This window comes from Dipodomys spectabilis, unplaced genomic scaffold, assembly GCF_019054845.1.
Source record: "Dipodomys spectabilis isolate Male_0828 unplaced genomic scaffold, ASM1905484v1 ptg000023l, whole genome shotgun sequence".
In the NCBI taxonomy this organism is placed as follows: domain Eukaryota; kingdom Metazoa; phylum Chordata; class Mammalia; order Rodentia; family Heteromyidae; genus Dipodomys; species Dipodomys spectabilis.
The window spans coordinates 4,752,128-4,875,254 of NW_024870700.1; the positions used below are offsets into that span (position 1 = coordinate 4,752,128).

The window sequence follows — 123,127 nt, forward strand, 5'->3', positions numbered from 1 at the left end:
GGCCATGGAAGTCTGGTTTAGAGAGCCAAACAGAAAATAACCAGTCTATCACACCTCACTATCCTGAATACTCTAAAATAAAGTGATACCCTTTCAACTTTACTATACAGAACATAGGATTGGGGGTAATAATTATCTTAAGATAGAGCAAATAGTCCCCAAAACACTATCCTACACACAGAAAAATACTCTTAGCCTTCAATAGTGGCATCTGCCATGGGTTGTTAAAGGCCAATCTGCCAGAACAGGCAGATTAGGACCTCATTAGGACCTCAGAGTACAACCCATTGTGAGGAAATATGGGTCAGGTTTCTCAAGTTCTAGAATTCCCAGAGGCTCTGATTCAACATTGGGAGCTTCTGCTCAGTTTCTTCCCAGCTCTTGGGAGCTCCATACTAGAGATCCTTCTTTTCCTAAATCCAGATGAACAAGTTAATCTTATTAATAAGTCTTTATCTGCTTGGATCTGCCAGAGGTGAGTCTTTTTTCTAGACATCTAGACTCTTGGATAGCAAAGAGGGCCTTCTTTAAGGTGTTTCTGCACTTACGGGAGAAAAGACTAGTCTCCAAACCAGGATCAAGAATAACCAAACAGAGACACAAGAATAACCTCAAGAATAACCACAAGAATAACCTCAAGAATAACCTCAGAGGGCTGGGAAGGTGGCTCAGTGGTAGAGCGCTTGCCTTGCATGCCTGAGGCCCTGGGTTCGATTCCTCAGCACCACATAAGAAAAAAGAAAAAAGCCGAAAGTGGTGCTGTGGCTCAAGTGGTAGAGCGCCAGCCTTGAGCTGAAGAGCTGAGAGACAGCGCCTAGGCCCAGCGTTCAGGCCCCATGACCCGACCCAAAAAAAAAAAAAGAATAACCTCAGAGACACAAACAGCACCTGTTTTCTCTCACATGCAGAAGCTAGATCTAAAATATAACTGAACATGATAAATTATGCAGGACTTTAGGCATTCACACATGATATCAAAGGAGGATATTCTTAAGAAAGGAACACAAAGGCACAATGCCTATGTGCATCTGATCATATGAAATATATACTATTTGTTCAAATTAACTCCAGGAAATGGAAACAAGGTTTTTTTTCTTCATTGCTGTTTTTGTTTTCTTTTTGTCTTGTTTGGTTATCTGTCTATGAGGGGGTAAGGTGGGGCACAGAAGTAGAGGGATAAAGAGTGAACAAATGCAGCAGTGGTACTCACTAGACACTGTTGAAAACCAACTATACAATTTGTGAATGGGAACGGAAGGGAAAAACTGGGAGAGAATAGAGGAAGGGGTGCTATTGTCCAAAAAGAAATGCACACCCTACCTGATTTCTGTAACTATAATCCCCCTGTAAACCACTTTTATAATAATAAATTAAAAAATAACTAAACGACCAATTTGGAGAGCTCCTGAATAAGTTGGTTTTCCCAAGTTATGGCTTGGCAGTCAGAGGGACTTAGGGCCTGGCACATTCTTTCTGATTTCAACCACTTAATATTTGAATATGATGTTCTGTAAGGTAGGAGGACAGGACTATGGGTATAGTGCTAGTGCAGTAGTTTGTCTTCACAAACTGAGTAAAAGGGATCTTTGGGTAGTTAACATGACAAGAAAAGAAACAGATGCATGATGTGCCTAGAAATTCATCTCAGAACACAGTACAGTTATGGTGCAGAGACCTGGTAAACCTGTCCTTTATGGCATTCTTCCAATTTTCGGTATGTTCCCTTTTGGGGCTCCCTATTCATGGAAAACTGTTCCCTCTGGCCTCCTACAAGAAAAGAGAGAAGCCATGAGCTCTGGCCTATTGGCGAAATGACAAATGTTCTCAGCAGTGTTGGCTTTCAGTGGTTTTGCTTTTGTTAAATTTTCAAGTTGTGGCCATGGAAACACAGATACACAGACATTAGATGGTAGAATGTGTCAGTCGTGTAGTGAAGTAATAGACTGTAAACTCCAAAAATGGCTAAGAATTAGCATGCTTTTGTTCAAACCTCTTTTTTGTATCAGAAACATTTCATTTAAAAATTCTGTTAACAACTGAAGCCAGATATTTATATAACAGACTTCCTAAAGTTTTATCAGATCTTACCATTGTTTTATCTCAATATATTCTAACCCTAGTTTTGTAGATTGTTGTAAGTAATTATCTCTTGCAGGATTCTTAGAGCTAATTTATCTTTGTGTGTATGTACTAGTCCTGGAACTTGAACTCAGGGCCTAGGCACTATCCCTAATCTGCTTTTGCTCAAGGCTAGAACTCTACCACTTGAGCTCCAGCTCCATTTTTGGCTTTTTAGTAGTGTAGTGGAGATAAGAGTCTTAGACTTTCCTGCAGGGGCTGGCATCAAACTATGATCCTCAGATATCAGCTTCCCAAGTAGCTAGGATTACATTTGTGAGTCACTGGCACCTGACTAAAGTATCTGTTTTTTTTGTTTGTTTGTTTTTTGGGGAGTCCGGTCGAGGGCCTGAACTCTGGGCCTGGGTGCTGTCTCTCAGCTCTTCAGCTCAAGGCTAGTGCTCTACCACTTGAGCCACAGTGCCACTTCCGGCTTTTTTTTTCTGTTTATATGGTGCTGAGGAATTGAACCCAGGGTCTCATGCATGCAAGGCAAGCGCTCTACCACTGAGCTGCCTTCCCAGCCCCCTAAAGTATCTTTTATGACTACACATCAGCCTAAAGATCCCGCAGTGTCTTGCAATTTGGGGCTAGGTTTAACAACTCATTGGTTTTTGTATACTGCCCTCCTCTAGGCTGCTCAGTCTAATAATCAAGTGGTATATTTGGTGCTCCTTTTCAACTAAAATAAAAGCCATACATAAAAGAATATCTGATAGTCATTAATGAGATGGATTAAAGGGAGAATACTGGCCAGAGAAGAATGATCATCTAAGGATTGTGTAATTTCTACCATAAGACAGACAGCAAAGAAATGAAAAATTGAGTACCTAGGCCATGGCAAGGGACCTCACAATTTATCTTACTGAAAACCTAATAACTCTATGAAGTGTTGCATAAATAGTCTGTCACAAGAAACCTCAATGCAGAGATACATAACAGGAATTTTTGTTTTATTTAGTTTTTTAGACCAGAAACTCAAAGCCTGGGTGCTAGCCTTGAGTTCTCACTGCCCCCACACCCTCCCTTCCCCCAAAGCTAGTGCTCCACAGCACGTGCGCCAGCCACAGCTCCACTCCCAGCTTTTGTGGTGCTTAACTGGAGTCTCTCAAACTTTGCTGCCCAGGCTGGCTTTAAATCACAATCCTCAGATGTCAGCTTCCGGAGTTGCTAGGATTACATGTGAGCCACCAGCACCCAGCTGACATGATAGGAATTTTTTAACCTGATAACTTATAGAAACTCTGCTGAGTCCCCAAGCCACGTGGATTAGAGTGTAAAAAAGAACATGACTTTACCAAATAAAAGTGACTTCATCCCTTGTAACTTTTTTTTTTCGTCGTGGGCCTTGAACTCTGGGCCTGGGCGCTGTCCCTCAGCTCTTCAGCTCAAGGCTAGCGCTCTACCACTTTCGCTACAGCGCCACTTCCCGTTTTCTGGAGGTTTATTGGAGATAAGAGTTTCATGGACTCGGGCTGGGAAGGTGGCTCAGTGGTAGAGCACTTGTCTTGCATGCTTGAGGCCCTGGGTTCCATTCCTCAGCACCACATAAGCAAAAAGAAAAAAGCCAGAAGTGGCTCAAGTGGTAGAGTGCTAGTCTTGAGCTTAAGAGCTGAGGGACAGTGCCCAGGCCCAGAGTTCAGGCCCACGACCGGACCCAAAAAGAAATAAAGTTTCACGGACTTTCCTGCCAGGGCTGGCTTTGAACCTCGATCCTCAGATCTCAGCCTCCGGAGTAGCTAGGATTACAGGCGTGAGCCACCGGCGCCTGGCTCCTTATAACTTTTATAGGCTCCTTTAGTATGAAGATTAATATAGCCCTCCGATTGTTCATTCTTTTGTGTAAGGCCTTGAGTTATACACACACACACACACACACACACACACAGAGCCACCTTCAGTTTAGCTGAGATTACTCAGCTATTATAAATATTCCTTTCTCTGTACTACAATTCCTTGTCTTTCACTCATACTGGAACTGGAGAAAGGTTGGTGGCAGATTTGTGATAGCATAAGTGAGGGTCCTCTATTCCTGATGCTGCCTTTAACAGGGCGATACATTTCCCTCAGGTGCTTTTGGTGCACAGGTGAGTGAATCTGCTTGTGAAGTTCTTTTTTGTTTTTTGCCAGTTGTGGGGCTGAACTCAGGGCCTAAGTGCTGTCCCTCAGCTCTTCAGCTCAAGGCTAGCGCTCTACCACTTAAGCCACAGCACCACTTCCGGCTTTTTTCTGCTTATGTGGTGCTGAGGAATCAAACCCAGGGCCTCATGCATGCAAGGGCAGTACTCTACCACTGAGCCACCTTCCCAGCCCCCTTGTGCAGTTCTTAATCTCCCATTTTTCACATCTTTCCTGATCTCTTGGAATAGTTAGCTGACTTCACCCAGCATTTGTGCTATTTTTCAAATGACTGCTCTTGACCCCCAAGAAACCCAGGAGTCCCCATTTAACTCACTTCAGGTGAGAGAATAGGGTGAAAGTAGTCTTCACCTCATTCTTTCTGACCTTCACAATCTCTTTTCTTCATCCCAGAAGCATCAGGCAAGCCTGATGAGTCTCTTGGCTCTATGGCTCACCAAGCTTCAATTCAGCAACTGTCAGGTGAGTACTTCTCACTTGGAAACCCTTCACACATTGATGCTTTATATGAGACTTCAGGCAAGAATGCTTTGAGTGAGCATGGCTCCACTGAGCATGCTACAATCGAGCATGGTTCAACTGAGCATGCTACAATGGAGCACAGTTCAACCGAGCACGCTACAATGGAACACGCATTTACTGAGCGTGCTTCAAGTGAGCACTTTTCAAGTGAACACAATTCAGGTGAACAGTCTTCAGGTGATAAGTCTGCAAGTGACCAGTCTTCGGGTGACCAGTCTTCAGGTGAACACACTTCAGTTGACCAATCTTCAAGTGACCAATCTTCGGGTGAACATTCTTCAGAACAATCTCCAGGTGAACAATCTTCAGTTGAACAGCTTGCAGGAGAAAAGGGTATGGGTGAACAGTCTTCAGGTGAACAGTCTTCGAGTGAACAGTCTTTGAATGACAAGATTTCGACTGAACAGCTTTTGAGTGAACAGCCTTCAAGTACTCCACTTGCAAGCACTTCAGTGGGTAGGTACTAGTCATTGAGGTACCATTGACTTCATGGGGGAAGTGGGAGACACATCAGGAAAATCTTAATTCTAGAAAAGAATTTAATTTTACAAAGAATCATTAAGGCGTCACAAATAACTTTCACAAAGACCCTCCAGATTTCTTCACAATAATACCAAGAGGCTTGGTCATGTTTTATGGGGCCCTAAAGACTACATAATTTAAAGGCACTCTTTTAAGTAACACGAATATAGAATGCCAGTAGCTCTTTCCAATTCCACTCTCCATAAGAAATTATGGATATAAATGCCTACAGCTTCCCTAGAAGTAGTGGGTTAATAGAAGTTCTAATTCTGGAGACAAAAATAAGGCATGCAAAGTATGCAGACTTTTTTTGCCTGCTATATCCAAAGTTCCCAGGATTATTGTGATTCTGTGACTTTTCCTTAAAAGGGGCTGACCAAGGGAGGAAAATAAAACCCGAAGTTTGATGTCACAACCTATTATCAGATGTAAATATTTCCTATTTCACTATTATGCTAAATGTTCAAATGTGAGAGGGAAGTGAGGCAAAAGTGGAAAACCTTGGTTTCAAATGCGGTCTGTCTAAAGCATGTACTCTTTTTGTCACTACCACCCACCACTACTCTTAAGTTTCTTGATAAGGGATTAGCACTATAGATAGTAAAACAGCAATATGATGAATGCCATCAGTGACATTCAATAAGGTCAAGTTGAAAACAGAAAATAATTCAACATGTAAGTGTTCAAACATAGCTTACTTATCAGTCAGATTTGACATCAAGTGTTTTTTGCCTGGTGGGTATGTGAGAATACGACAGGAAATAGGAAAGGGAAGCCATTTTAGATCACTTTGCTTCTATGGAATAAGATATGGCAGAAGGACATCTATAAAAGTATAGGAAGCCAGCTGGGAAGGTGGCTCATGGTAGAGTGCTTGCCTCACATACATGAGGCCCTGGGTTCAATTCCTCAGCACCACCTAAACAGAAAAAGCCAGAAGTGGCACTGTGGCTCAAGTGGTAGAGCACTGCACTTGACTTGAGCTAAAGAGCTGAGGGACAGCACCCAGGCCCAGAGTCCAAGCCCCATGACCCACCCCCCCCCAAAAAAAATTCTAGGAAGCCAATAGAAACAAGAACTGGAATAAAAGTCAGTATTAGATAAATTTGGCATTCATTAGCAGTGAAGTCATAAAGTGTAGAAGTATTCTCTGACAGACAGAGGGCCTTGGGGTATCTACCCCAACAAGAACTAAGAAATGTATTGTATACTAACTACTTATTAAACATCACCCCTCCCCAGGGGTGTCCATATGGAATCTCATCAGGGTTCTCTTGACATTTCAGGCTCAGCATTAAATTGCCACACATGTGCATATATGAACGATCAAGGAAAATGTCTTCGTGGAGAGGGAGTCTGTACCACTCAGAATTCCCAGCAGTGCATGTTAAAGAAGATCTATGAAGGTATATAAAAACTTCCTGGGGAAATCTTTGCCATAGAACATATCAAACTAAGTACTAATAAGCAGCTTGGAGATTCAGAACCTCATTCTTTCAAAGATTATGAATTCCAGCCAGGCACCAATAGCTCAAGCCTGTAATCTTAGCTACTCAAGAGGCTAAGATCTAAGGACCACATTTCAAAACCAGTCTGGGCAGGAAAGTCTGTGAGACTCTTATCTCCAGTTAACCACCAAACAGAGCCAGCACTGGAGCTGTGGGATCAAGTGGCAGAGTGCTAGCCTTGAGCAAAAAAGTTCAGGAACAGTGCCCAGGCCCTGAGTTCAAGCCCCAGGACTGGCATACATACACCACACACACACACACACACACACACACACACACACACCAGGACTGGCATGCATACACACCACACACACACACACACCAGGACTGGCATGCATACACACCACACACACACACACACACACACACACACACACACACACACACACACACACACACACACACACACACACACACACACACACACACACACACACACACACACACACTACAATCCCAGGTCCTGATGGAGAGGTAGAGGGCATTCCCAGTAGGCCTTTAGATTTCTAAAAAGAAGGCAAGGAAGCTAGTTGTCTCTTCCTATTAAAGAAACATGTAAGCTGGGTGCCAGTGGTTCATGCCTGTAATGTCAGGCTGAGATCTGAGGATCAAGGTTTGAAGCTAGCCCAGGCAAGGAAGTTTGTGCTGTGGCTCAAGTGGTAGGATACAAACCTTGAGCAAAACAGCTAAGAGACAGTACCCAGGCACAGAGTTCAAGCCCCAATACCAACACACACACACACATACAACCAACAACAAAAATAACTGAAACACTTGAGTTTCCCCTTAATTTACTGAGATACTGACTATAAACTCAGAACTACATCATTGGATTCATGACTATGTTTCTGGAAGCTAAAATTGTCTAGCATATGATAAGTATTTAGGAAAGACTGAATAAACTAATAAAGTTTTCTACAGATGTAGAGTTACAGGTTTCCAGACCTAAGCATATTATCAATCTACCTTTATACACACTCAAAATATAGGATCTTAGTTAATTCCGCCTCATGAACTATACTTCCTTATTCTAGTTTGTCTGGTCACTTACTAGAAATGTCATTTCTCCCACATTTCCACAGGTATGCAGGCAGAATAAATATGACATATAACATGAGCCTTACAGAAAGATGAATCAAATACTACAGACTGTCTATAAATAGGTTATAGTCTAATATAAGAAAGAAGTATTGCCAGGAGCTGGTGGCTCATGCCTATAATCCTCGCAACTCATGAGGCTGAGATCTGAGTATCGTGGTTCAAAGTGAGCCAGAACAGGAAAGTTCACAAGACTCTTATCTCCAATTAAGCACCAAAAAGCCAGATGTGAATATGTGGCTCAGTGTTAGTGTACTAGCCTTAAGTGGAAAAAGCTCAGGGACAGGGCCCAGGCCTCCAGAGTTCAAGCCCCAAGACTGGTACCAAACCAAACCAAACCAAAGTATAACAAAGAAGAGAGATGGTGTTATAAGAAAGGCACAAGCTAGGTGGTAGTAACTCATGTTTCTTTAATAGGAGGAGATGGTCTGTCTCCTTTTTTTTTTTCCGTGGTCCTGGGGGTTGAACTCTGGGCCTGGGCACCACTGACCCTGAGCTTTTGCTCAAGGTAAGCACTCTATCACTTGAGCCACAGTGTCACTTCCAGCTTTTTCTGAGTAGCTTATTGGAGATAAGAGTCTCACGGAGTTTCCTGCCTGGGCTTGGCTTCGATCTGTGATCCTCAGATCTCAGCCTTCTGAGTAGCTAGGATTACAGGCATAAGCCAGCACCAGGCTTGCGTCCTTTTTCAAGTCTTGGGAGGGGAGAGATGAAAGGAAAAAGAGGAGAAAAGATAGGTCAAAGGAAAAAATTAGAGGTACAAGGAAGTCTGAGGAGATTCAGAAAAGCATTCAGAAACGTCTTTGGAATGACTCACACCTGTAATACTAGCTACTCAGGAGGCTGAGATGTGGAGGATCAAGGCTTAAAGGCAGCCTTGGGGGGAAAAAAGTACATGAGATTCTATTTCCAATTAACCATCACAATGCCAGGCTAAGACATGGCTCAAGACATGACAGAATGCCATGATGAGCACGAAAGCCCAAAAGAGCCTGAGTTGAAGCATCAGTAACTACAAAAAAAAAAAAAAAAAAAAAAAGGAAAGAGAGAAAGAGAAAGAAAGGAAGAAAGGAAGGAAGAAAGAAAGAAAGGAAAGAGAAAAAAAGAGAAAGACAGGATGGGAGGGAGGGATGAAGGAAGGGAAGAAGGGAGGAAGGGAGGAAGAGAGGAAGGCAGGCAGGTAGGCAGGAAAGACAAAAAAAGGAAAAAGAAAAATCTTTGGAGGAACATATAATATGTAGGCCAGTAGTTCTTAGTCTTGGCTGCATATTAGAAAAATCAGCTGAGCAATCTCTTAAAAAAAAAATCTTACTGCTCAGGCTACCACAGTTAGATCAGAATATCTGGAGTGGATTCCCCAAGGCATCAATACAGAACCAGGATTGCACAGAACTACTGATTTAGTCATATAGCAATGGCTGACAAAGGAATATACCAGACAGGGAATTATGGAAGCAAAAGTCAGAGAAAATAGTATATAAATAGCAGAAGAAACAGCAAAAAGCCTTTGGGGATGACAGGGGGGGAAATAGAGAATATAAATTTGGAAAGGTTGGTTGGCTGAAGCTAGGTCATACAAGATCTTCAAGGTTACTTTAAAGAGTTTAAATTTAGGAATTGTAAGGGGCTGACCTGATAAGGTTAATACTTAAAATAGTTCTCCTTTATTTAATCTACTCCTGTTTAACAGGTACTGAGATACATTTTACATTTTCTCATTCAGTCCTCAGAAAGGAAGAATTTTTTTCCTGTTGACAGAAAGGGAACAGAAAGAAAAACAACATAGTGTGCTCTCTCTCTCTCCCTTTCTCTCCCTCTTCCTCTCTGCTCTGTTATTTATACTTTCCAATGTCTAGCATACTTCCCTACAAACAGTAATGGCACCTTAATCTTTTGATGAATGTTAACAGTGACAGAAACAGCATACATTGCAAAAGTAGAATTGGTAGAGCTTCACAACCAGTTGGATGGACAAGGCAAGGGGGGAGTCAGAAAAAATAAGATTTGAGAGAAAGTGGTCTATCTATATAAGGGAACTGTCAGAAGACAAGCTCTGGGAAGGATGGTACAGTTACATTTGTGGCAAAGAAAACTCTAGTTGTCTTTACCATATCTGCATAGAAACGACAATCAATTAATTGGAAATGTGGGAATTTGACTTGGGAGAATAGAGACAATTGGATTCAGAGAAACAGACAGAGAATAGTGGGGAAGACCTAGTCAGAAGAAAATGTAAATAAAATAAAAAGAGTAAAGTAAATAAAAAGGGTATAGTCAACAACATTGTCTGCATGAAGGAAAGTCAAAGATTTGTCCTGAGACAAGTCTGCAGAATGTGATGAGTAGAGCTCAGAAGTGCCCTTTGAGAGGGAAGTTTCAGCACAGTAGAATCATGGTTCAGAGTGTCCAGGGCCAAAATATGAATAGGAAGGAAAGAATGGTGGTATGACAGCAACATAATCAAAAGAAAATAGGTTTTGAGGGGGAGAAAGACCATTTTTGTAAACCCAAATTGAAGATAAATGAGAGAAGTGGGCAAGAGAGGAGGGAAAGCTCCTGGAGAGGGCAGACAGTATAGAAAAGGGCAGACGGAGTAGAAAAGATAAAGACATGGAAGTCAGCCCTACCTGCCTGGGCATGCCGTGGACCAAGGATAATGGTTAAAGTTGGAGGAGGAAGCTTTCTGCTAACTCCAGGTCTGTCTCTGCTCCTTTCAGCTGGAAAACTCCAATTCATGGTTCAGGGGTGTGAGAACATGTGCCCATCTATGAACCTCTTTTCCCATGGAACAAGGATGCAAATTATATGCTGTCGGAACCAACCTTTCTGCAACAAGACCTAGAAGCCTGTGTCCTGCTTCTTGCTCTGACTCAGGCAGCAAAAAGCCTCCATCACCGTATATAGTTCAATTTACATTCAGCTTCTAGAACTAACCACATCTGCCTCTGCCTGAGCATTAGACAGGATGCTCAAACATCTTCCCTCTTCTATTAGCCATTCTCTGCCCCTGCCCTTCCCTTCCCTAACTCTCCCTTTCCTTCCCTTCCACCTTCCTCTCTTCTCACCTTTCTCTTCTCCCTCCTCTCTCTCCTCAAAGAATTTTTCAATAAATTCCTCATGGTTAAAGAACACAAGCTCCAGACAAACTTCTTTTCCCATCAGTCCAACTGCAATCAGCCCTATGTTTCCTTCTACCACCACTTCAGTAAATATTTTCTATAACCATTCCATGATCATGAAAATGAAGGGTCTCCCAAGGCAGACATAACAAGGAATGCAAAGTAGGTACGGATCTTTCCTGGTGTCAATCTTATGCTGCAGTATACTGCACTCAACACTTACTGAGCATTCTGCCTCCAATAGTCCACTATGATGATGACTCCTTTTTATTTGCTGTATAAATATGTGCAAATATGCATTACTGAACCTAATAGGGAAAGTAGAATACTAAATACTCTTTTGCCTCAAGGTATCTTTACATACATAGTAACATTTAATACTATAGAAAAGAGACCAAAAAGGTAGAAAGGAAAACAAGGATGCTTAATTTAATAAGTATATATAAGTATAATATATGAGTATATAATAAGGATATGTGACCTATAGACGTTTTATTTTTTCATATCCCATGTTATTAACTGATCAACCTAATAAAGCTACTGAAAGCCTGGCCTGGGTTCTGAAACCAAACATGCATGGCCTCCGTCTTTTCACTCTGAATATTAGCCAAGTTTGTTTGCGGGGATGGGGGGGGAGGGGAGGAGGTATTAGAATTTGAACTTAGGGCCTCATGCTTGCTAAGTGCTTTCTACCAGTTGAGCCACTCTACCAGTCCCAGAATACTATTTTCAAGACCAAAATCAATCCTCTTCTCCTATGAGAGCTCATCTCCTCTCAGACATTACTTCCACATACTTCAGGTTTAAGTCACACATCAACTGGTGGTCTTAATGTATTTTGCAACACAATTTTATTTTTTGTTGGTCATGGATCTTGAACTCTGAGCCTGGACGCTGTCCCTCAGCTCTTCAGCTCAAGGCTAATGCTCTACTGCTTGAGCCACCGCCACTTCCAGTTTTCTAGTGGTTCTACTGGAGATAAGAGTCTCACGGACTTTCCTGCCCGGGCTGGCTTTGAACCACAACCCTCAGATCTCAGCCTCCTGAGTAACTAGGATTACAGGTGTGAACCACCGGTGCCCAGCAAGAGTGCTTTCTTAACAGTTAGCACAAGGACCCAATTCAAACCTAAGTACAAAAGTCCAGGACCAGACAGATTCCCTGACTTCTATGGGATCTTTAAAGAAATACAAACACTAATGTTCCTCAAGCTACTTCATGAAATCGAAAAGGAATGGCTACAACAAAACTCATTCTATGGGAGAGAGTTCTCAAGATGGCGACGGGGCAGTAGGGAAACGCCACAGCTCTCTCCAACCAAAAAGAGAGTTCGAGTTCCAACCTTTAATCTCCCCAAGAGACCGACAACAACAAAAAGACGAACACTCAGAGAAAAACCAGAGGTGGAAAATAACAAAAAAAGAAAGAGAGGAAAAGAAGAATTTCAGAACAGAGAAGAGCGAAGACCCCTCCCCCAACCTTTACTGGCCGCGCGGCAGTGCGCCAAGCCGCCGGCCAGCCGGCCCGGCGGGGGCTGCCGGGGCCACAGAGACACAGGGGGCTGCTTGCAGATCACCAGGTACCGGATTGCAGAACAGCGGATCGCCAGGAACAGAGAAACCTACCAGCCGGGAGTCTCCAGGAGGATCCCACCCCACCCATCACTCTCCACCGGAGCGGAGAGGCTCCATCCCGCCAAAGCCGCCCGGCACCAGCAGCGCCACAAAGGGACCTGTCGCGATCGCAACGACCCGGCGGGGGGCCGCCCAACCCAGCCCGCAACCACCCCAACTGAACTCGGACTGCAACAACAACTGACGACCTACAGGGTGAGTACCCATCAGGGGACAGGGAATCCATCAAGGGAGACCAGAGCTGGAGGGAATCCCCAGACCCTGACCTAGACTCCCTACCCCAACACCCGGACCACAGGACCCACTAAAACTGGGAACTGTTCGAGAGCCCCACCAGCCGGTGGAGCACACTCTGCTGGCCAGGCCAGAGCAAGAGCGCCCCGGGAAGGGAGCTTAAATGCTCAAGCCAGGAACAGTGCCCCTGGGTCAAGACTACCAACAGTAGAAGAAATTTGAACTGTGTCCTCCAGGCTGCATAACCAAGGTGGTATACACATTAGCACAGGCCTAACGAGCGCGCTCCAGGCTGGGGCCGGAACCAGGCCAGGGGACCGGCGCCTGAACAAAGCAAAAAGGGTCAGAAGTGGGGCTGTGGCTCAAATGGTAGGGTGCCAGCCCTGAGCTGAAGAGCTGAGGGACAGCACCCAAACCCAGAGTTCAAGCCCACAACCAGCCCAAAACAAACAAAAACACATCAGGAGCCCATAGCAGACTCCAGTATTTGGGAGAGTGCATCCAGAGCATCTGATCTTCCCAAGAGCACCCGCAGGAGCAAACACAAGCAGTCTAGGCTGCTCAACCCTTCCAAAGGCGGGAATTGCTACAGCAGAGAGCTGAGAATCCTAAGTGAATAGCAGCTGGAAATAGGCTCCCAACAGAATCCAGATCAGACACAGACTCTCTCTACCAATAGAGAATCAGCAACCAAGCAAAGACAGACACACCAAAACAAGATTGAAGAGCAGTCTCCTGAACCCCCATGCGAAAATCACAGAGAAAAATCACAAGGTTTACCACTACCCAGGACAGCAAGCTCACCTCAAAAGCCAGCAGCCACGCAGGGGAGAGCCCCAGTGGGAGCAAAGCAGGAATGGAAGACAAAAACTACATCCAAGGGTTGCTGGAGGCAATGACTCAAGAAATAAAGCGAGAAATGGATCAGAAATTGAAAGAGCACAAGGATGAACTATCAAAAGATATACAGGATATCAAACAAAAATTGGATGCAAAAATAGAAGCTGCACAAACCTCAGTAAGAAGTGAGATAAACGCCAAATTAGAGGTAATGCATACTGATATCACCTCATTGAGAGGTGAGATCAGTACTCTGAGAACCAACATTGAATCCATAAAGGGATCCATTTCCATCATGCAAACCACAATAGAAGCCACGGTCAACAGAGTGAATGAAATGGAAGGTAGAGTGTCAGATACAGAAGACAGAATACACCAACTGGACCAAAAAGTGACAGATATGGAAAAATCACTCAAATTAAACCAAAGGGAAATTCAAGAGCAAGCAGATAATGCTAAAAAATTTAACCTTCGCATAATCGGAGTGGACGAAGGTGAGGAATTCCAGAGCAAGGGAATGCAACACCTATTTAACAAGATAGTCAATGAAAATTTTCCCCACCTCAAAAACGACCATCTTAACTACATCACAAAAGCTTATCGAACACCCAACAAGCAAGATCCCAGGAGAAACACTTCTAGGCACATAATAGTAACAATGATGGATCTGAATAATAAGGAAACAATCCTGCATGCAGCAAAAATGAAGAAGGAGCTATACTACAACGGGAAAAAAATTAGAATCACTGCAGATCTCTCCACACAAACAATGAATGCAAGAAAAGCCTGGGAAAGCACCATACGAGCCCTGAGAGCCAATAACTGCCAACCCAGACTGATATACCCGGCAAAGCTAGCATTCACATTCGATGGAGAACTGAAAACTTTTAATAGCAAAGAAAAACTAAATGAATACATAAACATTAAGCCAGCATTACAAAGAATTCTAAGAGGGGGGACACAACCTGAAGAAAGCAACCAGGAACTGGGACCTGCCCCAAACAGGCATTACTCAAAGTCTAACTGAGCAAGCACAGGAGGAAAGGAAAGAAGAAAAACTTAGGAAAACGGAATGGCAGGGACAACAATGCATCTCTCTATACTTTCTCTTAATATAAATGGGCTGAATTCGCCAATTAAAAGAAAACGAACTGAGGACTGGATCAGAAAACAAGACCCATCCATCTGTTGCCTTCAGGAGACCCACCTCTCAGCCAAACATACAAACAAACTCAGAGTGAAGGGGTGGAAAAGGATCTACCAATCAAATTCCCCCAATAAGAAAGCAGGTGTAGCTATCCTGATATCTGACAAAATAAACTTTTCATTAAAATCAGTACAGAAAGACAAGGACGGACATTACATATTAATAAAGGGAACAATCCAAGAGGAGGATATAACCATCATCAACTTATATGCCCCAAATATCGGTGCACCCAGATATGTTAAACAAATGCTCTCAAACTTACAGAATAAAATAGATCCCAATACGATAATACTAGGAGACTTTAACACGCCACTCTCACCAAAGGACAGGTCTACCAACCAGAGGATTGGCAAAGAAGCTACCGAATTAAGTGAGGCCATACTTCAAGCGGAATTAACTGACATCTACCGAGTATTTCACCCTAAAACAACACAGTACACATTCTTCTCAGCAGCTCATGGAACTTTCTCCAAAATAGACCATATCATAGTTCATTCAAGGAACTTAAGCAAATACAAAGGGATCGACATAATCCCCTGTATCCTATCTGACCACAGTGGAATCAAGCTAGCTCTCAATAACAAAGCATACCGCAGAAATTTCTCTAATACATGGAAATTGAACAGCACACTCCTTAACAAGGCCTGGGTAACAGAAGAGATCAGAGAAGAAATAAAGCAGTTCCTAGAACTCAATGAAAATGAAAACACCTCACAAAGAAACTTGTGGGACACAGCAAAAGCAGTCCTGAGGGGCAAATTTATTGCCCTCAGTGCCCACATCAAGAGAATGGAGACAGACCAAGTAAATAATCTCATGTTGCAACTAAAACAGCTAGAAAAACAAGAAAAAATGGGACCTAAAGCTACTAGACGAAGCCAGATAACCAAATTGAGAGCAGAGATTAACCAATTAGAAAATCAGAAAACCATAACCAAAATAAACCAAACAAAAAGCTGGTTCTTTGAAAAAATAAACAAAATTGATGGCCCGTTGGCAAGATTAATTAAAAAAAGAAGAGAGGAAACCCATATTAATAGGATTAGGGATGCCACGGGAAACATCACAACACGTACCCAAGATATCCAAACAATTCTAACAGACTACTTTCAAAAGCTATACTCTCTAAAGGAAGAAAATCTGGCGGAAATGGATGCATTTTTAGAGAAATACAAGTTACCCAAACTGAGCAAAGAAGAAGTTAACCAATTAAATAAGCCAATATCCTATAATGAGATACAGGAAGCTATCAAAAGTCTTCCAACAAAAAAAAGCCCAGGACCAGATGGATTCACAGCAGAATTCTATAAGACCTTTAAAGAAGAACTAATACCCATACTCCTCAAGCTCTTCAGAGAAACAGAGAAGGAGGGAGCTATCCCAAACTCATTCTACGAAGCCAATATCACACTCATCCCCAAACCAGGCAAAGACCCAACCAAAAAGGAGAATTACAGGCCAATCTCCTTGATGAACACAGATGCAAAGATCCTTAACAAGATTCTAGCTAACAGAATCCAGAAACACATAAAAAAAATAATACACTATGATCAGGTAGGCTTCATCCCAGAGACACAGGGATGGTTTAACATACGTAAGTCAATAAATGTAATCCAGCATATCAACAGAGCCAAGGTCAAGAATCACATGATTATCGCCACAGATGCAGAAAAGGCCTTTGATAAAATTCAACATTCATTCATGCTAAAAGCTCTGGAGAAAATAGGAATAGAAGGAACATTTCTAAAAACAATAAAAGCCATTTATGACAGACCAATAGCCAATATTATACTTAATGGGGAAAAGCTACAACCAATCCTCCTAAAAACAGGAACAAGGCAAGGATGTCCACTGTCTCCACTCCTCTTCAACATAGTCCTAGAACCCTTAGCCAGGGCAATAAGGCAAGAAAAAGACATTAAAGGGATCCGCATAGGGAAAGAAGAAGTGAAACTATCCCTTTTTGCAGACGACATGATACTATACCTCCACGATCCCAAAAACTCCATCCCCAAACTTTTAGAAATCATAAGTCACTTCGGCAAAATAGCAGGATACAAAATAAACCCACAAAAATCAGTTGCCTTCCTATACACTGATAACGCACAGGAAGAGAGGGAAATAAAGGGAGCAACCCCATTCACAATAACCTCCCAAAAAATAAAATATTTAGGAATTAACCTAACCAAAGATGTAAAAGAACTATTTAATGAGAACTATAAAAAGTTAAAGAAAGAAATTGCAGAAGACACTAGGAAATGGAAAGACCTCCCATGCTCCTGGATAGGCCGACTTAATATAGTAAAGATGGTGATACTTCCAAAATTAATATACAAATTCAATGCAATTCCTATTAAAATCCCAATGACGTACATCACTGAAATACAGAAAACAGTCCAAAAATTTATATGGAACAACAAAAGACCTAGAATAGCCAAAACAATTCTAGGGGATAAAGACAATATGGGAGGGCTATCCATGCCGAACTTCAAACTCTACTACAGAGCTATAATCACAAAGACAGCATGGTACTGGCACAAAAACAGACCCGAAGACCAATGGAACAGAATAGAAGATCCAGATATAAATCCACAGGCCTACAGCCAGCTGATATTCGACAAAGGAGCCAAAGACATACAATGGAAGAAACACAGCCTCTTCAACCGCTGGTGCTGGGAAAACTGGGCAGCCACATGCAGAAAACTAAAAGTGGACCCCAGCCTATCACCATGCACCAACATCAACTCAAAATGGATTAAAGACCTTAACATTAAACCTGAATCTCTGAAACTACTGCAGGACAGAGTAGGAGAGACACTTGAACTAATAGGCACAGGAAGGAACTTCCTGAACAGAGTCCCAGGGTCACAACAAGTTGGAGAGAGACTCGACAAATGGGACTACCTTAAAATAAAAAGCTTCTGCACAGCTAAATCTATCGCAACTAAGCTAGAAAGACAACCAACTAATTGGGAAAAAATATTTACCAGCAATATATCAGACAAGGGGTTAACATCCTGTATATACAGGGAACTCAAGAAACTAATCCCTCCCAAACCTAACAAACCAATTACTAAATGGGCAAGGGAACTAAAGAGGGACTTCTCAAATGAAGAAATAAAAATGGCAAAGAAACACATGAGGAAATGTTCATCATCCCTGGTGGTGAAGGAAATGCAAATAAAGACAACCCTGAGATACCACCTTACCCCAGTCAGAATGTCCCACATCCACAAATCAGCCAACGACAAATGCTGGAGGGGATGTGGAGAAAGAGGAACCCTATTACACTGCTGGTGGGAATGTACACTTATACAACCACTTTGGAAAGCAGTCTGGAGGGTCCTTAGAAAGCTAAAGATTGACCTCCCTTACGACCCAGTCATACCACTTCTAGGCATCTACCCTGAACAACAGGAACCAATATACAAGGACACGTGCACCTCCATGTTTATTGCAGCACTGTTCGCAATAGCTAGGATATGGAAACAACCTAGGTGCCCCACCACAGATGAATGGATCCAAAAATTGTGGTATCTATACACAATGGAATATTATGCAGCCATTAGAAATGACAAAATAATGGCATTTGCAGGGAAATGGATGGAGCTAGAAGGAATCATGTTGAGCGAGGTAAGCCAAGAACGAAGAGACAAACGGTACATGGTCTCCCTCATAAGTGGATGCTAAATCCAAAAGGTTAGTGATACGACAAAACTAACAGGACTTAAGAAACAAAGAACTCCCGCTCATCTGGTTGAACCACTACTAAATATCCTCATGCTGCTGATCACAAATATGGTATATAACATGTGAACACTGTTATATATTACAGACTGTGGTAGACAATTTGCTCCAGGGAAGTTAGAATGAACTTGTGACTTTGAAATTATGTAATCATTTAATCACAATCAAAAAAAAAAAAAAAAAAAAAAAAGAACCTTGGGGAAGGGAGGGAGGGAGGGGATGGTAGGGGGAAAACAATGGAGGGGGTAACAATGTTCAAGAGGAAGTGTACTCATAACCTCACTCATGTAACTGTGACCCTCTGTATAGTAGCTTTACAATAAAAAAAAAAAAAAAAAAAAAAACTCATTCTATGAAGTAAGGTACCCTGATACCGAAACCAGATTAAGGACAGAATGAAAAAATTATAGACTAATTTCCCTGATGAACACATAATTCTCAATAAAATATTTTTAAACTAGCCAGGCACCAGTGGCTCATACCTGTAATCCTAGTTTCCCAGAAGGCTGAGATCTGAGAATCGAGGTTCAAAGCCAGATGGGCAGGAAAGTCCATGATACTTTTATATCCAATAAAAACTATTCTGTGACTCAGTGGTAGAGTGCTAGCCTTGAGCACAAAGAGGCTCAGGGACAATGCCCAGGCCCTGAGTTCAAGCTCCAGGACTAAATAAATAAATACTTACAAAATGCTGGGTGCAGGTGGCTCATGCCTGTAATCCTAGTTACCCAGAAGGCTAAGATCTGAGGATCAAGGTTCAGAGCCAGCTCAGACAGGAAAGCCTGCAAGACACTTAATCTCCAGGTAATCCCCCAAAAGAGCCAGAAGTGAAGCTGTGGCTAAACAAATAGAGCACTAGCCTTGAGCAAAAAAGCTCAGGAACAGTGTTTAGGCCCTAGTTCAAGTTCCAGAACTGGTAACAACAACAACAAAACACAGAAAACAAAATCAAAACAAACAAAAAGAAAACCCCTCAAAACTGAATTCAAGAATGTATTTAAAACAGCATAACCATGATCAAGTTGGTTTCAATCCAGAGAAGAATAGTTCAACATACACAAACCAATTAAAAGAATAATCTCAATAGATCCAAAAAAAGCCTTTGATGAAATTCAACAACTTTTCATTTGATAAAAGTCTTGATAAACTAGGAATAGAGGAAAACTACCTCAGCTTAGTACAAGGGTTTGTATGACATCATCCTAAATGAGGAAAAACAAGCCATTTCAACAAAAACTGAAGCCATTTCAACAAAAAGTTTTCACTTTACTCACTCTTACTCAGTATAGTTAGAATTCTTAGCCAAATCAAGAATTCAAGAGAAATAAAGGAGATATAAATATAAAGGAAGAAGTCAAATTATCAGCATTTGCAGATGATAAAATCCTAAAGGTCCATGAACACTATACCAGAAAACTCAAGTTTGATAAACACTTTTGACAAAGTAGAGGATACAAAATCTACACCTTAAAACCAATAGTTTTTCTATATACTAACAATGAACAGGCTGAGAATAAAATTAGGAAAATTATTCACAATAGTCCAAATGAAAAATACCTAGGAATAATCCTAAGGATATCGAAGACCTCAAACTATAAAACATTGAAGAAAAAAATTAAAGAGGACTCCTTCCATTTCATAGATCATTAGATTTATTTATTTTGTGCCAGTTCTGGGGCTTGAACTCAGGGTCTGGGCTGTCGAAGCTAGTACTATACCACTTGAGCCATAGCTCCACTTTTGGCTTTTTTGGTAGTTAGGTGGAGATAAGAAACTTTCTTGCATGGGCTGGCTTTGAACTGTGATTCTCAGATCTCAGCTTCCTGAATAGCTAGGATTACAGGGGTGAGACACTGGTGGATCATTAGAATTAATACAGTGAAAATGAATATATTATCAAAAGCAATCTACAAAATGCAATCCTATAAAAATCCCAATGTCTTTCTTCACAGAAATACAAAACTCAATCTTAAAATCCACTTAGAAGCATGAAAGACCTTGACAATGTATGTAATGGAACAGAATTCAAACTCCAGAAATAAGCACAAAGAGCTAGAGACATCTGAGTTTTTATAAAGGCATCAAAAGCCAATTTGCAGAGAAGATAGTCTCTTTTCAGCAAATGGTGTTTAAAATAGTAACCATTGGTAGCTCATGCCTGTAATCCTAGCTACTCAGGAGGCTGAGATCTGAGGATCATGGCTCAAAGCCAGCCCAGGCAGGAACATCCATGAGACTCTTATCTCCAATTAACCACCAGAAAACCAAAAGTAGTGCTATGGCTCAAGTGGTAGAGCAATTGCCTTGAGCTGAAGAGCTCAGGGACAGCACCCAGGCCCAGAGTTCAAGCCCTATGACTAACAAAAAACAAGTAACCAACTGGATACCCACATGTTGAAGACTAAAGCTAGGCTGGGATGTAACTCAGTGGCAAAGCACTTGCCTAGCAAGTGCAACATCCTGGGTTCAATCCCCAGGACCAAAAAAGAAAAGACAAAAAAAAGTTAAAAGTCAATACAAAATGGATCAAGATGTTAATGTTAAATGGAAACAAGAAGTTAAAAAAAATATCTTGGGTCTGGGAAGGTGGCTCAGTGGTAGAGCACTTGCCTTGCATGCATGAGGCCCTGGGTTCGATTCCTCAGCACCACATAAGCAAAAAAGAAAAAAAGCTGGAAGTGGCGCTGTGGCTCAAGTGGTAGAGCGCTAGCCTTGAGCTGAAGAGCTGAGGGACAGCGCCCAGGCCCAGAGTTCAGGCCCCACGACCAGACCCCCCCAAAAAAAAAAAATCTTGTTAGGCCAGAAAATTTAAAACTACTAGAATAAGTCATGGGGTAAGGCTTTTCTGAATAGAATCCCTCTTGCTCAAATAATAACTAGATTTTAAAAGTGAGATCACATCAAATTAAATAGCTTCTGTATAGCAAAGGAAACAATAAGCAGAATCAAAAGAGCATCTACACAAAGATAACCTTTGCCAGTATACAAAACTCCAGGGCTAGAGTGTGGCTCAAGTATAGACTGCCTGTCTGTTAAGGGCAAGGCTCTGATTTTAAACCCCAAGTGCAATTATTGAAATTCTCCCCCCTCTTTTTTCTTTCTTCTCTCAAGACAATTTCAACTGCTCTATTTTCTTACATACATACACATACACACACACACACACACACGTGTGTGTGTGTGTGTGTGTGTGTATATATGGTACTTCAACTATAAAGGGTCTCCTTCACCCTCCCCATTTGCTCTCCTCATTCCCACTAGTACAAAAGGGTTTCACTGTAAATATACATACTTCATTCACTTTCCCTCTTCCTCCCCCACTTCATCCCCACAACAGTCCCTGTAATACAATTATGTTCTTTGTGTATGTGTGGATGTTTGCATGTGTGCATGCTTATCTTTTTAGATACAGATTCTGCATGAGAGAAAATTTACCAACCATTATCCCTCTGACCCTGGTTTACTTCCCTTTCATTATGATCTCATATATATATATTTATTTACTTTCTATGGCTAAATAATATTCTATTGTATCACATTTAAAAAAAAACTTGGTCACTCATAGTTCAGGCACTGTCCCTTGAACTCTTTTGCTCAAGACTAGCACTCTACCACTTTTGAGATACAGTGCCACTTTCAGTTTTCTGGTGGTTAATTGGAAATAATAGTCTCATGGACTTTCCTGCCTGGGCTGGCATTGAATTGTGATCCTCAAATCTCAGCCTCTTGAGTACTTAGGATTAGAGGTGTGAGCCACCAGTGTCTGGCTAACTAGCATTTGTTGTTGATGGTGCTCCTGGGAGTGTGTGCGTTGCAGTACTGAGGTTTGAACTCAGGGACCTTGTTTGATAGGTAGGCACTCCCACCACTTGAGTCATAATGCATTGATGCTATTTTGACTCAAATGAGATTAAACCAATGCTTTATTTGCATTTTCTTTATTTGCAGGAATGCCACGCATTTCTTCATGTATTTTTTAGCTATTTGTATTTCTCCTTTCAAGAATTGTCTGTTCAGTTCATTTGTCCATCTATTCAGTTTTTGATTCTACAACAGTTTCACTTTTTCAGCTCCACATACATTCTGGTGATTAAATCACTCATTGTGAATGTTACTTTTGCTTTTCAGAAGCTTTTTAGTTTGAAGCCATCCCATTTGTCAATTCTTCCTCTTCCCATTTGTCAATTCTTCCTCTTATTTGTTGGCTTGTTGGAAATGATTGCCTATGTCTGTGCATTACTTTTTGCTGTAGTTTTGTAGTTTCAAAGTTTCAGGTCTTACATAAAGATCCCTGGATCCACTTTGATATTGGTACAGAGCAAGAGGCAGGGATCTAATAGCAGATTCCTGTATGTACACAGATATCCAGTTTTCCCAGCATCATTAGTTAAAAAGGAGCCTTTTCTCTAATATATGTACTTGGCCCTTGTAGAAAGCTACATGGTTTATTTCTGGATCCTTATTTTTTATTCTACTAGTCTATGTGTCTGTTTTTATGCTGTTTTTGCTGCAACAGCTCTATAGTATAGATTTTTTAAAATTGTTCTCTAAAGGTGACGTTAAAAGGGTTACAGTTATATAAGTCAATAATGAGTACATTTCATTTGGATGTCACCCCTTCCCTTGCTCTCCTATAGTATAGTTTTAAGTCAGGTATTATGATACTTCTAGTGGTGTGTGTGTGTGTTGGGCGCACGCACGCGCGCGTGTGTGTTGGACCTAGGGCTTGAACTAAGGGCATGTGTGTGTGTGTGTGTGTGTGTGTGTTGGACCTAGGGCTTGAACTAAGGGCATGTGTGTGTGTGTGTGTGTTGGACCTAGGGCTTGAACTCAAGGCATGTGTGTGTGTGTGTGTGTGTGTGTGTGTTGGACCTAGGGCTTGAACTAAGGGCATGTGTGTGTGTGTGTTGGACCTAGGGCTTGAACTCAGGGCTTGGGCCTTGTCCTGAGCTTCTTTGTTCAGGGGTGGCACTATCACTTGAGCCACGGCTTTACTGTTGGCCCAGTTAGCTTCAAACTATGATCCTCAGATCTCAGTCTCCTAAGTAGCTAGGATTACAGGTGTGAGCCATCAGAGACCTGCAGTGTTGCTTTTTTTCAGGATCACTTTGGTCATTTAAGGTTTTTTGTGTTTTCTGTATGAACTTTCAGATTTGATTTTTCCTACCTCTGTCAAGAATGTCATTGGAATTTTTCTGGGAATTGCACTAATTATATAGATTGCTTTTGGTCATACATTTTTACAATGTCAAATCTGCTGATCCATAAACATGAGAGGTCTTTCAATTTTTTCTGGTGTCTTCTTTGATTTCTTCAGATTTAAAGGTTTCATTGTAGAGATCTACTACTTCTTTAGTGAAACATTCCTAGGTACTTAACTTTAATTTTTTTGAGACTATTGTGAATGGAATTATTTTCCTCATTCCTTTTCCAACCAGGTCATTGTTGATATAAAGTGAAACTACTGATTTTGTGTGCTTATTTTTTTTTTATCCTCCTACTTTAATGATGTTTATGACTGCTAAGAGTTTTTTAATGGAGTTTTTAGTCTTTTGGGCATAAGATCATATCACCTGTAACTTCTTTGACTCCTTTCCCTATTTGAATCCCTTTTTATTTTTTCCCTTTTCTCATTGCTCTGGCTACAAATTATAGTACTACATTGAGCAGGAGTAAGGAGAGTGAACACCTTTGTCCCATTCCTGACTTTAAAGAAAATAGTTTTAGTTTTTACTCATTTACTATGATATTGGCCACACAGCCATTAGTATGTTGAGGTACATCCCTCTCTGTTCCTAGTTTCTTCAGAGCTTTTTTTTTTTTTTTTGCCAGTTTGGGGGCTGAACTCTGGGCCTGGGCACTGTCCCCTCAGCTCTTCAGCTCAAGGCTAGTGCCCTACCACTTGAGTCACAGCACCACTTCTGGCTTTTTTCTGAGGAATCGAACCCAGGGCCTCATGCATGCAAGGCAAGCACTCTACCACTGAGCCAACTTCCCAGCCCCTCTTCAGAGCTTTTATCATGAAAGAATGTTGTATAGAAGCATAAAAATGAGCCAGGCACTGGTGGCTCACGCCTGTAATCCTAGCTACTCAGGAGGCTGAGATCTGAGGATCGCCGTTCAAAGCCAGCCCGGGCAGGAGAGACCGTGAGACTCCTATCTCCAATAAACCACCAAAAAACCGGAAGTGGCGCTGTAGCTCAAGTGGTAGAGCGCTTGCCTTGAGCTGAAGAGCTGAGGGACAGCGCCCAGGCCCAGAGTTCAAGCCCCACGACAGACAAAAAAAAAAAAGAAGTATAAAAATGAAATCCCCATGCACAACTAATATATGCTAATAAGAAAGCAAAAAATGACCTTCAAAAACTAAACACCAAGAAATAATTTGATAACTGGGCAAACAAAAGTTTTCAAAAGTACAAATGGCTAATTAAATGCATGAAAAATGTTTGTTCAATACCTTAACCATAAAGGAAATCAAAATCAAAACAACCCTGAGATTCAATCTCACCCCAGTCAAAATGGCCTTCTCAAGAAAACAGTAAGTGCGGCAAGGATGTGAAGAACAGGTACCTTCATACATGGTTGATGGGAATGTAAATCACTATAGTCACTATGGAAATCAGTGTGGGATTTCCTTAAAAAACTAAAGATAGAACTACTGTTCAATCCTGTTATACCACTCTAAAAGCATTTTCAGAAGCAACTGCCAGTGTTTACATAACTGTCAGAGCTGGTCTGGCCAAATCTGAAAACTGGTTTTCCCCCACCATTCTAATAGAAATTCCAGCTGCTGATTTATTTTCTATCCATTTATTCCCTTCCTCACGTATAATGGTACATTTCTCATCTAATATTTAATTATATTCATTCACTTTTTGAATATTTTGCACATATATGCTCCAGGTGCTGTTTTACACATGGGATATACAAAAGTGAACATTGAAGTTTAAGCTTACATTTTGGTTGGGGAAGCAGGCTATAAACAGGTCATTTCAGATAGTGACTAGTTCTGTGAAGAAAAGAGAAGAGAATAATATGATATGGGCTAGGTGTGATAGAAACATTTGAGCTGAGATTTGAATAGTCAGTCATGTAATCTACTGGAAGGGGTTCCAGGTATAGGGAGCTTAAGTAAGCCTCAAGGCTCTGAGAGGGAATGTGCCTTGGTATATTCAATGCACAAAAAGAAAGCAACTGTCTGGAGTGCTGTAAGTAGAGGCCAGGGAGTGAACCATGAAGAGCTAGGTAGGTCAAAGTAGAGTTTATGGTCCAGTTTTAATGTAAGAGAGGGTCACAGTACAATTTATATTTAAAAAGTAATGATTTAGGGCAATATGCAAAGATTGAGGGGAAAAGGGCTAGGCAATGAACAAATCTAGGGCTGAAAGTGCTTGAACTAGAATGGCAGCAGTAGAAATAAAAATGAACCCAACCTACACACTTATTTAAGGTAGATGAGATCAGTCCAAGAGTAATTTGTTAAACAGATATTCATTTTGTGTGCCATAATTTATAGAAACTATTCTAGGCACTAGACATAGAGACCTGATTAGACAGGATCCATGACCTCAAGGAGCTTACATACTACATACTCAAATAAGGAAACAAATATTTAATAAACAAAAATATCCCACATCATGGCTAGGGATATGCCTCAGAGGTAAAGTGCTTTCCCAGCATGTGTGAGAGGCCTTAGGTTTGATCTCTAGCACTGAAGGAAATAATAATAAAGTATTATGCTCTATACTATACTATACTACACTAAAAAGTAAAGAGAATGACAGAGGGAGACTATTTTAAGTAAGTTTGAGAAAGACTTTGCAGAGTAAATGGCATTTAAGTAGAGCCCCAAAATAAAACATGAATATTTGGGACTAAAGTACTACATGTAAAGTACTACATGTAAAAGGAGCAATAAGTGAGAAGATCCTGAGGAGGGAATGTGCTAGTTGAGAATAGGAATATTAACAAAGCTAGGGCAGAATGAATAAGGAGTAGCAGATGAAGCCATTCCTGTGGCCAGAGGACATTCACATAAACTTGTGTAGTTGAGACAGAATTCTGAACTTTTAAGTGTGATGAAATCATTAAGAATTGGAAATAGGGGCAAGGAAATGGAATTCACACTTTAGAGAGATCATTCTAGAAGCAAATTGCTGAAGGAACAAGAAATATAAAAAGAGATGTCTGCTTCAAACCTGAGTGGATTAGGATATACAGCTGCTGAACTGAACAATACTTGTTGAACTAAATGTAGAATATGCGGGAGGAAAGTATCAAGGATTATTGCTTAGAGTCTTGGGAAGCTGAAAATATAACTTATTAAGTTGGAAGAAACTGGGAAAGGAATGGGTTTGAAGGGCAAGAACTGAAAGCTGTTTTAGTCCAGGAGATGTCTTTTAAGATACCCAAGTGGAAATAAACATCAAGTGGCTGGAGCTAAAAGAGCTTAGGGGAAAAGACTTAGATAACTTTAGTTTCGACAGGTTGATAGTGGTTGCCACAAAATTCTCCACAATTTTCCTCCCAGCTTAGGAATGTATTAGTTCAATTACTGGTAACCCTCTAAATAAACTGAAAATATATGCAGAAGTCATATTATTCTTCTGTGTAAATTATAGTAACACAATGTGCCAGTATAAACTACAGAACAAACTCTAATCATAAATGTGTTTTACTTCAGACTAAAATACCTGATTAAATTAATAATTTATCTAGAAATAGAAGTAGATGCAAAATTCAATATGAATTTGGGGGCTGGGAAGGTGGCTCAGTGGTAGAACGCTTGCCTTGCATGCATGAGGCCTTGGGTTCGATTCCTCAGCACCACATAAGCAAAAAGAAAAAAGCCGGAAGTGGTGTTGTGGCTCAAGTGGTAGAGTGCTAGCCTTGAGCTGAAGAGCTGAGGGACAGTGCCCAGGCCTGAACTCTGAACCATGACCGGACCCCCCCCACCAAAAAAATTCAATATGAATTTGTTAGAAAAAGTTTTTAGTAAGTCTAATGAGGAATCAAAATTATTCCTATGATAGCTTTCTTTTTTTAATTTTTATTTATTTATTTTCCTATGATAGCTTTCTTACTCCCTACTTCTCTTTCATTCCATAATTCCTAGACGTTTGGTCACCAATAAGATCACAGAGTTAGATATTCATTTTCAAAATAGAATTTATTTCTGTAGTAAAGAATTAAAATATGGCTGTGAAAGTAAGAAATAATATAGAAAAATATTTAAGATGTACAACAGTAATTTTTAGAGTCAATTAAGCCCTAGAATGTATGCTCAACTTTTTGAAAGATCAACCAGTATCTTATATTTGACTAACGAAAAAGAAAAAATACCTACTTAAAGTTTTAATCATTCTAACAGTTTTATATTACTGGTCAAACCCTTTTGAAAATGTACAGGGCTTGCTTCAGCAGCACATTTACTAAAATTGAAAATATAGTACAAAGTTTGGGGATACATTCTTTTAAGCTTGCCTTACTTCACAAATTGGCAAGTCCATTGTCCAAAAGTCACAGGGATAAGTCTTTGACAAATTTTCCTTATAATTAAGCCAGTATGGAGAAAATAGGTGCTTTTTGGATGAAAAAAACTATAAAAATGGGATATTATGTTGTCACAAAAGCTGGTCAACTCAAGTAGGTATCTGATGATAGATACTTGAGTTTCAACCAGATGGGTTTCAAATTCAGACACTGCACACATCTGAAGAAATACCTAATGAATTTGATCCATTATTATAAATATTATGGATATTTATATGTAAAATGTACAAATAATTGAGTTTTGGACAGAGGAGAAGAAAACTCTTCAGGAACTACTGTCTGCAGTTTGCATAATGGAATGATCTTCTCTAGGAAGAATAATGTCAACAAAGCAGCACTATATTCACCAGGAATCCCACAGCAAATGGATCATGTGACAGGAAGCCAAACCTTCTGGCTGCTCACAACATCACTCAACTTCCCTTTTATCTTCAGGAAGTGTCTCTTGAACTCCAATCCATCACCCTATATTAGGAATAATATATTAAAACAGGTGTCAAAAAACAAGTTGTGCCACAAGGTTCATTTTTTCTTTACTAGTAAGCAGAAACAAAGATCCCAGATATGTCCAGCTGTAATACCCTTGTGGTCCTCTTTTTTTCTTTATTCTTTTGGTGTGACTGGCATTCATTCAGGCCTTGTATTGGCTAGGCAGGCACTCTACCACTTAAGCCATACTTCAGTACCTTTTTTTCTTTTGGCCAGTCTTGGGGCTTGAACTCAGGCCTAGGTGCTATCCTGAGCTTCTTTTATTTAAAGGTAGTACTCTACCACTTGAGCTACAGTGCCACTTACAGTTTTTTCTGAGTAATTTATTGGAGATAAGAATCTCATAAAGTTTCCTGCCTAGACTAGTTTTGAATCCCAATCCTCAGATCTCAGCCCCGAGTAGCTAGGATTATAGGTGTGAGACATCGGCAACCAGCTAATACGTTTTTTGAAACAGTCTTCTATGCAATTCATGCTGGCCTCAAACCTGAAATCTTGTTGTTTTGATCTCACAAATGCTAGGATTACAGGTTTGGGCCACCAGATTCATGACTATTACAAAGATCAGATATTCCGATAAAGGAAATGGCTACATAATTTTGGCAAGTCTTTGAGTTCAAATTCTACAAACACTAAAACAAAAAAACCAATCTGACCTGACTCTGTTCTCACCACTCTATAAATTCAGAGCAGAAAAAAAAAGACATCCTACTTCAAGGGTTAATATCTCTGGGCCTAAATCATTGTTTGCTATAATCAAAAAAGGAACTACAAAACTACATTCAAGTCTTGCCACACTACCATGGCAACAAAGCCAAGATTCAGTTATGAGAAGAATTTTATTATAGTAGTATCCTTCATAATTTAATTCCATACCAGCATCTACAAAACAATACTGTTAATAAATATTCAATCCAAAAACAATGTAACTAGCCCTTCAACCTTCTTTAGAGCCACATATACAAAACATTATTTAGTCTTAAATATCAAGAATTTTAAAACGAAAAATAACCAGAAATGTGAAGAAAAATCTATGAGAATATTAACTATAAACTAAAGCTTCAATAAATTATAATGTACAAACAGCTTATGAATCTTAATTTTTATTTAAAAGACATACATTTATATGAACCAAGAAAATAAGCAAAATGTCTGAAAATATTAAAGGTGGCAGGCACAGTGGTTTACAACTATAATTCAAGCTACTTGGAAGATGAAGATTGAGAGGATCATGGTTTCAGGCCAGCCTAGACAGAAAATCAGCAAGACCCATACCTACACAGAAAAGCTGGTGTAATGGTACATGCCTGTCATCTCAGCTGCACAGAAGCAGGAGGCTAAGTAAAAAGATCTTGATTCATGGGTTGTGAATGAGGCTTAGTGGTAGAGTGCTTGCCTAGCATGCATGAAGTCCAGGGTTTGATTCCTCAGTACCACATAAACAGAAAAAACCAGAAGTGCGCTGTGGCTCAAGTGGTAGAGTGCTAGCCTTGAGCTAAAGAAGCCCAGGAACAGGGCCCAGAGCCTGAGTTCAAGCCCCAGGAACACCAAAAAAAAAAAAAAAAAAAGATCCTGATCCAAGGCTAGCCCAGGCAAAAAGCCCCAAGCAAACAAACAAACAAATCTATGAAATCCTACTAGAAAAATAACTAAATCATAAGGGGCTTGGGCCTCAAGCACTGGTTCATGTATGAGACCCTGAGTTTAAGCCTCCCTACTGGACAGTAAGAAATTAGCAATGGCCAATAATGAAGCAAAACAACAACACACTGTAACAAAATTACAGCCTTTGCACTTTGGGGCCACAACTAAGTTTTACTTGAATATAAAAGTATTATAACGGAGCTGGGGAGGTGGCTCAGTGGTAGAGCGCTTGCCTTGTATGCTTGAGGCCCTGGGTCTATTCCTCAGCAACATATAAGCACAAAAAAAAAAAAGCCGGAAGAGGTGCTGTGGCTCAAGTGGTAGAGTGCTAGCTTTGAACTTTGAGCTGAGGGATAGCACCTAGGCCCAGAGTTCAGGCCCCACAACTGGACAAAAAAAGAAAGGAAAAAAAGAAAATGGAAGCTACAAAAGTATTGTAACATTGAAACAATCAACCTGAGAATCAAATCAGCACCAAGTGAGTAGTAGATAAGTACTATATAACAGAAATCTATGCATAAGATTTTTATGCTGGAGAAAGGATGACTCGCATCTCGGGTGGGATGGAATGAGGCAGTAAGAGTTCATCATGCCACTCAAAACCATAATCAACTAAAAACTAATCAGCTGTTTCTTTCTGGAACCTTAATATTCTTGAACTATAGATGTCCTTAAGTAATTGAAACTATATGAAGTTAAAGTGCAGATGGATAGCTCTATACAAAATATACTACCATTTTAAAAATTTAGTTGGAAGCATAGCTCAAGCACTAAAGCATCTGCTAAGCCAGTGTGAAGCCCTGAGATCAAATCACAATACTGCCAATTTAAAAAAGAGAAATATATAGAAATATTTCTGTAAAAAAGAATATTAAAATAATACCTTAGAAAGCCGGAAGTCAACCAATATCTTCTCATCCATTTCTACCAAATTTATTTTGAAAATCAGTTTATTGTTTCTTCTATCAGTTGTTGATACAGTAACCTATGGCAATAAAAATAAGGTCAAGCTACATTTGTGAGCAAAGTAATATTCTAAATAAAATCTGTATCTCAGGTTAATACTTCATAACAAATTTTATAGAATACTTCAATAAGTTTTATATAATGTAGGCTGAAAATCTCATCCAATGTGTATATCTAACCCAAATTAATCTGTAAGAATATGAATTCTGTGGAAGAGAACCAATGAGATGCAGGATGATAAAGGTATGGTAATAATAAAGGGGTGTCTCTGATCAGGAAGCACTAGACAATTAGACCAACATGTTAAATTGAAATCAAGGATAAACGCCATTCACATGGCATAAAGTCCATGAGATGCTCATCTCCAGTTAACCATATAAAAGCAGTAAATAGAGCTGTTGCGCAAGTGGGTGAATGTTATCCTTGATCAAGCACCAAAACTCAATGAAGCACTTAGGCTCTGAATTCAAATCCCATGACTGACCAAAAATAAAAGAAATCTTTGTTTTTTTGTTTTTTTTTTTGGTCCGTTGTGGGGCCTGAACTCTGGGCCTGAGCACTGTCCCTCAGCTCTTCAGCTCAAGGTTAGTGCCCTACCACTTGAACCACAGCGCCACTTCCGGCAAAAATAAAAGAAATCTTATTTACTGAAAGATCATGGATTGCATGTGGTTATCAGGCTGCTTTAGTTTCCTTTAGTACATAATAATCCCCAGTATTTGTCTTTCATGACATCAACATTTTTAAAAGCTAAAGACAGATTAGGATGTCAATGTATGTAACTATATTATAATAATAGAAACAATAAAATTTAGTAGGTAGGATCAGGAGAGATGAACCCCAGTACTGGTAAACAACAGCAAATAACAAACTGCAGCCAGTTTTTGAAGAAATGTTATTAAAATAAAGAACATCTTATTTAGCTGGGTACCAGTGGCTTATGCCAGGAATTCTAGCTACTCAGAAGCTGAGATCTGAGGATCATATTTCAAAAAAAGTCAAGGGAGCAAAGTCTTTGAGACGCTTATCTACAATTAACTACCCAAAAGCCAGAAGTAGAGCTGCGGTTTAAGTGTAGAGGGCCAGCCTTAAGCAAAAAGCTAAGGAACTGTTATCAGACCCTGAGTTCAAGTCCAAGTACCAGCACAAAAGACAAAAAAAAAAAATAATAATTCCTTATTCATTGCTAGTTTTTATTCAAATATTTAATTATCTTCATAATAACATAATTTTCTTCATAAAGACACAGTGATCCCTCCCCCACAGCATAACCCCTGCTCTCACTGTATTTGATATTGGTATAATTTGTGGAGGGGAGGGGCAAAAACAAATCGTTTAAATAGGGATAGAGGTGGAGCCATTGCAACAATGAGATGTACAAGTCGTTATGTCGAAAAACGAACTTTACAACTTTGGCAGGGGGTGGTGCATACTGAGAGATGGGAAGGGATGGGAAGGGGAAACAAAGGAGGAAAATATACTCACTACCTTGCCCGTGTAATTGTAACCCCTCTGTACGGTATTTTCACAATTAAAAAAAAAAAAAGGACAGTGAAAAATCAGTGAAACATACCTGGTTCATACAACTCTTCTTCCAATGATAGCCCAACTTCTCACAAGTCTCTTTCAGGCACTGGTAAGATTTATCTGCATCCAATTTGGTAAAGAATCTTGTCATTCTTTTCACCAAGCGCTGCCAGGGATTCTAAAGTCAAATAAGAAAGCTAAATGAATCCATTGTGACTAAAAATAGTCATATCGTAACTATTTACTCTGGAATTTCTTTGTTGTGACTTAGGATTATATTTCATGAAGGTTTCTTCTTCTTTCTTCCTTATTCAAAAAACAAAAATGTATAAATTATAATATTAATGCTATATACCAGGTTCCCACATAAAGATTAAAAAAAGAAAAAGACTTGAGATAATAAAAATCAACAGCAACCACTATTAATTTGGAAACTTAAGTTCTGTTACCTGTGAGGATCCTGGGGTACCAAGTAATTGACTATTCAGAAGCATATGATCAGGACATGCAGGCTGAGAGAAACTGATCCCTTGTACCAATTTATCGATGTATGAGGGACTGGAATCCCATAGGGACAGACCTGTCCGTGGCTCTGGCTGGGAACTAGAATACTTCACATTTTCTTCACTGAAACATTAAGATAAGGCAAAAAGGGTTTTTAAGCATTTCTTTTTTACGTTTTTAGCATAATTTTTAAAAGGTATCTTTAAGTAGTTGTACACATCTTGATCAATGTCACCCCTTCCATTGATCTCTCCAAACTTTACCAATCCCACCCATCCCCTCAAGTTACCTGACTGCCTTATCACCCTATGTACACCGAATAAAACCAAGCTTTATTATTTTTTCAACTATTCATTTATTTTGTTTTTTGAGGCAAGGCCTTGAGGTCACAATTCCCTCCCCTTGGGCTCCTAAATGGCTGGGACTAGAGACATACACTACTTCACAGAGTTGAAAATATACCATTAAGTAAAGCTGATCAGACCTTTCTTATATCACATAATCAATCTCAATGATAAAATTATGGTCATTATTAAGAAAAACATATACTATATTAGCATTTACTAGGGAATATTACATTCAATAACTACTTCAATTTTATCACTCTTACCTAGAAGCATTGTTTACTGGAGAGAAGTCCAAATTAGAGTGAATGTGCTTAGAAAATCCACTAGGGGACTCTGGCACACCACCTGAAGTGACTCGGGGTCTCTTTGCCCCTGAAAAATAAAACAAATATAAACTTTTTTATGCAGATATGTTTTGACTAACCCTACTGGCAACTTGAATTCATAAAACCACAACTAACTCTAAGTATTAAACATACAGTAGTTATGTAAGACAAAGACAGGCTCTTTGTACATAATTTTACAAGAAATGTAGTCAAATAATAAATTAAGATTTGTCGATTATAACTTCCCAAACTTCATAAATTGTGACTTGTATGGTCCAAATGTAGGGTTATAATGCTAAAGCCACATTTATTTATTATTTATTGCCAGTCCTGGGGCTTGAACTCAGAGCCTGGGCACTGTCCCTGAGCCTCTCTGTGTGTACAAGGCTAACGCTCTTCCACTTGAGCCACAGCTCCACTTCTGGCTTTGTGTGTGTATATATATGTGTGTGCATGCATGTGTTTACGTATTAATTAGAGATAAAGAGTGTCATAGACTTTCCTGCACAAACTGCACAATCTCAGCCTCCTGAGTAGCTAGGATTATAGGCATGAGCTACCAGTGCCTGGCAAGGCAACAATTTTAATGCCTCTTTTATAGTTAGCACATGATGTTCTATAAAGACAAAGATCTAGCTAAATAATCAGAACTTTTTTTTTTTTACTGTCAGTACTTCCCTCATCTGAGTTTGTGGATACTTCCTATTTCACTGAGGAACAGAAGCAAGCTGAATAGAATTTTGCAAGTTCCTACCATCATCTCTACCCACAGAGACCCTATTGTGTGCCCTATTACTATAGATAAATTGTTCTACAGATAAATCAACTCTTGCTACTGTCTAGCATTTCGTCTCTTTCTCTGGCTTCATTAGTTTTTCTTTTTCTACTAAAAAATTCTCAAAAGTAATAGGGAAAGACAATATAAATACTAGCAGCATTAAAGGCCCATTTGAGATTAGATTCTGAATTAAAATGATCATTGTTGAATATATATTTCTCCAACATCAACAGGTATGAGGATAGAGTAGATAAAAAATTTGGCTTGAAGCCAGGTGCTGGTGGCTCATACTTGTAATCCTAGCTACTCAGGAGGCTGAGATCTGAGGATTGTGGTTTGAAGCCAACCCACACAGGAAAGTCTATGAGATTGTTATCTCCAATAAACTACTCAGAGAAGCCAGAAGTGGTGCTGTAGAGAAGTAGCCTTAAGCAAAATGAAGCTCAAGGACAGAGCTGAGGCCCTGAGTTCAAGCCCCAGGACTAGCTCCCCCCCCCCCCCCAAAAATGGGTTGAGTTTAATGTACAAAAAACAAGGACAAGCGGGGCGCTGGTGGCTCACACCAGCTACTCAGGAGGCTGAGATCTAAGGATCACGGTTCAAAGCCAGCCCGAGCAGCAAAGTCTGTGAAACTCTGATCTCCAACAAACCACCAGAAAACTGGAAGTATCGCTGTGGCTCAAGTGGTAGAGCCCTAGCCTTGAGCTGAAGAGCTGAGGGACAGAGCCCAGGCCCAGAGTTTAAGCCCCACGACCAACAACAACAACAAAAAAAGGAAAAGTAGAAAATGAGGAATGTACCAGGTGCTGGTGGCTCACACCTATAATTCTAGCTAGTCAGAAGGCTGAGATATGAGGATCAGGTTCAAAAGCAGCCCAGGCAGGACAGCCCATGAGACTGTTATCTCCAATTAACCACCAAAAAGCTAGAAATTAAGTTGTAGTTCAAGTGGGAGTGCTAGCCTTGAGCACAAAAGCTCGGGAACAGTGCCTAGACCTTGAGTTCATGGGTCAAGCTCAGGACTGGCACAAAAAAGGAAAAAAAAAAAAAAGAGGAATGCAAAGAAGTCATTCACAATGACTGATCTTTGAATTTTAGATAGGTAAAGATGGAACTAATGGATGTAGGGGCGAATAAAAAAGTGAAAAGATAGTATAATGTATTCTACATCCACATATAATCAAGGATTATTAGAGGAAGGAAGCCAGAAATAAATATACTGGTATCACAGCAGGATATCTGAAGATAAGAGTATCAAAGGAGAGAAGTCAAGAAATTATGAATTCAGGATATAGAAAGGATCATCGAAATGAATATTCACAAATTGTTAAGAGCCATAACAAAGCTGGGCATGGTGGTTCATGTCTACAATCCTAGCACTCCACTTGAGAGTGAGGCAGGAAGATAACAAATTTGAGGTCAGCCTGGTCTACATAAAAAAATAAAAAGTAAAAGACAAAATTACAAGTCAACTTGGAAAGAATGATCCCTTTAATACCCTAACTCATTCAGAAGGTGATTATAGTAAGAGGAGAATAATGAATGATAGTCTGATAAGATGAGGTTTTAAATGGAAAAGGGAAGAACATAAGAAGACTGAATAAAGTAACAAAGAAGATATCTGCTGCTCCAGCTCCAAACCCGAGGACAAGGTGTGGGAAAGAAAACATGCACTGGTTAGAGAAGCAGTATCCTCAGGGGTGAGCTGGCCTTCAATGAGAACAAAAAGATAAAAATTCCTTATTGTCTCTAAATTCCCATTCTCCCATTTCCTCTTATTCACAGTGCTCACATCTCCCATACACTTCAATGTGCTCCAGAATGTACTACTTTCACTGAAACTGTTCTTGTTAAGATCATGAATAAATCACCAATGGAATCCAATGGAAAATTTAGGATTCATATTATGAATTTACTTAACAGTCCCTGCCAATGTTATCTATTTCCTTCCCTTAGCCTCTGTTACAATATTCTCAAGATGTTCTTTCCCCCACTTTTAAAACCCACTGAAAATCCCTTGGTTTAAATTTCCCAAAGTGATGCCTCAAGTCTACTAAGTCCTACCTCTTTAAACACACACACACACACACACACACACACACACACACACACACACACACACACACACACACACACACACACACACACACACACACACACACACACACACACACACACACACACACACACACACACACACACAGTTCTAATGAGCAATTTTTACATAGGTTCTCAAATTTAATATGTCTAAAAACAAATTAAATTTCTCCCTAAATCTATTTTTCCTCCTAGTTATCAGAAACAAAGTGTACAAGACCTCAGTACTCCTAGCAATTCAAGTTCTTAAACAGCTCTGGAATAATCCACCTTTTCTCCAATGCCAGTACTAATCACCCACTATGAGCTCCTATCTTCTCACATCTAAGCCACTACTGTAAAAGCCTGTATCACTCAGCCTTTTCCTATTCATTAAAAGACAAAAAACATTTCCAGAATTGTTTTCTAGCTTCTTAGTAAGTTCAAAGCCAGCCTAGCTAGACTCATCTCTAATTAACCTGCAAAAATCCAAAAGTGCCTTGAAAAAGCCTAACAATAATGTAGGCCCTGAGTTTACACATACTGACATACAAAAATACTATTAATGATGATGAGGATGAAGAAAGACTAGTAGCCAAAAGATTTTTTTTTTTGGTTGGTTATGAGCCTTGAACTCAAGGCCTAGACACTATCCCTGAGCTCTTTTGCTCAAGGCCAAGTACTCTACCACTTTGAGCCACAGCACCACTTCCAGTTTTCTGGTAGTCAATTGGAGATGAGTCTCATGGGCTTTTCTAGCCTGGGCTGGCTTTGAACTGTGATCCTGAGTTATCAGCCTCCTGAGTACTAGGATTATAGGTGTGAGCCACTAGTACTTAGCTCCCACAAAAGATCTTTTGAAACTAAATATATGTCCTTGTCATTTTCTTTTTTTTTTTTTTTTTTTTTTACTGGTCGTGGGGCCTGAACTCTGGGTCTGGGCGCTGTTCCTCAGCTCTTCAACTCAAGGCGAATGCTCTACCACTCCAGCCACAGTGCCACTTCCAGCTTTTTCTGCTTATGTGGTGCTGAGGAATCAAACCCAGGGCCTCATGCAAGGCAAACACTCTACCAGAGCCACCTTCCTAGCCCTTGTCATTTTCTTAATCTTCAAATCTCAAATTTCCTATCATTTTCTCAGGAAGGAAAGTCTTTTTCCCCTAAGACTTGGCCACAATTAGCTTTAGTATCCCAACTTTCTCATTTGTAGTTATTAATAAAATTACTCTTTATATTTGTTTTCTCTTCCAGAAATTATATTTCCCATGAAGATGAAGATGACTGTTATCATAGCTAGAGAAAATGCTTTTGTTTTTAAGAAAATTACCTTTCTTGAGTGACTTATTGTACCATCTATCTTTTTTGATGTCCTGGATGGTAATTCTTGCTGTTGGATTCTCCACTAGGATTTTATGAAGTAGAGCTGAGAATGAAACATAGGAAACGTTTACAAAAGAGTGAGCTAATTAGAAAAGTCTATGGCTTACAGTAAGGAATGCATTCTTTTTTGTGTGTATTGGTTGTGGGACTTGAATCAAGGATAGTAGTGCTCTACCACCTTGAGCCACATCACCAGTTCTGATTTTCTGGTAGTTAATTGGAAGTAAGAGTCTCACAGACTTTCCTGCCTGGGCTGGCTTTGAACTGTGATCCTCAGATCTCAGCCTCCTGAGTAGCTAGGATTATAGACATGAGCCACCAGCACTCAGCTGGAATACATTCTTTTTGGGCCTAAGTCTGCATATGATTTCTGGAGAAGGGAAAGAATAAAGTTGCCATATTGTTGTTTTAATTTCACACAGTTGTTCATTGCTGCTGTCTATACTTACAATAAAAAATTAATATAATCTGGGCATGCTGGCCTATACCTTTAATCTCAGTATTTAGGAAGCAAAAGCAGAAAGGTCAATTTGAGGCCAGCTTGTATTATTTAGCAAGTTCAATGACTTTCTGGTAAGACTTTGTCTCAAAAATAAAATAAATTTTAAAAATTCATACTTTTCCCAATACTAAAATTATCTAATATGCCAAAAAATTTCAATTTAAAAATGAAGCCATAAAAATACTACATCAAGCTGGGAAGGTGGCTCAGTGGTAGAGTGCTTGCCTTGCATGCATGAGGTCCTGGGTTCGATTCCTCAGCACCACATAAACAGAAAAAGCTGGAAGTGGAGTTTAGGCCCCACAACCAAAAAAAAAAAAAAAATACTACATCAAAACATAGGAAAACATTTTTATGTATAATATTAGAAGGAGAAAACAAGAATGTAGTCAGAAACCAAAAATGACAAGATTATTAATTTGAGAAATACAGTACTTCTTCAATAACAAAATTAACAAAAATGAAGATAAATTATACATTTTGGAAAATACTTTGTAACAAATGTAGAGGTCAAAGGATACAAGCCCTCAAAGGAAAAACATAAATCCCCTTGCTGAAATTAAGAAAAAACTAGCCAAAAAAAAGGGGGGGCGGGGGCTGGGAAAGTCGCTCAGTGGTAGAGCACTTGCCTTGCATGCTGGAGGCCCTGGGTTCGATTCCTCAGCACCACATAAGCAAAAAGAAAAAAGCCGGAAGTGGCACTGTGGCTCAAGTGGTAGAGCGCTAGCCTTGAGCTGAAGAGCTGAGGGACAGTGCCCAGGCCCAGAGTTCAGGCCCCACGACCAGACCCAAAAAAGAAAAATAAAGGGGGGAGGGGTTATGCAACTTCATTCGTATTAAAAAATAGCACCATAGTAAAAACTTTTTTTTTAATGTAAACTGACAGACTCATGACATTTTTAGAACATAATTTAGTAAGGTAAACCATACTACTTTAAAAAACTACATATACCTTTTTTTTTTTGGGTCCGGTCATGGGCCTGAACTCTTGGCCTGGGCGCTGTCCCTCAGGTCTTCAGCTCAAGGCTAGCACTCTACCACTTGAGCCATAACACCACTTCCGGCTTTTTTTTTCTGGTTATGTGGTGCTAAGGAATCGAACTCAGGGCCTCATGCATGCAAGGCAAGCGCTCTACCACTGAGCCACCTTCCCAGCCCCTACATATACCTTTTATCCTACAGTTTTGCTTCTGATTCAGATTCAGATTAATGGATGCCTATCAAGTCTCTTTTCTAAATGAAAATTTGGGGGCAAAAAATCTAAATCTTCAACAGAATGATCTGGAAAAATAAGGCATATATACATGGCAGAATGATGCCTTTAAAAACAATGGATACCGGGCTGGGAAGGTGGCTCAGTGGTAGAGCGCTTGCCTTGCATGCTCGAGGCCCTGGGTTCGATTCCTCAGCACCACATAAGCAAAAAGAAAAAAGCCGGAAGTGGCGCTGTGGCTCAAGTGGTAGAGTGCTAGCCTTGAGCTGAAGAGCTGAGGGACAGCACCCAGGCCCAGAGTTCAGGCCCCACGACCGGACCCAAAAAAAAACAATGGATACCTATAATTAAAGACATAGGAAAATGGTCAGAGAGCATTAAAATAAAAAATATTATAAAATACATGCAGTAAGATTAAATTTTTTCTAAAACACATGTACTTACAAATAACACATACTTAACATACATGTTATATGTACTTACAACAAAGTACAGAAAAACATATCAGAATATTCTTTAAAAAACTATTGTTTCTGAGTGCTGGAATTATGGGGGTTTTCTTTCTTAATTTTTATTTACATTTTCTAAAAAGTATCAAAGGTTATTTTTCTAACTATCTAAAAGTTAAATCAGAAAAGGAATGTAAGGAAAAAAATTCAAATAGCACAAGGCTTCATTATCCAGGACATCAATACTTTCAATAAAGATAACCCAGTTACCCAGAGGAGCAGAATCGATTTTTTTCCAAGGGTTGAGGTATGTTTTTTTTTCTTTCCAATCAGAATATTCCTGACAACTGTCACTGGGCTGGTCCCATGGCAATTCTAAAAATGAAAAACAGTTCTCTGAGTGTTTTTATAAGTATATATACAGTATAGAGATCACGGAAAAATAATCATACAAATCCATAAAATGTTGCCTCTACTATAATTCAGTATAGTTTTCCAACTAAGAAACTATTTCACAGAGCCTTGGTGGCGCTCCAAAGATAGATGATTCATTCCTTGCTCTAAAAATGGAGCCCTGGGGAGTAGTAAATAGTAAGCTCAGTGGCAGAGTGTTTGCCTAGCATGTGTAAGACCTTAGGTTTGGTCTCCAGAGGGCTTTGAGGAGGATGTTATCTTAAGAGAGATAGCCACTGTAATTTTTACCTCATAACTATATCTCATTTAAAAACCACTAGGAGGGGAAAATAAAGGTGACTGATAGAGGTATAATGTATGGGAATACCATAATGAAACCTTCTGTACAGCTAATGTATGCTAATTTGTTTTTTGGTTTTTTTTTGTTTGTTTGTTTTTTGCCAGTCCTAGAGCTTGAACTCAGGTCCTAGGCACTGTCTTTGAGCCTCTCTTGCACAAGGCTAGTGCTCTACCACTTGAGCCACAGCGCCACTTCCAGCTTTTTCTGATTATGTGGTACTGAGGAATTGAACCCAGGGCTTCATGCATGCTAGTCAAGTACTCTACCACTAAGCCACATTCCCAGCCCATGTATGCTAATTTGTAAATATCTCAATTAAATACAAAAAACCCTTGCAGGTTATACTCTCCCTACCCTCCTAAACTTCCTATGTTAAAATTTTAACCCACAATAGGATATGTGGAGGTGGTATCTCTGGAGGTGATTAGGTCCAAGACAGTGGGAGTCTTCATAGACAGGATCTGTGCTCTTAAGAAAAAACACTAGAGAGCTTCCTTCTACTCACTTTGCTCTATGTCATGTGAGGACCCAGTAAGATGGCCTTCTGCAGCCAGGAAGAAAAATGTTACTAGAACATGACCATGTTTTCACTTTCATCCCAGATTCCAGCCTCCAGAATTGTAAGAGATAAATAAATCTCTATTACTTATAAACCACTCAGTCCTTGATATCTTATTATAGCAGCCCAAGGTGATTAAGACACTACTCAAATACTATTACATAAATATGGATTTATTTTGGTAGAGTAAGTCTAACTTTCAGAAGTTTAGCATAACTAAATAGCGCTTACCTCCAGCCAACATTGCAGTAAGTACTATTCCACAGGACCAAATATCAACTGGTTCTGCATGAAATTCTTTTCTCTTCAGAAGTTCTGGAGCAACATAAGGTAAAGTACCACACATCTTCGTCAACAAACGCTCACGATTATTATGCCGAAATACTGTGGCCAAGCCAAAGTCAGAGATTTTAAGGTTATCTAAACAAAAACAAAACAAAAAGAGGCTATAGTACTGGGTAAAAAAGAGATTTACAAATATGTACTTACAAGGTTGTTTTTATTGGAAATATTAATGGTGACACTTGAGGTTTGAAGAACTTCTCTATCTGAAAATGACCAAAATTAATAAAGAGAATAGTCAAGTGCTGGTGGCTCACGCTTATAATCCTAGCTACTCAGGAAGTTGAAATCTGAGGACTGTGATTCAAAACCAACTAGGGTAAAAAAAAATAGACTCTTATCTCCAATTAACCAGCAAAAAAAAAACAGAAGTAGAGGTGGTAGCAAAAAAGCCAAAAGTGACCTTGAGTTCAAGACCTAGCAGTGGCAAAAAAAAAAATGAAAATAAGAAAACAACTTGTTAGATTTGACCCTTCCTTAGTCACCTAAATTCTTTCATTCAATAGATATTGCTGCTTTGTGTGTCTATATAGAAATGTAGCAATGACAAAGTGCTAAAACTTACCCCTTTCGTCCAAGAGGAGATTTTCTGGCTTAATATCTCTATGAGTTATTCCAATACCGTGCAGATAAACCTAAGGAAAAAGTAGAGAGACATACTAGAAATGGGCAACTTGCTTTATTCATACTAACTTTAAGGAAAAGAGGTAACTGTACCTACCACCCCTGCCATGAGTTGATGGAAGAATCTCTGAGCATCTTGTTCAGGCATGCCTATGTCTGGCTCTACAGGAATTTTGAAAGTTAGCTTACTGGAAAAATATAATCAATCATAGCTTCTTAATTTATATCTAGACATTTATGATTGTACTTTTGCAACAGGTTATAGTAAAAAAAAAAAAAAAAAAAGTAACTCATATTTTCCTAAACTAACACCATGGGAAAATTCTTTTTTTTTTTTTGCTAGTCATGGGGCCTGAACTCTGGGCCTGGGCACTGTCCCTCAGCTCTTCAGCTCAAGGCTAGCACTCTACCACTGGAGCCACAGTGCCACTTCCAGCTTTTTCTGCTTATGTGGTGTTGAGGAATCGAACCGAGGGCCTCATGCATGCAAGGCAAGCACTCTACCACTGAGCCACCTTCCCAGCCTGGGAAAATTCTTAATAACAAACTACCACCCAAATCAAGAATATTAAGGCATATCTTATAGAGCTCCTATTTTACTCTTAAGACAATGTTGGTCTACTTAGTAAATATTCTCCCTTAAGTTGTTCAAACACTATGCTACTATGTCTCTCAATCTTGAAATATAATTGCCAATGTGGTCTCAATCTTGAAATATAATTGGCAATGTGGAAGTCTAGGACAATCTAAGCCAATTTCACTACTTAGCAGAACGACACTTCATTTCAAGAGAAAGCCATGAATGCCTGTGAAGTCCCTTTAAGAAAATCTTATTAAAAAATGTTCTGTCAGTTATTGCTCTTTTTTTTTGTGCTGGTCCTGGAACTTGAACTCAGGGTCTGGGATTCTGTCTCTGAGCCTTTTTTTTTTTAAATTCAAGACTAGTACTCTACCACTTAAACCACAGCTCTACTTCTACTTTCCTAGCTTCAAACTGCTATCTTCAGATCTTGCCTCTTGAGTAGCTAAGCATTGACTAGTGCCTGGCTTGTCAGTTACTTTTTAATCTCAAATGATCCCATTTACTCGCAACTATCTCCTAAAATTGACATTCGATTCTAATAGTAACGAATCCTTAATAAAAACATATTTAAATACTTAATTTATTTTTTTTAAATACTTAAAGCTAGGCATGGTGATACTCATTTGCTCAGTGATAATCCAGCAATCAGGTGGTATGGCTAATGAAATGTGAGTCTGAGTTCAGCCTAAGCTACACAGTGAAGCTATGTCTTAAAATAGTAATTTCTGGACTGGAATCATGGCTCAAGTGTTAGACTGTTGGTCATCAAGCACAAGGATCTAAGTTCAAACACTAGTACTATAATAATAAAAATATTATTACACAATAATTATCATTGCTATTATACAATATTATGTTTAAATCCACAGAATATTTTATGTACTTTTCAATGTTGTTTAATCAATCCTTTAAATCTTCAGAGAACATTTAAATAGTATAACAAAGTGTTCTTAAAGTAATCCTAGAAAATTATCAATTATTTTTCTTAAACAAAGGGAAATATAAAAACATGCTATTATTTTTAATCTGTAAATATATACAATGTCCTGAAACTAGAAAGTTTAAAAAGAGAAATATCGCTCAGGAAAATGATGTTTTAATACATCACCATAAAACTAGTTATCATTCTTAAATTGTAATCTGGAACAAGACCATTTAAGTTACAAATAACTTGAGAAAAGTTTTCTTTAAATGACTATTTTCTTTCAGACCAGTGCAAGTTGCAAAAGCAAAAAAAAAAAAAAAAATGACAATTTACTTCAATTTTACTGTTATCTAAGTAATTCTAAACTGACCATCTAGTTACCTAAGATTAAAAATACAAATTCAGAAACTTTGGTTTATAGAAAATTTACTGGAGTAAATATTTCAATATTTTATATCTTATTTAAATTTCAAATTTTTTCCATACCTATTCTATCAAAAAGTTCTCCTCCACTACAGTACTCCAAAAATAGATATTGGATATTGCCTTCTCTCCTGTGACCATAGAATTTTACAACATTCTCATGGTTTAACATTTTATTAATGCAGATCTCTTTCTTAATATTTTCTGGACAGTCTATGGCTCGCTTCATGTCTACAATCTTCACTGCAACTGCTTCTTCAGTTATTCTATTCACAGCAAGCTGAACTCTACAAAAAGAAAAGGAAGAGTTATAACATTCCAACATGTGAATTCTACTTCCTTTAACACTTCAAATGATTAATGATGCATGCCTATAATCCCAGCTTCAAAAGATTAATGGGTTTCCCTATAATCTCCAGCACTCAGAAGCAAGATGATCTGAGCCAGAGCCAGTGAACTACAAAGTGATAAGCTAGCAAAAAAGAAAAAAAAAAGGTGAACAAAAAAACTTTAAAAGACTAACTGTGGCATCCCAAACTATTTTATCCCAAACTATTACTTTCTCCACCAAGAAGAAACCATTTATCATGTTCTAACAGATACTATTCCTTTCTCAATTGTTAAATAGTATACTTAAAACTCTTAAAAAAGACATTATCCTGTACACTCAAGACATTAACCTCTGATAAAAGACATTACACAGGTATGTATACACATTACTTACATATATATGTGTTCTACTGATATAACAGCATCACCTTAATATTTACTAATTTCATGCTACAGATATGTAATTGCTCAGGCATAAGGTATTATTTTTCATATATGAGGAAATAGAAGCACACAGTAATATTAGAAACCTTGCCGAGGATTACAAAACAGGAGCCAGTAAGGAAAAAACAAGGCAGGTCTTCCCCAGAGTCGGTTCATTTGTTCATTTAGCCACCACACTTAAACTCCAAAACAATGTGGTTAGTTACAAAAACCATAGCTTCAACAAATCTTAGGCTGTTTTGCTGTTTTTGTTTTTTTAAACAAAGATTAAGAAAACAAACACAAGAGTGGAGGAGGGGTAAAAGAGAGAAAAAAGTGTGGATCCTTAAGGAAAGCTTATGTAACTTCACACACTAATGTTTCCAAGTGCAAATATCTCAATATACAATTACAAAACAATAAATACATACTCGGACCGCAGGCTCGAAAATCAAGCATGAAGGCACGATAAAATCAGGATTCAAACTTACTCTCCATAGGCACCTTCTCCCAGGGTTTGCACCAAGTCCCAGTCTTCCACAAAGGGCACTGCCATGACTCCGCCAATCAGCCCGGCTGTAAAAGGCAGCAACCCAGAAAAGGGGAAGGAGTCTAAGTCCCGATCACCACCCTACTCTAGACATCCACACAGGATTCCCCACAGCTGCCCTAGGGCTCCACGCACATCTCCAACACATTCTATGCAACTGTAAGCCTAAATTTAGGCATTTCTGCCGTCAAACCCTCAATCCCCATTCTCCCCACACAGCTGAACTCCGCTTTCCCAAGGGCCCAAGGGAAAAAGTAAAGTTTTGCCCAGGCGCAGGGAGGGGCGAATCTGGCCTAAGGGCAGGAATTCGAACGAACAAGGCCAGGGCGGCCCCTCCTACCACCAGCTCGGGTCTCATTCTCACCGCCAGCTCACCAGTGCCAGGGCCCTGAGGAAACCGGGGCGGGGCCAACTGCCCCGAGAATCACAAGAAAAGGCCAGGGCCCAGAAACTCGACGCCCAGCGCTCGGAGGCCAGCCCGGGAGTCTGCGGTCCCCCGGTGCAAGGGGGACCCTCCCTACGGTCACACCCATCCCTCTCCGAAACTGCCCTCCTCCGCTGCATCCGCCCGTCCCCTTCCGCCATCGCGATAACACTCTCAGTCGGCCCTTCCTCGCGAGTCTAGACCTTTAACTAGCTCTTTCGGGCACTTGGGAACCACAACGGCCGCCCATCCTTACCAGACTTGTCCTGGGCCCGCAACCACGCAGATCCAAACGCAGCGTTTTTTCCCGCCAAGACTCGCTTGCGTCACGCTGTCGCAAACGCGCGCACTCTTGCCGTAAAGCAGGACGGCAAGGCCGACCGCGCCGACCGGGTTCCTCCGCCGGCGGAGAAGCTGACTGCAGTTGGAGAGCTGCCGCCCGTACGGGACCCCAGGATGAAAAGGCAGTCGGAAGGTGCCGATCCAAGGCGGCGCCGAAGCCTCCATCCCCCTCCATCCGAGCCCGCGCGCACCGTGGGCCGCGGATGGACCGCTGGCTGCCCGGGACCCCGGCAACGCGGCCCGCCGGTGACCCGAGCACCGGGCCCGGCCGCCGGCAGCACTGACCAGGGTCTGAGCGCCCCAAGCCCCAGAGCCCGTAGCCAGCAGCAGCCGTTGGGATACTCTGGCATGACCAGCCGCACGAGTCCGGGAGGTGGTGGCTGGGTAATTAACTTTGCCTTGTCTGTGCAGACTCCCAAAACTAATTTTTTTGCGGGAAGACCATTACCTAGCTTAGCTCTACTAGCCTTCTCGTTCTGATTTCTTAAAGTGTAAGAAAAAGGCAAGTTCTTTCCTCAGCACCACATAAGCAAAAAGAAAAAAGCCGGAAGTGGTGCCGTGGCTCAAGTGGTAGAGCGCTAGCCTTGAGCTGAAGAGCAGAGGGACGGTGCCCAGGCCCAGAGTTCAGGCCCCATGACCGGACCCAAAAGAAAAGAAAAAGGCAAGTCCGTGTGTAGTACAGCACTTCTGCACAGCCTGAGCCATTTAACTAGATAGACCCTGTATCTATACTGATGAGAAAGCAATTTATGATGCAAATTTTAAACTAACCAAATTAAAGGTAAATGCAAAAGACCTGACCACCACTAATAATGTGGGGAAACTGACATAGGTGTTCCCCAACAGCTAACAGACTTGAGAATTCAAAGCATAGGTAGGATCATTCCCAATAAATTCTCCCATCCTCAAAACTCAATATAACTAGCTACTGTGATGTTAGTAATAAACTAAAGTATGTAACATGCACAAACACATGTCTTAAAAGAAGAAATCTGGGTACAAAAACCAAGACTGAAACTGCTTATGTATGAAGTTTCAAACTATGATATCAATTTAGGATTTGTGTAATAAAACAAGATTTTCTAAATAATTCCTTCTGTTATTTTCTACTTTACTGAGTGCTGGAAAAAAAAATATGAAGAGGACTTGCACAGTTCCTAGAGTCTTGTGTTCCCTTCTGACACTTTTTGTGCCAGTCCTGGGGCTTTAATTTAGGGCCTTGGCATTGTCCCTAAGCTTTTTTGCTGAAGGTAAGTGCCTTACCTCTTGAGCCACAGCTCCAACTTCTGGCTTTTTTGCTGCTTAAATGGAGGCAAGAATCTATGGACTTTCCTGCCAGATGGCTTTAAACTGCAATCCTCAGATCTCTGCCTCCTGAGTAGCTAGGAATATAGGCTAGCTTTTCTAAACAGTAAAAGGTCAGTTTTTAAAAGACAACTTCCAAGAATAAAGTATGGGGAAAATTTTGCAAAGTGTAAAGTGTTTAGATGAAAACTGCCAGAAATGTTAAGAAGATGAAACCCAAAACAATGGGAAATCAGAAAATCAACTTAATTACATCAACAGACTGAAACTGAATTGGTGATACCAGACAACTCTGAATAGGATGTTAAGGGGCAAAAAGAGAGAGGTTAAAAGACCATAAAGCAAGTACCAGTGGGAGCACTGTTGGCTCATACCTGTAATTCTACTTAGGAGGCTGAAATCAAGATTCAAAGCTAGCCCAGACAGGTATCACTGAGACTTTTATCTCCAATTAACCACCAAAACCATGAAGTGGAGCTGTGGCTCAAGTGGTAGAATGCTAGCCTTGAACAAAAAAGCTAGCAAATAGTGCCCAGGACCTGAGGTGAAATGCCAGTACTGGTGTACACACAAAAAAGTTAATACCATAGTGAAACCCAATGGTGCAATCAACACACATATTCTAAAAAAAAAGTAAAAATATGGAATATTGGGCACAAGAGGACAGCAACAATTAGTATAAATGTGGATGCACATGGCCTATGTAGTTAAGCTGGCATGTGTGAAAAACTGAAAATATCTTAAAAGGGGAGAGAGGAATGGGAAAGAGGTAAATTTACTAGGTAGGATACATTGTTTACACTTATGAAAGTATCACAGAGGCTGGGAATGTGGCTTAGTGGTGGAGTGCCTTCCTTGCATGCATGAAGCCATGTTGGTTCCCTCAGTATCACATGAACAGAAAAAGCCACAAGTGGCACTGTGGCTCAAGTGATAAGTGCTAGCCTTGAGCAAAAAGCTCAGGGACAGTGCCCAGGCCCTGAGTTCAAGCTCCAGAACTGGCACCAAAAAAAAAAAAAAAATTATCACAATAAACCCTCCTAAAAATTAATTTAGGGGGCTGGGAAGGTGGCTCAGCAGTAGAGCACTTGCCTTGCATGCATGAGGCCCTGGGTTCGATTCCTCAGCACCACATAAGCAAAAAGAAAAAATCTGGAAGTGGCGCTGTGGCTCAAGTGGTAGAGCACTAGCCTTGAGCTGAAGAGCTGAGGGACAGTGCCCAGGCCCAGAGTTCAGGCCCCATGACAGGACCCAAAAAAAAAAAAAGAAATTAATTTAGGGCTGAGAATGTGGCTTGGTGGTAGTGTGCTTGCCTAGCATGCATGAAGCCCTGAGTTCGATTCCTCAGTACTACATATACAGGAAATGCCAGAAGTAGTGCTGTGGATCAAGGGTAGAGCGCTAGCCTTGAGCAAAAAGAAGCTCAGACAATGCTCAGGCCCTGAGTTCAAGCCCCAAAACTGGGGGGGAGGGGAAGGATAAGAATAACTTTAAAAAAAAAAAGTAAATATAGTCAAGAACTGCTCCTTCCCAAAACTGGTATCAGATCTGAGAAAGTGAGTGAGTGTGTGTGTGTGTATGTGTGTGTGTGTGTATGTGTGTGTGTGTGTCTGTACTGGAGAAAACAGGCAGTCAAAAGCTTGGATACCTGATGTCAAAGAGGAATTACGTTTAAGTATAAGCACTGAAGGTTGAGCCTATAAGCCTTTCCCTACTCACGGAAGGTAAAAGCCTTGCTTCTATCTGTTAACAGGATATGTAAGTCCTGAGAGGATCTTACCTATGTGTGAGAGAAAAACTTAAAAGATACCAATACCAATGACTTTATAATAGTCCACCAGATTACAGTAGTCTGAAAGGCCAACAAGCCTCTGCTTCATAGCCCCCTTATCCTCCCACTCTAAAAAGTGAGCATCCAAACATTTAAGAAATTGGAAAGATGCCAAAACAAAGCCATATTCAAATGAACAAATAAAAACTTCTTGGACATTAAAAACAGGAGCAGGGGAAAAAAAAAGACTAACCTATCTTAAATAGATTAGAAAATTGGGCTGGAGTATAGCTCAAGTGGTAGAGCACATACCTAGCAAGCAGAAGGTCCTGAGTTCAAACCCCAGTACCAGCAAGCAAAAGAAATCACCCAGAAGGAAAAATTTGGAAAAAAGAGGAGTAAATATGAGGGGCTGGAACAGTGGTACAATAGTAATTGCCTAGCTTGCATGAAGCTCTGGATTCAATTCCTCAGTACCACGTAAACAGAAAAAGCCAGAAGTGGCCCTGTGGCTCAAGCAGTAGGGTGCTAGCCTTGAGCAAAAGAAGCTCAAGCCCCATGACTGACAAAAAAAAAAAAAGACAAAACTTGGCCTGGGATGTAGCTTAGTAGTGGCAAAGCACTTGCCTAGCAAGTACAATGTTCTGGGCTCCATACTCAGTACCAAAAACAACAACCAAAAGCACAAAAAGAAGTTCAGGGACAGTGCCCAAGCTCTGAGTTCAAGCCCCAGGATTGGCCAAAAAAAAAAAAAAGAGCAAACATGAGAATATTAGGAATACTGATCCAGGAAATCCAACATCCAAACAACTGTACCTATCAGAAAGATAAGAGACAGTTGGAAGGGGAAGTGATCCACATAAAATCCAAGGCTATTTGTTCCTAACTGAAGAATTTGACTTTGCACACATAAAAGTCCAAAGTACTGGGCTGGGAAGGTGGCTCAGTGGTAGAGTGCTTGCCTTGCATGCATGAGGCCCTGGGTTCGATTCCTCAGCACCACATAAGCAAAAAGAAAAAAGCCAGAAGTGGCGCTGTGGCTCAAGTGGTAGAGCGCTAGCCTTGAGCTGAAGAGCTGAGGGATAGTGCCCAGTCCCAGAGTTCAGGCCCCACGACTGGACCCAAAAAAAAAAAAAAAAAGTCCAAAGTACTAGCACAACAAAAGACACATACTCAAAAAGGGACATTGGGGAAATTTCAAAACATTATATAGAGAGGTCTGGGGGAGGGAACAGACAAGTAATAACCAGAACTACATTCCTTAATATTTGGAAGTTGGAAAATACAATGATTCAGTGCACTCACAATCCTAAGGAAAAACAATCTGGAATCCAAGTACACTTATCAATTAAGTGTGTCAAGATAAAAATACACACAAATTTACCTCCCAAACATACTCGCCAGAAGGTACTTAGAGGTGACAAAACAAAATGTCAAAGAATGAACACATACATAATTAAAAGGATACAACTCAGAAAACTTGGAAAGCAAATCAACTAAAACCAGAACACTCCAAAACAGAAAGCATCTAATTTGTCTTGTCTGAACGTAGAAAGAGAAGGTTGGCACAAATAAAGGAGACTTGAGAGCCAAATTAGTGATACATATACAACAACAACAACAAAAATAGAATGATGTTTTAAAGTTATGCATTAGTGCCGGGCAGTGGTAGCTCACACTAGCTAGGAGGCTGAGATCTGAGGATCGTGGTTTAAAGCTAGTCTGGGCAGGAAAGCCCATGAGACTCATCTCCAATTAACCCACCAGAAAACCACAAGTGGTGCTGTGGCTCAAGTGGTAGAGCACTAGCCTTGAGCTGAAGAGCTCAGGGACAGCTCCCAGGTCCAGAGTGCAAGCCCCACGACAGACAAAAAAAAGAAGAGTTATGCATTAAAATAATAGTATTTAATAACACACCTTGGTTGAGAATAGCTAGACGGTAATTGGTAATTACAGAATTTAACTAGGATCAGAACCATAATAAAAGACAGTAAAAATATGTGTCCATAAATGAAAAACAATGGTGAAAATGTACTAAAACCCTGTTTCCACACAAAAGATCAACAATGATGCCTAACACTGAAACACCAAAACATAGTAAAGTCAAGTTATTTTAATGATATGGAGGGAATATGAGAAGCAGCAGAGTTGAAAGTTATTATATATCTGGGATGTGAAGAAAGGAAAACTGTATTGTTGCTGTTTAGAATTGTTTTTATATTAAATGTACTATAACAGTGAAAACTTTTTTAAAGATAGCTTCATGTAGAACTAGAAAGTAACAAATTCCTAAGAGAATTATATAGCAAATAGTAATCTCATTGATACTACAGAGGAAGCTTATTAATAATCTCTAGTGTTAACTGCATTGATAAATCTCAGAATAACCTTTCACTAGGGAATAATTCTGTATATAAATCAAATAAGGTATTTACATAGAGGAAATCAAATCTATTAAATCTAAATGTCAACTACAATTGAAGTACACCTCACATAAATCGGCTTGAAAGGGAAAACCCTTAGATATACCAAGTATGCCCAAATATATCCATTATGAATACCATTTTGACTTATCCAAAAGCCATACAATTCCTCCCTGCTTTCTTAGGTTGGTTTAACTAGACAAGTACCGTATATTTTTTAAGACTTAAGGTTTATATACACCAGTGGTTTCTCATCATGTTGGCAGTGCTCTCAAGGTGACTGTTTATGTCAGTGCTTCTAACACTTACCTTCTTCTAATTTGCTTATTTGGCAAGGCCTTCGAAACCAGGCAATCAAACTAGAAGAGGAAATTTAAAAACAACAGGGAGCCTGAGACTAAGAAAAAAGAAGCTCCCATTGAATAACCAGTTTTTGAGCAGTCTAAAGCCAATAAGCAAAGAGCCAGCTATTTACTGAGAGTATTGAAAGCTAAATTTCAAACTAGTGTAATTATATTTAAGCTAAGTCAGCAACATCTGCTGACCATCAAGCTCTATGTACAATGCTGGAGGAGTTACTTCCTCCCAACTGATAATGTCACTGTTTGAGTCTTTAACATTGCTAGTTTAGTCACACTTGATTTATTCCTCCTCTTAAAAACTCACCCTTATTAGTTCCAAAGAAATCTGGTGAGATCAGGTCTGGCTAGCTATCTTCTGTCCTATAAAGTGAAAGAGCCACTAAGGAACAAGAGACACTGAGAAGAAAAACATTAATAGTAAGGAAACTAACCTGCCCCAAAATAGCACTCCTCTGGTCCCACAAACATTTATTCATCATTCAATAAAAATTTATTAAGCACCCACTATGTGCAAGCATTGTGCTGGGTGCTACAATACAGAAAGTATGACAAAGTTGTTTATATTGGTAGAGTCAGAGCTAGTCCTTGATAGTTTTCCTGATGTGAGAAAGAATGCCCCTACTTGGCTCATGTAAGGAGCTGAAGGCATTGAGAAGGTATGCTGCGTGTCCTTCTATTAGCCCAGCACAAACGTTTCCCTTCCTCAAATCAGCCATACGTCAAAACAAATAAGGCACATTTAAAAAAAAAATTCCCCCCTTTAATTGACCAAAGTAAAGCCATGACATTTCATTTGGTAACTTGCTCAGAATTATAAAAATCATTCCATTTGGCCCAGCCCATACTGTCCAGGGCAAAACTTCCAGATAATTCTAATATCATTCGGCTCTGTTCTTATAAACTGCATATAAAAAATCTTCAGTGTCCTAAATATGACGTGCTCATTACGAAGCATATCAGAACTGCATGTGACATTTATGTCCTTGACAAGCCTCGGTTATCCAGGTCCTTTACCTGCAACATAAAAATGTCAGTTTAATATTACAATCAGTTCCATTCATCTAGTGAGGGGCATCTGGGTTGGTTCCATATCTTAGCTATGGTAAATAATGCGGTGATAAATGTAGTTGTGCTGGTAGCTTTAGTATGGCCTTGTTTGTGGTGATTTGGGTAAATGCCCAAAAGTGGGATTGCTAAGACATAGGAGAGCTCTATGTGGAGTCTTTTGAGGAATCTCCAAACTGCTTTCCAGAGTGGTTGAACAAGTTTACACTCCTACCAACAGTGTAGTAGTGTCCTTTTAGCCATATCCCCTCTAGCATCTGTTGTTATTAGATTTCTTGATTATAGATATTCTAACCAGGGTGAGGTGGAATCTCAATGTTGTTTTGATTTACATTTCTTTTATGGCCAGAGATGTTGAATATTTCTTCATGTGTCTTTTGGCCATTCTTATTTCTTCTTCAGAGAAGTCTCTCTACTACATGATTTTTTTTTTCTTTTGTGTTTTTTCCCTCTATAGTTTATCCCCAGTAGTCACTGACTGTATTAAATTTTGGTACCCTGTGTATTGTATATATTGTTTATCTGAACTAGGGAAGGGAAGGGAAACAAAATGGTGAGACAAAGGACAAAGTGGGAACCTATGCAACAGCGACACTCAGAAGGTAATATGTTGGAAATGATCTGTACAACTTGGGGGTGGGGAATTGGGAGGGAGGTAAAGAGGGAGAAAAATGAGGGAGGGGGTAACAAGTTAAGACAAGAAATCTAAACAGGGCTGGGAAGATGGCTCAGCGGTAAAGTGCTTGCCTCACATGCATGAGACCCTGGGTTCAATTCCTCAGCACCACATAAACAGAAAAGATCAGAAGTGGCACTGTGGCTCAAGTGGTAGTGTTCTACCCTTGAACTGAAAAGCTCAGGGACAATGCCCAGTCCCAGAGTTCAAGCCCTATAACTGACGAAAAAGAAAAAAGAAATGTAAGCAGCACTACCTTACTTATGTAACTGTAACCCCTCTTTGTATCAACTTGACAATGAAATTAAAATAAAAATTTATAACCAGACCAACTTTGAAGAACTGTTCTACCACAATGGGTTCACCTAGATTACGAGGCATTAGATTAGGTTCTGTTGTCTGGCTTGGTATTGTGAACAAATGAGCATGAATCAGAGACTAGCCACTCTTGTTACCCTTTTGGAATGAGTATCTCAGTGAGGAACAGTGAAAATAATCTTTCACTTGAATCAAGAGTTCTCAAGCCAGGCGCTGGTGGCTCATGCCTGTAATCCTAGCTACTCAGGAGGCTGAGATATGAGTAACGTGGTTCAAAGTCAGCCCTCGCAGGAAAGTCGGTGAGACTCTGATCTCCAATTAACCACCAGAAAACTGGAAGTGGAACTATGGCTCAAGTGGTAGAGTGCTTGCCTTGAGCTGAAGAGCTCAGGGACAGTGAACAGGCCCAGAGTTCAAGCCCACAACCAACAAAAAAAAAATGCTCAACCTTTTGTTTTTGAGATAGTCTCGCTGTGTAGCCTAGAACATGAAGTCCTCCTGCCTTAGTTGTGCACTACCATATCTATCTTCTCTTATATAATCCATTCCTATGTTATAAGTACTTCAGTAGGAAAGAAGAATGTAGTTCAGAAAAAACAAACTTTCTCTTCCCCCTAAAGCCTGATAATCACTACATACTGAAGCCCCAACTACAAAAGGATTACTGAAATAACTGCCAAAATGACAACCAACTATCTCCTTAAGACCATATAAAGTAGAGAAGTAAAATTTAAAAAGTGAGTTGCAAGCTACTTTTCAGACACAAATGTCATCAAAAATGCCCCTATTTGAAAAAACACGTGGCCTGTTTCGTTAAGTATTGGAACTGATGGATATGCAACCATGTGAATTGCTTTGTGAGACATGTAACATTTACTTACCTTATATATCCTCACCAGCCAATGTTCTGTGGTATATGCTTCTTCCAGGACATCAAGCTCAAAATCTTTATTCCCAATCTCAGCATTTCGAACACGATCAAAGCCTGGCGGACGCTCTAAAGAGAAAAAAAGAAAAAAGAACACTTTCCACAATGCTGATTTCCTAAAGGGACAGTAAAACAATGCAGTATACTGTCTACTGTTTGGATTATTATCTAGCATATAGTTTGATCAGAGTCTTACAAAAACAAGGGCTTCAGGTAGTAAGAACAAGTGTTACCCTAACTGAAGTTCTGTCCAAAATAATGCTTGGCAGAGTCCATGGAGCGTATCTCTTCTAAGAGATAAAACTGACAAGCCTCTAAGACTGTCATTCACAGGCCTCTGTAACACACTAGAAACCCTTCCATGGATCAGAGAAGAACTAATCAGAGAAAAAGCCAAAGTCCTGCATCTACTTCAGAAACCACGAAAGTGAAAGCCAGAGTGAAGATTTAACCTGATAAATCCCTTTCAATGTATTCATTTGAAGAAAGGAAGTCCTTTACCTCACTGTCTCTTTACTCCTTGCCTCACTACAACCTGTGATACTGAGACACAAAATAAAATAGTATTTTAAAGCACAGACCTGGAGCCAGACTGCCTGAGTTTGAATCCTGGCTCTACCACTGGTCATGTAAATGCTGGCCAGTTCAACACCCACTGATAACTCAATTCCTTCATATAAAAATAATAAGATACATTAATTCTAACTTATGAGTTGCTCTAAGTTAAATGAGTTAATAGAAGTAAAGCAGTTAAAGCAGTGCCTGGAAAACAGTGTTATTTGTCACAGTTGTTACTATGTTGTAAAAATTATAAAACACTCACTGGCTTCTGTGTAGACCTGACCAAAGCGGTAGTAACACATCTTATACATGAGGCAGTTGAGCAATACTGGAGACCCCTCTCGGTCCACACGGAATTCTCCAGTTGGAGTATAATAGTCATTCTCTTTGATATGTTTGCCTGTATCTGTGCTCCCTCCAATCCGGACCATCCAAAGAAACTTGTTGATATCTAGAGGAAAAAAGAAGAGACTGATGTATCAGAAAGGTTAATGGAGCTAAATTTCCCATATTTTTTCTAATTGGGAATGATACTACTTAATTGTATTAAAGGGAAAACAGTCTGAAGATCTTTCCTCAAAAAAAACTATTCTTAGGAATTACCAGACTCCTAGGTGGGTATGATGGGTATGCTTATAAAGTACTTCCAACTAAGCTGGGCGCTGGTGGCTCACGCCTGTAATCCTAGCTACTCAGGAGGCTAAGATCTGAGGATCACGGTTCAAAGCCAGCCCGGGCAGGAAAGACTGTGAGACTCCTATCTCCAATAAATCACCAGAAAACTGGAAGTGGCGCTGTAGCTCAAGTGGTAGAGTGCTCACCTTGAGCTGAAGAGCTGAAGGACAGTGCCCAGGCCCAGAGTTCAAGCCCCACGACCGACAAAAAAAAAGTATTTCCAACTACTCAGTAGGCAAAGCAGGAGGGTTGCAAGTTTGAGACTAGCCCAAAGGTAGTAGTGACATACAATTTTGAAAACACTATCTACATTTAACTAAAAGTTATAAATTACACTCATTAGGTGATAGAGGAAAAGGTAGAAATAACAAGCAAAACTCTTTATTTACCTAAGAAGTAGGTAAGCGTACATCTAAAATTGATGACCACTAAATAGCAAAATATACCAATCATTTTAAAATATGAGGGGTAGGAGCTGGGAAGGTGGCTCAGTGGTAGAGTGCCTGCCTTGCATGCCTGAGGCCCTGGGTTCGATTCCTCAGCACCACATAAGCAAAAAAGAAAAACATCCAGAAGTGGCGCTGTGACTCAAGTGGTAGAGCTAGCCTTGGGCTGAAGAGCTGAGGGACAGCACCCAGGCCTTGAGTTCAGGCCCCACGACCGGACCCAAAAAAAAAAAAATGAGGGGTAGTGGTACTGCTTAGAAGTAAAGCACTTGGAGACCCTTATGTCAAAGCCAGTACTACCAAAATAGAACCTAAGTATTAGAACCTAAACTGAAGGAATACTGCTAGAGTTTACTATAAACTGTAAAGGTACTTTACAGTTAGGAGAAGGAGATTACCATTTTTTACTATAAACCTTCAGAACTGTTGAACTTTTAAAAATATAAATAAGTATTGCTTTAATTTTGTACAAGCTATTTTTAAAGCAGTGAAATTCTATTTGGATGTCTTTTCTAAAATTACCTTTTTGCCAGTAATCACAGAGAACATGGTACCATATGCCTCTTTATACACTCAGTTGCCCTGTCACATCCAAGGAGGATTGGTTCCAAGACCCCCCTAGAGATACCAAAATCTACAGGTGCTCAAGTCCTTTTAAATAAAATGGAGCTATATTTGGATATAACATAATTTACATCTTTCTATATATTTTAAAACATCTTTAGATTACATATAATACAAGGTAAGTGCTATGGAAATAGTTTTTATAATGTATTACTTAGGTTATAATGACAAAAAAAAGTACATGTTTAATAGAAACAACTTTTTCCACAATATTTTCAATCCACAGTTGGTTGAATCCATAGATGCAAACTCATGGACAGAGAGAGAACTGTATGTATGTATGTACACATATGTATATACTACATACATTAACATGGCAGATTATATGGCCAGAATCCACTAAACACTGTTAATTCTTTTTTTGTCGGTCATGGGGCTTGAACTTTGGGCCTGAAAGCTGTCCCTCAGCTCTTCAGCTCAAGGTTAGTGCTTTGCCACTTGAGCCACAGAGCCACTTCTTGTTTACCGGTGTTTAATTGGAGATAACAGTCTCCTAAACTTTCCTGCCCAGGCTGGCTTTGAACCACGATCCTAAGATCTCAGCCTCCTGAGTAGCTAGAATTACAGGCGTGAGACACCAGCTGTTAATTCTTTAAACGCGTAATTCTTAAATTCACTTTTATAAGCCTACTCTACTACTTGTAGAACTACTACATTAGTAAGACAATCATTTATGTCAACCTATGTGAAAATTATTTACATTGTTTTCCTATTTAATGCAAAAAGAATCAATATATGAAAACCATACTTAGGAGCTTCCAAATAATAATAATAAATCTTGATAAGATTAAAGAAAAAAAAACAGAAAACTCATTTAGTTTGCTCACAATCTATGCACCCTAAAGCTAGAAATAAAACTAAATATATTACCATCAGAGGAATATCCAGTAAGACCTCCAAAAATGACTAGCACATAGCTGACATCAAGTTCCCTCATGATCTCGTAGGCTTTTTCTTCTGTGGATGCCATTGCCTAGAAAAATAAATAGACATTTCTCAAAGCACAATCTCAAATCCTATGTCCTCTCACGGAGGAGTATTTCCACTAGACTTTACATTATCAAATACTCTTAAGAATCCCTCCACCTTACCTGCCCTACTCGAGAAATATGGGTATTATTCCATGTATTATTGTCCACTAAAATTGTCCGATTTGCCATAGCTGTAATCTGGTAGCCATAATCCCACCATGACATGACTTTTGCATCCTGAAATAAAAATGAAAAAATGAACAACACTCTTCTAACTGCACCTAAAACTAACTGCAAGAGAAGTGGATGGGAATCTTTGATATCATAGGAAGTAAGGCCCAGATAATCAATTTATTCACAAAGTTAGAAAGTTATTCATACCTTACAAGCAAATAATTTCTTTTTAAAGTGGAGGAGCTAAATTTGATATTTTTGGACTTAGATCAGAACCAATTTTATCTGTATCTTCTTTTTCAATTTTCAAGTAGTTGTACAAGGGGTTTTAATTCAACATGTCAGTTTCTGAATAAAGAAAAAAACTGACAGCTAATCCACCATATAGATAGAAAATTGCAGCACAATTCATACACTTTATATACATAAGTATAATAAAGTGAAAACTGTGTAGACTATATATTTTATTAAATAATCTTTAACAAAAATCTTTGTCATGAAAATGGAAGAGGAAAAAAAATTCACAAATATGATGGACAACTATTAAGATATTCTAAGTTTGGGGCTAACCATAGTTCAGTTGTAGAGCACCTGCCTAGTAAGTGCAGTCTTGGGTTCAGTCCCTGCACTACAAAATTTAAAGGATTCTTACTTCTGATGTTAAACAAATCTGACTCCAAAATACTATTCTCAATACGTACTGTAAGGAATCACTTCAGAGCTTCAAAGAGAACAACATTAAGGAACTAGAGTGTGGCTCAAAAAAACAGAGCACCAGCCAGTGGTAAGCAAAAAGCTGAGCAAGAGCCTCTAATTTCAAAGTAAATAAATAAAACAAACTACAATATTAAAATAATGAAATATCTCTATGTAACTAAAAGCTTATTATAGAGCAAAACAAAACAAGTAGTCATCACACCTAGCAAGCACAAGACCTGGAGTTCAAACTCTAGTATCACCAAAAAAAAAAAAGTAATCATTAGGTAATAAATTAATGACTGCAAGCAACACTCTATGGCAGATAATCAAAACTATCTGACACAATTTGAGCTTGCTATAGTGAGAAAGTCTAACCTATTCCAGTGTTCTCTCCTCCATGAGACAAGCCATTATATAAACTTAAAACAATACAAAAAGAAAAAAATAATAAACTAATGAAAATATTTATGTATGTTCCCTTCTATTTTCTAATTTTCCTCTAAAAATATGTACTATTTATTATTTATTCTTTTTTTTTTTTTTTTTTTTTGGGTCCGGTCATGGGGCCTGAACTCTGGGCCTGGGCGCTGTCCCTCAGCTCTTCAGCTCAAGACTAGCACTCTACCACTTGAGCCACAGCGCCACTTCCGGCTTTTTTCTTTTTGCTTATGTGGTGCTGAGGAATCGAACCCAGGGCCTCAGGCATGCAAGGCAAGCGCTCTACCACTGAGCCATCTTCCCAGCCCCCTCATTTTATTGTTTTTGCCAGTCCTGGGGCTTGACCTCAGGGCCTGAGCTTACTGTCCCTGAGCTTATTTTGCTCAAAGCTACACTCTACCACTTGAGCAACAGCGCCATTTCTGGCCTTTATTGTTTATGTGGTACTGAGGAATATAACCCAGGGCTTCATGCATGCTAGACTAGCACTCTACCACTAAATCATATTCCCAGCCTATATACTATTTATTTGTAACTTTTTCTTCTTTTTTTTTTTGAGGGGGGGGCCGGTCATGGGGCCTGAATTGTGGGCCTGGGCGCTGTCCCTCAGCTCTTCAGCTCAAGGCTAGCATTCTACCACTTGAGCCACAGTGCCACTTCCGGCTTTTTTCTTTTTGCTTATGTGGTGCTGAGTAATCGAACCCAGGGCCTCAGGCATGCAAGGCAAGCGCTCTACCACTGAGCCACCTTCCCAGCCCAACTTTTTCTTCTTTTATAACTGAGATGGTTTCAGATGAAAACGATCATTACCAATGCAAATGTCTAAATACTTACTTCAGTAAGAATTGCTATTGAAGAAATCTCAAAATTGAAAGCTGGTTCTTTAAAGCTTATTCAAAACTAAGTGCCTAAAAACCAACTTCTCAGACTAAAGGTGCAGGTAGAATAGTAGTGTCTGCCTAGTGAATATTAAGGCACTGAGTTCAAAATCATAGTAACAAATTACATACACACACAGTACCACCAAATAATAAGAAAATAAAATTTCAATTTTCTTACCCATCTGAAAAACTACATGATTCACTAGCATATCAAATGCCTCTCCTTTCACTCCTACCCACAAACCCTCTACTCCCAAATTTCACCTCTGGAGTATTGTGACGAAGCCAGTAATACGCTTCTCGGAAGTCATCAAAAATGATCCTACTGCCATCCCCACCACGGGCAGACAGTACAATGGAGGGAGAAGAGTAGGCCTCACTGGTCACCCAGGTTGAATGGAAAGTGTAGGTGATGAGAAAGAAAGCCATGACCAGTATCATCCCACTTGCCACCTAAAAAAGGAAGAATTGTGCAGTAAACTACACTAAATTTATACAACATAGAAGAGTCGATAACACAAATTGAATGAAACACAGTCAGCCAGAGACTATATCAGTTAACACCAATAACCACCTATGACAGTGCTCTATTTTACAACTCCCACACTAAACATATATGCACACATGCTCACACATTCACACAGTTTCCAAAGCTTGTTAAGTGTTGCATAGTTCTCACTTCATTCTTAATGGGGTAAGTAGAATCCTGTTGCTTCTTGCTCTTCTTGTCTGGGCGACTTATGTCCAGATTCTTCATATATGTGGAAAGTACCTGGGAGACTCCAATGCCAGAAAGAATGCACATAACAGGTGCCAACACTAGCATTAAACGCACCTAAAAGAGACAATAATCATGATCACTGTTCGACAAATTACATATTTATCAATGGACTATGATGTCAAGTTAGTGTTTCAAATGTGATTTGTCTATGATGGTAGAAAATATTTAGTAAGGCTATAACAGCATATATCTCTTAAAGTCTGTTGTGATCTACATGTATACTTATGTACATGTGTCCAGAATAATGATACAAAGTATTATTTCTTGGCCATGTGTGGTGGCACATGCCTGTAATCTTAGCACATGGGAGGCTGAAGCAGAAAGATGGGAAAACTGAGCTAAATATATTTATATAGAGAGGCTGCCCTGGGGTATACAGTGATACTGTCTCAAAATAAAGTTTATTAATATATGTATATACATGTATGTGCACATGTACATATATATCATGTTTATATTTGTGGGAAGGAGTAATTGCTAGTAAGATAAAAAATTTTCATATGTAGTCCAAGCTAACCTTAAACTGGAGATCTCCTTACGTCTACCACCAAAGTGCTGGGATTATGGATTACAGGAGTATTCTAACCTACCTGACTATAATGTATTTCTTTTCTTTTGTTGGTCATGGAGCCTAAACTCTGGGCCTGGGTGCTGTCCCTTAGCAATTCATCTCAAGGCTAGCACTCTACCACTTTGAGCCACAGCTTTTTCTGCTGATGTAGTACTGAAGAAGCAAACCCAGGGCCTCATACATGCAAGGCAAGCATTCTACCACTGAGCCACCTTCCCAGTCCTATTTCTATGTGGCTTAGAATCAAAATAATATGAGAAAGACTATCTTGCTGCATTATATAAAGTCCCTCCTCGCTTAACAATCTAGCAATCTACTCCTAGGCCTTCAACAAAAATATTAAAAATCACCTCTTCCTCTGGGAGTACTGGCAAGAACTAGAAGTTGAACTCAAGAACCTAGTGCTTGCTAGGCAGGAAGTCATGTCACTGAAGCATGCCTTCAACCCCTTTTTTCTTAGGTTGACTTTAAGGTACCAGTGGCTCACACCTATAATCCTAGTTGCTCACAAGGCTGAGATTTTTTTTTTTTTTTTTTGGGGGGTCCAGTCGTGGGGCCTGAACTCTGGGCCTGAGCGCTGTCCCTCAGCTCTTCAGCTCAAGGCTAGCTAGCACTCTACCACTTGAGCCACAGCGCCACTTCCGGCTTTTTTCTTTTTGCTTATGTGGTGCTGAGGAATCGAATCCAGGGCCTCAGGCATGCAAGGCACGCACTCTACCACTGAGCCAACTTCCCAGCCCCAAGGCTGAGATTTTAAAATCACAGTACAAAGCCAGTTGGAAAAGACAAAATCGAGAGCCTCTTAGCTCCAATTAACCAACAAAAAGCCAGAGGCTGAGGCATAGCTCAAGTGATAAGAACACTAGCCATCATCAAAAATATCAAAAGCATAAGCCCTGACTTCAAGCCCCAGTATCAACACAGAAAACAGCAGCAAGCAGCTTTACAAATCTTAAGTACTCATGGGGAAATACCTATATAATCATCCTTCTGGGCAGAAACAAATAAAAAAGCACCTCAGAGTAAGGGGTGGAAAGTTTTGCTAGGTCTGAGAACATTCCTCACCATTACAGCTGAAAAGTACATGCTGGTCACACCGTACATGATGATAAAAATCCGGGCATCAGACAAGTTGCTAAAGCAGTAATAGAGGCCAACTACAAAAGAGGAAAGGAGAAGTAAGCAGCAAAGCCCAGTAGACCCTTGTAACCTCAAAGGAGCCTCTTCTTTGTATGACTGGATGACTTCACATATTTAACTCAACAATTCCACATCAGGAAATTTATCCTAAAACAACAATCAAAGCAATGTGCAAAAATGCTTACTGCAGTGTTCTTTATACTAATAAAAAAAAATAGAACCAACCTAAATGTCCAGCAAAGGAGCTCATTAATTGTAACATGTTTTCAATTTAATGTATTAACTAAAATACTGCTGCATGAGGTTACAAACTACTTGCATTCTTTATACATGTCTACAGCAAAGAAAGACTGACTAATCTATCTTAAATATTTCTATAAAATATTAAATAACAGATTTTTCTTTTCTTTTTTTTTGGTTGGTCATGGGCCTGGGTGCTGTCCCTCAGTTCTTCAGCTCAAGGCTAGCGCTCTACCACTTGAGCCATAGCGCCACTTCTGGTTTTCTGGTGGTTTACTGGAGATCAGAGTCTCACAGACTCTCCTGCCCAGGCTGGCTTTGAACTGTGATCCTCAGATCTCAGCCCCTTACGTAGCTAGTATTACAAGTGTGAGCCATGGACACCCAGCTTGTTCTCTCTTTTTTTTTTTTTAACAGTGCTGAGGAATGAACTCAGCCATAAGGCATGCTAGTCCAGCACTCTTACCATCAAGCTACAATCCCAGCCCTACTAAAATTCTTTTTTTTTTTTTTTGGTCAGTCCTGGGGCTTGAACTCAGGGCCTGGGCGCTGTCCCTGAGGTTCTTTTGCTCAAGACTAGCATCTTACCACTTGAGCCACAGTGCCACTTCCAACTTTTTCTCAGTATGAGTAATTTTTTTCTGTGGTACTAAGGAATCAAACTCAGGGCTTCATGTATGCTACGTGAGCATTCCACCACTAAGCCACATCATCCACTTACTTGTTTTACATGATTCAGGCATATACTTTTTTCCCCTGTGTGTAAAGAATTGTAATAAGGGGTTCGGAATGTGGCTTAGAGGTAGAGTGCCTGCCTAGCATGCATGAAGTCCTGGGTTCAATTCCTCAGTACCACATAAACAGAAAAAGCCAGAAGTAGTATTGTGGCTCAAGTGGTAGAGCAGTAGCCTTGAGCAAAACAAGCTCAGGGACAGTGCCCAGGCTCTGAGTTCACACCGCACGACTGAGGGGGAAAAGAAAGTTAACAACGGCTAAAGATAGGTGGTGAAAATTTCTGTACCTTTTATCTTTTTCATTTTACTGAGCTTTTGTTATTTTCATAATATGCATATTACTTTCACAATAAAAATAAATCTACAGCGGGGCACCGGTGGCTCATGCCTGTACTCAAGAGGCTGAGATCTGAGGATCACAGTTCAAGCTAGCCAAGGCAGGAAAGTCCATGAGACTCTCATCTCCAATAAACCAGTCAGAAAATCAGAAGTGGCACTGTCGTGGCACTCAAGTGGTAGAGTGCTAGCCTTGAGCTGAAGAGTGAGGAACAGCACTCAAAATCCAAAACAAAATAATAAAATAAATCTACAAGTTATAAAAGAAAAATGTCGCTTACACTGGTAAATTCTAGGGTATTAACTAGACTAACCAGAAGACAATAAAGAAGCTTCACTCTTAGCATGCCATTATGAAACTTCAATACTGCCTAAAGAAGAAATAAGGCAAAGGAGGGGAGTACAGCACAAGTACTTTAAAAAACAAAAAAAACTGGAATTAAAGGGCTAGAAATGTGGCTTAGTGGTAGAATGTTTGCCTAGCATGCATGAAGCCCTAGGTTCTATTCCTCAGTACCACATACACAGAAAAAGCTGAAAGTGGCATTGTGGTTCAAGTGGTCAAGTGCCAGCTTTGAGCAAAAAGAAGCTCAGGGACAGTGCCCAGGCCCAAAGAGTTCTAGCCCCAGGATTGGGGGGGAAAAAATCTAATTAAAACTTACATTAAGGGGCTGGGAAGGTGGCTCAGTGGCAGAGTGCTTGCCTTGCACGCATAAGGGCCTGGGTTCGAGTCCTTAGCACCGCATAAGCAGAAAAAGCCCGAAGTGGCACTCTGGCTCAAGTGGTAGAGTGTTAGCCTTGAACTAAAGAGCTGAGGGACAGCACCCAGACCCAGAGTTCAGGCCCCATGACCAACAAAATAAATAAATAAATAAAAATAAATTTTAAAAACTTACATTTTAACTTATAAACATAAGAGAAAATTGAAGTACTAAGATTGCTAGCATCTGTAACTTCAACTTCTATACTGCTTCAAACAAAAAAAAATATATGCTTAGCTACCTTCTATTCTGCACAGCAAGAGCAAGCAAACAAAACCAAGGATGACGGCAGTTGATATGTGTGGAATTAAAGGGTGATTCTTACATAGAAGGCCTCTTCAGAATTAAGGGAAACAGACCTGGAAACATGAAGACAAGGAGCTGTAGATCAAAATAATAGGAGGACCAGGTTGTGGGCTGATGCTCAGACACAGAAGCAATGATGGGGATGTTGTTCTTAGCATAAGAAGGATCCAGCAGTGAGTAGAAACGCCCCGTCCAGGGAGATATTTTTCCTGGCAACCAAGAGAAAATATATATTTCACAATTCCCAATACAAGCATATTATCTTAACTAATCACAACAGTCCATTTTAGTAAGATTCCCAAAAATCAAAAGAACCCGTTTGCTTCAATAGCAGCAATTCTTAGATTCACTCCTTCCCTTTTAAACTTGGGAGTACTTTTGTCAATAGTCAGAGAAGAATTGGAATGTATATACACTCAAAATAGAAGCCGAAAATTTTTCTGGAAGGGCTTTAGGCCTAATTTTGTAAAATAAAGGCCAATTTTAGACATTAAGTGAAGTACATCCTCTAGACTTGCTCTAAATTAAGCAATACATCATTTCTACACAAAACCAGATTAACCTTTGAGAAGAGGAAGTAAGTAAAATGGAGAAGGAAAATGTGGCACCCAGGCCAAACTATAAACAACCATGATCTAGTTCCTCCAGAATTAAACCGCTGCAGTGACATAATGTACAACAAGAAATTTAGGATTTCTATAATCCAGTATGTAGGAAAGGGAAAAAATAAAATTATCAAGGTGAGATAGACATTTCACTGGGTATGATTTAAGAACAGCTCTAATATACATTGTTTTATTGAATTTAGATCCTGGGTTGACAAGCCAATTAAGTATATTTTTACAAGAAGGATTTCAGCGATTGAAATAAAAAGAGAAATTGAAGGAAAACACAGAATTTCCTGTGGCCAGGATATATCTTGACTCCTTGAATTTATTTATTTATTTTTATTTGTGTGTGTGTGTGTGTGTGTGTCGTGGGGCTTGAGCTCTGGGCCTGGACACTGTCCCTCAGATCTTTAGCTCAAGGCTAGCGCTCTACCACTTGAGCCAAAGCACCACTTCCAGCCTTTTCTGTTCATGTGGTGCTGAGGACTCGAACCCAGGGCTTCATGCATGAAGGCAAGCACTCTACCACTGAGCCACCTTCCTATCCCCCTTTTAGTTTTTAAATTACTAAGTTTTTTTATTGTGAAAATACCATACAGAGAGGTTACAATTACACAAGCAAGGTAATGAGTACATTTCTTATCAAGCATTGTTGCCTCCTCCTTTGTTTCCCCTTACCATCCCTGCCCTCCCATCTCCCCCTCTTCACCCCCCCCCATCCCCTTCTTGAATTTATTCTACATCAATATCCAGTTTGTATTTAATACTAAAAGCTGTGATCATTCTCTACCTGTCAGCATCAGGAGAGCTCCTACAGTCAGTAGGACAAAGCCTACCAAAGAGATAACACTCCTGAAAAGAACTTCAAATTGCTGTGGATTCAACTTGCTACGCAGGTAATCCACAAAAGCATGGATCTGACAGAGACCAAAGACTCCAAAGGCTGCCATGTGTTCTGATGAAAGGACAGGCTGTAGAGGGGAAAAAATGCATTATGTATAGCAACAGTCCAAGAAATAAACTATAATGAGTTTATCTCAGACCTGAATTATCCTGATCTAGTTCACACCAAGATGTCACATGAGCTCTGAGCTCCTTCAGGACGAATATAGAATACCTAGAGTCCCCCCTAAAGCATAGCATATGCCACCATAATCATTTTATCTTTGCCTTTCAGTCAGGCTATTCATTAGCCTAGACTACAATTTCCACCAAAGTCCATACACTGAATTCTTATTACTGAAGCACAATCTGACAGACCATTCACTACTCCATGTGTCATAGCACTTTGGATCTCTTCCAGCAGTTCAACCAGATATTCTCCATCTCCAGTGGGAATTGTCAGTGGAACTGGGTGTGTTATAACAGGTTACTAAGGCCACTGCCCAGGTTTCTGACTGGGTAGCTCTGTGAAAGGGATCTACAATCTCTATTTCTAACAAGTTCCCAGAGAATGCATGTCTGTAAACTACTTTGCAAACCACTATCCTATAAGAGAGGTTACAGACAGGTGTATGTATTTTCTTTTCTTTTCTTTTTTGTCAGTTGTGGGGCTTGAACTCTGGGCCTAGGCACTGTCCCTCAACTCTTTAGCTCAAGGCTAGCATTTTACCACTTGAGCCACAGTGCCACTTCCAGTTTTCTGGTAGTTTATTGGAGATAAGAGTCTCACGGACTTTTCCTGCCCCCATGACTGAACCACAATCCTCAGATCTCAGCCTCCTGAGTAGCGAGGATTATAGGTATGAGCCACTGGCACCCAGCTAAGACTAACTTCTTTAAGAACTATGAAATGTTTTCACTCTTCATATTTCCCAGTGGTTAACAGCAATTACACACAAACAGCAAAGAAATAATTATATACAGTAGAATCTCTGAATGTTCTTTCATTAGAATGTTTAAATGAGATATCAAACACACCATGATTCTGACTTAACAGTTGTCTGCTTAAAAGATTTGTGCTCTGCTTCCTGAAGAACTTCCACAAGAGGCCCCACTAAGAAAATCAGGATTAGCCGGGCACTGGTGGCTCAAGTCTGTAATCCTAGCTACTCAGGAGGCTGAGATCTGAGGATCATGGTTCAAAGCCAGCCTGGGCAGTAAAGTCCGTGAGACTCTTATCTCCAATAAAACACACAGAAAACCGAAAGTGGCGCTGTGGCTCAAGCGGTAGAGCGCTTGCCTTGAGCTGAAGAGAGCAGGGACAGCACCCAGACCCAGAGTTCAAGCCCCACGACCCACCAAAAAAAAAAAAAAGAAAAGAAAATCTGGATTAACAGTCATTAAATGGCATCCTTAGCACTGAAAAGGACTAGAAATTATAATAATTTTTGTAAAATATAATTTTGTTAAATCATCAACTCAGCTCAATAACAACTCCTGAGTAACAGGGACAAGAAGTGTGCGCCACCACATCCCACGAGAACATCCTCCCCGTCCCTATAACCTTTTAGGTAAGAGGCATAAATTCAAACATCTTCAAGCAAATAATAACATGTCACCGAAGCAGGTTTTAACAACCAATGATTCTATTGCTGTTTTCGTTGACAATAAGCAGTCCAGGATCAAAGACTTAAGTCATTCTTCTAAACAGAATCTAAGATAAATTCATCTAGTCAGAGCAGAAACGGAAAACACTAGTCAGTCTAGGGCTCACCTGAAAACCCACAAAGGAGATCTGCATGGAAAGAATGGTGCCTAGGCAGTAAACAGTGCAGTAGGCCACATAGATACGATGGGAGAAACGGCCAGTTAGCATAAGCACCAGGACATGGAGAGGGATCAAGTTTATCAGGAACACATAACCTCCCCATGAAGAGACCTATGAGAGAAAAGAAAAAAAAATCATATATTATGCATATATATATGTATATATGTATATATATATATATACATATATATATATTATATATATATATACATATACATATATGTATATGTATATATATATATAATATATATATATATACATATATATAATATATATATATATACATATATATAATATATATATATATACATATATATAATATATATATATATATATATTTAGTGGCAAATTAATTGCCTAACATACATGAGATCTTGGGCTCCAGGAAAAAAAATTTTTAAAGGACTTGGGGAAGGGAGGGAATGCACACACAAATATAGTTACCATGTAGAAATATGCAAGGGCACACTTGGCAGCCCAGTAGATGGAACCAGTCTTCACTGCCTTTATCCACATGTAATAGGTGAGTAGCATACAAAAGATGGCAATCCCTGCCAGGGAGAAAAAAAAAAAAAAAAAACACCAAAAATTAAGAGACTATGCTAGTATAATGGTTAATAACACTATTCTGGAACAGACTGCCTGGATATGTACCTCAGCTCTACTATCCAGTAAAAGTGTAATTTTACAACCCATTTTCTCAGTTGCCTGTGGAAGGTCTAACAGTACTGCTTCATAAAACCACTGCGGAGACAACTGTAATTAGTTTACATGAAGCAGTTAGAACACTACGTAGCATGCAGTAATAAGCATTCAGCCAGCCATGATCATTTCCAGGCATTAGATTTCCCGCTAAGTCCTATGTATATCACACACTGTCGGGTACCATCTCACCTATAGGTGTTAACAAAAGCTGGCCCACAGTCTCTGGTTGTTATTCTTCTTAAATAGTTACCTAGTGATGTTCCAAACCTAGGACCCACCTCAACTCAACCACTTCCCAAATGCCTTCCTTGATCAAAACTGCTCTCCTTATCCTGTATTTCCAAAGTACTCTGATGACAATTCTATCAAAATAACATAGCAATAGCTGCCTTTTACTGGAGGAAAGGAAGGGTTGTTGGGGGGGGGGGGGGGGTTCTTTGTTTTTACCAGGAAGTGGTAGGTGAATTGGGACATCTTTGTCCCATACTGGCCTTGAAATTATCGTCCCTCTGACTATCCTCCAAGATTCTGAGATTACAGATACACAACTTTGGAACTACCTTTATAAAGTCTACTTTTATATCCCATAATAGAATATGTGCAATGTAAATTGTATTTACTAGCTATCCCTTCAACTTCTTAATTATGAACCAAAATAATTTTATTATCTATGGTACTTTTCTCAATAATATTCACAAATATACGTTGAACTGAAAATAAAGCATAGCGGCTTGGGGGAAAAGACTGGGAGGACCCAATTTCAAGGGAAGCCCAGACAAAAATTTAGCCAGATCCCATCTCAACCAATTGGGTATTAATTATAGAGCACACCTGTGGTCTCAGCTACACAGGAGTAGGGTAATAGGATATCAGGCCAAGGCCAGCCATATCAGTAATATAAACCTACCTACTTAAAATAACTAAACTTCAGGGTACATTGCACTTACAAACGGATTTGTTGACTGGCAATCCCTTTATATACTACTTAAAGATAATAAAAATTTAACTAAAAGAAAAAAAATAACTGCAGGTTACCAGTGGCTCACATCTATGATCCTACCTACCCAGAAAGCTAAGATTTGACAATCACAGTTTTGAAGCCAGTCCAGACAGAAAAATCCTCAGGATTCTTATCTCCAATTAACAAGCAAAAAACACAGAACTGGAGATGTGGCTCAAATGGTACAGTACCACTAGTCAGGAAAAAAAAGAGTTAGGACTCAAGAGTACAGCACCTGTTTAGAAGTTCAAGGTTAAGATCAAGCCCCAGTACCACAAAATAAGTGAAATATAAAAATATCAATAAAAGTAATAACTTTAAAGGTATTTATATTCCTTACTTAGGAAATTTTTCTTTTATAGTTTTATATTTTGGGAGTAATAGTATTTATACTCAGTGCCTTGTGCTTGCTAATAAGGCACTCTACCATTTAAACTACACCCACATCCCTTATATAGGAAAATAAAGCAAATGATGAGCCTTACTCTTAACTCTAGAGATGAAATAAAAGCTTTTAAGGAAAGTTCTCACAGATAGGTACTAGAGCACTAGTGGCAAGTGCCTGTAATCCTAACTACTCAGAAGTCTGAGAACTGAGGATCACAGTTCAAAGCCAGCCCAGGCAGACAAATCTGGGAGATTCATCACCAATTATCCAGCAAAAGGTCAAAAGTGAAGTGTGGCTCAAGTGTCAGAGATCCAGCATTCAGTGAAAAAGCTAAGAGCAAAAGGCTCGAGTTCAAGTGTCATCCAGTATTAGCAAACACATAAAATTCTCACTACCTTTTTAGAAGAGATGGCAGAAGGCGAACAGAAGTTCTCTGAGAACTTTTCCTGCCCATTTCTAGTCTACTCATCAGATACCATTTTTATTATTGCTAAGGATTATTATTATTATTGCCAGATACTACTGCACTTTATGAAGTTCTGTTAGATAATAAACAGATTTCCTTCAGCAATTAAAATCTTACCTTCATTATCATATGATCCAGCTACAGATCGAGAAATATATCCAGGAACTACAGCAATCATGGCGGCAGCAAGAAGCCCAGCCCCTGCATCCTGTAAGAAAAGAGAAATACTAAGGAGTTAACTCCAACACACCTCTCAAAGAACAGAATGAATACCTCCTAGTTCAATCTGTTTACTCCTAGTCTGTTTAATAATGGGCCCAGAGGAAGTCCAACAACTTCCCAAGTAGATGTGAGAAATGCTCACAAAAAAAAAAGCTGGAGCCGGGCGCCAGTGGCTCACGCCTGTAATCCTAGCTACTGAGGAGACTGAGATCTGAGGATCATGGTTCAAAGCCAGCTCGGGCAGGAAAATCTGTGAAACTCTTATCTCCAATAAACCACCAGAAAACCAAAAGTGGCGCTGTGGCTCAAGCAGTAGAGCACTCGCCTTGAGCTGAAGAGCACAGGGACAGGGCCCAAGCCCCGAGTTCAAGTCCCATGACAGACAAAAAAAAAAAAAAAAAAGCTGGAAATTTCACAATCAAGTTCCCATCATGACACTCAATCACTAAATTTAAACTGAGTACTCGCACACTTGAGACAGACTAATAATGTGAGCTTATGGGAATGGGGGTATATGCCCACAATCCTAGCAGGCTAACGCATAAACTCAAAGCCAAGCTGAACTGTATCCTAAGATCCTGTCTCAAACAAAGAGACACACAGATACAGAGATACAGAGATAGATACAGACAGACAGACAGACAGACAGACAGACACACACACACACACACACACACACACACACACATACACACACACACACACACACACACACACACACATACACACACACACACACACACACACACACACACACACACACACACAGAGCTGAAAATATGTTTGCCCCAGAATGGGTTGTCTGCAAAAATCCCCAGGCTTATCAGTCCTTCCCTTTAACACTGATGTACAGCACACAAACATCAGTCACCAACAAAGCCTCTAAAAATACAACACATCAAAGGAAGAAGGTAATTAGTATCTAAGTTAAAAAGCTAAAAAAGACAGCTGGGCATAGTAACATAAGCCTGTAATGGCAGTACTCAAGAGGCTAAGGTAGGAAGATTTTAAGTTCAAAGACATATATTCCTTGAGTTCAAGGGATATAAAGCAAGACTCTATTTCACTTGGACTGAAGATGCTAAGAGCTTAAGTCATCTTTGAGCTCAGCAAAGAAACAAAATATAACCCAGACTTATTAGGTAGGCACTTGGTAGGCTGAGGCCAACTAGGGCTTTATGGCAAGTGACAGACCAATTAGGCTGCATAATGAGACTCTGCCCACTCTACCTCACATACACACACAAAGACTTGTCTACTGATAAGAGTTAAATTTAGGACAAGAGCAGCAAAAGGACAAAAAATTTTCCAAATTAAACAAATTTCCTAAATACTCCTACTAGTTGGTCTTGCCTCCTGTATTTCCCTAACACCATAGCCAAAGATCAAAATAGACTTCAGGAAACCAGGATCAGCAAAGCTGAAACCTGGGTGGGAAAAAGCATTGTCAAGTAGATTACAATAAGTGGCTTAGGAAATCTGAATAAATGTTTAAAAAAATAATGAATAGAGGGGCTGGGAAGGTGGCTCAGTGGTAGAGCACTTGCCTTGCATGCATGAGGCCCTGGGTTCGATTCCTCACATTAGCAACACCACACAAGCAAAAAGAAAAAAGTCAGAAGTGGCGCTGTGGCTCAAGTGGTAGAGCGCTAGTCTTGAGCTAAAGAGCTGAGGGACAGCACCCAGGCCCAGAGTTCAGGCCCCATGACTAGACCTAAAAAAAAAAAAAAAAAAAAGAATAGATAGCCAGCACCAGTGGCTCACACCTGTAATCCTAGCTATCCAGGAAGCTGAGATCTGAGGATCACGGTTCAAAGCCAGCTGGGGCAGGAAAGTCAGTAACACTCTTACGTCCAATTAACCACCAGAAAACCGGAAGTGGTGTTATGGCTCAAGTAGTAGAGCACTGGCCTTGAGCTGAAGAGCTGAGGGACAGTGCCCAGGCCCAAAGTTCAAGCCTTATGACCAAAAACAAAAAACAACAACAACAAAAAACCCACATAATTGTTAAGTGATTCTTTTCTGTAGAAATAACTAACCACTTTGGAAAGCTTTATACAGGGTTTTTCCCCTTTTCCTTACATAGTGAGGGCTTCAAAATCTAAACCTCTTATTTTTAATTTTAAATGTTTTTTTCTTTATAAAGAAATTAACATTTTATTTCCAAATGCCTTTCATAAAGGAAAACAGTGGCTAATGATTTAAAAAAAAAAAAAAGCATACCTTCTAGATGGAGAATGCAGAATTAATTCAGCCCAATAGGTGCTGTCATTAGCCTCTGTCTCCCTGCCCTTCTAAGCTTCTCAGTCCCCCATCCTCCAGCATCTACTAGCAAAGTTCAATGACACATTCCCCAGCTTCTTGTCACCCCAAAGACTTCACCTTGAGTTCTTTGGTAAGGTGGTATGTGACAATGGTGGTAAAGGAGGAGAAAAGAGGAGCCAGGAACACACACACATTCCGGATGTCAATAGTGATGTGGAAAAAATGGAGCACATGGTAGATTGCAGCAGACGTGATCATTAGCCCTATAATAGGAAGAAGAAAGGCATTAGATTGTCCCAGTAAGATGAAGAACTTGAGATAAAGGGCCAATCCAAATATTGATAAGAGTGACTACAAGATCTTGACAAATGACCAGAAAAATACTAACACAACAAATGTAGTCAGTAGTCTTCTAATCATCTCTCTTCTAAATTTAATCATAAGTCCAGAATACATGAAAAACCACCCACTCTCCAGTCCATAAGATATTCTTTGGAAATCTATAATCAGGATAAAATTACTAGTGTTACAAAATGAAACTATTAAAAATAAACTAGTCTGTATCATTTAAGTACTATATTTACTTTTTCTTAATCTTTTTCTCCTCACCTGGATATATTGTTCCTCCAATAATTCGTCCCAATGGATACCAGGCCCTGTCATCAAACCAGTTATGGAATTTGTAAAACCCCTCCTCAGCCAGGAACCGAGTAGTCCGGTAATTAAAATACCTAGAGGAAGAAAAAAAGAAACTGTCTCCTCTTCTTCCTATTTACTTTTACTAATATGTAGAGAATATTGCTCCTCATTGAGAAACTTACCATTACTTGAATAAAAGTACATTTGGCACCAAAAATTATCTCTTTGGTTAGGACATTAACATTAATCTCCTACTTATTTCTACTTTGTGTCTGTCTCAATGAATACATTGTTTTTCTCATAAGGACTTGAGCAACATCTTAATATTGCCAGAAAGCATTTAAGTATAATATTTGACCAGGCTGGGATGTGGCAGGAAAAAGAACCAATAAAAAAAATTCAAAGAATCAAAAGATAAGACCACTGAAATGTGGACTCTAGTGGATTTTGGATCTCTTCAAGTGACAGAAACACATTCTTTTTTAAATTCTGTACTACATACAAGAACACATGGATTACACTAAGTACTGAACATCTTCACAATACTGGTATAAAACCATATGCAGAATGGAAAAAATTTCAACCCACACTGTAACAAAAACTTAGTGAGTCTTAAAACTTTTAACAAGGCCTGCTCCTATTATTTCAAATAATCCACCTACATTGTAGCATAAAATTATAGATTACACAAAAAAATACTTGACATGAAATGCTTAGAGCTATTGTTCTAGATATAAACAATATAAGTCCTTTTTGGTTTCTCATTTAAAAAGAAATGGGGTGTGGAGGGGTGGGGGTCAGAGGCAAAAATAAAGCATTAGATAAATGGGTGTCAAACTACGATGGTTTAATTAGCTCAGCTATTCATAACTAACCATCCTCCCTGCCTGCCTCCCTAACCTTATTTTCTTCTTGGTCAGTCAAGTTTTGGTATCCTAAGTAAGGAGAAGCAGCAGATGGCAGCAATCTCAACTCATCACAGATGAGTGTTATTTTGAGAACTGTCAGAGAGACAGAAGGGATGAGGAAAAAGGGCAATCAACATGTGAAAGAATGTGTCCTACCAGTACAAGGCACAGTGAGACAAAGGAAGGTCTGACTGGGTTTATGCTTTGGGGCCCATTTCCTATTCTGCAAAAGGAAGACAAGTCACATAGTCTCTATGGTCCCTTCCAGATCTATGGTTACACAACAGATACCTTTGGTTTTGCTAACCATTCATCTCAGTATTTCTCTATCTAAAGTCTAAGAAAGAATTCCTAAAGAGTCTGATCAAAAATAAAAGGGGGCGGGGGGGGGGGATTGGGATTGTGGATCAAATGGTAGTGCACTTGCCACAGTATGCATGAAGCCATTGGTTCAATGAAAAAGGGAAGAAGAGATATAGATAAGCAAAGGAGAGACGGAATGGTAAGAAAGCAGAAAAGAAGTAGGGAAGAGAAAGGAAAGGAGAGAAAGGGAGGAAGGGAAGAAGAGAGGGAAGAAAAGAATTTGTGTAATACCTCAAAATCCTTTAAAATATGTACGTAAGGAAGTGGCCCTGTGGCTTAAGTGGTACAGCACTTGCCCTGAGCTGAAGAGCTGAGGGACAGGCGCCCAGGCCCAGAGTTCAAGCCCATGACCAAAAAAAAAAAAAAAAGAGTAACTTAAAATATGTTCATAAAGCCAGGCATTAGTGGCTCATGCCTATAATCATAGCTATTCAGGAGGCTGAGATCTGAAGATCACTGTTTGAAGCCAGAACAAGCAGCAAAGTCTGTGTGACTCATTATCTCTAATAAACCACTCAGAAAAAGCTAGAAGTGGTGCTGTAGCTCAAGTGGTAGACTGCTAGCCTTGAGGAAAAGAATCTCAGTAACAGTAACAACACCTAAGCCCTGAGTTCAAGCCCAAGACCCGTATGTGTGCACAGATGCATACATATCTACATAGCAATAAATTAACATATTAGTTGCTTATCTTAAACTTTTCAGCAAATGCTCTACAAATGTACAGGTTTTTTTGTTTGTACTACTGGGATTTGAACTTAGGACCTCACACTTGCTAGCTAGGCAAGCACTTCAATACTTGAGCCACACATCCACCCAAATATGCTTTTTTAAAATAGCTAACTGTAACCCCTCCATAAATCACCTTTATAATAATAAAAAATTTAAGCTAAATAAACCTTTTATATTTCTAAGTGCAAATGTACAAAATCAAATAGGCTACTTTTGTAGTAAATAGGCTAGATGCAGTGGCTCATGCCTGTAATCCCAGCTATTGTGGAGACAGAGATTGGGAGGATCATATTCGAAATCAGCTGGGACATAGTTACAAGACTCCAACACAACAACAACAAAATGCTACATGATTCAAGCCTGTCACCTCAGCTACCCGGGAGGAATACATAGGAAGACCTAGGTCCAGGCCAACCAGACAAAAGAAATGCAAGACCCTATGTGAAAAAGTAAGCATAAAGAGTCGTGGTCATAGCTCAAGTGGTAGAATGCCTGCCTAGCAAGAACAAACCCTTAAATTCAAACTATAGGACGATCAAAAACAAAAAAAGACATAGAATAATAATCTATGATTCTGGGAAAGGAAGAGTGATAACTTGAGATTGATTGAGTAGAACACATTGTATTTATGACTAGAAATGTCAAAATGAAATTCTATCATCATCCTCCTATAACTTATATATACCTGTAATATATGCCTGTAATCCTAGCTACTCAGGAGGCTGAGATCTAAGGATTGCAGTTCAAAGCCAGCCCAGGCAGAAAAAGTCTGTGAGACTCTTATCTCCAATAAACCACCAGAAAAAAACCAGAAGCGGTGCTGTGGCTCCAGTGGTAGAGCTCTGGCCTTGAGCTGAAGAGCTGATGGACAGCGCCCAGGCCCAAGGTTCAAGCCCTATGACCCACAAAGACAAAAACAAAAACAAAAACACCTCCTCAAACTCTTCCTAAGCCTCAACTTTAGGCAATATAATATAGCGAAATCAGCCCTGAAGTTAAGACAACGTTATGTTCCAATCTTGGAATGTATATAACAACTCCTGAATCTCTTCATTAGTAAAAAGAGCTAATAGTAAATACATCTCACACAGTTGCTGCAAGGATTTAGAAGTCATCTGTAAAATTGTGCTTGGAACAAACTGAATGCTTAGTAAATGTTAGTTATTAATACTGAGGGTCTGTATCATTTTTAATCTAATAAACAAAATCCTTAACCAAACTAGTTTTTTTTTCCTTATTTATGACAAGGTTTCACTAGTTAGCCATAGTTAATCTCCACAATCCTCCTGACTCCAATTCTGCAATGCTGGTAGAACAGGAGCATACTACCACACCCAGCTCTCTTAGTTTTAGAATTTCATACCACCTTATGATTTAATAAGCTAAATTTCTATTAAATAAATGGTTAAATCAAATTTTTTAAAGTCCTAATCTCTAGTTCATGACACTGTAATTCCCTTTAGAGCCCTAAATATACTCCTTTTTCCCTCAATCTGCAACATTACTCTTGACCAAAGAGAAGCCAGACTTCTCTTAGTCTAGCCAGAACTTAAGTGATAGGCAGGCATAACAACAATGTCCATCACATTTTCTGAGTTCACAGGACTCATCTGTTCAATTCCACCAAAGAGGATATAATCATCTCCTTGGGAAATCTCAAAGGGCTTTCATAATGTACTGAAAATACATTATCACTGAGAATTGCCTGGAAATTGCATCTGAAACCCATGAACTTGAATAACTCCCAAAGGAAAATACAGCAAATCCTTGGTACCCAGGGGCATCCAGTTCCAAGGAGACTGCTACTAAGGTAAGAACTTTGAATGCTCAGGCTATGTAGAATACAATACTGTACTACAGATGTTTGATTCCTTTTTCCTATACCACTACCCAACTTCAACTTCCACTAAAATCATTCAGCCTTTCAGCAAACCTAAAACATTCACTTTGTCTCTTAAAACACATTATGTGTTTGGCTCAGGAAGATTATCCTAACTTTCACCTTGCTTTTTAGGAAGCAGTTGATTTGGGGAAGGTATAGTTTCACAAAATTAAGGACAAAGAACACTCAGCAGAAGACATACAATTTAAAATTGCTAACAGAACTAAGAGTTTGTTTACATCAACTGAGTTTTAAAAAATATTCTTGAGAAACTATTTTTTCTTATGGAATTGTTAACTCATTTGAACAACTACTTTAATAATAGTAATAATACTTTTTTTAAACAAAGCCAGGCACTGGTGGCTCATGCCTGTAATCCTAACTACTGAGGAGGTACAGTTCGAAGCCAGTTTAGGCAAGAAAAGTACATGAGTCTCTTATCCTCATTAACCACAAAATACCAGAAGTGGAGCTTCCAGCTCAAGTGGTAAAGCACTAACGCTGAGCAAAAGACCTCCAGGACGGTCTCCATACCCTGAGTTCAAGCCCCGTACCAGCACACGCGCGCGCGCGCGCACACACGTACACGTACACGTACACACACACACACACACACACACACACACACACACACACACACAGGCAATAGCAGACAAATAGCAAAGCTTTTTTTTTTTTTTTTTTTTTTGCGGGGGGGGGGTCCGGTCGTGGGGCCTGAACTCTGGGCCTGGGCACTGTCCCTCAGCTCTTCAGCTCAAGGCTAGTGCTCTACCACTTGAGCCACAGCACCACTTCTGGCTTTCTTCTTTTTGCTTATGTGGTGCTGAGGAATCGAACCCAGGGCCTCATGCATGCAAGGCAAGCACTCTACCACTGAGCCACCTTCCCAGCCCCATAGCAAAGCTTTTTTTAAAACTGCATTTGCTCAAAGACACATGAAATAAATCCAGAAATAAGGTGAGCTTACTCTAATACTAGTTCAAGCAAAGATACTCACGGATCAAACTCATGGATAACACTTTCAAATCTCAGGACAGCAAAGAGACGAGTGGAGAAAGCTACAAAAACCAGAGAACAAATATTTTAGTGATAATGTACCATGAAAGAACAAGAAGAACAGTAAATAGCCTTATAGAGAAAATGAATTCTCCAACACAGGGATCTAGGAAATACTGAATAAAATCTTTATCTAGCTCCTAACATACTGGAAACAAAGTCACACTATGGCATCTATATTTCCAACTAAACAGCACATACATAGAACTATAACATTACATTTACTTACACTATATTGAGCTTAGATTATCTTTTACATAGATGGACCATACAAATTAACCATACTCTTAGACCAAACTAAAAGGTATGTCAAACTCATGAAGAGCTAGAAAATCTAAAAACAAAACAAAAAAATAGCAAATTCTCAAGAGAATTTCAAAAATACTAAGGTTTAAAAAAAAAGTCACTGAGATAAGTACTAAGTAGAATTGTCCTTTATAAAATTTAGTATCCAATGGTCCTCATTTCTCTTTTGGCCCTATGAGGAAAACAGAACTGGTATAGTACACTTCCCATTTTCTGACCAGCCTTGATTCTTACATGCTTTTATGTCTTTTATTTTGCCTTCACAAAACTACGGTGAAGAATAGCAACCTGCCAAAACAAGGCATTTTAAGAAAAGCATTTTCAATTCTTTTCAAGGTTTTTTCTTTCCTTCCCCAGAGGAAGAGGTCCATGTGAATACTCACATAACACAGCAGCCATCGACAGAATGAGAAGTTTTAGAAGTGTGTCCTGCTTCTCATAGGACAACCGTAAAAATCCAAGTTTAGTCATCTTGTCATCAATAGGTTACACCAGATAATACTTAAATAACTAAAACACAAAAGTCAAGACCATATGATATTGAATACCCTCAATTTACTTAACTTCAATCTTTCTTTTTCTTTATTCTTTTTTTTTTTTTGTCAGTCGTGGGGCTTGAACTCTGGGCTTGGGCACTGTCCCTCAGCTCTTCAGCTCAAGGAGAGCACTCTACCACTGGAGCCACAGTGCCACTTCCAGTTTTCTAGTGGTTTTGTGGAGATAGGAGTCTCACAGACTTCCATGCCCGGGCTGAGATCCTCAGATCTCAGCCTCCTGAGTAGCTAGGATTACAGGCCTGAGCCACCAGTACCTGGCAACTTCAATCTTTTATGATGAGAAAGAATCTTAATATACATGAGTTAATGAAAACACTAGGGTAATACCAAGACCCAAGCTTTGCCTGAGGTAAAGCAAGGAAGCAGACAATCATGTCCACAAGGTAGATCTAAAACAGTGTAACCAAAAGTTAATACCAAACTGGTTACCATCATGTAACCCAGTACCTGGGAGACTAATGCAGGAGGATTACAAATTCTAGGTCGGCCTGGTCATCTTGGTGAGACCATGACTCAAAATAAAAATTTTACAAAGGGGCTGAAGAAGTCAGATGCCAGTGGCTCAAGAGGCTGAGAAATGAAGAAACAGGTACAAAAGCCAGCCCAGGCAGACAAATCCAAGACTCTTTAATACAATTAACCAGCAAAAAGCTGAAATTGGAGGTGTGGTTCAAGCATGGAGCTCCAGCAAAGAGAAAAGAAGCAAAGTGAGAGTTCAAGGCCGTGAGTTCAAGCCTTAGTACTGGCACAAAACAGGGGACATGGCAATAGAGCTTAGCAGTAGAGCACTTGTTTAGTATACAAGAAGCATTTAGTTCCACCTCCCAGTACCACATTTTAAAAAACAAAAATTTTAATTCTATTTCCCATTCATTCCTTCACAACTAAGTACAAAAACAACCAGCAAATTATTGTACAATAGGAATAAAGCAGAAACATAAAAGCAAAAAAACATGGTGGAGGGAAGACATGCAAAAATCAGTAAGATGGCAAACAACAACAACAAAAAAATGTTAATGAAATGAAGAAAGAGCTTGCAGAAATCCAAGAATGTATAAAAACAAGTAGGGAATGAACATTAAGTACAGAAGTGAAAATAGAAAGAGGAAAAATAGAAATCATGACTGAATCCGCATAATTTCCAGCTCTAAACTGAAGTTTCAACTGACTGCCTATAAGCTTCTTTCTGTTCCAAATTCCAACAGAGATTTTATGAAGTAAACTGCATGAGCAATCACCAATTCAGGTGCAATGGAGCACATGAAGAACGATTCACAGAGACCACTGTACTTTGAATGCCATAATTCACACTATAACTACTGCTCAGATCTATTGCCCTTTCAAGCAGATTTCAGGGCATCCCATCTTCATAATGAACCCTGATGACTTAAATGATTCCATGACAGAGACAGTTCACGGCACCAGATGATAATCTAAAGGGAAAAGAAAATGTTTCCTACTGAAGATGAAAAAAGGTCAGAGGAAAAAAACTGGATTAAAATGTCCAGGGAAGCAGTTTGTGCACTGTTCTGAATGGGGTTCATTCGATGAACAGTTACATGTACCAATTTACCACAGCAGCTGTTGGTGAAAGAGGAAAGAATAAAAAAATAAAAAAAAGATATGTTAAAATTACTCAAAACTATACAGAAGCAAATTAAAAGAGCCAGTATTATTCCTCATCTTTTTCCTACTTTTATTGAAAAGAGGGGGGAAAAGTCACACTGAAGTAGGTGGAAGGGTTGAAGCATCATATATTCCTCACACCAACACCACAAAGTCTAACTGGCCCAGAAGGACCTTTTTAGATGTGTGTCTAATTACAATCCCAAAGGGAAGCCTATCTTGCATTGAAGACCTGAGAAGCCAAGAAGCCAGTCCTGTCTCAGGTTTGCAGCTCTTTTTTCTAGAATGACTGAAGCAGAAACAAATCTAACACCACTGAGTTTGATATAATCCACACCACACTTGAAGAGTAAGTAGAGAAAATACGTGGGAGGGATCTCGACTTGAAACCTGAGTAAAGGAGGTGGTAATATAATCTGATTGAGTTTTGGGGTCTCGGGTCGTTTTCTCAGGTCTCCAAGGCAAATAAGGGCAAAGACTATTTTCTTTAAAACATCAGCATCAAGTCGATGTTTGCACCTGTAAATCCTAGCTACTCACAAGGCTGAGATCCCAGGACCCAGGTTCAAAGCCTGTTAGGATCCAGTGAGACCTTTTATTCCTACTCAGCCACCAAAACATGGGAAGTGAAGTTGTGGCTCTAGTGGGAGAGCGTCAGCCTTGAATGAAGAAGCTCAGAGACAGAGCCTAGGGCCGGCGTTCAAACCCCAGTACCTGCACACACACACACACACACACACACGACCGGAGTTCAAACCCCAGTACCTGCACACACACACACACACGAAAAAAAAGTTCAGCATCTGCTTTTCCGTATCAGCTGTGCCCTCAGGAACTGCTACCCTGTCCCCCTGGCTAGCTCCGGCTTCCGAGGCCGCCCCGTTCTCCCACATATTTTCACACGGCTCCACTTGGCGCCCCCACCCCACTGCTTCGGCTCCCGCCCCAGGTCCCGCCCCAGGGCTTACCACTCGGACCCCACCCGCCGCGGGACCTCCCCCTCCAACCCGACCTCGGCATCCGACGTGGCTTCCCCTCCGAACTCGTCCCAGGCCCCCTTCGACCCCACGCCCCGTCCCCACGCCGCTCCCTGCACCGCTCCGCCGACCCTCCCAGCCTTCCTTCCATTCCCGGGGGGGGGGTCCCCACACCACACCCCACGCCCCCCTCCAGGGCAAAGCCCCAAGCTCTGCTCCCCACCCCCTCTCAGAACCTGCTTCCTGCACTTCGTTCACACCCGCTATACGCATGAACTGCACCCGGCGCTAATTCTCAAGTTTTACCCTACGGCCTTCTCACCTGGCCGCGGTTCCTTCAGAATCCGCTGCTCTCGCTTGGCCATCCGTTCAGATGGCGCACCCAACCCTGGTAACGGCCGGGTCCCACCTCCCAGGTCGCTTCACATTGGTTAACTCTGAGCCAAGACGACGCTTCCGGAGAGCGATAGGATTACAGTGTTGTCTGTCAAGTCGGGAGGCGTGGACCCAGCCGCGCTCCCACTTCTTAATTGGGCGATACAGCTATCACTAAAGAGTTAGAAGCGGGACTTAGAGCTCTCACAGAGCTGTCATAGGTGGGCGCATGAGAGTGAAGAGCGCGGAAAGAACGTGCTGAGAGGAGTTTGGTTGAGCGCTGAGGAGTGACGTGTCCGTCTGCGGACCGGAAGGAGACGCGTGGGGAGGCGTGGCCAGTTTGCCCTAGACACGTGACCAGAAGCGGAAATTACTCGGAGAAACTGACCAACGTCCAAATCCGTAACTGCGGGTACTGGAGACTGCTGGTGGGCCAGTTTTTAAGGTACACGGACCTGATAGAAGCTTAAAGGGGAGGAGGAAAGGGTGCCCTGCCTGTTCTCAGTGAGAACCCATACACTTCCTAGTCCCAGTTAGCTCAGGATTTGCCTAATTTGCTGAAGAAACGCCTTAAAATAAAACAAAAACGTTTGCTCCGATAATTGCTATAAAGCGATCCCTGACAAAGTTCACGAGGCATTTGCCTGAAGTAATCCGTGGCTCTGAGGAAGCGTGCCTAGGCCTCAAAGGGTTGTTAGGGGTGCGCTGGAAGAACCGGCACTGCACGGCTGGACACCCAGCAGTGGACCAAGAGGCTGCCCCGCCCTGCTCTGCCTGAGCTGGGCGGCCGGTAGCTCACGCCTGACATCCTAGCTACTCACTAGGTTGAGAGCTGACAAAGGTTCAAAGCCAGCCCGGGCAGGAAAGTCTGAGACTCTTTTCTGGCTCATGCCTGTAATCCCCAGCTACTTGGAAGGCTGAGGCAAGAAAACAAGTCGGAGACTAGCTTGACAACTTACTTAAACTTTGTCACAAAACATAAAAGGGCTGGGTTGTATCTCAATAGCAGAGCACTTGAATAGCAAGCACGTGAGACCCAGTAAGGGGGGGGGGGGGGGGCGGGAGGGTGTTACTATGTGACTAATTAGATAACTAGCATCCTTTCTAAAACTTGGAAAAGTGAGTTCAAATAAAGCATTTGCTCTTCAGTTCCAAGCTGAAGAAATACTGAGGTCTTTTTCAACTCATCCCCGTAACTACCAGGAAATAGTTCTCTACGGTACCGGTACCATCAAAAGACTAGAGGCACTGGGATATGGTGGCACTCTTATAATGGAGGCTAACCAGGGCTACCTAGCAAGACCCTGTCTCAACCAAAAAAAAAAAAAAAAAGCAAAAACCCTCAAAAGACTAATTGTCATGCAGCATTTAGAAATGCTGGTAGTAAAACATTTTTTACGATTTTTCTTTTAGTGGTACTAGAGTTTGAACTCTGCTCCATACTCCCGCTGCTTTGCTGTTCAGCTGATGCTCTACCACTGGGGTGTGCTATTTTGCTGGCTATTTTGGAGGGAATTTCCCAGACTTCTCAGCTTATGTGGCCTTAAACCTTGATCACCTGACTTCAGCCTCCTGAGTAGCCAGGATGATAGATAGATATGAACCACTACCACCCGACTCAGTCTTTTACAATTTTTTGTAGTTTTAAACAGGGCTTATTTTCAAGGTATCCATGTGTGTCTGTGTGTCAGTAGTGAGACTTGAACTCAGAAGCTTACAAGGCTGGTGCTCTACCATTTGAGCCACATCTCCACCTCTGGCTTTTTTGCTGTTTAGTTGGAGATAGTCTCTTTTATTTGAGTGCCCAATGTCTTCAAACCTCAATCCTCAGCTGTCACCTAGCAATACAAGTGTGAGCCACCCTCCCACCCCCAGCTCCAAGATGCCCACTATTAAAAATCTCCCCTAGCTGGGCATGGTGATTCACATGTGTAATCTCAGCACACAGGAGGTGGAGACTTGGAGAGTATAAATTCAAGGGCAGTCTAGGCAACATAGGTAATTCCAGGGAAGCCTGGGCTATGAGATACTGGCTTAAAAACTAAATATAATTCCTCCTATCATCCACATAAACACTTCAAATTTAGATCAAAGTTACTAGCAATAATTTTGAATTCCTATTTTGTTTTAGGAATAGGAAATAGAACAGTAAACCTGCTAAAATTGTTTATTGTTTTGGGAAGGAAGGAAGAAGTGGTGAGAGTGATTGGAATACTTCTAAACATGTAGAAGTTGAACAATGAAATCCTCTCATGTATAATCTAAGCTTAAAAAATAAAGGTTTCTGTAAAACTGGATGCCTAATCTCTCTTCCTTAGACTTACCAATTATATGCTCAGTACACTGAAACTTAGGATCCTTCTCCCTCCCTAAATACAAAGTGCAGGTGTACATACACACTGAAAGAATTCAGCAACCCCAAGTCTGTCATAAGACATATATGATTATAATCATGTAACAAAAACATTCTCACAGAACTCTTCCCAGAGTGCATCTCTCAAAATTATAAGCCAAGACAAAGTCTTGTGCTCTATGAATACATAAATCTTGAAGTCATGATTTGCAAATTCAACCATTACACACTTGTGGGAAACCAGCTCACATTTAATTGTGACATTTAAAAATTGTACAAGTTTTTGACATCTGCTCTCCCACCCCATATTTAGTCTTCTAAAATGACAGGAAAACATCACCAGTCACAGGCTTAATGGGTTTAATAAGTTTACCTCTTCAGTTCCTATTTGCAGCACCCATAATCCTTTGAAATACCAGTCGACCTGGCAGTGGCCAACAGTAAATTTCCATTCTCCAGAGGAAAAGTTCAGTTTCTCTGAGCATTCTGTGTTGCAGTGGCACTTGTCCAGAATTGGTACCTCCCCATAGTTGGGGAACGTTAAATGTACCAGTGAATAAAAGCTTTTCCCCTTCAAGGGGAAGAAAGAAAGGTATTCCTCAAAACAACTAATCTGGCTATGAGGTCTTTCCTTCTGTCCCATCTCTTCAGGCTCTTTTATCTTTTTTTTTTTTTTTTTTGCAGTAGAGCAAGAGAGACCAAAACCTAACCTGAGTTACAAGAAACAAGACAGTGATGGCTATAAAGGAAGTATCTAGGAGCAACTGAGATGCTCCTATACCTCCCCCACATCCAATTTATGTGCTTCACAGAAAACAACAAAAATAACAAATCCACAAAATACAACAGCTAGAATTACAAAATCCATTCATCCAAGGGTGCTGGAAGGCAGGAAGGAGAGGTGGGAGGGTAAATGGCACAGACAGGAAAATGAAGTAGTCAAACCATCCAGGCACGGGGGCTGCAAATGCTAGAAAAGAGCTGTGGTCCTTTCAGACTCACGATGGTGGTAAAAATCCACATACTGGTGTCAAGATTCTGCCTTATGTGCACCAGAGACAAAAATTCAAACTCCACAAACAGAAGAGACTATGCAGAGGGCCCTTGGCAGAGTGGGTCCTGCCTTCCCTGGCAGGGGGAGGAGAACAGAGAAAAGAGCTGCCACAGCTTCCATCCAATCCCACCCATCCCTTCTGAACAGCAGGTGACTCAGTGGCCTGCAGCAGCCTTCAGTTTGGCGGGAGATGGATGCGGTGAAGGAAATTTCTCTGCAGAGGTTGAGCTGCTCAGGGCAGATTGCAGGTAGACTGTCTTGTGGAAGAGTCTGTTGCTTAAGAAGACCACCAAGGAGAAGAGGCGCAACTGGAAAAGGCTAAGGGCAAGAAAACCAACTTGTTAGCTCCATAGCTGATCACAATTAGTGTTTCAATTATGTCATGGCTCATTTGCCTACATTAACTCTGTAACTACACTGGAAAAAAAGCAACTGAAATTTGATAAGGAAACACCGATAGCAGACATGGGAAATGGACTGAACAGGCAACTAAAGAGTACACCAAAGGGTTGAGAACGTGGCTTTGTGGTAGAGTACTTGCCTAGCATGTATGAAGCCCTGGTTTCATTCCTCAATACTACATAAAAAGAAAAAGCCTGAAATGGTGCTGTGGCTCAATTGGGAGAGTGCTAGCCTTGAGCAAAAAGAAGCTCAGGGGGACTGGGAAGGCAGCTCAGTGGTACAGTGCTTGACTTGCATGCATGAGGCATGGGTTCGATTCCTCAGCACCACATAAGCAGAAAAAGCTGGAAGTGGTACTGTGGCTCAAGAGCTGAAGAGCTGAGGGACAGCACCCAGGCCCAGAGTTCAGGCCCCACAATCAACAAAAAAAAAAAAGTCTCACAGAATTTTCTGCCCAGGTTGGCTTTCAACCGCAATCCTCAGATCTCAGCCTCCTGAGTAGCTAGGATTACAGGCATGAGCCACCAGCATCCACCTCAATAATATTTTTTAAGAATATGGGGCTGGGGCTGGGGCTGGGGCTGGGCGCGGTTCAAAGCCAGCCTGGGCAGGAAAGTCTGTGAAACTCTAATCTCCAATAAACCACCAGAAAACCAGAAGTGGCGCTGTAGCTCAAATGGTAGAGCACTAGTCTTGACCTGAAGAGCTGAGGGACAGAGTTCAGGCCCAGAGTTCAAGCTCATGACCAACCGACCAAAAAAAAAAAATATATATATATATATGGGGCTGAGAAGGTAGCTCAGTAGTAGAGCGTTTGCTTTGCATGCATGAGTCCCTGGGTTCAATTCCTCAGCACCACATAAGCAAAAAGAAAAAAATTGTGAAGTGGCTCTGTGGCTCAAGTGGTAGAGCACTAGCCTTGAGCTGGAGAGCTGAGGGACAGCACCCAGGCCCAGAGTTCAGGCCCCACAACCGGACCCAAAGAAAAAAAAAAAGAATATATATAATAAGCCAGGTGCTGGTAGATCACGCCTGTAATCCTAGCTACTCAGGAGGCTGAGATCTGAGGATCACAATTCAAAGGCAGCCTGGCAAGAAAGTCCATGAGACTCTTGCCTCCAATTAATCATCAGAAAACCAGAAGTGGCCTGTGGCTCAAAGCTGTAGAGCACTAGCCTTGATCTGAAGAGCTCAGGGACAGTGCCCAGGCCCAGAGTTCAAGCCCCACAACTGACCAAAAAAAAAAAAAAAGCATAATAGGCCAAGCTGGTGATGCACATTTGCACATCTGTAATCCCAGCATTGAGGTCAAAGCTCCGCAATGCACATCTGTAACCCCAGCATTGAGGTCAAGGCTCCCCAATAAGGAGAAATACATATAATTGTACATTTATGCAAAAAGTTTGAGATATATCACGTCTGAGATATATCTCAGACGTGTTTCTATTTGTATTTTTTTATGCAATGTAAGAAGAGATCGCTTTAAAAACAAAAACCACACACACACACAGAAGTCTTACTGACGTAATTGCAGTGTTACTGATACTTACTATGCTTTTCCAGGGGTCTTTGCTTCATTGGCGCTGATAATGAATAAAGGAAAGAGGATAGAGAAGAGGCAGCCACTGTTAAAAAAAACAAAAAGAAAAACAGTCACTTTCCTATCAGCTATAATTTTGGAGAAGATATTAGAAGCCCAAAGGTCTTTTATCTATAGTGCAACCACCCTGATTTGATGAAATATTAAAATATACAACTTTTTTTTTCTTAATCAGCACTGGCATTTGAACTCAGGGCCTTCTGCTTGCTAGACAGATATTGTATTACTTGAACAATTTATTTGGTTCACAAACACAGCTTTTGAAAAGGACAGACTTTCCTAAGCACTGAATACATTTAACATTGCTCCAAGAGACAACATAGAAGAATAATGAATTTTGAAGGTCAGACTGACTAGATTTTAATGCTGACCAATGTCAATGACCATTAAAAAGAAAAGCCTTTACATATCATATCTGCTAACAGACAAGCAAATAAAAGATGCTTGCTGTGACTTTTGTCAGTTGTGGGGCTTGAACTCAGCCTGGGCACTGTCCCTCAGCTCTTCAGCTCAAGGCTAGTGAACTCTGAGCCTGAGCACTCTCCTTCAACTCTTCAGCTCAAGGTTAGCACCCTACCACTTGATCCACAGCACCACTTCCAGCTTTTTCTGTTTATGTGGTGCTGAGGAATCAAACCCAGGCCTCATGCATGCAAGGCAAGCACTCTATCACTGAGCCACCTTCCCAGCCCTCTGTTCTGTGACATTTTAACTTTACTAGATCCTTTCAAATCTCTCTAGCCAGGTTACCTAATAATGTATGAGGACTGCATTGCTGTGAGGAAAGCCAAGGGCAAACCAAATCCAAAGTAGTAAGGCCAGTTCCGTTCGATGTTTGACAATCGCTGGTGCATTTCAATTCCTAAAACAAGAAAGTTAGTACAATTAGGCTACAAATTTTATTCTAGTCAATCACAAGAGATAAATTATCTGAGACCTAGGTACATGTCTGCCATTGAGGACTACAGCTTAAATAAGAATTATGCAAATCTGATATAAAGCTCTCAATTTCAAGGTTGAAATTATGAGTCTTAGCACCAATACCCTTGTGAGGACTAGTCTAGAACAAGCAAAAAGAATGTCCTCTAGTGGAAATCAGTTCATTTCTTTTACTCACTGCCACATGAATATAATAGTGTCAAAACTTCAAACTGGTGCCGGGCGCTGGTGGCTCAAGCCTGTAATCCTAGCTACTCAGGAGGCTGAGATCTGAGGATCGAGGCTCAAAGCCAGCCCGGGCAAGAGAGACTGAGAGACTCCTATCTCCAATAAACCACCAGAAAACCGGAAGTGGCACTGTAGCTCAAGTGGTAGAGCGCTCGCCTTGAGCTGAAGAGCTGAGGGACAGCGCCCAGGCCCAGAGTTCAAGCCCCACGACCGACAAAAAAAAAATAAAAATAAAAATAAAAAAATAAAACTTCAAACTGGTGTAGAACGGGATTACAATTTAACATGTCCATTAGGCGTGGCTTCTTGATCAGTCACTACATCCATCATTTTCCCTCACATCCTCTCTGCTCCTTACCAAAGTCTAAATATATTGTCATCTATTTAATTTCAAACAATTTATACTTATTTACTATATTGCTGATAAAGCTACCTTATGATTCAGACACATTACATTAACCAAAAACATAATTCTACATAGCCATTTCTCCAGCCTTATAGTTAAGGGTTAAATTCACTAAACCAAATATAAGTTCCCCTTTGCCAACAAAGCTACTTCTTTTCAAAGATGATTTGCCAAGCATCTGAAATGCTACTTAGCAGCATTTCCTAACTGCTTCAACAGTCTGAGTTCTTTAAATGGACTTACCTTTATTGAACCAACGATATTCAAAGCAGTACAGTGAGTAGAGAAGGGACATATGCAGCAGACTAACCAGCTGACCAACAAGATGAATGGGAAAGAGACTCACAAACATCCCCTGAAGAACAAATATGGCAAATCTTAATTCCAAAGCTCCAGAGACCTAACACACTAATTTGCCCAGACCTCCAATCATTACTGCCTATACAGACAGCTTCTGAGCTGCTTCGTGCATTTCTAAATTGGAGGAATGGAGAATACTCAGTATGATGGGAAAAATCAGATTGATTCATGCTGCTTATAATTTTACAGTTACTTAAGTTCCTTGGTTTTTCTGTAAAAACAATTATATATATATATATACACACACACATATATACATATATATACACACGTGTGTGTGTGTGTGTATGTATCTCATAACCTTTCACAAGGAATAAATGTATAAATGTAAATGCCTGTGTTTGTAAAGTTGAGCTGAGCTTTTTTTTTTAATTTCCCCCACAAGTCTACAGAGCCAGCCTCACCTGAATAAGGAAGAGAGCCTGAAGCAAAAGGTTGAAAAGCATATCAGCAATGATTTTGCTGACACTAGGGAATGGATGAGGCTTCCTCCCTGATACCTCAAATGCCAGGTCAGCTATATCCTGAAACAGAAAGTAGGGCGCCAAATATGAATTAAATAGCCTCAATATCCATTCCCAAATCTAAGGCCACTGCTCTACTACTAAAACTGCCAATTAAGAAAATCCCCCCTCGGGCTGGGAAGGTGGCTCAGTGGTAGAGCGCTTGCCTTGCATGCATGAGGCCCTGGGTTCGATTCCTTAGCACCACATAAGCAGGGGGGGAAAAAAGCCAGAAGTGGCGCTGTGGCTCAAGTGGTAAAGCACTATCCTTGAGGTGAAAAGCTGAGGGACAGCGCCCAGGCCCAGAGTTCAGGCCCCACCACCGGACCCAAAAAAGAAAAAGAAAATCCCCCATACATCTAGCAATAAAATGCTTCAGTGATTGCGGATAATTCCATTATATTAAAGCACAAAGATGGCACACTGGCTGTTTTGGCCAAGAAGTTAAGCCTGAGATATATAATAGGGCCCTATATGGCCACTACGTTCACACATTGAAACTTGTCACCTGCCAACCAACCATGCTGTAGGACCCAGGCTCCATTCTGCCCTTGGACCTACTTGAAACCAAATGGCATTCACAACTTTGCTAAGCACAAACAGGGGGAGCACCCAAAGAGCACTGAAGATTGAGGTGAGGAAGAACTCCAGCCATGACCAAACATCTCCATGTAGTGATGGATCACCTAGGGAAAGGGAACAAGAATTCCTAGTTTAGGCAAATGGAAAACAAGAAGAATAAATACAGAACTACTTGTGACGATACCTTTTTCCCCTACATAACTGTTTCTTGCCAGTGTGTATTACACCTAGTTTCCAACAAGACTTTGTTCATAGACACACAATTCCAGAGTAACTACAAATATGTGCTGTTTATCTGGAAACCTGCTTACAAGGTGGCTGAGATGCCCCAGTGATTAGCACTGCACAATTAGCAGAAAACCACTTGGGTTTAAATCCCAGCTCTGCCATTTGCTAATGGTCTAACCGTAGTAACCAATTTCCATTTCCTCATGTATAACATGAATAGAAGAACACCTATCTCAAAGGGCTATTGAGAAGTCGGAAAATTCCTGGTACACAGGAAATGTTCAATAAACTGATGAGAACTAGAAAATCTTCAATCTCAATCCCCAGAGGTTGGCAAGGAGCTAATATGCACTTACCAATAATTCGGGCTGTTACTGACTGAAGCACAGGGATAAAGACTCGATAAAACAAGAGAAGACTGAACTAAAGGGGGAAAAGGCAATAAGATGAATGTCAAAACCCTTCTTTAAAACAATTTCAAGTTGCAGTTTTATGATTTTATAGATGGGGTGGTTCTTAAAAAATAACCACTTTTTTTTTTAACTCAAGGCCTCACACTTGCTAGGCATATGATGCACCACTGTAATCATGTTCCCAGTCCCCAGATCTACTTATTTTCCCAGTAGTCCAGCCAAGTGGTGCAAAGGTAATGCTATCAAACAGTGAAATCTGCAGAGCTTGGAAGAACATTTCAAGTATTATTCAAGTAAAAAATCATCATATACTAAATGTATAACAACATTGACCAATTAAATCCTAAATCTGAAAACATCTGTAATATGTTTAAACTAAAACAAATTGAATGACACTGATCCCAAGTCAAAGGAAATACTTTCCTATTCTTCAAAAGACCCAAATTTTATTTAAAAAACAGTGCTATTCTAGTTAATTGTTGATAACTTCTTTTCTGAAGAAGTTTCCAGAATAACCAATTCTAGTCAATCACTATGATTAGAAGCAAATACAACCTTTGCTCTTACCAACCATATCTGTGCTCTCTTTTGATCCCTATAGATCTTATAATCAAAATGTCTAGAAAGTACAAAGAGAAATTGCTATCTAGATTAACACCTAGACACCATAACTGAGTGACCGATAGGTCATTTTAAAAAATTGGATAGTATATATTCAGGAATATCCCTAAGTTCTTTCTTGAATGAGAATAAAATCACTAGAGGTACACAGAGCCTGAGTTATAATCTTAAGTGTACATAAGCAACTAAAAGCTGTCTTCATAGCAACACTCTGAAGACACTTAGCAAGGCAACTGGAATTTGACGGGAAAGAACTCACCCAGAACACTCCGCCATTCCAAGCACAGCACTGGAAAATTCTACTAACGATGCGTGGCTCACTGGAAAAGACCATACATATTTAGTGTATCAGAAATATGGAGTATTTCCTAATTGTCACCCAGTAGCTCTCCATTTTAAACCTTTTTATTAATGCCATATTATTTGAGTACCTAATGTTCTCCCAATGTTCTAATTCAATGAAAAGGCTACAAAACACTTGATTCAGCTTTTATTTTCCAACTATTTTCTGAAATTAAAAGTAAAAAGCTAGAGTTGAAATTAACACACCACATAAACTTTCTTACAAACACTCATCATTTTTTCTGGTTCTCTGCTTGCATTCTGATTTTTTTTAAACATATTAACATGATGAGCAAGGGTCCTAGTTTTCAGTAATGTGACTGGGGAATCACCTATAACATTTTTGTAAGAGAAAACAAATAACAAATCATGTAAGGAATTTACACTAAGGACCAGTTAAGGACCAGTTACCTCCTATGCCCCTCCTGGGAAACTGGCTGCCTTGGGAACTCCTTACCTCTCTTGTTTCCGCTCTATACTCTGGGTTCTCCTCTGGGCCAGGACACTACTTGCCCTTCTTCGCCGTTGTTCTTCTCTCTTTTGTTGGATTCGAGCATCTAGCTTTGAGATGGTACAAATACCCCAGATGGAGTCTTTGATTCCCTATAAACAAGGATTTTTTTTGGTTAATTTTTTCTTCCTGGTCAAGGATATTTTTGAAGAACAGAGATTATGAGTCTGAAACTTTCCGAAGTTATACACAAGAATGTGAAGTCACAATGGAAACCATGGTATTGTTCTCTAGAGCTTAAAGAGCCTTTTTATTTTTTCCCCTAATTCTGTGATCAAAATCAGGATTTCATGCATTCTAGACAAGTGTTCTACCACACAGCTATACCCTAAGCCTTTGATTTTTATTATATATTCATTCATTCATGTCATATACAGGTCCTAGGGTTTGAACTCTGGGCCTGGGTACCATCCCTGAGCTTTTTTCTGGCACTCTACAACTTGAGCCACAGCTCCACTTCCTGTTTTTTGTTTTGCCAGTCCTGGGGCTTGAACTCAGGACTTGGGTATTGTACCTGAGCTTCTTTCACTAAAGGTTAGCACTCTACCACTTGAGCCATAGCACCACTTCTAGCTTTTCCTGTTTATGTGGTACTGAGGAATTGAACCCAGGGCTTCATGCATGCTAGGCAAGCACTCTACCACTAAGCCACATTCCCAGCCCTCAACTTCCTGCTTTTTGGTGGGTAACTGGAGATTAACCACTAAAAGTCTCATGGGCTTCCCTGCACAGCTGTCTTCCAATCATGAGCCAGTATTGAGTAGCTAGTATTACAGACATAAGTCACTGGTACCCAACTAATTTTCTGCTTAATTTTAAAATTATTTCTACCAAAAAAAAAAAAAAAACAATTCCTAACTTGCAGACAAGTTGCAAGTTTAATGGGGAAATTTCAAATATCTTTCCCCAGTTTATTATCTTGTCACACTAAGTTTTTTCTAAATTGTTTGAACTGGCTTGTTTTCTGTTTTTCAGTTTGTATGTCCAAAGAACAATTGTTATTTTTTATTTTTTGGGCCATGAGGTCATGAGGCTTGAACTCTGGGTCTGGGCGCTGTCCCTCAGCTCTTCAGCTCAAGGCAAGCCCTCTACCGCTTGTGGTTTATTGGAGCTAAGAGTCTCACAGACTTTCCTGCCCGGGCTGGCTTTGAACTGCAATCCTCTAATCTCAACCTCCTGAGTAGCTAGAATTACAGGCGTGAGCCACTGGTGCCCAGCTCAAACAACAATTTTTTACATAACCATAGGATAAACTATCAGTTCAAGAAACTTAATATTAAAATACTTTTAAGTTCTCATTTCAATTTCTCCACTCATCTCAGTCACGCATACTGTGGCATTTTACCTAGAGTCTAGTCCACAGCAGATGTAGTGAGCATGCTAGACAGTATTCACAGACGTGAGTATGCACTCCAGGTATCACATCAAGAACACACAGTAAGCAGGGTATAAATTCTAGCACTGGAGAAACGGAGGCAGGAGAATCCTAACTTTGAGGATAGCCTGAGCTACATAATAGGACTCAAAACAAACAAACAAAAAAAAAAAACAAGTTGGGCACGGTGGCTCATGCCTGTAATCCTAGCTACTCAAAAACACAGATCTGAGGATCATGGTTCAAAGCCAGCCCATGCAAGAAAGTCTATGAGACCTGTATTGCCAATTCATCACAGAAAAGCCAGAAGTAGTACTATATAGCTCAAGTGGTAGAGTGCCAGCCTTGAGCAACAGAAGCTCAGGGACAGTGTCCAGGCCCAGAGTATAAGCCCCAGGCGGGCAGGCACACACACGCAAACACACACGCAAACACACACACGCAAACACACACACGCAAACACACACACACACACACGCAAACACACACACACACACACACACACACACACACACACACACACACGGAAAAAGAAAAAGAACAGCTGGGCACCGGTGGCTCATGCCTGTAGTCCTTGTTACTCAGGAGGCTGAGACCTGAGGATTGCAGTTTAAAGGCAGCCCAGTCAGGAAAATCTGCTAAGACAATTATCTCCATATAACCACCAGAAAACCAGAAGTAGAGCTGTGGCTCCAAGTGGTAGAGCACTAGCCTTGAGCAGAAAAGCTCAGGGACAGTGCCCAGGACAAAACACACACACACACACACACACACACACACACACACACACACACACACACACACACACACACACACACACACACACCAAAACAACAACAACAAAAACAAAAACAGTGGCACAGTATCTGTTGCACTTGTAATGATGACTACCAATGACTGCCCAGTTTCTTTTGCCAATTTATTTTACTATGGCAATTAATAAGCAATGTGAGAAAATTTCCAATTAAAATTTCCAGCACTTGGGGGCTGGGAAGGTGGCTTAGTGGTAGAGCGCTTGCCTTGCATGCATGAGGCCCTGGGTTACATTCCCCAGCACCACATAAGCAAAAAGAAAAAAGCCGGAAGTGGTGCTGTGGCTCAAGTAGTAGAATGCTAGCCTTGAGCTGAAGAGCTGAGGGACAGCGCCCAGGCCCAGAGTTCAGGCCCCACGACCGGACCCAAAAAAAAAAAAAAAAAATTCTAGCACTTAAACCAAGAAATAATAAGTTTAAGAATGGCTCAGGCCAGCTGGGAATGTGGCTTAGTGGTACAGTACATTCATGAAGCCCTGGGTTCAATTCCTCAGTACCACATAAACAGAAAAGGCTGGGAGTGGTGCTGTGACTCAAGTGGTAGAGTGCTAGCCTTGAGCAAAAGAAGCAGGAAGACTATGCCTAGGCCCTGAGTTCAAGCCCCAGGACTTGCTAAATAAATAAATTGGATTAAAGCTAGACCAAGGTAGGAGAAAGGCACACAAAAAAGTAATTACTAAGCTGGGCACAATGGTGCACACTTGCCTTGCATGCATGAGGCCCTGGGTTCGATTCCTCAGCACCACATAAGCAAAAAGAAAAAAGCCGGAAGTGGCGCTGTGGCTCAAGTGGTAGAGTGCTAGCCTTGAGCTGAGGGATAGCGCCCAGGCCCAGAGTTTAGGCCCCACGACCTGACCCAAAAAAAAGAATGGTTGAGTCTATAAAGATGATAGTGGCAACTGCCAACTATATTTGAAGAACTCTAGGTTACTAACAGAGCTGTAAACACAAAAATTACTTGACACACAGTTCAAGGAACTGCATTTACTTATCTATCTGATCAGTCACCCACTCATCTACCCAACCAACCTCATATTGACTCATGTTCAGTGAACTAAACATTAGTCCCATGGAAGCACTCAATAAACTTACAACTGGACAAAAAAATATACAAGACCCAAAAAATTGCATTACAGTTTAATAAATGCCACAACACATTTACATCCAAAGCAGAATGGTAGCCTTGAGTAGTCAGCTTCATGAAAGGCAAAATATGGCAAAGAAAGGAAGGGCCAAACTAGATTTAAGGATGGCTTTCTCACTGCCTGCTATTAGTCAAAATAAATTTTAGAAGTAATAGCCAAGAAGGCTGGGCAAGGTGCCCGACATTTACAGATTCAGCTACTCAGAAGGCAGCAATCAAAGAAAGTTGCCATTCAAAGACAATCCAAGCAAAAAAGTTAAGACTCCTTCTCAATCAACAAGTCAGGACTAGTGGTACATACCTGATATCCCAGTGCTTGACAGCCCACCTACACAGGAGGACAGAGGTGGAAGGATCACCACCCAAGGTCAGCCTTAGGCAAAAAGCAAAACCTTACCCAGAAAAATAACTGAAAGTAAAAAGGGCTGGAGGTTTGATTCAAGTGATTGAACCCAGGGCCATGAGTTCAAACTCCAGTACCATCAACAAAGAAAAAGAAGGAAAAGCATTAGTAGGTATGATACCGACAAGTGGCCACATTAATATACAGCCTTCTAAGAAGGGCATAAGTTGTCAGTGTGCAACTGACCTGTTTTGTCGTAGTAACTTTGGTCTTAATTTAATTTTAACTTTATCTTTGGTTTGGCTTAATTTGTGATAAGGTCTCACTACACAGGGGAGGCTAGACTCATTCTCACTACTTATGATTCTCCTGTCTCCAGCCTCTGTACTGGGATTACAGGAATGTACCATACCTACCTCAAAATATAAAGGTAAATTTAAAAAATAGGTAAATAAGGCTCTGGAGCCAAGTTGACCAGGATCCCAATACTAGAGGTATACTATAGACAGATCTCCCAAGCTCCTGTAAGATACAGGGTAATTCCCATATCCTGAGTACTGTGGACTAAAATGTAAAAAAACCAATAAATATGATAAAAATTCCAAAGATGGAAGTGGAGCTATGGCTCAAGTAGTAGAGCGCTCACCTTGCACTTAAGAGAACAGGGACGGCGCCCAAGCCCAGAGTTCAAGCCCCACGACCAACCAAAACAGAAAAAGAAAATCCAAAGACTTTGAAGGACTTCCTAGTTAGTTCCTTCATTTGAAAGGTCAAGAAGGCTTGAACTCAGGGACTCAGCTTATACTCAGCTTTTTTATTCAAAGTTGGCCTTTTGGTTTTTTTGCTGGTTTACTGGAGATAAGAGTCCCATGGACGTTTCTACATGGGCTGGCTTTCAACTTCAATCCTCAGATCTCAGCTTCCTGATATCTAGGGTTACAGGAGTGAGCCATCAGAACCCAGTTAAGAAATAATTTTCCAGAAACAAATTATACTCACCCTGCCAAGGTCCTGGAGAAAGGTTTTGACACTGTCAGCCATCTCCTCACCACCCAGACTATCAGCTACACAGAAGAGAGAGAAGTACTTCAAAATCTCTCATCATGAAGGACCTGGAAACAGATGGGAGTATAATAGAAGAAAAAATTATTTTAATGGTAAGTCACTTCAGACACATTTTTTTTTTTGGTCAGTCCTGAGGCCTGAACTCTGGGCCTAGGCACTGTCCCTCAGCTCTTTAGCTCAAGGTTAGCACTCTACCACTTGAGCCACAGCGCCACTTCCAGCTTTTTTCTGCTTATGTGGTATTGAGGAATTGAACCCAGGGCCTCATGCATGCAAGGCAAGCACTCTACCACTGAACCATCTTCCCAGCCCATTTTGCTTGTTTTCTGTTGTTTCCCTAGTATGGGGTTTGAACTCAGAGCCTGGAACTCTCACTCAACTTTCTTATTCATAGCGCATATTTGAGCCAAACCTTCAGCCTAGCATTTTATTGGTTAACTGAAAATGAAGTCTTACACACATTGCTACCCAGGATGGCTTCAAACCAGTCCTCTAGGTCTCAGCCTCCTATGTAGCTACAATTATACAATACTGGGGACTGCCTATTTGTTTTGAGACTGTCTCAATATGTTGCCCAGCCTGGTGCCCAAAACTCCTAGGCTCATCTGATCCTTCTGCCTCAATCTCCTGGAAAAACTGGGGAAGGTAGGCCTATAGGCACATTTATTTTTTCACTTTTGTTTTTTACAACCATACACCAATCTTTCACTAAATGTGCTCTTGGTCTAGTGGTCCCCTCTGTGATTTAACATCCTAACTATCCCTCATATATTCTATATTCATATATTGAGGACCTGAAATAGGTGATAGTAATATTTCAATATTACTTGAACACATTTTATGCTTACCTATACACACTCAAACATTTTAATGAAATGTAAGAGCAAGATAAAAGTTCTTCAAAAACTTACTTAATATGCACTCATTTATTTATGTGTTTATTGCCAGCACTGGGTCTTGCACTCAGGGCCTCTTGCTCTCACTTGGCTTTTTCACTCAAAGCTGGTACTCTACAAGCAACCTTTTGCTTGATTATTGGGTAAGAAAGAGTCTCTTGGATTTGTCTGCCCAGACACTCTGAACCTCGATCCTCAGATCTCAGCCTCCTGAGTATCTATGACTATAGGCAAAATAGTGAATTTTTAAAGGAGGCCAAGGCTGGAAGAATAACTCAATGGTAGAGTCAATACTTAGTATGCATAAGGCCCTGGGATTGATGGCCCCTGTAAGGAGGGGGAAGGAGACACAAATGCACACAAACAGTAGGACTTCCAAAAAGGTTCAAATATGTAAGTTGTTTTTGTTTGTATTGGGAAAGGGAGTTGGTACTAGGTTTCAGCTAGGCAGGTACTCTCACTGCTTGAACTCCACCTCCAGCCCTTTTCTGTTCCAGTTAATTTGGAAACAGGGTTTTGTCTTTTGCCTTGACTGGCCTGGACCTCAACAGATATATTCCACTAAGCCCAGTTATAGGTTGAAATAAGGTAGCCTTTTTGTATAGGTTGGCTCCAAAACGCAATCCCCATCAGCTTTCAAAACAGTAGGACTTTCTCAAATTTTTATTTCTCATGTGAATGGGAAATCTAGACTCTACTGAAAGTTCAAGTGTATAAATCTTACTAAAATATTAGTCCTCATTTAATTCCTTTAAAGTGAGTTCTAAATAAGGAGTAAGTGGCTTATGCTAACAATCCTAGCTTCTCAGGAGGCTGAGATCTGAGGCTCACAGTTTGAAACCAGCCAGGAAAAGAAAGTCTGTGAGACACTTATCTCCAACTAGCCACCCAAAAGTGGGAAGTGGAGCTGTAGCTTAAGTGGCAGAGTGCCAGCCTTGAGCAGAAAAACTAAGACAGCATCCATACCCTTAGTTCAAGCCTCAGTACTAGCACACACACCTAAGTGAATATTTAAATGAATGCAAATTCCACTGGCAGGTATTTTTTAATAACTAAACTACAAGATGTTCAACTTAGGAGACTACCTTAATATCCTGACACTCTCATAGGCCACTTGTATGAACCTCAAACTTCCGTTGACCTTTAACCACTTAACCAAACAGCACCTCCATTACCCAACTGGAAGAATGCCACTCCAAACTGGAAAAGCAGGGAGTGCAGGAGACAGAAGGCAACCTGCATAACACCCTCTGCTCTATAGGTCAAATCCCATCCAGCTGTGTTCACTTCAAGTGGAGAGTTTCTATGTTGAGAAACATCTGTTAATACCCCCACTCTTGCCTCCTAAAAACAAACACCTCAGAGTTATGATAATCACAAGAAGACAGGTACATACACTGTTCTGAAAGTTGCACTGAAGGCAGACCAGAGACAGAATAGTCAGTGTCCTATGATAAGCAAGAGACTAATTTCAAGGACTATGATTAGCAGAAATCCACCCCTTTTTTTTTTAAACCAGCTACTTGGCCATCTACAAATTAGGGCATTAAAAGTTTTCACACACTGTTGAGCATAGAATGCCTAATAGAAAACAAAAACTTAACGACTCTGTATAAATACAATCCCACACTAAAGAAGAGACAACTTCTGGGCTGGGAATGTGGCTTAGCAGTAGAGTGCTTGTCTAGCATGTATGAAGTCCTGGGTTCCATTCCTCTGTACCACATAAACAAAAAAGCCAGCAGAGGGGCTGGGAAGGTGGCTCAGTGGTAGAGTGCTTGCCTTGCATGCCTGAGGCCCTGGGTTCGATTCTTCAGCACCACATAAGCAAAAATCCGGAAGTGGCGCTGTGGTTCAAGTGGTAGAGCGCTAGCCTTGAGCTGAAGAGCTAAGGGACAGCGCCCAGGCCCAGAGTTCAGGCCCCACGACCGGACCCAAAAAAAAAAAAAAAAAAGCCAGCAGAGGTCCTGTGGCTCAAGTGGTAGAGTGCTAGCCCTGAACAAAAGCAGCTCAGGGACAGTGCCCAGGCCCTGAGTTCAAGCCCCAGGACAGGCAAGAAAAAAGAAAAAAAAAAAGGAGGAGGAGGATGATCCCACAGGGCACTGGCAGGGGGCCTGAAACATGTCTACCTCAGTCCACAATGACTGTGTTTTATTTGAATCTTAACCTGATAATACCTGACTTCTGCATGTACCTACCTGCAGGGTACCTATTGACCAGCAGTACCCTTTGAAGAGCAAGTCACTTCAACTTTATACTGAGATTTTAACAGCTTCGTGCAGGACTACTTAGCACAAATTATTATTCAGTTTGACAAATAGTGGGGGCTTGGATTAAAAACAATTTGTTTTTAATCTGATTCACAACACTGTACCGGTTGAAGACCTTCAGTTTCCGAAGTTAAAGGACTTATCCAAAGTCACAACAAGCAACACGCAGCCACAACAAATTTAAGAACCCTGCGGTTCTAACCCTCGAGTCGGGGCTTTTTTGTCCTTCTTAAGCTTAGCACTGAGGACTTTCATTTACCCCGAGCATCCCATGTACAAATAGCGTAACCTTTTCTTAAGCCTTAAAATACAGCCATGAGATTGCTGAGAGTCCTACGTGCAAGATTAAGCATCTCCCAAGGCACGGCCTCGAGCTTTCCATTCCTAAGCCACTAAGTCCAAGCCTTGGAAAGCAGGAACCTGGCGTGCCCCATCCAGGTGCGGAGATGGTAAACATCCTCCCTCTCACCTGGACTCCAGCGACGCCCCCCGAATCGCGGGCTGAGCTGGGACCCCGTCTTTCCCACAGCTCTCGGGCAACGGGCTGGACACTGGTCTCCCTTCCCAACACCTGGCTCACCTCGGGCCACAGGAGCGGCTAAGATCGCCGCGCCGCGCCTGGGAGGGAGGAGGCCCGCCACCGCCGCGACCCCCCGCCGCGGCCCGGCCGGCTCCGCGGCCCGCCCCACCCGGGACCCCCGTCCTGCCACAGTCCCCGGCCCGGCTCCCCGGGCCTCGTCGCCCAGGACCGCTCCTGTCACGGCCCCCGGCCCGGCTCCCGGTCTCCCCGCCCAAGACCCCTCCTATCACGGTCCCCCGGCCCGGCTCCCCGGCCTTCCCCGCCGGCGTCCCTTCCTGTCAGTCCCCGGCCCGGCTCCCCGGCCCTCCCCGCCCGGACCCCTTCCCGCCACGGCCCTCCCCGCAAATCTCCCAGACCCATTCTCCGGCCCTGCCTGTCCTCACACGCCCTCGCGGCCCCCCGCCGCCCGGGATCCACGGCGCCACCGTGCCGAGGCCCGGCTCACCGCACCCCACACCTACCCCCGCAGCCTCGCCGCCGCGGATCCGGCCCCGGCGCTCGTCCTCCCCGGGGGACCCGCTCGGCTCCCCTCCGCGCCCGGCCGGCCGCCCGCTCCGCCGGGGCGCTCCCAGGGCCGGGGCCGCTGCGCCCGCACTGGGCATGCCCGGGCCGCACGGGGCCGCTGGGAAGTCAGGCGAGCACCCAGCCGGGCCGCCGGCGGAGGCGGGGCCGGATGGAAGGGGGCGGAGCCCGTCGAGGAGGGGAGGGGCCTGAGAGCGAGGGCGGGACCGAGGAGCCTGGGAAATGTAGTTGGCTCTGAGCGAACCGGGGCTGGGGGTTTCGGCTCCCGGCTCCGCCTGATGGCGGCGCTGAACGCATTTCCCGCCTCCTTTCGTGCTTCTAGGTAATCAATTTCTCCTCCGGCTGGTTGCTTTCCTCCCAACTCTCCCCTCCGTCCCCTACCCCGGCACTTACCGCCACAGTGATGCTGGACTTTGTAAAATCGTAATTACGAGGCCTTTAACAGGAAAACAGGAAAATAGGGGTCACCGTGATTATTTGAACTCTTCGTAGTTAACAACTTCTAAGCAATGCTGAGTTTAGGTCGTTTGACTCCGGTCCAATCTGGCTGCACCAGGTGTGAGTTCTGCTGACAATAAAAGGAAGTAGACAATCCTAGCTACTTAGGAGGTTGAGATAGGAGGAGCCAGATTCAAAGCCAGCCCCCAGGCTGCGCCCTACTGAGATCCTTATCTCCAATTAACCTCCCAAAAGCTGGAAGTGGAGGTGTGGCTCAAGTGGTAAAGCCCTGCCCTGAGTAAAGATCACTATTTTCTGCTACACCCTTCTAGTTCAGTTGTTTTGAAGGGAAGCCAATTTCTTGACATGAAACTCTTTTATTCTTTTTTCTTTTTTTTTTTTTTTGGGGGGGGGGGGTCCTGAACTCTGGGCCTGGGCGCTGTCCCTCAGCTCTTCAGCTCAAGGCTAGCGCTCTACCACTTGAGCCACAGCGCCACTTCCGGCTTTTTTTCTTTTTGCTTATGTGGTGCTGAGGAATCGAACCCAGGGCCTCAGGCATGCAAGGCAAGCGCTCTACCACTGAGCCACCTTCCCAGCCCTTGACATGAAACTCTTAAGGAAAGCAAATTTTTACCCCTACTCCGAAATAACAGATTAACATAAGAAAAAAATACAATAGTGTTTGTGGGACAAAGGCCCCCCTGAAGAGATGAAAGGACTGTAGCTTTTCAGTAGAGCATGCCTAACGTGTGTGAAGCCCCCTCCCCCAGCTCCCAAGCATGCAACCCTTAAAAATAGAAAGGAAACAAAAAACAAAACCTAAGTTATTTTGTGGTATATTGAGCAAAAAGAGGCAAGTACCAGTAGGAGGAAGGTGGCTCACTCCTGTAATTCTAGCTACTCAAGAGGCTGAGATCTGAGGATCAACAGTTTTGAAGCCAGCCAGAGCAGGAAAGTCCATTAGACTCTTATCTCCAATTAACCACCAAAAAAGCCAGAAGGAGCTATGGCTCAAAAGTGGTAGATCCACCTGTGGCTCACACCTGTAATCCTAGCTACTCAGGAGGCTGAGATCTGAGGATTGCGGTTCAAAGCCAGCCCCTTCTGGCTTATTGCCAATAAACCACTCAGAAAACCAGAAGTGGTGCTGTGGCTCAAGTGGCAGACAGAGCGTTAGCCTTGAGCTGAAGAGCTGAGGGACAACACTCAGGCCCAGAGTTCAAACCCTACAACCTACAAAAAAAAGAAAAAAAAGTGATAGAGTACTAGCTTTCAGCACAAAAACTCAGGGACAGCACTCAAGCCCTGAGTTCAAGCCCTCAGACCCACACACAGGAAAAAAAGGCAATTATGTCAAAGTGGGGTAGCTAAAGAAAATGACTATTTGCATGTATATAGAAACTGTTTTAAATGTTTGTAGGTATTTGTCAACTTTCTGTTCTTGTTTCTGTTCTAGTGAAAGACAATTCCTTGCTTTCAGGGAGAAAAAGAGAAGGGTAAGGATACTCTTCCAATTTGCTGGTACTAGACCTTGAACTCAGGGCCTAGTCCCTCCTATCCCCAAGTGGTGCTGTACCATTTAAATCTCATACCTTACTTGTGTTTTTTTGTTTTTGTTTTTGTTTCTAGAACCTTGATCTTCAGATCTCAGCATCTTGAGTAGCTAAGATTACAGGTATAAGCCACCAGCCCCTGGTTTCTCTCTGGTTTTATGATTCAATGAATCTGCATTTCTTAACTTCCAGACTAGATTCTTCCAGGGAGAAATTATCATAATTTACTAAACATCTACTGTGTGCCAGGCCTTTCATATTAGTTATTTCACAAACTTTAAAAAATTCCTAGCTGGGAACCAGTGGTTCACACCTATAATCCTAGCTACTCAGGAGGCTGAGATGTGAGGATCGAGGTTCAAAGCCAGCCTGGGCAGGAAAGAGACTCCTATCTCCAATAACCCACCAGAAAACTAGAAGTGGCGCTATAGCTCAAGTGGTAGAGTGCTTGCCTTGAGCTGAAGAGCTGAGGGACAGCGCCCAGGCCCAGAGTTCAAGCCTCCTGACTGACAAAAAAAAAAAAATGCTATAATTGATTTTTGAAATCCATGATAGCCAATATCATGTCTTTTTCTTTGCCATTCCCACCCTCTTTTCTAGATCACCACAGGGCTATCAACACTAAAATAGTACTCCTCTGACTTTAATATGAAAGTGATTCATGTGGAGACCTTGCTCAATAGACATTCTGATTCAGTTGATCTGGGGTAAGGGCCAAGATTCTGTAGTTCTAACAAATTCCCAAAAGATTCCAATAAACATTTGCTAAATGTCCATTATCTATCTTGGCTAGGTGTTTGGAACTCAAGATGGCTTTCAACTACCTTCCTTCCAAAGGGAAGGCAGACCAAGTAAGGAAAGAGACAAAACAAAACCTTGAGTGACAATGAAGTTAGCACAAAGGAGAGAAGAGGGAGTTCTATGCTGAGGAAACAATACAAACAAAAAATACCTAGCAATTTAGAGCAATTTGTTTCGCATAATTGAAACTTGGAATTACGAGAGAACTGGCAAAAGATATACTTCCTATTAACTGCCAGGCCCTGTTCACCAGGCTCTTTTCAACTAATAGGATTTAGTGGTAAGTAGTAAGCAAGACAGACAAGATATCTGCTTGACTGGAGTTCAGCTCCAAGAAGGATGATCAGATAAAGTAAGATAGAATAACTTAAAGTTGGACAAAACAGCCAGCTGCTGGTGGCTCGTGCCTGTACTCCTAGCTACTCAGGAGGCTGAGATCTGAGATTTGATGGTGGTTCAAAGTCCTCAAGACTCTTCAATTAACCACCAGAAAACCAGAAGAAGAAAGAAGAGAGAAGGAGGAGGAGGAGGAAGAGGAAGAGGAGAAGAAGAAGAAGAAGTAGTAGTAGTAGTAGTGGTGGAAGTGGAGCTGTGGCTCAAAGTCCTAGAGCACTAGCCCTGAGTACAAAAACTCATGGACAGCAGAGCTCAAGCCCCACGACTGTGTGTATATAAGTGTGTGTGTGTGAGTGTGAGAGAGAGAGAGACAGAGACAAGACAGAGACACAGAGAGAAATAGAGAGACACAGAGAGACACACACCGAAAGACAGAGAATATAATTTTCAATAGTGAAAAATGTTGAAAAATAAAACATGGCTAACCAAGTGGTTGCTATTGGCTACCAGAAAAGTAGGAAGAGAAAGCATGTTTGAGCAGCTGATTTTGTGTTGAGATCTGAATGAATGTAAAAATCTGGGAATAGAATAGAAGGCAGATATAAGCTTATAAGCCTCCAGACAAAAACTTCCATGGTACATAGCAGGCACAGAAACAAAGACAATGTAGTTTCAAATACCACCCAGTCAAGTTAGGCATCCTCCTTTTCTCCCACATCTAATCAGCAAGTAGTTTTGATCCCATAACCTGAAAAGAAAATAAGAAGCTAGACACTGGTTGCTCACACCTGTAATCCTAGCAACTCAAGAAACTAAAATCTAATCAGAGGGAAACAGATGAAAAAATACAGCGGAGGGGCCCATCAGCAGCCCTGGACCTTGATGCAAGTGAACTAAGCAACTCAAGGGCAGCAATGGGAGGGAGGGAATGAGAGAGAAAGAGGGAACAGCTTACACTAAGCAAAAGGAAAGAAATGTACATATCACCCGATTTGGAAAAAATAGTTGTATTGTCAAAGTTTGTAGAGTTCACAAGCTTTATAGACCATGATAATGACAATAAGCCTTGTGAAGGTTAACATGTGTTTGTGACTTTAGCTAAATATCACTATCCCACAATTCTGTGAAACTTATGTAATCACTTAATCTTGGTTCAAAGTCAGCCCAGGCAAAAAGTTTGAGAGACTTTACCTCCAAATGCTGGACTGGAGACGTGATTTGCAGCCAGATGTGAGCAAGAAAGCTGATAGAGACCTCAAGATCCAAATTTCAAGCCCTGGTAACAGAAAATAAATAAACAAACAAAGCCTGAACCAATGACTCATGCCAGTAATCCTAGCTACTCAGGAGGCTGAGATTTGAGGATCAAGGTCAAAGCCAGCCCAAGCAGGAAAAATCCATGAAACTCTTATCTCCAATAAACCTTTCAGAAAACCGAAAGTGGTGTTGTGGCTCGAGCGGAAGAGCGCTCCCCTTGAGCTAGAGCTGAGGGATAGTGCCTACACCCAGAGTTCAAGCCCCATGACCAACAATAAATAATAAATAAATAAATAAATGTGAAGTTTATCCCATGTGTTTGCCTTTAATTAATTAATTAATTTAGAGACCTGAAACTTCCTATATATTCTAAAGTTCAAGAACCTCCTGCTTCACCCAGTCTCTCAAGGGGTGGGAGCCACCAACTTCGTTCCTACCGTTGCCTTTCTCCTAAATTACTGGAAATCTTCCTGCTCCCAGTAAGACATCTTTAATCCATTTTCTACATAATAGACACCGCTTTAGAAAATGAAAATCTGGTCTTTTTTTTTCTGCCTGAAACCCTTCAGTGGCTCCCATCCCTCTATCAGATATGCCTAAATTCATCCCTATTATATATTCCAATGGCTCTTGAGGATCTTTGCCCATATATCACTTACCATATACCCCTCTGTGCCCGTGTTACTTTCTCCAAGTGTTCATATGGCATTTCCTTTGCCTCCTTCCACCTCTTCCTAACACGTACCTATCTCCTGATCAAGTTCTACTCTTCCATCACATGCCCTGTGAATCCCTCAACTACCTCCCCATTCTTCTTTTGAACTGCAAGAACACATGGAATGTTCATGGAATGTTCTGTATTAAAGCACTAATTCACCAGTCAATCAATCACTTACCTGTAGTGATCAGCTTCAAGGTCTCTATGAACTGGGGCTCCAGGTACACAACACCACGTCTGACCACGACCAACTTTAGAAGAGTTATGTTGTCTAAAAAGAAATCCCTATTCATTGTCAGTCACTCCCTATTTCGTCCAAACTCCTCCTACCACCACGACTGTCATTGGAGATGGATAAGAGTTTATCTCAGCTTCTCTTTCATGAAAAATCACGGGTCCTTAAGATCCACTCTTAGAAAGCATTTCAGGACAATCTCATAAAAAAGAAGTATCTGGGCTGGGAAGGTGGCTCAGTGGTAGAGCACTTGCCTTGCATGCCTGAGGCCCTGGGTTCGATTCCTCAGCACCACATAAGAAAAAAGAAAAAAGCCGGAAGTGGCGCTGTGGCTCAAGTGGTAGAGTGCTAGCCTTGAGCTGAAGAGCTGGGGGACAGTGCTCAGGCCCAGAGTTCAGGCCCCACGACCGGACTCCAAAAAAAAAAAAAAAAAAAAAGTATCTCTTAAAGTAAACATTTTAGTAGGCCTGGGAATGTGGCTTAGTGATATTGTTTGCCTAGCATGCATGAAGCCCTGGGTTTTGTTTTTTTCTATCTTTTTTTTTTGGTCGGTCGTGGAGCTTGAACTCTGGGCCTGGGTTCTGTCCCTCGGCTCTTCAGCTCAAGGCTAGCACTCTACCACTTGAGCCACAGCACTACTTCTGGCTTTTTTTTTTTTTTTTTTTTCTGCTTATGTGGTGCTGAGGAATCAAACTCAGGGCCTCATGCATGCAAGGCAAGCACTCTACCACTGAGCCAGCTTCCCAGCCCTGAAGCCCTGTGTTTGATTCCTCAGTATATAAACAGAAAAGGCCAGAAATGGCACTGTGGCTCAAGTGGTAGAGTGCTATCCTTGAGCAAAAGAAGCTCAGGGACAGTGCCCAGCCCCAGAGTTCAGGCCTCAGGACTTAAACACAAAAAAACGAAACAAACAAAAAAAAACACCTTCCTCCTCTTCATGCTCAAAATGGCAAGTCCTTTATGTAGCTTTTATACTTTCTGACGGGGGAGAATACAAGCAGTCCTGTTTTCCAGCAACTCCTAGTCCTTAGACCACGGTTCTGGGTAGATGAGAAAGGTGAGGCCCACCCAAAATACAGGTAATTTTCAGGACTTCCTTTTTGGGAGACATATCTTATGCCTAGGGTTGCTTCTACCACCTCTACTGTGCCACCTATTGGTACACAGATGTATTAGCACTTAGAAGCTCTCCTAACCTCATTTAGGGACTTCTATGGAGGTTTCCTTATGTAGGAATAGTTGATTAAATCACTGATCATAAATAATTAACTCAATCCTAGAGCCCTTCCCCTTTCCTGAGGACAAAGAATGGTGTTGGGTTGAAAAGTTCCAACACTTTAATCATGACTTGGTTCTTGTGGAGTAATCTCACTTTATATTTTGTTATGTTATATTAATTTATTATACCTCTTTCTTCCCTCCTTCTCTCTCCCCCCCCCCAATCTATTCCCCCTTCTTTCTTTTCTTTCTTCTTCCCTTTTTCTTTCTTATAGAGTCAAACTTATCCTCCTGTCTCAGTCTGTACTGGAGTTTCAGGCAGTTTGCCACTATGCCCAGATGACTCATATAGTCTTTCTCTGTGTGTGTGCACGCATGGGCACACACGCACAAGCACACCAGTATTGAAGCTTGAACTCCAGGCTTCAAACTCTGGTTCAGCTTTTCAGTCATGTCTGGGGCTATACCACTGGAGCCATACCTCTTCTGGCCTTCCGGTGGTTAACTAAGAGATTTTTATCTTCCACAGCTGGATTTTTGTCTCAAGGATTTTTGTCTTCCACAGCTGGATTCCAAAAAACTATGATTCTCAGATTCAGACATCCTGAGTAGATAGGATTATAGATGTGAGACACATGTGTGCATGTGTGTGTGTGTGTGTGCGTGTGCGCACGTGCTCGTGCACGCATGAGTGCTTGAACACTGGTCCTAGGGCTTGAACTCAGGGCTTGGGCAGTGTCTGTGAGCTTTTTTAACTCAAGGTTAGCACTCTACTACTGGAGCCACAGCTCTACTTCAAGCTTTTTTAGTGATCAATTGGAGATAAGAGTCTCAGGGACTTTCTCCCTCTGGCTGGCTTCAAATCAAGATCCTCAGATCTCAGCCTTTTGAGTAGTTAGGACTTTTTTAAGGCTTTTTTTTTTTTTTTTAAACTCGGGGCTGGGAAGGTCGCTCAGTGGTAGAGTGCTGGCCTTGCATGCATGAGGCCCTGGGTTCCATTCCTCAGCACCACATAAGTAGAAAAAAGCCGGAAGTGGCACTGTGGCTCAAGTGGTAGAGTGCTCGTCTGGAGCTGAAGAGCTGAGGGATAGTGCCCAGGCCCAGAGTTCAGGCCTATGACTGACCAAAAGTATAAATAAATAAAATAAAACTCTAGTGCCAAATTTAGGCAAGTGCTCTTTCACTGAGATACAGATAAGGAGCCACTAGCCAGCCAAGAGTGAAGAGGAAATGTAAAGGAAATTAAAAATAAAAGATGGAATTGATTATAAGACCTCCGAGAGAATATTGTAATTAAGCTGCTTTTTTTTTTTTTTTTGGTCGGTCGTGAGGCCTGAACTCTGGGCCTGGGCACTGTCCCTCAGTTCTTCCAGTTCTTCCACTCAAGGCTAGCATTCTACTACTTGAGCCACAGCACCACTTCCAGTTTTCTGAGTGGTTTATTGGAGATAAAGAGTCTCACTGACTTTCATGCCAGGGCTGGCTTTGAACCACAATCCACATATCTCAGCCTCCTGAGTAGCTAGGATTACAGGCAGGAGCCACCAGCGCCGTGGAAGCTTTTTTTTTTTTTTTGTAATTAAGTTTTTTAACTAGTCTTGTTGGCCCAGCAAGGCTGTGGAATGGCAAAGTTGTTTTTTTTTTTTTGAATACTCTACCCACTCTAAGGTGGTACTCTACCTTTGAACCATCCCTCCAGCCAACACTCTATCCACTTTGAAGATTACTATAGGCTTCATTATTCTAGTTTAAGGAGGATCAAAGAATAGTTTCTGAAAGAACAGATCTTATAAGCTAGGTCACTAAACGCCTGCCTTAGAGGTCTAATGTAATTGAGTAAATACACCCTCCCCCATACCCCGGGAAACAGAAACTCTGCCCCCTGGGCTAGTCCCAGGGAGGAGCTTAAGCTCCAAGCCCTTTACATTTCAATACAAACTTGTGCTGGGGTAAAAATCATTGTCAAAGATGGCAAATTTTCAGTACTTTCCTCATTAACTTTCCGATCACTTTCACTCCATCCATGTATTGCTTGAATTCTTTTGCTGGACTAAAGTACTGGGAGTGATTAGCTACACTGACTTTTAGGTAATATTTGCTAGCCCCTATATTTTATGAAGTGCTAGAAGAGAGGAATTTGAAGATTCCCAGCACAAAGAAACAATAAATGTTGAAAGAGGTGGGAAAGCTAATTACTGGATTTGATTATTGCATATGTACTTCTATCATGCTGTACTGTGCAAATATGTATAATTATTGTCCATGAAAAGATAAAAGAAAATGTAAAAACTGTTTTTTTAAAGAAATAAATATTTGGATTTTAGAACTGTGATTTTTTTATTATTTTTATTTTTATATTGAAATTACTTATATTTTAGTAAAACAAACTTTGGGAGGTAGGAAAAAGAAAAAAACACACAAAAAGTGACAAAAAGTCAAAGGTAGTCAGGGTAGGGAGGAATACCACAGAATACCAGGTGAAAAGCAGATTCTCTATCAAGACAATCAGCTGAAGACAGGCAGCGCATGCTTTGCATTTTGTCAATGTCCTTGTGAGACAAAGAGCCCAAATATATTAGTTATTTACATATTAACAGGACCCTCACAATGTGGTGCCTATTTGGACCCCACACTAGGCAAAACAATGTACTTGAACCAGTGCCAGGCGCCTCATTCTCTAGGTTTAGGGAAAAGAAGACTCAAGTAGAGACAGCAAGATTTGATCCAAGTTTCAGCCTGGAGACTTCAGAGCTAAACTAGATTCTTCCCCCAACAGCTTCTCGACTGAGATCCCTTCTGTCTTTCTAATCTATTTTCTATACCCTAGGAGTAATAATGGTCCCCCTTCTCTTTGGCTAGATGGGAGCTGCCTATGGGAATGCACGGCTCTTCCTAGTAACCATGGGAACCTTATTGGCATGGCAACTGCGGCAGCCCTGAGAAAGGCAGGGGGGAGGGGAAGGGAGCGGAGGGGAGGAGAGCAGTGGGAAGTGTTGTATTCCTAGGGAAAAGAGGTGATGTAGTTTTTCATCCTGCTGGGAGAAAGAGGAGGAGGAAAGGCAGCCAGCTGGACCTTTTAGCTCCTTGGCTGGCACAAGGGACAAGTCCTGCAAGACTTGAAAACTCCTCCTTAACCTAGTCCAAGAGGACGTTGGAGCAGGGCTAAAAGTCCATCTGGGCACCGAGACTAAAAGGATCAAGGTTTTTTGGTTTTGGTTTTGGTTTTTGATTTTGTTTGTTTGTATTTCAGCTCAGCAGCGCTAGGAAAGGTTTAGGGCTAAAAAATAACGTGAAAGATCTCTAGGAGCTCACCCTGAAGTGCTGGAATCATGATATTATATTTTCATAACTTTTATCATCCTGAGATGAAATACACCTTGTATTTCATACTTTTGTTGACAAATAAAAGGCACCTTTTTAAAAGAGATGTCTAGCAATGAGGAAATTTCCAATTAGAATTTCTTGCACTTAGAACAAGAAATAAATCTTTGCAATAGGTTTAAGAATGGCTGAGGCCAGGCCCCGGTGGTTCACGCCTGTAATCCTAGCTACTCAGGAGGCTGAGATCTGAGGATCATGGATCAAAGCCAGCCCAGGCAGGAAAGACTTTGAGACTCTTATCTCCAATAAAGCACTAGAAAACCGGAAGTGGCGCTGTGGCTCAATCGGTAGAGCTCACACCTTGAGCTGAAGAGCACAGGGACAGTGCCCAAGCCCAGAGTTCAAGCCCCATGACCGACAAAAAAAAAAAAAAAAAAAAAGAATGGCTGAGGCTAGCTAGAAATGTGGCTTAGTGGTAGAGTGCATGCATGAAACCCTGGGTTCGATTCCTCAGTACCACATAAACAGAAAAAGCCAAAAGTGGGGCTGTGGCTCAAGTGGTAGAGTGCTAGCCTTGAGCAAAAAGAAAGTCAGGGACAGTATTCAGGCCCTGAGTTCAAGCCCCAGGACTGGCACACATAAACACACACACACACACACACACACACATAGGCTGAAAAATCACAAAGAAATAATGGGACCAAGAACCTACCAGCATGATATATAGATTACTTTAAATGGTGAACATTTAATCCATAGCAGATTGGAAAGAAGTCTTACTTTAACTTACTTGGTGTGATTAAGCAGGGCCTCCCCATACACAGAGCCTTTACTTTTCCACAAGGAAATTTCCTGATTGATAGAAGATTGGCACAGATTGAACAAAGGCACAAATGCACCACTTCAAGGAACTCTGTCCAGAAAAGAGCTTGATCTGCTGGCTTCAGATTAGAATGCTCCAGCCTTTCCTATAGAAGCCTTAATCACTATCCCTTTTGTTGTAAACCCTGAGAAAAAAACATTAAAAAAACAAAACAAAAACAGTTATATTAGGTAAAATTCTTTTCACAGTAAGCATATAATGAGTCATTCTCTTTAATTTGGAGGGAGATGTCTTTTGGAAAGCTCCATTTAAGTAGTTATATAGTAACACCTTTTGGTTTTTCAGTTGTGTTCTTATTTATTTACTTATTGCTACTACTAGGGCTGGGCTTGTACTCAGGGCCTGGCTCTCTCTTGCTCAGCTTTTCTCTGGTCACAGCTGCCACTTAACCTCTCGAGCCATACTGCCAGTCTGACATTTTGCTGGTTAATTGAAGATAAAAGCCTCACAGACTTTTCTTCCTGGTCTAGCTTCATTCAAACTGTGGTCCTCAGAGCTCAGCCTTTTGAATAGCTAGGATTATAGGTGTGAGCCACCCCTACATTGACATTTTTAAAATGGTGCTTTTTTTTGGGGGGGGGGATCTGGTCATGGAGCCTGAACTCTGGGCCGGGGCGCTGTCCCTCAGCTCTTCAGTTCAAGGCTAGCATTCTACCACTTGAGCCACAGCACCAGTTCCAGCTTTTTTCTTTTTGCTTATGTGGTGCTGGGGAATTGAACCCAGGGCCTCAGGCATGCAAGGCAAGCACTCTACCACTGAGACACCTTCCTAGCCCAAATGGTGTTTTTTTTTTTTGAGACAGGATTTGACCTTACACTATTCTGGCTTTGAACTCAAGAGCTCCTGCTTCATCCTCTCAAATGCTGGGATGGCAGAATTGTGCCCTCATACCTGGCCAAAATAGCATCTGTATCCACAATATGATCATATACCATACAATTCACCCTTTTGGGGTGGGGGTGCTGAAGTTTCAACTCAGGGCCTGCTAGGCAAGGACATTACCACTCAAGCCACAGCTCTGGCTTTCAAAGTGTAAAATCCAGTGGCTTTTAGTATAGTCCTATGGTTGTATAGATATTTTTACCATCTACCACTCTCTAATTTTAGTACTCTTACAGTATCCTCCAAAAACACTAAGGAATACACATACATTAGCAGTCACTTGCCTTAGCTCTTGGCAACCACTCATCTACTTTCTGCATTTATAGTGTGGCCTATTCTGGACATTTTATATAAATAGAATTATATGTGTCTTTCTGTGTCTGGCTTCTTTCAATTAGCAGGATTCTTTCCACTTTATTTATTTATTTATTTTTGAACTGGTACTAGGGCTTGAACTCAGGGCCAAATTCCATCTCTACTTCCAGCTTTTTGCTGGTTAATTGGAAGAAATGTCACTTGCATTTGTTTGCCAGGGCTGGCTTCAAACCATATCTTAGCCTCCTAGGTAACTAGGATTACAGGCATGGGCCACTGATGTCTGGTTACCTTTTAAAATTTTTTAATATTCTAAATAAAGTTGCTATGAACATTTAAGTATGGATTTTTGTGTACATGTATTGATCAAGTCTTTTTTTTCCGGGGGGAGGGTGTCCGGTAGTGGGACCTGAACTCTGGGCCTAGGTCCTGTCCCTCAGCTCTTCAGCTCAAGGCTAGCACTCTACCACTTGAGCCACAGCACCACTCCCGGCTTTTTTCTTTTTGCTTATGTGATGCTGAGGAATCAAACCCAGGGCCTCATGCATGCAAGGCAAACGCTCTACCACTGAGCAGTGCTTCTCAGCCCATGACCAAGTCTTATACCTGATATGAAATGGTAAACCTGGTAAATAGAAGAAATTTAAATTTCCTACTAACCATACTTTCCTTTATTCCCACAACCCTCCTTCTTCCTCTCTCCTCAGAGTAGTCTGGTCAGTATAATGTAATATCCAGGTATGGTAGTATAAAATTCTCTTCCCATTAAAGAAAATCTTCTTTTTCTTTCTTGTGCATGTGTATATGAGTCTTCGCATGTGTATTCTAGACAGGTATTCTGACATTTGAACCATACCCTCAACCCTTTTATTTTTATTTTTTGAGACAGAGTCCTACTAACTTTACCCAGGCCAGCACTGAATTCAGATTCTCCTTCCTGTACCTCCCTATAAACCAGGATTACAAGCATATACCAACCACTCCTGGCTTTAAAAAGTTCTTAAAGTTTCTGGCGCTGGTGGCTCACTCCTGTAATCCCAGCTACTCAGGAGGTTGAGATCTGAGGATTGTAGTTACAAGCCAGCCCTGGCAGGAAAGTCCCTGAGACTCTTTTCTCCAATTAACCACCAGAATACCAGAAGTGGTGCTGTGGCTCAAAGTGTTAGAGTACTAGCCTTGAGCAAAGAGCTCAGGGACAGCACCCAGACTGACAAAAGCCCCATGACTGATGAAAAAAAAAAAAAAAGTAAGATAATGGAGTGTGGAAGGAAGAAAGTAAGAGGATAGACAATGGCTCATACATGCAAATAAGCTACTGTGACCATATTCATCCTATTGACCCTTTTCCCCTCTTCCCCCAACCCCCCCTCCATTGACACCAATTCTACCAACAGAGCTTACCAATGAACACAGTCTTAACCTGAAAAGAATCTGAATTTATTTGAATATGCAGATTTTGAATGATCTTAGATTGCCAAGCTTTTCAATGCTTCTAGTTTCTTATTCATCTCATGCCTGGCTGCTTTGTGTGTTTCTAAGACAGCAGTCAGTACTGTGTCACATCAACTTCTCTCACACCCAGACATTTGATCAATAGCCAACAGTGAGTTTTTTTCCTCTTATAAGTCTCCACAATCCAGGTGCCAGCATCATACCATGTCATGAAATTGGTAGGATATCATTTTTAAGGGAATTATCTAAGCAAATATTATTGAATGCTATTTATAAAGCATAGTAATGCAGAGTTTATTTGAAACCATTACAATAAGTGGACAATTGCAATTAGACTTTGTGGTGGGGAAAGAGATTAAGATCAACCCCAAATACAGCATTACAAATATTTAGAATTTGTAGCTGATGATCAGGGTAGAGCTCGTGGATGGGAAGCTATTGCGAAGAAACATTAGGAGTAAGGGGATTCTGAATAAATTGACCTAAAGGAGGATTTGTGTGTGTGTGTGTGTGTGTGTGTGTGTGTGTGTGTGTGTATTGAAGCTTGAACTCAAGGTCTGAGCACTGTACCTTAACATCTTTTTGTTCAAGGTTAGATCTCTACCACATGAGCCAACACCTTTTTGGAGGTTAAATTGAGAGACAAGAGTTGCTCAGATTTTTCTGTCTGGGATGGCCTTTGAACCTCAATCCTTCGATCTCAGCCTCCTGAGTAGCTAGTATTATAGACATTAGCTACAGATCTCAGAGTCCTAACAGGATTCTTGCTGAAGACAACCCAGGGTGCTCTGACACCAACTGAGGCATAATAGAGGATAAGAACCTTGATTATGGGGCTGGGAAGGTGGCTCAGTGGTAGAGCGCTTGCCTTGCATGCATGAGGCCCTGGGTTTGATTCCCCAGCACCACATAAGCAAAAAGAAAAAAAGCCGGAAGTGGCGCTGTGGCTCAAGTGGTAGAGTGCTAGTCTTGAGCTGAAGAGCTGAGGGACAGCGCCCAGGCCCAGAGTTCAGGCCCCATGACTGGACCAAAAAAAAAAAAAAAAGAACCTTGATTACTTATCATAGTTGACCAGATATTAAGGATTGAGGGGTTGTCAATAAACTGACTTAACAGGATTCTTGCAAAAAGTGGATTTTACATGAAAGTGTACAATGGGGGTAAGAAAAGGTTTAGGAACCTTACTCATCACCCACCCAGCACTCCTCTTTCAGAACTCTTTGGAGTTCAGTGTTAGGAAGTTCTCACTTTGTAGAATATGACGTCCTGAAGAAGTTGGCCTGTTCAAACCCTCGCTAAAATGACTTCCTGAGTTACTGAAATTGGGACTTTGGTAAGTGTATGTTGTTTGCTCATCATTTTCACATGGATGAAGATGCTGTCGTATTTCAGAATTGAAGCCTTTAGAGGGGACAGCTGTGGCCTGAGGCAGCATTTGCAAAGCATTCTGGGCTCTGAGAGGCTGTTGGTTTTGGATTGATCATTATTTAGCTTGACTGGGTCAGTAAAATGGTTCTTTAGCATTTTCCTTTCTTCAAGTTCTTTTTGAATTATCACCTTTTCTAGTACCTGGGGAAGCTGAGGATAGCACACATAAAGATTTGAGACTGAGGGGAGTGGGAGTTTATGTAATGAAGTCCCTGCTTGAACTGAAGGTCTTGAGAAGGATCCAAATGCAACCTGAACCATCTCCTGAACACCCCCCCCCCCCCCACCTGATAGCATTGTTGTCTAGTCTCCCTATGGATAATGAGACAAGAATCAGGGCCTATCTGGTCCCTTATTCACATAAGGCAAGACTCACCTGCCCTACTTAACTATTCCCTGGCCACAGGAATGGAAGATTGATTTTTCTTGTTTGACCAGTCTAGATCTGAAAGTTTCCCACACAATAGAAAACTTATTTCCCATTTCCTGTTAAAATGTATGGTTCTCCATTCTTTCTTCTCTCCTTCCTTCCCTACTCTCCCTCTTTGTCTCCTTCCCTTCATCCCTTCATTTCCTACCTTCATCATTCCTTCCCTCTTTGGGCCTGGGCACTGTCCCTCAGCTCTTCAGCTCAAGGCTAGTGCTCTACCACTTGAGCCACAGCACCACTTCTGGCTTTTTTTGCTCATGTGGTGCTGAGGAATTGAACACAAGGCCTCATACATGCAAGGCAAGCACTCTACCACTGAGCCACCTTCCCAGCTCCCTTCCTTCTTTCCAATTTGTGATTCTCCTTTATTCCTTCCTTCCCTTGTTTCTTCCTTCCCTCATTTTCTCCCTTGTTTCCCACCCTTTCTCCTTCTTTCCATTCCTCTTCCTTCTTCCTTCCTTCTTTCCCTCCTTTCCTTCCTTCTTTCCGTCCCTTCCTTCCTCCTTTTCATTCTTTGTCTTTCTGTGGCTTTCCTTCCTTGAAATTTCTAATTGTCTTTCTGTATAGAAATTTTTTTTATTGCATTTGCACTTTGGGGATTTTTAGTTCATTAGGAGATCTCATTCTTTTACTTTACTTGCCAACTAGTTTGTGTATTTTGTTTTCTTAATCAGGAAACAGGGTGAGTATTCTGATATTTGTCATTTTTCTGGGGCCAATGTGTTCTCAATTGTTACATTATTGCCTATTCTTTTTGAAAGTTAAATTGTCTTGTTTCTGGTATACGTGTGCTTTGTGATAGGGAGAAATTACCTGCTGACTAGCAGGCTATAAATAGATTTTGAATCTTGGGGAATATTCCATTTCCCTTGTGACAGCAAATCAGGGAATTTAATCAACATGGGAGATTAAGGATGACAATGAATATAGACCCAAATTAGATGTTAGAATCAAACCAGAGATAGAAAAATCAAATAATCTGACAATGTTAGCAAGTATGAGCTCATTTTTATTTTCTTGGCTGTGATTCATGTAGGCTTTCAGTAAACACTTCATGGCTCATTTCCAAAAGGTCATGGAATACTAGCTTCCTCAAAAAGGATCCTTCTAAGGAAAGTCAAATATAATGTTCACTATAGATATGCTGTGATCATTGAATCTCTCATCTTAAAAATCCATTTCCAGTCTGGTACTGGTAGATCACACTTGTAAATTCTGGCTATTTAGGAGGCTGATATCTGAGGATGGCTTCTGGAAGCCAGCCCATGAAGAAAAGTCCCTGAGAATCTTATCTCCAATTAAGCACCAACAATGTCAGAAGTAGAGTTGTGGCTCAAGTCATAGAGTACTAGCCTTGAGCAAAATAGGTCAGGAATAGCACTCAAGCCCTGAGTTAAAGCTTCAGGATTCCCCCCCCCCACACACACACACAATTTCCAGATTTGAAAAACCATTTTTTGAGACAGTACTGTGAAGCCATGTCATTGCAGGTGTGTAAGTAGTGTAAGTAGTGCAGCAGCATCTAGGAGGGACATTGATTTTTGCATCAAGTTGGTGGTCAGACATATTCTCTATGTTCTCATTTGATTCTTTCACAGAGCAAACCAAGATTCATTAGCGTCACCCTCTAGAATTATTAGTATGATTCCAGAATCTATTGTTTATTCTAGTACTTATGCCCAGGCACTTTCCCTTCTTTCCTTTCTCTTCTTTTTCTTCCTTCCTTCCCTCCCTTCCTTCTTCTCTCCTTCTCTTTCTCCTTCCTTTCTTCTCTTTCTTGTTTTGTTGTAAGCCTCAGCTTTTCTTAACAACATCTTGGTTTATTATTAAGCAGTAACTGGATATTAAGAACTCTCAAGGGATTTAACCTTCACAAAAACCCTACAAATAGAAAATATTTGAGAGATTAAGAAAAATAGTGAACTACCTATAGAGTCAAGGTTTAAACCTGGCCATTCAGAGCCACTGTCTAACTTTCCTTTTGTAGATCTTGTATCATTCACTTGACTTTTTTTGGGGGGGGGGGTTCCGGTCGTGGGGCCTGAACTCTGGGCCTGGGCACTGTACCTTAGCTCTTCAGCTCAAGGCTAGCACTCTACCACTTGAGCCACAGCGCCACTTCTGGCTTTTTTCTTTTTGCATATGTGGTGCTAAGGAATCGAACCCAGGGCCTTGAGCATGCAAGGCAAGCGCTCTACCACTGAGCCACCTTCCCAGCCCTCACTCGACATTTTTTGAATGCCTACTATCTTCTGTTTCAATATTTAAACCATTGTTTCAAATAATTAGCTTCTCTGTAGATGATATATTCCTTCTTTCCTCCTCTCTTTACTCTTCTCTCCCTCTTTCCTTCTCTTCATTTTTTATTTTTTTCAGCACTAGCATTTGAACTCGAGGCTTTGTGCTTGTTAGGGAGGTGCTCTACCACTTGAGTCACTCCCCAACTCCATTTGAGTCACTCACTCCCCAACTCCCTCCCACCCTTCCTTCCTTCCTTCCTTATTTTGTAGGTCATGGGGCCTGAACTCTGGACCTGGGCACTGTCCCTCAGCTCTTCAGCTCACGGCTAGTGCTCTACCACTTGAGCCATAGTGCCACTTCTGGCTTTTTCTGCCTATGTGGTGCTGAGGAATTGAACCCAGGGCCTCATGAATGCAAGGCAAGCACTCTACTACTGAGCCATCTTCCCAGCCCTCTTCCATTCTTCCTTGCGGAGGTCTCTGGGTGTGCAGGTGCACTTAACATTTAAAATATGTGCACTTTTCCTTTGTACGTATTCTCTCCTAACCAAGACAATAGTATTCAAGCCTATTAGAATAGAAGCACTGGTCTTTTTATTTATAACTTATAATTTGTTTGAGACTGGACACTTGTTCTAAACAGTTTTGCATGTATTGTATTATTTAATCTACATAACTCCTTGTGGTAGATATTAGCATCCCCATTGTAAACACAAGACAACATGCCCAGAGAGAATGACCTGTACAAGGTCACCAGAACACTAAGTTTTGAATGGGAGTTTTCTCACAGACCAAGTTATTTATCATATGCAATACATCCTCGCAGTCTTCTCTCAAACTGGTTCCTCAAGATCTCTGAAGATCAAGAGGAGAAATCATCTCTTGTCCTGGTTAGCTTCTGCTAAGGGCTAAGGAAGAGAATTAGCCTAAACACTAGTGCATATTAAGTACTTTACATATACTAATTCCCTGACTCGCACAGCCCCAGGATTGGCTAATAATCCTCATTATGCAGATGAGGAAATGATCACAGAAAGGATAACTCACAAGGTAATAAAACCAGGTAGGATCTTTTAGCCACATACTGGTCTTTCTTTCTGAAAGAAGCAATTCTCTGGTTAATACCATCAAAAGGACAAAATGGCCAAGTCTTCTTCATAGCTCAATATTCCCTTGCTTCTTCACATCTTCTTTTTATTTTTGGGTCCTGTTGTGGGGCCTTAACTCTGGGCCTGGGCGCTGTCCCTCAGCTCTTCAGCTCAAGGCTAGCGCTCTACCACTTGAGCCACAGCGCCACTTCCCGCTTTTTTCTTTTTGCTTATGTGGTGCTGAGGAATCGAACCCAGGGCCTCATGCATACAAGGCAAGTGCTCTACCACTGAGCCACCTTCCCAGCCCCCTTCATATCCTCTTAAGGATTAAAATAGCCTCAGAAAGAGTGCATAAATGAGCGAGGAAAGACCATCTTCCCTTTCAGTTGAGCCGAGAGGTACTCTGCCATCAGACAAAATTGGGGTACTCCAGAATATTTTCTTATGTCTTCTTTTCCTTTTGGGGGAAGGGAGCAGTACTAACTCAGAACAGGGGCTCTATTTGTGTGTGTGTGTGTGTGTGTGTGTGTGTGTGTGTGTGTGTGTGTGCTGGGACTGGGGCTTGAACTTAGGATCTGAGCACTGTACTTGAGCTTTTTCACTCAAAGTTGACATTTGACCACTTGAGCCACAATGCCACTTCCAGCTTTTTGGTAGTTAATTGCAAGTAAGAGTCTCATGGACTTGCCTTCCCCAGGCTGGCTTCAAACAGTAATCCTCAGATTTCAGCCTCCTGAATTACAGGTGTGAGCCACCGGCCTCCAGTTTGGGGCAGGCAGTCTTGATCAAAGGCTCCAGTGCTTTTTTGCTTTAATTAATTTTCAGACAGGGTCTCAGGTGTTTTACCAGGGCCTACCCTGGGATCACGGAAATCCTACCTAAGCCTCTCTAGGGATTACTGGAATGAGCCACGATGCCCAGCCTTGTGCCTTGTTTTCTGTCTTCTTTGTCTGCATTATTAGAATTATTAGAACTATTAGATGTCGACGGATAAACACAGACTTCTGCACAGTACATCAACGGAAGACTTGAACTTGCACATGGCCCCAGGGACCTTCCTGAATTTGTGTCTTTAAATTTTTCCCTTACTATCTGAAGTCCTCCGGGGGGCCTGAAACTCTTTCACTCAGATGTCTCCGCTTCCTCCAGCTCTCATCCTGCAGGTTTGGGTAGGGAGAAAAAGAAAAAAAAAACAAGACAAGCATTCCTGCCCAGCTCCTCACCTTTGGCTTGAAATCTGAAAAGCCTTTTGGTGTGGGAGCCTGGCTTGCCCACCCAACCCTAGTGGAAT

The 123,127-nt window shown here is 41.0% G+C and overlaps 4 protein-coding genes and 1 non-coding gene across 9 annotated transcripts; 2 read left to right on the forward strand and 3 right to left on the reverse strand.

Moving 5' to 3' along the window:
• The first annotated feature begins 423 nt into the window (after positions 1-423).
• Positions 424-10,784, forward strand: Acrv1 (acrosomal vesicle protein 1). Of its 2 annotated transcripts, none has more exons than XM_042674966.1 (4): positions 424-475; positions 4,651-5,235; positions 6,588-6,707; positions 10,625-10,784. In XM_042674966.1, exons 1-4 carry the CDS (start codon positions 424-426, stop codon positions 10,747-10,749), a joined length of 882 nt encoding a protein of 293 aa, XP_042530900.1. In that variant the 3' UTR covers positions 10,750-10,784. The 2 variants fall into 2 exon arrangements, with proteins under 2 accessions (XP_042530900.1, XP_042530901.1); XM_042674967.1 differs by having other exon boundaries at positions 4,651-5,133.
• On the reverse strand, positions 5,230-46,689 carry Chek1 (checkpoint kinase 1). 4 transcript variants are annotated; one of them, XM_042674965.1, is made up of 14 exons: positions 46,330-46,464; positions 45,896-45,980; positions 44,715-44,938; positions 42,818-42,882; positions 42,662-42,731; positions 41,986-42,174; positions 40,712-40,816; positions 38,225-38,320; positions 33,981-34,089; positions 33,316-33,493; positions 32,913-33,044; positions 31,257-31,358; positions 28,631-28,705; positions 5,230-5,306 (listed from the first exon to the last, which is right to left on the reverse strand). In XM_042674965.1, exons 2-14 carry the CDS (start codon positions 45,958-45,960, stop codon positions 5,301-5,303), a joined length of 1,416 nt encoding a protein of 471 aa, XP_042530899.1. In that variant the 5' UTR covers positions 45,961-45,980; positions 46,330-46,464; the 3' UTR covers positions 5,230-5,300. The 4 variants fall into 4 exon arrangements, with proteins under 4 accessions (XP_042530899.1, XP_042530898.1, XP_042530897.1 ...); XM_042674964.1 differs by having other exon boundaries at positions 28,588-28,705; positions 46,330-46,463; XM_042674963.1 differs by lacking the exons at positions 5,230-5,306; positions 46,330-46,464 and adding an exon at positions 46,635-46,689 and having other exon boundaries at positions 27,839-28,705.
• Positions 46,690-51,679: 4,990 nt separating this feature from the next.
• Positions 51,680-83,722, reverse strand: Stt3a (STT3 oligosaccharyltransferase complex catalytic subunit A). The gene is made up of 18 exons (XM_042674968.1): positions 83,636-83,722; positions 80,537-80,663; positions 79,789-79,849; positions 74,880-75,001; positions 74,388-74,533; positions 71,901-71,991; positions 69,669-69,775; positions 69,171-69,335; positions 67,305-67,485; positions 65,960-66,115; positions 63,455-63,546; positions 61,717-61,872; positions 61,302-61,490; positions 58,966-59,082; positions 58,745-58,847; positions 56,392-56,580; positions 55,522-55,637; positions 51,680-53,595 (listed from the first exon to the last, which is right to left on the reverse strand). Exons 2-18 carry the CDS (start codon positions 80,622-80,624, stop codon positions 53,557-53,559), a joined length of 2,118 nt encoding a protein of 705 aa, XP_042530902.1. The 5' UTR covers positions 80,625-80,663; positions 83,636-83,722; the 3' UTR covers positions 51,680-53,556.
• LOC122104236 lies at positions 60,022-60,148 on the forward strand. Its single transcript, XR_006146900.1, has one exon. It is a non-coding gene; the product is annotated as a small nucleolar RNA SNORA28 (small nucleolar RNA).
• A 2,388-nt stretch (positions 83,723-86,110) lies between the features above and the next one.
• Ei24 (EI24 autophagy associated transmembrane protein) lies at positions 86,111-103,296 on the reverse strand. The gene is made up of 11 exons (XM_042674891.1): positions 103,177-103,296; positions 98,904-99,016; positions 94,177-94,322; positions 93,637-93,697; positions 92,700-92,766; positions 92,095-92,219; positions 91,435-91,554; positions 90,914-91,025; positions 89,848-89,959; positions 89,048-89,122; positions 86,111-87,413 (listed from the first exon to the last, which is right to left on the reverse strand). Exons 2-11 carry the CDS (start codon positions 98,943-98,945, stop codon positions 87,251-87,253), a joined length of 1,023 nt encoding a protein of 340 aa, XP_042530825.1. The 5' UTR covers positions 98,946-99,016; positions 103,177-103,296; the 3' UTR covers positions 86,111-87,250.
• Positions 103,297-123,127: the final 19,831 nt, after the last annotated feature.

Excerpts from the sequence above, each read along its gene's own strand:
- Acrv1 (XM_042674966.1), top strand. The coding sequence starts at position 424 with ATGAACAAGTTAATCTTATTAATAAGTCTTTATCTGCTTGGATCTGCC. Across the intron at positions 476-4,650 it reads TCTGCTTGGATCTGCCAGAG|AAGCATCAGGCAAGCCTGAT; the intron begins GTGAGTCTTTTT and ends TCTTCATCCCAG. Across the intron at positions 5,236-6,587 it reads ACTTGCAAGCACTTCAGTGG|GCTCAGCATTAAATTGCCAC; the intron begins GTAGGTACTAGT and ends TTGACATTTCAG.
- Chek1 (XM_042674964.1), bottom strand. The coding sequence starts at position 45,960 with ATGGCAGTGCCCTTTGTGGAAGACTGGGACTTGGTGCAAACCCTGGGA. Across the intron at positions 34,090-38,224 it reads CAATAAGTCACTCAAGAAAG|GGGCAAAGAGACCCCGAGTC; the intron begins GTAATTTTCTTA and ends TTTATTTTTCAG. Across the intron at positions 31,359-32,912 it reads AGAAGAGTTGTATGAACCAG|GTTACTGTATCAACAACTGA; the intron begins GTATGTTTCACT and ends TTATTGCCATAG.
- Stt3a (XM_042674968.1), bottom strand. The coding sequence starts at position 80,624 with ATGACTAAACTTGGATTTTTACGGTTGTCCTATGAGAAGCAGGACACA. Across the intron at positions 71,992-74,387 it reads ACCTTACCAAAGAACTCAAG|GATGCAGGGGCTGGGCTTCT; the intron begins GTGAAGTCTTTG and ends CTTTTCTTACAG. Across the intron at positions 56,581-58,744 it reads TACTGGATATTCCTCTGATG|ATATCAACAAGTTTCTTTGG; the intron begins GTAATATATTTA and ends TTTTTCCTCTAG.
- Ei24 (XM_042674891.1), bottom strand. The coding sequence starts at position 98,945 with ATGGCTGACAGTGTCAAAACCTTTCTCCAGGACCTTGGCAGG. Across the intron at positions 92,767-93,636 it reads GGAATGGCGGAGTGTTCTGG|TTCAGTCTTCTCTTGTTTTA; the intron begins GTGAGTTCTTTC and ends TTCCCCCTTTAG. Across the intron at positions 91,026-91,434 it reads AGGCTCTCTTCCTTATTCAG|GGGATGTTTGTGAGTCTCTT; the intron begins GTGAGGCTGGCT and ends TTTGTTCTTCAG.